Genomic DNA, 121,896 nt, shown 5'->3' on the forward strand with positions numbered 1-121,896 from the left:
GGCCGGTCTTCAATCATCCCCGCCCCTCCCTCCCGCTACAAAATGGCCGCCGGGCGGGGCCTGCAACCCGGCAGCCCTCGCTTCCCTTCCCGACGGAGCTCGCGATTGGTTGAGTCCGAGCGTTCTATCCGAACAGCCAATCACATCCACGCGCCGACCTCCCCGTGCTGGAGCACAGGGAAAACATCCTCTGCGGGGAGGGGAGGGGGAAAGAAATGAATGACGCGCTATAGTGCGCCTGCGCAGCATGTTGTGACGTCCCGCTCCTGCTTTTCCGACGCTGAGATGCCGAACTGTGGGGGCTGCCTCTGTGCGCATGCGCGTTGGGTGTTCTTATGACGACAATGTCATAACCGAGTGCTGCCTTGCTGGCATTGATCCGCCCTTCTTTCCTATCGTAATACTGTAATACAATAACAACCTTGCTCCTCCTTTCCCTAGGTGCATCTACACTGCTGAATTTGTGCGTTTTGACCGCACTTAAACTGCCATGGCTCAATGCTATGGAATCGCGGAAGTTGTAGTTTTACAAGGCCTTTAGCCTTCTCTGCCAGAGGGCTGGTGCTTCCCCGAACTATAGCTCCCAGGATTCCCTAACATTGAGCCATCGTAGTTAAACTGCTGTCAAACTGAGCTAATTCTACAGTGTGATGTGCCCACACTACACTGCTGTGGTGCTATGATTCCATTTTAATCGCCATGGCAACATCCTAGCCTAAATTTGCACTTTTAGGGAAGGACATTTAAAACTCCAACCTCATTAATTACCAGCAAGGAAAGGCTGGTAATAAATATATTACTACAGACTTGGAGACCCAGCGTTGCGCGGGTTATGTGAAAAAGTCAGTTTTTAATTATACAAAATGCATGAGGTTGTGGGTGAACTACAACTGACATCATGCCAGGTTAACTCCAAGAAACTCCATCAGTACTTAAAGTTGGGCAAGTTTGGTCTAGATGCATAATTGGTGGGGTTCAATGTGCTCTCTGGCTGTAGGGTAAACTACAACTCCCACTATAGTGAGTCAGTCCCCTCAAGCCCCTCCAGTAGGTTGAGTTAGTCATGGGGGTTCTGTGTGTCAGGTTTGAACCAGGTCCATCATTGGTGGAGGTCACAGTTTCCTTGGTTGTGAGTGAACTACAAATCCCAGAAAGGAAGTTCAGTCCCCCCCCCCCCCCACACACACACACCCCAAGTCCCTCCAGTAATCAAATTTCGGCATATTGGTTATGTGTGCCAAGTTTGGTCCAGTTCCATCGGTGTTTGTGTTCACAGTGCTCTCTAAATGTAGGTGAACTACAACTCCCCCAAATCAAGGTGAATTTCCCTCAAAGACCTCCAGTATGTTTTGTTGGTCACGGGGGCTCTGTGTGCCAAGTTTGGTCCAATTCCATCTTTGATGGCGGTCAGAGTATTCATTGCAGGTGAACTATAAATCCCAGCACCTACAACTCCAAAATGTCCAGGCCAATTCCCCATGAAACCCACTAGCATTCAAATGAGGGCGTATTGGGTATGTATTCCAAGTTTGGTCCAGATCCATCATTGTTTGGGTTCATAGTGAGCTCTGGATGTAGGTGAACTATAACTCCTATAAATCCCTCCAAAGTCCTCCAGTATTTTTTGTTGGTCATGTGGGTTCTGTGTGCCAAGTTAGTTCCAGGTCCATTGTTGGTGGAATTCAGAGTGCTCTTAGATTGCAGGTGAACTATACATCCCAGTACCTACAACTCCTATAAATCATGATGAATTCTCCCCAAACCTCTCTAGTATATTCAGCTGTTAATCAATTCCTCTGTTTGCTGTGTGTCATAGAAAAGAATAGGAAAGAGTTACGGGAGAGGCAGTGGTCATGCAAATTCCACACCAATCGAGAGAGTCAGATACACTGGTGGAGGAAGAACAGAAAATCTAGGATGAAATTGTCCCCGTGTGAAAGCCTTCGCTTGAGGGGTGGGCAGTATGGTGTTTGCGGAGGACATAGGCAGGGCTCTTGGACATGTTGACGGCACTCTCTATAACCTGCAATGTCATTGGAGGGAGGGCCATTGGTGTCTCCTCGGTAGTGGGAGCTATAGCTATCTGTGGAAGTGGGAGCTTCTCTGTGTAAGTGGGCATCCAAGCCACACATATACATTTATTTATTTATTTATTTATTTACAGTATTTATATTCCGCCCTTCTCACCCCGAAGGGGACTCAGGGCGGATCACATTGTACATATATAAGGCAAACATTCAATGCCATATGACATAGAACAGAGACAGACACAGAGGCAATTTAAACCTTCTCCAGCTTCCAGTTTCCTGAGGGTATGCTTGATTCCGGCCACAGGGGGAGCAGCTGTTTCATCATCCACTGCAACGGCAACTTTCTCATTGCAACGGCTGCTGGATGATTTTTATGGTGTCGTAAATTAGCCTCCCCACATATAAGTGGTACCTAAATTTCCTACTTGATAGATGCAACTATCTTTCGGGTTGCTTAGGTCAGCAACGAGCAGGGGCTATATTTTATTTTTGATTGTTGGGTGCTCACCCCGACATGGGCTGGCCTCAGACTCATGACCTCTTGGTGAGAGTGATTTATTGCAGCTGGCTGCTAACCAGCCTGCGCCACAGCCCGGCCCATACATATTATCACTTTTATTATGTGTATAAATTATTATTATTACACTATATAACACAATTTCTGTTCCTGAGTTATAAATATCATTTTCTTTTAAATGGTTTTAATTAGAATTTTGACATAATAAAAAAAGAAAAATATGTATGATTGGGGGGGGGGGTGATAAGAGGGCATTTATGTAATAGGTGTGGGCATATACCCAGGGGAAGGGAAGGAAGGGGGAAGAATGAAAGAAAATTAGAAAAAGAAAAGAAAAAGAAAAACAACAAGCAAAAGCCCACACAACAAATTAAAATGACTTCCTTTCTTGTCCTTTGCGGTTCCATCTTTGTTTTCCTTACAAGTTCTTCCCAGGTACATATTTGCTCTCCTATTCCCTTTTTTTTCCTGATGCCCGTATTGATATAGTTACAGTTTCCTTTCCCCTATGCTCTTCGAAGATATCCCAATTTGTTTGTTTCACAAAATTTGCTGAATTCTTCTTTAATAAGAAAGTTAGTTTGTCCATGTCTTTGATCTCCATCATTTTATATCTCCATTGGTCTATCTCTGGTATTGCCTCTAGTTTCCAGTATTTCACATAGCAGATCCATGCAGCAGTAGTCAAGTACATAAATAATCTGTCTTTATTCAAATCTAAAGGCAGCTCAGGGTCAATTATTCCTAAGAGATAATATTCCGGCTTTCTGGGGAAGTTCATCTTAAAAATGTTTTGACATTCCTCATGTATAGTTTTCCAGTAGTTAGTTGGTTTTTTATACGTCCACCACATATGAAAAAAACTCCCATTGTGGTTGTGGCGTTTCCAACAATTCTTTCCTACATTTTTATATATCAAGCCTAGTTTCCTTGGCGTTCTGTACCATAAATATCATTTCCTAATTGGTTCTATCATAACAAACACGGAAAAGGTTGATTAAACTGCAAAAACTTTTGTTTTTGTGGGATAGCCTGCAGCACATTTTGCTGTAGTTTTTCAATAAATATCAATAGAATCTCAACCAATTCAACCTAGTTTGTGGCAGTCACAAAAACAACGTTTCTGGAGTACTAGCTGTGCCCGGCCATGCGTTGCTGTGGCGTATGGGAATTCTTTGTTAGGTAGGTGGAATAACAGTGAATAGCTTTGTAGCCTGAAAGCCTGGCCATTTTCTTATGTGAATCCTTGTTTGGTGAGGTGGAATAGAAAGGAATAGGCTTGCTGCTTGGAAGGTTAAGTAGTTGCCTTTTAGGGGAATGTTTTTTTGGGGTGGTAGAATTGTAATGAATAGCCTTGGTGGTTCAAAGCCTGGGTGCTTGCTACCTAGGGGAAATCTTTGGTTGATCAGCTTCAGAGTAGTATCACTGTTTCAAAGCCTGGTAGCTTTTTACAAAGGTTAATCTTTTATTGGTCTTGTTGAATTGCACTGAATATCCTTGCAGCTCCAATGTCTGGCTGTATTTATTATTTTGTGTGTGTGTGTGTGTGTGTGTGTGTGTGTGTGTGTGTGTGTATATATATATATATATATATATATATATATATATATATATATTACAAAATATAGAAAGCATGGCAATAAGAATAAGAATAGTAGAAGTTCCCTCCCATGGTAGCCCCCTCCTGAAGAAAGCCCCTCCTGTAATTCCTCGTCCTGTTTTTCATTGTTTCCCAACCTTGTGTTCTACTGTTGGGTCTTTCCTTGCCTTTGTTTATATTTTGTTTGGAGGGGAGGGAGGGGGAAGGGAGTGTGACCCCCCCTTCCCTTCCCTCCCCTCCTCCTCCCCTTCGTCCTCCTTTTCCTCTTCTTCCTTTGCCCCTATGGGGCGGCCGAAGGGGGAGCAGTAATTCTTCCTTTGGAAGAGAGCGAGCAGGAGGAGGAGGGAGACCCTTGCTTACCTTTTTCTTTTCCTTTTCTGGCCCTAGAAGGGAAGGCCGGAAAGCCCACGGTATGGCCCTGGGAGTTGGAAAGCCATGGAGGGGGCGGGGCCAGGAGGTCCAGCGGTGGAGGGACAATAGGGATCCTGGGTGGCCATGCTGTCCCGAAAAATACTTTGAGTTCCACGAGCATGCGTACATTGCCTGTTGTGGGTTTTGGCCTTTTTTGGTGTTGCGATTGTGTTTTTTGTGTGATTGTGTTGTATCTTACTGGAGGCAGGGATGATGGATTGTGTTGCCAATTTTAGAGTTTGGGGGGTGTTGGGTTTTGTTGTTTTGTGAGTCACCGTGATGCCAAAAGCCTTTTATATATAGAGATAACAACTACTTTCAAAGTAAGAACCGCACAATGAAACAGCAAATAACACTTTCAAACCAAGGACAGCTCCCTCCCCCAAAATTTATTATATATAGTGTTTGTTGTTGTTTAGTCAGTCGCTTGGACTCTTTGTGACCTCATGGACCAGCCCATGCCAGAGCTCTCTGTTGGCTGTCGCCACCCCCAGCTCCTTCAAGGTCAAGCAAGCCACTTCAAGGATACAAACCTCAGCATTCCACAGAATGCTTCCATGGCAGTTAAAGAGGAATGGGAGCGCTATAAGAGTGTAGTAGCCTAACAGAGTCCTGAGAGAATGAGTTTGGTGGCTTACTTTTGTAGAGTGGACACTAGAATTAACACAGTTTGACGTCACTTTAAATGCCATGGAATCCTGGGAGTTGTGGTTTTCCAAGGTCATTAGCCTTCTCTGCCAAAGAGGGCTGATGCCTCATAAGAAATACAGCTTCCATGACTACATATTTATTTATTTATTTATTTATTTATTTACTATATTTATATACCGTCTTTCTCACCCCTGGGGGCGACTCAAGGCGGTTTACAACATATTAATGGCACAAATTCAGTGCCAAGCATACATATAATAGGAAAAAAATCATAATAACTAAACACTAACATTTAATAGTAATAACTAACATTTAATAATAATAACTAACATGAGGGGGGAAAGGAAGAGCCCTGAGGCTGTTAGGAATTGTGGGAGTTGAAGTCCAAAACACCTGGAGGGCCAAAGTTTGCCCATGCCTGCTCTATAATATTGTGCCATGGCCTTAAGAGTCTGGAGGAGCAGGGTTCGAATCCGTGGGTGACCTTGGGCGAGTCACACTCTCTCAGCCCCAGAAGAAGAAAAGCTCTCTCAGAACAAACCATGCCATTGATGAATCAGAAGCGACTTCGAGGGACACAGCAGCAAACGAAGGACTCATTGGTATGGAACCCAGAGAGCTGTAGTTTGGCAGAAGCTCTTGCAAAACTGCAACTCCCAGGATTCCCACGGCAGGCAAAGCGGTATCAAACGGCGTTCCTTCCGCAGTGTGGATACACGCAGAGTCGAGGAATGCTTAGAGGTGACTTTGAAATACTGTACAACCTTTGCAATACCTGGAGCAAAGATCCCTTGGGTGGGAAAGGAGAGCCCTTCCTTTCGGCTTCCTTTGGGAGGGAGGGAGGGAGGCATCCATACCCCGCGTTTCCCTTTCGCCTTGACCTTGATTCCCCCCGTGGCTTCCGCATCCCTTCCTCCTTGGCGGCCGCCCACCCGAGACTCAGTCGTCAGTGGAAGCGCGTCAGAGGCAGGAGGCGGCTGCGCTGCATGTGCTTTCTTCTCTGCCTTCTTGCTGGGAAGGAAGCGGAGTCTTTCGTAACGCTGCGTTTTTCCGAGGAGGAGCCCTGCCTGCTGCCCCACCGCCAGCGACCCTCTTTGCAGCCATGTCCGGGGAGGCGACCCCAATGACCCAGGAGCTCAATGGCAATAGTTGGAGCCAGGGAGGCAAGCCTTCCCACCTACGGGGCTCCGAGAAGAAATGCTGTGAGTCTTTTTTTTTTATATCCATTTTTTATATTATTATTATTATTATCCCTCTTCACAGTGCTAAAGGCAGGGATGGTTTCCTCCCTGGGGCCAAGCCATTGAGGCTATGAGACAATATGCTGCATCCATCCCATGCCTTAAAGTCTTTGGGCAATGAGCCAGTTGGAAATGGCATTATAAAAGCCTCATGCGCTTTAACTTATAAAAGTCTCATGCAAAATCAAATTGGCTGGAGTAGAATACAGAAACCCAAAGTTCAGATAGCTTCTCAGCTGGGAATCTTTCCGGGTGACTTTCAGCCAGCTGCTCATTTCTAGCTTCTCTATGTCACAGAGCAGTTCTAAGTACAGAACTGGAAATAGATGGCAGGAGTGGGAGACAAATTGTATATACTGTAGAGTCTCACTTATCCAACATAAACGGGCCGGCAGAACATTGGATAAGTGAAAATGTTGGATAATAAGGAGGGATTAAGGAAAAGCCTATTAAACATCAAATTACATCATGATTTTACAAATTAAACACCAAAACATCATGTTTTACAACAAATTGACAGAAAAAGCAGTTCAGTACACAGTAACGTTATGTAGTAATTACTGTATTTACAAGCTTAGCACCAAAACTTTGCAATGGATTGAAAAATGGACTACAAAAACATTGATTACTAAAAGGCAAACTGCGTTGGATAATACAGAACGTTGGATAAGCGAGACTCCACTGTATATGGTGTTGAGAGCTTTTTGGAAGAAGGAAAGGATTGTTGTCAGAGGCTTTCATGGCTGGAATCACTGGGTTGCTGTGAGTTTTCCAGACTGTATGCCCATGTTCCAGAAATAATCTGTTCTGACGTTTTACCTGCATCTCTGGCAGGTATCCTCAGAGGTTGTGAGGTCTGCTGGAAACCAAGCAATTGGGGTTTATATATATGTGGAATATTCAAGGTAGGAGAAAAAACTCTTGTTTGGGTTGTTGTGTATTTTCCAGGCTGTATGGCTATGTTCCAGAACCCACTGATTCAACAACCAAGTGATTCCGGCCATGAAAGTCTTCAACAACTCTTGTCTGTTTCAGGCAGGTGTGAATATTACAATTGGCCACCTTGATTAGCATTGAATAGACTTTCAGTTTCAAGGTCTGGCTGCTTACTGCCTGGGGGGACTCCTTTGTTGGGAGGACAAAAAAGAACTAAATTCAGGACAGTAAATAAAGAACACCGCTCAGAAAACAAAGGAATTCCAGACATGAATCAATCAGAGCCAGCTAACACCTCCCAAAAAAGGATTCTCTCAGGCAGTAAGCAGACAGGCTTTGAAACAGCTAATCAAGTTGACCAATTGCAACATTCACACCTGCTTCAAACAGACAAGAGTTCTTTCTCCCACTCTTTAACATCCCACAGATATATAAACCCCACTTGCCTAGTTTCCAGGAAACCTCACAGCCTCTGAGGATGCCTGCCATAGATGCAGGGGAAACGCCAGGAAAGAATGCTTCTGGAACATGGCCATTCAGCCTGGAAAACTCACAGCAACCCAGAAAGGATTGTTGTTTTTATGTGCCTTCAAGTCAGTTCTGACATATGGCAACCCTTCGAGTTGATGGGATTTTCAGAGACTGAGAGTGTGTGGCTTATTCATGATCCATTATGTTTTGATTGTCACGACCCAGGTTGCAAAGGCACCAATAACCAAACACAGAGGCCAGAATCTAACTAATATCTTTATTGAAGGAATATATAAAGTTAATAAAACAAGTGTAGAAAATAGTCCAGAATTAGACCTTTCAGGAAAGGTCAGAATTAGTCCAAAAAAGCAATGTCAAATAAGAAATATTAAGGTCCAAAGTTGTAATCCAATAACCGAAACACTCACTTTGCCAAGCAAAGTGAGGGGAGATGACAAGGTCCTTTAGTCCATGAAACTTGAGCGAGGCTAGGAAATAACTTGATACTTGAAACAAGGCTTGAACGTGGAACAAGGTAACTAAGAACAAGAACAAGGTCCGTGGAATAACTTGGTAAAATCCGTGGAACAAGGCAAGGATTGATCCTGGGAAACAAGGCAAGGTCCGTAGATAAACAAAGGCTGGGAAGCAAGGCGAAGGCTGGATAGCAAGGCAAGGCTTGAGCAGGAGCGAGGCTTGAATCGGAGCGCGCTGTCCAGACACAACTCGCTCCGTAGGCTGACGAATTGACTCCGCGAAGTTACTACGCGGGCAAAACACCTAAATAGAGTCTAACTTTCCCGCCGAAGCAGTTCTCTGGGAAACAGAACCGAAAGCTAAACTCTGAGACCAGATGTGAGACTCCCCAAAGATTCTCACGAGAAGCAGTCTTAATTGGCCACATTCTTAGCTGCAATCCTCGCACTCCTGCGCGAAGCTGATTCCAAACTTCTCTGTTGTTTACAAAACTCCCGGCGCAAGAACACGGGAGAAGTAGACTCTGGGCTTGTTTGACATACTTCTGGGAGACAACTTTCCTGCAGGTGCAAGGTTCCCAGATCTGCCTGGGAAAGATCTGGCTGAGAGAAATCCAGTTCAGACTGGGAAGGTAAAAAACCCAAGTTTTCATCTTCATCAGGAATTACAATGTCCTGAGCAGGACTACAAGGCCCATGGGTCATCACACTATCCCCCTCCTCAAGGCCCCTCCCAAACTGGGGCCCTCTCCCCGAGGCGCGAGGTCGCGGTTTGGTGGGATAGGTCTGATGAAAGCGACGGGTTAGATCAGGAGCATGGACTGTGGAGGCGTCTTCCCAAGAGCGTTCCTCAGGGCCAAAACCCACCCAGTCAATGAGATATTGTAGGCGGCGGCGGTGAAAGCGAGAATCCAAAATGTCCTCAACCTCGAACTCCTCCTCCCCATCCATCAAAACAGGAGGGGGGGCCGGTTGGTCTGTATCAGGGCGCACACCATCCGCCGGAAGGAGCAGGGAACGGTGAAACACTGGGTGAATGCGCATTGAACGCGGAAGTTGGAGTTTGAAAGTCACGGGGTTTAATTGCGCCACCACTGGATAGGGGCCAATGAAACGGGCATCTAACTTCCGGCAAGGGCGGTGGGAGGGCAAAAAGCGAGTGGACAGGAAAACCCGATCTCCTACCTTGATTTCGGGGCCCGGCTGGCGATGTTTGTCAGCGTGGCGTTTATAGTCCTCCTTGGCTTGGTCCAGTTGCTGGAGCAAAAGTTGTTGCACCGCTGTGAGTTCCTGCAGCCAATCCTCTGCAGCGGGAACTTCTGAAGTTTCAATGACAGGGGGGAAGAAACGTGGATGGAAGCCGTAGTTTGCAAAGAACGGCGTTTCTTTTGTAGAAGCTTGAACTCCATTGTTGTAGGCAAACTCAGACAGTGGTAACAGAGAAGCCCAATTGTCCTGTTGATAGTTTACATAACAGCGAAGATACTGCTCCAAAGTGGCATTGGTGCGCTCCGTTTGCCCATCTGTTTGGGGATGATGAGCTGAAGATAAGCGAGAGTCTATGCCCAATAGTTTTTGTAGTGCCTTCCAAAAACGAGAGGTGAATTGAGATCCACGGTCTGTGACTAAACTCTTGGGCAATCCATGTAGTCTGAAAATATGTTGAAGAAATAGATCCGCAGTTTCTTTGGCCGTGGGGAGGCCTTCGCAGGGAATGAAATGGGCTAACTTGGTGAAAAGGTCCACCACCACTAGGATCGTGGTGAATCCACAGGAAGGTGGTAGGTCAGTGATGAAATCCGCGGAAATTATTTCCCATGGGCGAGATGGGGTAGGAAGGGGGTGTAAAAGCCCTGAGGGCTTCTCCCTTCGTATCTTGGAGCGCTGGCATACAGGGCAGGTGTTGACATATTTTTCCACATCCTTGCGGATCTTGGGCCACCAAAAATCCCTTAGGATCAAATGCATAGTTTTAAATAGTCCGAAGTGTCCTGCTGGTTTGCAGTCATGACACAGGCGAAGCGCTTTTTCCCTGCCCGGTCCGGGTGGGATATAAACATGATTTCTATAGCAGAGCAGCCCATCTTTAAGCGAAAAGGGAAAATGCAGACCTTGGCGAAGTTGGTCCTGCGCCCAGGCATCTGCTTGCTGACTAGCCCTGATTTCTTGAGCACAGATGGGTCCTGGAGTAGGGGAAGTTGAACCAATGGGAATGGATTTGGTGTTCCCCACCGTGAGCGTGGCAAAGTTCTCGGGTTGTAGCAGTTGGGATTCAAAGGTCTCCTTGCGTCCTGCAGCGTATTCCGGTTTACGTGACAGGGCGTCTGCTTGCTTGGTTTGGGCTGGGGTCACATAATGGATCTGGAAGTTGAAACGTTCGAAGAATAAAGCCCAACGTTGCTGCCTCTGATTCAGTTTGCGGGCAGTTCTTAGATGTTCTAGATTACGATGATCAGTATGGACTTCAATGGGAAATTTGGCCCCTTCTAGCCAATGTCTCCAAGTTTCAAAGGCTGCCTTTATGGCCAGTAGTTCTTTTTCCCAAATGGTGTAATTCCTCTCTGGTGTGGTTAGTTGACGAGAGTAAAAGGCACAGGGATGGAGGTGATCTCCCACCGGTTGTAAGAGTACCGCCCCAATTGCCACATCAGAGGCGTCCGCTTGCACAACAAAAGGGGTTCCAGGATTTGGGTGCTGTAGAATTGGCTGGGACGTGAATAGTTTCTTTAGTTGCTGGAACCCTTTCTCTGCTTGATCAGTCCAGCGGAAAGGCTGTTTTCCACGGATGCAGCTAGTGATGGGGTCAGACCAGCGGGCAAAATCTGGAATGAACTTGCGGTAATAGTTCGCGAACCCCAAGAAACGCTGCACTTCTTTCTTGTTAGTTGGCGCCCGCCATTCCAATACTGCTGAAACCTTGGCTGGATCCATGGAAAGCCCTAGAGGCGAGATGCGGTAACCAAGGAAATCTACCTCTTGTAGATCAAAGGCGCATTTTTCCAGCTTGGCATAAAGTCCGTGATCCCGCAATCGTTGTAACACCATTTTGACGTGGTTCTCATGTTCTGATTGTGATCTAGAAAACACCAAAAAATCGTCCAGGTAGATTATCAAGAACCTGTCTAGATAGTCCTGGAAAATGTCATTGACAAAATGCTGGAACGTTGCGGGAGCTCCGCATAAACCGAAATTCATAACTCGGGACTCGAATAATCCGAATTTGGTCTGGAAGGCGGTCTTCCACTCGTCCCCTTCCCTGATGCGAACTAAGTTGTAAGCCCCCCGAAGATCCAGCTTGGTGTAAACCTTGGCTCCTCGAAGCCGATCCAGTAGATCCGAGATTAGGGGCAGGGGATAGCTGTTCCGCTTGGTGATATTGTTCAATGCTCTGTAGTCCACCACCAAGCGTAGTTCCCCTGACTTCTTCTTCACAAACATCACTGGGGAGGCGGCTGGGGATTGAGAGGGTCTGATGAATCCCTTGCGAAGGTTTGTCTCTATGAATTCCCTGAGAGCTTCTTGCTCTGGTTCAGTCAGGGAGTAGAGATGCCCTCGCGGGATCGGGGCCCCCTCCACCAAGTCAATGGCACAGTCATAAGGTCTATGTGGGGGTAATTTTTCGGCTTCTTTCTCGTTGAATACATCCCAATACTCGGAGTACTTCTTTGGCAAGGTGATGATGGGCTCGGTGTCTGTGGCATGGCAGACCTTGGCTACGAGGCAATGGTTTTGGCAGTACGGCGAAGCAAACTGCAGTTCTCTGTTGGACCAGGAGATGTTAGGGTCGTGGAGAGTCAGCCATGGAATTCCCAAAATCACAGGGAAATGGGGAACCTCGGTAACAAAGAAGGAAATCTCTTCCATATGTTCCCTTATCCACATCCTGGTGGGTTCCGACCACTGACTTACGGGGCCCGTCTTGAGGGGGCGGCCGTCTATGGCTTGCACCACACGGGCATTCTTGAAATCATGATATTGTAATCCCAGAGAGTCGGCATACTCTCTATCAATGAAATTGTTGGTAGCTCCAGAGTCTATCATGGCGTGGATCATGACGGGTCCCCTTTTTGCTGACCATAATGTGACCACGAGAAGGAACAGGACCCCGGTTGGCGGCTCTTGAATGGATTTTTTGACCGGGTTGGCGAGCCTCTCTACACCCGGTCGTTGGCTTCCCCCGCCGGCTGTGTGCCAGTCGGCTCAGACGCCTTCGTCTCCGTGGAGGACGCCGCCGCAAGACGGGCGGCAGGCTTCCCTTTGGCTGGGCACTCTCTGGCGAAATGGCCCCCATTCCCGCAGTACCAACAGAGGTTTAAGCGTTGACGACGGGCCTTCTCGGCGGCATCCAGTCTGGGACGCACATTGCCCAACTGCATCGGCACCTCCTCGCCTCCTCTGGGGTATGGGGTTGGCGGTGGGGGTCTCCACACTGGACGTGGCTGAACGCTGATGGGAGCGGGGGGTTTTGCCCCGGCTCTACTGCCCTGGCCTCGAACCCACTGTTTCCTGTTGGCAATCATGACTTCAGCCCGTAAACATTGATCAATGAGTGCCTCGAGGGTCTGGGGAGGATCCACCTTGGAGATTTCTTCCAGCATTTCAATGTTGAGACCCTCCCGGAATTGTCCTCTGAGGGCTACATCGTTCCAGCCGGTGTTGTGGGCCAGCACTCGGAACTCGGCTATATACTGAGACATAGGTCTGTCTCCTTGGAAAAGGCGACGGAGTTTGTGACCGGCTGCCTCCAAATTGTCCTCGATTCCCCAAGTCTCCTTGAGGTGGTCCAAGAAGTGTTGCGCTGATCTTAGGTGTGGAGAGGCTTGGTCGTACAGTGCCGTCGCCCAATTGGCCGCTGGCCCGTCTAGAAGACTGTAAACCCACGCCACTTTGATGTCTTGGGGAAACTCGGCATCTCGGGCCTCTAGATAAGCTTGACATTGGCGACGGAAAACATGAACCTTAGAAGCTTCTCCAGTAAACTTGGTAGGCAACGCCATGGCCGGGAGGCGGACTCCGCGCTCCCGCAAGCCCTTTATTTCTCCATCCTGGGCGTTGAGTCTGTCGCGGATGCGATCCACCTCATCCTTGTCGATGGTGTAGGTAAGCGGCTGCCCACCCGGCACGGTTCCGGTAGACATTCTGGCCTTGGTTAATTGGTGCTTATGGGTGGCGGAGTCAAACTGTCACGACCCAGGTTGCAAAGGCACCAATAACCAAACACAGAGGCCAGAATCTAACTAATATCTTTATTGAAGGAATATATAAAGTTAATAAAACAAGTGTAGAAAATAGTCCAGAATTAGACCTTTCAGGAAAGGTCAGAATTAGTCCAAAAAAGCAATGTCAAATAAGAAATATTAAGGTCCAAAGTTGTAATCCAATAACCGAAACACTCACTTTGCCAAGCAAAGTGAGGGGAGATGACAAGGTCCTTTAGTCCATGAAACTTGAGCGAGGCTAGGAAATAACTTGATACTTGAAACAAGGCTTGAACGTGGAACAAGGTAACTAAGAACAAGAACAAGGTCCGTGGAATAACTTGGTAAAATCCGTGGAACAAGGCAAGGATTGATCCTGGGAAACAAGGCAAGGTCCGTAGATAAACAAAGGCTGGGAAGCAAGGCGAAGGCTGGATAGCAAGGCAAGGCTTGAGCAGGAGCGAGGCTTGAATCGGAGCGCGCTGTCCAGACACAACTCGCTCCGTAGGCTGACGAATTGACTCCGCGAAGTTACTACGCGGGCAAAACACCTAAATAGAGTCTAACTTTCCCGCCGAAGCAGTTCTCTGGGAAACAGAACCGAAAGCTAAACTCTGAGACCAGATGTGAGACTCCCCAAAGATTCTCACGAGAAGCAGTCTTAATTGGCCACATTCTTAGCTGCAATCCTCGCACTCCTGCGCGAAGCTGATTCCAAACTTCTCTGTTGTTTACAAAACTCCCGGCGCAAGAACACGGGAGAAGTAGACTCTGGGCTTGTTTGACATACTTCTGGGAGACAACTTTCCTGCAGGTGCAAGGTTCCCAGATCTGCCTGGGAAAGATCTGGCTGAGAGAAATCCAGTTCAGACTGGGAAGGTAAAAAACCCAAGTTTTCATCTTCATCAGGAATTACAATGTCCTGAGCAGGACTACAAGGCCCATGGGTCATCACATTGATGAACATGTAAGGAGCAATTGAACCCCAGTTTCCAGAAACTGAGGCTGGACCCACACTGCCTTATAAAGCAGTTTGAATCTGCTTCATATGGTCAGGGTGGGCCCATATAATGCAGTTCAACAGTATTATATGGGTCTACACCAGGCATGGGAAAGCTTTGGCCTTCCACCGGCTGTTAGAAATTGTGGGAGTTGAAGTCCAAAACACCTGAAGGGCCAAAGTTTGTCCAGGCCTGGTCTACGCTGACCATATAATGCAGATTCAAACTGCATTATATGTTACTGTATATCCAGCCATAGTTCAAAGCTCAAATTACTACACCACACTGGAAACGATAAAATGTACTACATAAACTTTGACAAGAAGTACTTTAAAGCAATGGTACCCAAAGTGATGGTCTCTGGATCAGTGGTGGTCCCCAAGCCACCAACATCTTTCTTGGAGTGTCCCAGAAAGAAAGAAAGAAAGAAAGAAAGAAAGAAAGAAAGAAAGAAAGAAAGAAAGAAAGAAAGAAAGAAAGAAAGAAAGAAAGAAAGAAAGAAAGAAATGCACATAAATATATTGCTTGTTCCTGAAACACTGGGGAAGGGGGGATTGCAAGTTCCTCACATAAGGTAGCTTGAGAAGAATGCTTTCTTCTTATATGCTGTATAAAAATACTACTGACTATTCATATTGTAGAAAACTTCTTTTTCTGTTGACCCTTCCCCACTTTGAAGGACTGTGTACCCTCAGGAGTCCTACCCAAGGCATTGTCGTGTGCTGCAATGCTTTGCTTCTAGTTTTTTTTTTATAATGGGAGACAATGGGTCATACAAGGACTTGCTGATAGAATACAAAACAGTACCAGCGTCCTTTCACCTATATTTCTCAGTACTTGATACTTGTTATTTGTCCTAGATCTTCCAAGAAGGAAAGAATATAAAGTCAAGAAGGGTCAATACAGTGACATCAGTTCAGTATTCTACAAACCATGGGCAAGACAGACTTGCAATGATGCAAGCCTGGTTTATTAGTAGAATTGTAGCCCTTCCCTTGAGAATTAAAGCCACATAGACATGTTTAACAGTTACTAGGAGACTCAGCCAGAGGGGCTTAAAATTTGAGCAGCAAAATAGTAATAGCTTCCTGATCTCTAAATCTGTCTGTAGTTGCTTGGCCCCCACACATCTGTCAGAGAAGTGGAAAGCACAAAGGGATCTAGGTGCAACTCCCAAAGGCAGAAGACAGATTGGAAAACCAGTTTAGCCCATCTCCTTCCTGTCCATCTTGCCCCAAACCTCTGTTTGTAAGGTTATACTACTAGCCTCATAGAATTGCTTCTCACAGATGTAGTTATTTATTAGGCAACTAAGAGATGCTTATGCAGTGCTTAACTTGGGACAATGTTTCAGTGTTGTAATACTCTGAAATGACGACACTTATACAAGTCATTATAGTTCTACACCCAAGAAGAAACCCAAAGTACAAGCAGCTTGTTTGAACAAACCAGATCTAGCCATGCTGAACAAACCGGATTTAGCTGCTGTTATTGTATGTCTTATGGCAAACCTTAGGTTTTTCTTGGCAAGATTTAATCAGAAGGGATTTGCCCTTGCTTTCCTTTGTGGCTGAGACAGTATGACTTTCACAAGACCACCCGATGGTTTCATGACCAAGCAGGGATTCAAACCTTGTTCTCCGGAGTTTTGTGAAGCTGATGGCTTTTATTTCTTCATTCATGAGCAAGTCACATCAAGATATTTGGCATTACAACAAGATTCATTTGCAACAATGCATTTTTGGCAGGAAAATATGTCTTCCCCTATTTACTGTAAAGACTGTAGATAAACATCAAGGCAATGGGGCTTATATATCACATAGTTATCCCTGCTAATAAAAAAGTCCTGACATTTAACCATATGAGTGCTGGTTTCATTAATGATTATTATTCTGTTTTATTTTGCATAGAACTTGGATACTATCAGCCCTCTGGGAAATCCAGAAAGGATATTTTCTCCTCCTTAGTGATGCTCTCCTTTTTTTTGTGAATGTTTTGTTTGTATGCTTGTTATCTTTGCTCAGCATTTTGAAGGCTGAAAGTCAACAAGCTATCCAGTGTCAACAAAGCTGTCTTTCCATTCTCAATTGGTTACTTTTGAAACCAATAGTGTCTATTGTTTTTTGTTTGCAAGGTTGCCACTATGAAGCTAAAATGTTCCCGGGCAACTTATTAAAACAGTTTTGTCTAACAGCTAGGGCAAATTCATCTGCAGATCTGCTTATTTTTGACACTTGCACACCTAAACGCTTTTGCTGAGGCCACACTAACAACATCACAAGATAGACGAATTTCCTCTGTTGCAACTTCCAGTCCAGCTTGCATGAAGGTTCACAATGGATTGTACCAATGTTAAGTTATAGTGTTTCTTTGATCTTGGGAAAAGGTTTCCTCACTGCTGAATGGTATTTGACAGGAACATTTACCTCATTTGTAAAATTAGCAGGATTATTTTTAATTGATCAATATAGAACTTGGAAATGTCACCAGTGAAGGACATTCAAGTTTCTTTCATATGATACCTGGCAGACTTGCAGTGGCCATTGGTAATTCTGTATTAATGAGGCAGTCAAATGATTAAAACTGAAGTTAAAACAATTTGACACTCCTCAACAATGATACTGCATATACATTTTCAGTATAGAAAGGGAGATCTACCTGATTATAAAACAGGCTAATCTGGCCTCCCTTGGAAGTGTGTTCCACAGTGTGGGAGCAGCCAGCACCAAAGCTGTCCCTAGCATTATCGCCAGACATCTCTCTGAAGGTAGTGGGACCACGATCTGTAGATCTCAAAGCCTGGGAAGATACAGTCTTTTAGATAACACCGACCAAGTGATATAGGGCTTTAGAAGTCATGACCAGCAGTTCGAATTGTTCCGAGAAATGGACCAGTGAGAAGATGGTGACACTGCTGTAAATCAAAGGTGTTGGTTCCTTGTATTTAATTGCAGTCAAACTAGTGACAGTATTTTGGATGAAAGACAGCTTCTAAACTCTATTCAACCATCACAACCTATAGAGCATACTTGTGATTGTTGTGTATCCTCTAGTCATTTCCAACATTTGGCAACTCTAAGTGGACCTATTACAGGGTTTACTTGGCAAGGTTTGTTCAGAGCAGGTTTCCCACTGGGTTCCACTGGGATAATTTGTCTTGCCCAAGCTTATCAGTGAGTGGGTTTTTATGACCGAAAGGGGATTCCATTCTTGGTATTCGTCTAACAAAGAAACCACTATACCATGCTCTCATAGAACATGGGTGCAACAATCCAAATATGTTACTAAATTCTCTTTCACACAGCAAAATTATAGCACCCCAATAGCATTTCAACTGTATAGAAGCATCAGATTATAGTGAGGCATTAAAGCTCTCTGGGACAAAATTCTAAATCCTTTTTGAAATTACAAATCTCAGGATTCCATAGGATAGAGCCATGGCAATTGAAGTGGTTTCAGGTTCCTATAAATGTGTAGTGTAAAGGAGACCACAGGCAATATCAAACATTTCAAGGAATAGATCCAATTGTTGTAGTGGTTTTAATTTTGCAAATGGATTTTTGGGCACCATGATCTGGGAAGCCAAGTTCAGGATTTAATCTAGGTGTAATTTTATTCAAGGTTTACAGCAGAGATAGGCTACTGCTATGCAGTTGCTGAAAAATATTTACTCAACCTTGGATGTGGTTATCAGAAGCTTGCTAGAATCAGCTAAAACAGACCTGGGTCTACTTCCCATTTATATTTTTGATTTTTTAAAACAGTTTCCTCTTGGTTGCAGGTGGGAGGGAATATCATTCACTAACCTTCTTCTCCTGGAAGTGCCCAGGAATGACAACTAACTATATGGGGAAAATTTGTAACCCTACAGAAATTAGAAAAAAGAAATAGTGCAAGGCTTTTGAGAAACCTAAGAGTTGATGAAAAGGCATTCCACAGGCTACACTTCCCCTACGGCTAATTTAGGTTTTAAAGAACAGAAATTTGTCCCTTTTCCAACAACCAGTTGGCCATGGAATAAAGGGAGCAATGAGTGAGAAAAGGGACAAGGGAAGAGAAAGGGGCTGGTTTTGAGTCTGGCCAATTTGACTGCCAAGATATAGCTCCCTGACAGGACACCCTTCAAGAGAAGGCTGCTTTTGACAAAGAAAAGGCCCCTGAACTCTGTGTTACACTAATTGAAAATATTTGCATTGACTACAGTGAAGCCAGATTTCTTGGGAAAGTATCTGTAAGATCCACAATATGACTTCAACCTTTGTTACTCAGTCATTGTTGATACACTTGGCATCAGTCAAGATATTTTTCAGCACCCACAAAGTATTGCTTTGTTATGGATAAAATGTCATCTCTGTCAATATTAAACAATATTAAATCTTGGCTTGTATACAGTTTCCTCCAAGGGAGTTCAAGAGTGAATGCTGGAGACTTTTCAGACAAAAATGAAATGAATGGCTAGTTTAAATTTTCAGATCTACATTCAGTATGTTCAGAAAACACACTGGTTCCATCTGTGATATCACGTGGAACTCCTGAGTTGAACATTTTCCTCTTAACCTTGAGAAGCTCCTAACTTAATTGGGAAATATTTTTAGCTAAAAGTGAGATAGACCACTGTAGGCATTTAGTCATTGGCTATATTTGCTTGCCAAGTCTGCCTCATTAATAAATACCTGAGACAGTCATGCTATGGTTCATTGATTGAGTCAAAGAAACAAACGCAGTGTCCTTGTCTACAACAGCAGATCTATGAGTGCAAGGAATACTGGGACGCAAATGCTATTTTGGCTTCCTGCAAGATTTTTCCTTTTCCCAGATAGCAGCGACTGATCTTTTTCTTTCCTTTCTTCACAGCATGGGCCTCTTATATGACCAACTCCCCTACTCTGATTGTAATGATTGGCCTTCCTGCAAGGGGCAAGACCTATGTGTCCAAGAAATTAACTCGCTACCTCAACTGGATTGGAGTGCCTACCAAAGGTTCTTGAGTATTATTGTTATTATTGTTGTCCTCAAAGATATTGTTACACAGTGCATCATAGGAAATACAAATAGATCTAAGTGGCAGAAAAGGTGGCAGTCCGATACTTGTTTATGGTTGAATTGCCTTTTGAGGTTCTCCCAAAGTTTAATTGTTTTCCTAATGATTTTTTCCAGTAAGATACTGTTATTGTACAGTCACCTTGCCTCATTCATATGACAGTGTCCTTCAGTTAGCCCTGCTGTGTTTTCCCACAGCTTCTTCCATTTTTCCCTTTCTTTCTATGTACTCACATACAAATAATAAAGAGTAAAAGATGGATTAGATGCACATTGTCTTTTGATTTACGGTGCTGGGATTATTTTACCAGGAAGCATCTTACGTCAGTGTCAGATTCTGTAACAACAATATCCTATTGCAATATTTTTGTCAGAAAAAAGAATACAGTGCAAAGAAGGATGTATCACTCGTACTTCAGAAAAAGAATTTCACTTCTCTTAAATTTAAACTTTTAGTTAAAGTTAACTGTATTGCTCAAAGTCAGTGCTGAAGTCTTTATGCAGTTTAGAATCCAATGAAGTTAGCAAGCTCTTTCAATATAATGTTCACAGCTCGGTCAATAATTCAGGTTGACTTCATTTCACCATATGGAATTTTACCTACTTCATTCAGAGGATTGCAAGGAACAACATATCAATATTCAGGCATCTATAAGTAATATATAATACAGTATTAGCAATCTTAAGAGTTTTAATCTCCATATTTAAGAATGGCTGTAAGGTTATTCATTATGTGACCTACTAGTTGTTGCTGGACTGCAATTCCCATTACAATAGCCAATAGTGAAGGAATAAGATTTGTAGGCCTTCAGGAGGATTCACAGAAATCAGTTATCCAATTATAAATCCTGTGGGATAGGCATGGACAAACTTCAGTCCTCCAGGTGTTAGGAATTGTGGGAGTTGAAGTCCACAACACCTGAAGGGCTAAAATTTGCTCATGCCTGCTATAGGGGATGGCTGCAAAAATGGCATTGCACCAAATGCTTTACATTGCAACAGTGATGTAAATAATTACAGTGAAAACTTTATTGCATGCAGTTACTAATGGCTAGTAACATTTTTGGCTTTCAAAAACTACGGAGACAGGCATTTGAGTCACTATTTTACCTACTGAGTTGAGAGTTTATTATGGAAAGTTGTCAACTGGTTTTCTTCATTTCCTTTTTAAAGTGTTTAATTTAGGTGTGTACCGCCGTGAAGCTGTAAGATCATATAAATCATATGATTTCTTCAGGCATGATAATGCTGAAGCGATGAAGATTCGAAAGTGAGTGCTAAATATTAATTTCCATTGTGCAATATGTGCTTTTGTTTTTGAATACATTAAAGCAGTACAGTGATTCCTTGGTATCCGCTGGGTTTTGGTTTCAGGACCCCCTGTAGATATCAGAACTTATGGATGCTCAATTCCCATTATATATAATGGTGAAGTAAAATGGTATCCCTCATAGGACTTGGCTTCCAGACCGTTGATCATTTTGGTCACCCTTCTCTGGTATCTCCCAGCTTGTCAATGAACTTTCAGTGTAAAATAAGACTGTATTGATGATTAATGGATGTGGTGGATGATTATAGCAGAGAAAATCCACTTTTCCAGATTATCTTGAAGTTCTCAAGTTATTAATTGTGCCTGAATACTTTTCACCTTGGGGAAAGGTCACATAAGCAGTTGAAATGCAAATAAAAATAGCTAAAAAGTAAGAAAGAGTACAATGGGTAAAGGAAATAAAAAGAGGGATTAACTTCAAATTCATGAAACATGCAACAAAATACCAATACCTTCTTTAAAGGCCGTGTCTCCAAGCTTAATGTTTTAAAAACATTTAAAAACATTTTTCAGAGTTCAAGTCAAGATTCCACACAAGATAAACATTTCTTATACAATGGCCATTGACAGTTATTTATATTTCAACTTCACTTTATCATGACTTTTGGGATTGTTTATTTTGAGTAAAACTCATACAATTATTTTAGAAACAGCTTTAAATGAAATATCTCATATTCATTTTAGGGAAGCACTGCATGAAGCTAGTGAATTGAATTTAAATGCCCATAATTGCAGGTTGATAGATGTGGGACGCGAGGTAATGGAACTGAGGGTCTAGAATACTATACTCTTTAAAAAAAAAAATCAAAAACAGCAAAGCTAAAATTTGGCTCTAAAGTAAAGTTTAGCTTTTGGTTTTTCATTTTACAAATGAGGTGGAGGATTGCAAAATTTAAAAGAAGTTGTTTAAATACTAAATAACTTTTGCAAGAATGTTAAAGAATTGTTTGTTTTGAAATTTGCTTCTTGATAAGCCACTTTGAAGACAACAAGGATTTTCGTAATAGAACACAGCCTTAAGCCTTTTTCACTTGTTTTGAATCCAGAAATTGTGTGCACTAAGCTGCCCTATAATTTACTTAGTGAATTGCCACAAAAACCTTTGAAGTTCTGCCAAATTCACTATCTGTAATTCTGATTTTAAAAACAGAAATGGAGGGATAAAAATCTCAGTGTAAAAGGGATTCACTGAATGACTTCAAAGGCAGTTTGGCCTCTTATAGCTTCAGAATTATTTTCACCCTTCTAATTGTTCATTGTATTTTTTGCAGACAGTGTGCCTTGGTGGCTCTTGAAGATGTGAAAACTTATCTCATGGAAGATTCTGGCCAGATTGCTGTAGGTACACACCTAGGCCCCACAAATAGGTCATGTTTGGATTTAAAGGACACAGGAGGGAGAGTTGCAACAGGAGCACTCCCACCATAAAAATACATGTCAAAAATATTAAGAAAGGGATTTCTCAAATGTGGGTTTGGATTAAAGATGGATCTTAGACCACTCTGTTAGGGAGAAAGTCTTTTCTAGTTCAGTTGAGAGCTGTCTTTTGATGCATCCTTTCTTTCTGACAGCAGTCTTACCATCATTATAATTTCCCATTGAACTGGAGTGTGACAGCAGAAAATTCTATGAGCATTGAGCTAAAGTTATTTTTAAACAAGGCGGGATGGGAAGACAGATGTCAACAGGATTGTTTGCTGGGTTCCTGGTTCCATCACAGCTACCCAAAGTGCCAGATGCAGACATCTTACTTATGTAATTCCTCTCCAGAGAAGTGTGCTTGACATCAAAACTATTTTTGAAGTACCAAACAAAATCCTTTTTACTCTTCTGGGGCTTTAAAATATTATTTTTGAACTTTATCGTTTTTATGTGCGCTTTTATAGTTCGTTACATTTGAAATTGTTTGTGTATATATGGGAGTTTTTGAATCTGAATAAATAAATGTGTGTCCTCATGATAGCATTTTCATACCACTTTAACTGCTGTGGTTCCAATGTATGGAATTCTGGAATTAGTAGCTTCATGACATATTGAAGTTAGGGGAGTACACTAAGGAATTACAGATGCTAGAATCCCATATCATGTAACCATTGTAGTTGAAGCAATAGCAAAGTGCTGTAATTGTGCAGTGTGGATACATCCTAATACTGTTTCCAGTTGTTGGTTCCTTGGGGCATGGGATTGCTGAGCCCTTTGAGAAAATAATGCAAACTCAATCACTTCCAGACTTCTGTTTCAAGCTGAAGCCTCACTGTAGTCAATGTGGCACACCCCTTCCCCCATATTTTAACATGCTAATCTTTTAGAGGCTTTAGAAAGGGTGTGTGTATTTGTTTGTGTGTCCACACCAGGAGTGCAAACCATACAGTCTTACAGAAGAAATTGACTGCAGCTCACATCATTCTTTCACATTGCTAGGCTGTTGGGTATTGCAATTCACCAGCATCAGGAGGGTCACATGAATACTACTATTGGTTTGCACTGATTGTAAGCAATCCTATGCTCTTAGAGACAGAAAAACATGTAATAAATGATTTTAACAGGCAGATAAGCCCTGCTTCACACACAATATTTTTAATTCATATTCAGATCAGTGAAGGACTTATCTCTCTACCTATTCAAAATAGAAGACATGACTCAATTCTATGTGTAGCTAAATTCTTTGGGATTCAGCCTGAAATTATGATCTTAACTAGGTTTTTATGTGGTACAGTTGATGTAATAGCTGAAGTTTAACACTATCTAGATAGTCACTTACAGTGATACTAGTATTATCCAGATTTTTAAATCCCACAGGCAATTCTAGAAACTATAGCTATTGCTACTTAATTAAATTACAAATCTGTCTTTTTATTTAGGTCTTTGATGCAACAAACACAACCCGAGAGAGGCGGGACATGATTTTAAATTTTGCTAAAGAAAATTCTTTTAAGGTAACTCCTTCATTGCAACTTTACCCTGATTTAAAGTCGGAAAGAGCCTTTACATACATTGCGCAGCATCAGGAACTTTGCAGATGAAAAGATGTGATACCCATTGTCAGTTTGGCAAGAAAATGTGGGGATTCCTGTTAACTGAGGAGAGCAGTTGTGTAATTCATTCAATATAGCCCCCAGTCTGCATATAATATGCCTTTCATCCACAAAGCCTCCCTCAGAACCAATGTGCATGCAGCCAGCTCTATAGTGGTAGTAGAGGGCATTCCAGGAGAAGACTGGCCCTGTCTTTTTCTGAAATGCTTCCAGTGCTTACGGATGTTCAATAAAGCACTTCATTATGTGTTGAAGAGCTTTAATAACAAGAGCAAGAGCTTTTATGACAAGAACAAGCCATAGACATGGCCCAGCAGCTGTTTTAAGCTTACAACCCCCATCAGTCCTATAACTGATGGTGGAGATTTATGTGAGATGAAATTGGAAAACAAGTTGGAAGACCACGGTTGCAGACCTCTTTTCTAACAATCTCTTGTCAAAACAGCATTTATTCTCAGGCACATTTTAAAGCGCTGATCTTGACCTGTAAAGCCTTATGACTTGGATCCAGATTATCTGAAAGACTGTATGTCCCCATACAAACTTGCCAGAGTTTTAAGATCCTCAGGGAGAACGGCTTTCTCTTGGTCCTGCCATCATCACAGGCTCAATTGGGTAGGAGGACATGAGAGAGAGCCTTCTCAATAACTGCTCCAGCCTCTGGAACACCCTTCTATAGGAAACTAGGCTGCAACCAAAGAGATTCCTATTCAAGCATGCTTTTTTCATATATGAAGGGGAGCTTTCTATGGGGGCATTTTATTCTTCTTAAACTTCTGTTTGTTTTTATTTTAAAATCCACTTTTTATTACTGTGGATATTTTTAAGTTGTTTTGGATTTCACTCAGGGAGAAATGCAACATAAAATGCAATACATAAATAATGAATGCATATAGGGAAACACCTTGGATCTCTTACACTAGTTTCTAATTAATAAGGATAATTAAGATCTAGTTATTATTAAAGTACAGGCAGTCCCCAATCTACAAACAAGATAGGTTCTGTAATAGTAGTAGTAGTAGTAGTAGTAACTTAATTTTTCTATCCCGCCACCATCTCCCCGAAGGGACTCAAGACGGCTAACACAGGGCAAAGCCCGAGAACAATAGAACAAAATAAGACAGATAAAACAGCATTCAAATAAGTAAAGTACAGTAAAACCAGATATAAATCCATATGCAATACAATAACGATAAAAGCAATTTTAAAACATGAGGTAATAAGATTTTAAAAACCCACCAATTTAGAGAATGGAGTAATATTCTGTAGGTTTGTTTGTAAGTTGAATTTGTATATAGGACTGAACAGGTACATTTTTAAAGTGTAACTCCGGCCAAAACAATATATATTTTCAATTTTGGATAGCATGGGAAAGGGTTAACCCGCCTGTGGTGTTTGTTTTGCTATCCATGCCCCTGTTCAGAAGGTTTTGCTTCACCTTCTGTCTCTGTGATTATTGGATTTTGAAAAAAATGGTTTGTTGTGGAAGTAGGGATTGGTGATAAATCTTCAGTGGAGACACCTTTTCCCCATGATAATTCTTTCAGGAATGAATTTCCCTTCCAACAGCTAGATTTCTTTCACTTCCTATTGTCTCACCCTGTTCTTAACTATGAGCCATTTGTAAGTTGGATGTTTGTAACCCAGGGTTTGCCTGTAGTAACTACTATTATTACTGTAGGAGTTTTAGAGATCCATGGTTGCTATAGGCACACAAGTTGAGTGGGAATATTAAAACAATTAGTGTAAATACAGTTTGTGTTTCTGTAAAAACATGTTTTGCATTTTGGTGCCATCCAGATATTTTGACCATGTTCTCACTAGTATCAGCCAGTGCAACAAGTAGTCAGGAATGCTAATCCAGATGTCTGGAGACCACTGAAGTGAGAAAGGCTGCCATATGGGAATTTCTATTTTATTAAGCATCTCCCATTTCTTTTACAGGTATTTTTTGTGGAGTCTGTCTGTGATGACCCAGAAGTCATTGCTGCTAATATATTGGTTAGTATTTTATATGCTCGGAAGACTGGCCACCTAGTGCTCTAGCATGATAAACTCACAACCATTAAAACGGTTGGCATTATTTCAGTATCACTGGGGATAGATTTAATATTTAATGCATCTCTTAAGTTTGATGCCAAAGCATGAGTATTCCATATGTTAATAAATCTCATCCAAGTGATAAGTTTAAGACAACATGCTCACCCATTGAGCATATATTTTGCATGCAAAAGATCCCACGTTCATGTAGTTTGCATATCATTTCAATGCAAGGCAGGAAAATACTCATGTCCGAAACCCTGCCTTTCTCTCAGACAACACAGAGCACATTTAACCATTTAATAATTTGGCGAGTAGTTGGGTGGAAAAAATTAAAAAGATCTCTGAAAACTAGGTTCAGTTTCAGATATGAGTTTCTCAAAACATGGAATGAGTTTATCATTAATGATTAAATAGTCAAGGATTAAGTGGCTCTTTTCTTTATAGAAAAGCAGAAACCAAGCTGTCCTCAGTAATATTTCCTTTAATATGGGAATATTACATTACGATCTGCCTTCTTTGTTCTGTTGTATCTACACTGTGCATATTTTACATGTTAATTGTGGTGCTGTTACATTTTAAATACCACTGAAACAGCACAATCTCCCAGAAGCACCTTTACACATTTTAAGATCATCTTCCCAGGTGTGACTTGGAGTGCTCCCACTCCATTAAATTAGATGAATAACTACCAATGAAAGGGCCTTTTAAGATGTTGCCAGAAAGATCCATGCGACAAATCCCTGTAGTCTTTTGAGGGTCTGATGAAGATCCGTTTACTGAGGCCTTTTAAATAATTCATGTAACTGAGATAAGCTGTGCTGTTTATTTCTGGATGGCATGATGTGAGTTTTGATTTGTTCAGAAGTTAGAAAATGCTTTAAAAAAGAAATTGGTTGCAATTATAATTCCAAGGCAGACACACCTCATATAAATTAGTTAATTTTTTAAAAAGACAACACATTACTTTTTTTCTCAGATGTAACTAAAATTGCTACTTTTTTGTAGAAATGTCTGAATTTTACAAAATACATTCTCTTTCCACCTGCATTCTCTGCCATCTGTCGATCTTCCTCTGCATTCACAATAGAGTGCAAGGGAGCAGACTGAACCATGATCCTACACACAAATCATATGATATCTACTCCTATTATTTATAAAGGCTATATGGCTACTGAAAGTGTTGCATCTACACAACAAAGCGATGGTGTTATTCCTCGTTAACTTACAATCATAATGGGATATAATCATAATTTTGTTATTGGTGAAGGAAACTAATTTTAAGTAATTAGTCATTTTAGTTGTTATTTCCAAAAAAATTTAGCTATTGTCTTTTAGGCTGCATTAGAGTACGTAGTTTTACGTTCAATTTTGTATAAGAGTTTTCCTATAAGGCAGCTTGCAAATGTCAAAAATAAATAAATTGCATTTAAAGTACACCGTTTTATAAAAACTGGGCCGTGCTGGACAATTATCTATGGAGATTTAGTGCTTGAAGAATGTAGTCACTATTTATTCAGGGATAGGAGCTTAACACAGACAGATGTGTTTAAATAAATTTTGTGTGACTTTGAAAGGTAATTTGAAGCCATTCAGTTGTTGATCTTGGGATATATTTTGTGTGAAGATTGCACTGGAACACTCTTGCATGCAGAGTTGAAAGGAAGAACAATTCATTTTCCCCATAGTAAATGCTAGGGTATTCATTTAAATGCTTCTGTTTCCGTGCCAGAAGCAGACGGACATTTTCATAATGTCTGTTTATTTTCACAAGTGTTTATTTTTGGATATTTATAAAAGTTTTCTTAACTTTTAAAGAATCTCTTTTTATTCCCTCAGGAAGTGAAGGTCTCCAGCCCAGACTACCCAGAGAGAAACCGAGAGAATGTGATGGATGATTTCCTGAAGCGAATAGAGTGCTACAAAGTTACTTACCAACCTCTGGATCCAGTTGATTATGACAAGTAAGATGGACAGGAAAGGAATTGGGGGGATTTTGAGTTATCGGCTTGAATTCAGATATAAGCTGATGGAAGAAGATGATGGAAGGTGAAATTTCAGATCCTTCTGACCACTAGCAGCACTTCCCAGAGTCTCTCAAAAGCATTTGTTGAATTGTGTGGGCTGTAAAATAGTGGTGGTGGTGGTAGTGATGATTTAAATTATGATTGCATCACTAACCAGCTCCCGAGGGCTCCCCAAGTGATGATTAAATAAAAATCAATTAAAACAATACATAAGTAAGTAATTTTTTTAAAAAAAGTTAAAATACACTTTAACAACTCCTAAAAGCAATAAAAAAGAATTTTGGAATCTAGATTTAAAACAGGCATTGAATGCCATGCAGAACATCACTGTTTTGACTGTCCAGCAGAAGTTTAAAAGAAATGTGGCCAACCTAATGTCTTTGGGTAGGGAGTATCACAGTCAAGCCACTGGTAGAGAGAAAGCTCTATTATGTATATCCACCGGTATAAATTCATGAGGTGTTGGGGCATGTAAGAAGGCTTCCTCTGATGATCTCAAGTTTCTGTCAGGCTCATATTGGTGGAGGTGATTTGTCAGATATCTTGGTCTCAATCTTGGTTGTTTGTAGGTCAACACTAAAATCTTGAATTGACCTCTGAAGGAAATTGGGAGCCAGTGCAATTCTTGAAGATGGCAGAAAGAGGGCCATTGCCAAAGACCAGGAAGAGAAACTTATCGTGACAGATATACCAATCAGATACACCAATTGTCTTGCCCAATTTTCAGTGAGCTTTCCTGCCCAAACCAGCTCTCTGTGCCACATTCAGGATGGTTTTCCTAAGGCCTTCCTGATCAGCAGGACTTCCTTGGATGAAATGGGACAGAAACGTTACCACTTTCTTCCACTGGCAGTTAAAAGAATCAAAAAGGACCCAAGAGTAGAAATATAAACAGCAGAGGAGCAGAGTCTATGTGGTGAAACATACTGGTTTGCAGAATGTTATTACATCAGACAGGAAATTCTTATTTCTTCAGATACCATTCATCTTGCAAAGGGAGGGGAAGTTGAATTTAGTTGAACTTCATCTTTGCCCTACTTGTTTAGAACATTCAGAGCCACTCTGATGTACTCAAGAAATGATAGTTCTGTACCACGTTTCTTTCCCCCAACCCAAAATTCCTTTCAACCTTTTACTAGTAGATAAATTTTACTTTCTGTTTAAATTTGCCTACTTTTGATTAGAAAGATTGTCATTGTCCTAACTGTCTACAAATTACTGTATTCCTTAATTTAGTGACTGGTAAATCAAATACAGAATGCTGATGACATGGACAAAGTTAATCATGTATAAATGCTTTAGGACTTTAAAACACATACATGGCAAAAGACATTTACTAATTCAACCCTCTTACATTCTAATGTCATGATGTGATGATACCTAATGTTTCTGTTTTTTTTTTTTTTCTCCAGAGACCGTTCTTTCATTAAGGTGATCAACGTAGGACAGCGCTTTCTTGTCAATCGTGTCCAGGATTACATCCAAAGTAAAATAGTCTATTACCTCATGAATATTCATGTTCAGCCACGCACCATCTATCTTTGTAGACATGGTGAAAGTGAGTGCAACCTTGTCAGCAAGATTGGGGGAGATTCAGGTCTATCAACGCGAGGAAAGCAGGTAAGATTTTTGGCATTTAAGATGCGTCCTGTTTTTGCTTATTAGGAAGGTTGAGGCTTGTAACAGTTTTCTCCCATTCAATTTTGTTCAAGATAAAAAGCAGACGCCACAAGAGTTGGCCTCTGCTTTTTATCTGCTTTATATGGAGGAGTCTCCAAATACTACCAGTCGTTTTATGTGCTGAATTAAACATCCATCAACAACAGGGATACCAGTTGAATATGGCAATACATTTTGTTTTTTGTTCATTGTTTTGGGAAACGTCTTACTCTCGCAGAGATCAGCATCATCTACACTTTTGGTTCATCACTGTAGCTACTTCCACTGACAATTGGAGAAGTTACCAAGTGTTTTCATCTTAAAAGTTGCTCTAACCTATCCGTTGTACTGCATTTCTTCCTAGTTTTCACAAGAACTGAAAAGCTTCCTCAAAGAGCAGGAGATAGTGGATCTGAAGGTTTGGACCAGCCAGCTGAAGCGAACAATCCAGACAGCAGAGGCTTTGGGGGTACCATATGAACAATGGAAGATACTGAACGAGATTGATGCTGTGAGTAAAAGGGAAATCACTGGGCTAGAATGGCTGGGGAAGATGGCTTCACCAAATGCAGATACACCTCACTTAATGAAACAGAATCAGAAATGGTTTGGAAAGGACAGGGATAGCACAATGAGAGCAAATTATTGCATTTCAGTAAATTTGTTATCCAAAATTAAGAGCATGCCCATGTGAAATGAAATGAGATAAATCTTTACTAAGTCAATTGATGTTGATTTATGAAAGATTTGTCTTGTTTCATTGTATGAGGCTTCTAGAGATTACAGTAGAACCCCTAGATCTGAAGGATATATTCCAAGACCCCGTGTAAGTATCTGAATGATGGATAATCAAACCCTATATTTTGATTATACTTCAGCTGGAAGCATACCATAGAATCACACTGAAGGAGAAACCCACAAATACCTCTGAGAGGGATTTTTTATTGGAGTGGGAGTAAGTGAAATTGTAGCTATCGAAAGTTAACAATTCTAGAAACCTTCTTCAAAAAGGCATTCACCGATTCCTTTCATCAGCCTCCACTTTTCCCATGATTTCCATTTTAGGGATCAAAATTTTACACCTGTGCTTTTAATACTAACAGCTGGTAAACTGGCTGGGATTACTGGGAGTTGTAGGCCAAAGTATCTGGGGACCCACAAGTTGAGAACCACTGCACTAAGGGTAGCTGGTGAGGCAAGCTTCTTTGCTTTCCCCTTTTCTATACCCGCACAGGCTCTGTAAAGGATTCTGGAGGCTGGTAGTGTTTAACTTACCTATTGTTTGCAAGCATACATAGGATCTTCTGGACTAAAATCCTGCTCTTGCCCAACTCAAGCTTTATTGCATTATTTATTGCATAGATATAGACACAACTTGCCACCAAAAGTCTGTATTTCTCCAGCCCTCCTTCACTATTATTTAAGGAGTCACAAAAGCCAATCTAATTAGATCAAACTGATATATTCAGTGAAGTCCATCATTGGACTTAATTTCAAAATTGTGTGATAAAATTATTTGCATGTTTATTCAAAGAAGAATCCAAAAAATTGAGCAATGCCTACTCTGAAATTATAACTGCAGTCCTATGTACATTAAGTCATTTTATCAACATTACAGGGGTCTGAAGATCTCATTTTATAATGTAAAGCCACTCCTAAATTTCTGAAATGAGAGTTTTTATAATTTCTGTCAGTTAGTTCCATTCATTTCTGTAGATTGCAGCCAACAAGGTTTGTTAAATGTCACATTCCACCTTCTTCCTTTTTAATCTTTTGGAATTAATTCCCATTTTCTCAGGGAGTATGTGAAGAAATGACCTATGAAGAGATTCAAAGAAAATATCCAGAGGAATTTGCACTTCGGGACCAAGACAAATACCTTTACCGCTATCCTGGAGGAGAAGTGAGGAGATTTTATAATCAGTTAATAACCTGCTGTGTTTTTTATTTGATATGTTTAATGGGATAGGTAGTGTTTCATAGCACAGCTGCTAAATATAGTGAAAACCTTTGGAATATAAGTACACTGACTATAAAAGAGATTTTGAAAGTACAGTATTCATAACGTACTCAAAAGTGTTTTTTAGATTATTACCAAATAGTTTGAATCCTTACCTTTTCAATCTGTGAAATCAGATAAATGCTTTTCTTCCCTTATTAATGTGCTTCTTATTTTCTAGTCTTATCAAGATTTGGTCCAACGCTTGGAACCTGTGATCATGGAGTTGGAACGTCAGGGCAATGTCCTAGTTATCGCTCACCAGGCAGTTCTAAGATGCTTATTGGCATATTTCCTAGATAAAAGTGCAGGTAAGAAGCCAGGTTTTTTTAAATGTCTTTACTGAAACAAGGGAAATTGCTGTCTAGAATAACAATGAACCAAAGTACATATAATGCTAAAGAAGTAACAGTGTCCAGAATGAGGATGACAATCAGGACTGTAGTGTATGGAGTGAACCTTGTGTGTCCTTGCCAGTCATTGTGTTTTAAAAAACAATGACATGTGAATATATATAAAATCTTTTTCACAACCTGAAGTGTGTGATCTCTAGCTAGGAAAGGAATAGATATGCAAGTATACTTTGGTAATATAAGTATTGTAACAGCTAACAACTAAAAGACATACTTGAGGTGCATCTGTACTATAGAATTAATATTGTCCTTCTGATGGATAGCATATACATAAAACCCAAGATAATGATCAGGAATCAAAAACACATATATAACTATAGCAAATAAAGAAATTAACAAAGGTTTTGTAAAAATGTACGTAGGGCTATAATTTAATCCTTGTCTCTATGGGTGCATCTGCACTGTAGAATAAATGCAATTTGATACTGCTTTAATTGCCATGGCTCAGTGCCATGGCATCCTAGGATATGTAGTTTAGTGAGGCACCAGCACTCTTTGAGAGTTAAAGATCTTGTAATACTCCAATTCCCAGGATTACAAAACACTGAGCCATGCAGTTAAATTGGTGTCAAACTGCATCAATTCTACAGTTAGATTCACCCCCAGAGATGTAAGGATTATTAATCTTACTTACATTTGTACAAAACCTTTGTTAATTTTTGCTTTTACTGTGGCTATTTATACTTTTTGAATTCTGCTCAGCATCCTGGATTTTATGTATATGCTATATATACTAGGTAACACCAAACAATCAGTATTTTACAAGGTAATAAGACCATGTTGACTTGTATACATCACATTGATATTTTAATTTATCATCAGTAACTAACAGAAAGCACAAACAATGCAAATGTAATATACTGGATGTAGCTAACTGCCTTCTTCAATTTAGTTAATAATAACATTTTCTGAAGTCTTCTCTCCAAGAGAGAGACTCATTCACAAAAGTTTGTAATTACAATTACTGTTGAATTTATGCGATTGGGAATGCTGGACAAAATAAATACAGTAGAGTCTCACTTATCCAACATAAACGGGCCGGCAGAATGTTGGATAAGCGAATATGTTGGATAATAAGGAGGCATTAAGGAAAAGCCTATTAAACATCAAATTTGGTTATGATTTTACAAATGAAGCACCAAAACATCATGTTAGACAACAAATTTGGCAGAAAAAGTAGTTCAATACGCAGTAATGCTATGTAGTAATTACTGTATTTATGAATTTAGCAGCAAAATATCACAATATATTGAAAACATTGACTACAAAAATGCGTTGGATAATCCAGAACGTTGGATAAGCGAGTGTTGGATAAGTGAGACTCTACTGTAGTATGGTTTGGACTATGCCTGGTATATCTCAATTGTAATTCCTACTTGTTTTCTTCTAGATGAATTACCCTATTTGAGGTGCCCTCTTCATACCATCTTAAAACTCACACCAGTTGCTTATGGTAAATATTTTTTTGTACATATGAGTAGATATTAATTGTTGAAAACAACAGAGAGGAAAGGATGCTACTAATCTAAAGACTTGAGATATGAGTACAGGTAGATTTTATTTTTTCAGATTAAGAAAAAAAATTGCTTAGAGTGCAGTTATGTATTTATAGGACAGTCCTGTGTTAGGAATCAAAAAGTTCAATTCAGTTTAACAAGGTTTAATCAACTGATTGTGTGAAGAATTGACACTTTACCTAAAACTTTTTTTTTATAACTTTGGACGTGTAAACTTTATCTTGTTGAAGCTTTTCTAATGATAAAAAATTGGAGCTGATATTTTGAGGGATGGTTTGGGATTTTTTTTTCTTAGCAGACATTGTTTTTGATTATAGTACTTCTTTTACACCAGTGCATAATTTTAAAGCATATTACATTTTCAAATTTGTGAAGGCTGCAAATTAGAAATGATTTCCCTGAATGTTGAAGCTGTAGATACACACCGAGACAAGCCATCTACAACGGTATGTAATATATATAATTCCTGGCCCATGTCTTCTGTTTTACATGCTGCTAAAACTATAGGGACTATGTTAAACTGAAGTATATGGATTTTTAAGTTCTTAATTCAAGCCCTGTTTGTTTCATTAAATTGTGCCCAAGTGCTTTGACTTCATCATGTCCCACTGTAAAGCAAATGCAGATAATGTACTGCTCTCCAGAGATGTTGCTAAACTGCAACTCCCAGCAGCCCTAGGCAGCAAAACCAATGGTGATGGATAATGGGACTTGTCTGGAAGCCTACACATTAGCATCTCTTCTGAGTTATTTGGTATAAAGCCTTTTGAAATAAATGAAAAGTTAATATATTAATGCAGATAAGATGTACTGTGTATTTACTCAAGAAAGAGGTCAACGTTTATTTTTTGGCACACTCAGCCATCCCCAGAATTGATAAAAACTAGATCTCTTTTGGTAACTTGCTTTTTGAAGAACTCATGGATATATTCTCAGATTGGAATTTTGAAGTAAATTAACAATAAACAAGTTCTTTTTTAATTGAAAAAATAGTTTTCAAAATTATTTGACCATGATAGCAATGAACATGATATTCTTTGATTTTAAGCTTCTATTTGCAGGGCTGGGGGTGAGGTCTTGGAAAATATTAGACTTGAGCTTTCTAATTTTCTGTTGGTAGGCCCTTAAAATGTATTTTCAATGGCATCAGGCAAAAAGAAAAACCTCAACATGTTCTGGATGTGGTCTGTTTGCATGACTTCACCAATGAGGCCTAAAATGGAAGTATCACAGTTATAAACAGTCTCTTTCAAAATCTGGACTTAGTTCTCACTCAGTCACATGTTTTTATTCTTGGGAATTAATTTGATTATCTCTAAGTCTGTGAACCATATAGTGAATGGAGCCAAACATTTACTAATTACTGATATGGTTGCTTTGTGAATAACCTTTGCCTTCTCTGTCTGCACTGTCATAAGGCGAGAAAACATTAATCCAGCCAGCTCAGAGGTCTATGACAGAAAGGGGAGCAGCAAAGCCTCACTTCACCCACAAATACACCACTTTTTATAGGAACAATTGTTAACTCTTCACTGGGAAATTAAAGTACTGGATAAGTACAGTATTTTTGGATACTGTGCTAAGAAACATGAGACACGACCTCTGAATTCAGGTGGCTCACACAAATACTTGTTATGCATATCAGTGTGTCATAAAGGGGGGAGGGTTATACTTCGTTTTCTCAAAGGGTCGAGATGGCAGTCTGTATACAAGATGATTGTGATACAGAGGAGTTATGCTTTTTTTAAAAAAAGTTGTAATATCATGAGTAGGTGCTACTGTTTTGTGTTGCTTGGTTTGCAGGAAAATTCAGATCACTGGGAGCTCAGGGTGTATGTACAAGAGCCATTTCCCCCAGTGGCTGCTCTAGAGGAGTGCACTCCAGATTAGCTGGCAGAGCCCACACAGCCAGCCTCCATGCTGCTGTGGTGTTGGAAAGATGTCTACACTGGTGGCCTTTGTTCTTCTGCAATGGAGAGGAGTCCACACCGTTCAGTCCCACCAACCCCAATTTGGAGCCACTAGATGGCTACCCGTACCATTCCTGTCTTGTTGCTGCCATAGGCATAACCATAGAGTGCAAAAGTGCTCCTGGTCATTGCTGTTGTCTTTGGGAATGCTTGCAAAAGCACCGGGGTGATTCTGAGAGGGGACGGGGGAAGGTGGGATCAGTCCTCTTTCCTCCCTGCCCTCTTTGAGTCATGTGTTCAAGGCCACATACAGAGAAAAATAATTATGCAAATGACAAGATGTTTTGTATAGGTATCAGGTAGCACCATAGGAGAAAGTTAGGGACAGACTATAAGATTTGCTTTTTAGCACTGTAGTCAGTTTTAATTATGAACATGTTTTCTGGTATTAATTTGAGGCCTCCCTAGATTACTGGATTTATCAAAAATGAAAACATTCCTCATGAAAAAATAATGTGTGGGATGAGAAACACAGAACAGTCTGACTCAGGCATGGTATTGACATACCTGCCTCTCTGTAATGTAATTCCCATGAAAGGAAAAGGCAAGGCATTCTTATTTCTTTCTTGACAGCTTTTCCTATTGTAGCACTTTGATTTACATTCAATTCCTATGGAGTCCTAAGATTTGCAGTTTAGGAAAGAGTACTTCTTAAGGCCTTATCATAGGCATTAGCAGTTTAACATAGATCCATAGCAGTTTCAGTATTATAACTTTCAGAAACAATGTACTCTATTCTTTTCTTCCTTGATAAAATATATTTATTACTGGATTTTATTGAGGATGTATAAAGCAAGCAAATACCATCTGTAGGCATGTGGCAGGGTGTTATCAGTATGCTGATAATACCCCAATATATTTCTCCTTGCCTTCAAAAACAGTTTCAGCTGAAAATAGCTTGTCTGAATGATTGTCTAGAGGAGGTAATGGGCTAAATGAAGAAAAACGAACTGAGACTGAATCCAGACAAAATAGAGGTGCTTGCCATCAAGGGTACTAATCTGGGAGAGGAGGTATGTTAGCTAGTTTTGGATGGGGTTACATTCCCCCTGAAAGGCTGTGTTCACTTCTTGATCCGTCTCTCCAAATGTCAGCCCAGGTAGATGTGACCGTCAGGAGTGCTTACTACCAATTTTGGCTGATATGCTAGCTGCGCCCCTTTCTAGATTTGGAGGACTGATAGATGGTAGTGCATGTGCCGGTAACCTCAAGGTTGGACTTCTACAATGCACTTTACATTGGGGCATCTTTGTACCAAGTTTTCAAATATGGCAGCTGGATTGGTTACAGGAACATTCTGAAGTGAGCACATTACACCTATACTAATGCCACTCTGCTGGCTGCTAATTAGTTTCCAAGCAAAGTACAAAGAGTTGGTTTTGACCTTAAAGCCCTACTTGGTTTGGATCCAGGATACCTACAGGATCACCTTCTCCCATACAGTCCTCCCCAAACATTTAGGTCCTCTAGGGAGTGGCTACTCCAACCTACCAGAATCTGACTGGTGACCTTTTCATCAGCCGCCCCAAGACTGTGGAACAACCTGCCGGAAAAGCTCCGGTAGCTAAATGAGCTGCTGGAATTTAAAACACATTTAAACCTATCTCTTCCAGCAGGCCTATCCAGCTAGTTTTAATCACAAATGTTAAACTTGAGTCTTATGTTTAATCTTTGTTCTGTGTATTTTAATGTATGTTATAGAAATATATTTTAATATGTGTATTTTATAAAATGTTTTTAGATTATTATGATTTTAGCAATATTGTAACCCGCCCTGAGCCACAAGGAGAGGCGGGTAAGAAATAAAATGTATTATTATTATTATTATTATTATTATTATTATTATTATTATATACTGTTTATCAACTAGGTTCGCAAATTGTGATTATAGTGAATATGTGGGGGTTGAGGAGTGATGCACACTGATGTTTTCATTATATTTGAGTGTTGGGAAAACTTGTTTCATCGGGAAAAAGAAAGCTTTTGAATTTTTTAAATGGTATTTTTAATATTCAAACTGGCATCTAAGAGATAGACACAAACAATTCACAACCTGGAAGGACAGAGAGATTTTACCTTTCTTATAAAAAAGTATATTTCAAGTGATAATAACAGCTGGGAATTAATTAATTTCACTTATTTTCCTTTGGGAATTAATGGGATTCCATTCTTTCATCTTTCCACTTAGACATGAAAGCTTTCTTCACTGCATGTATTGCCATCTTATAGGAGCCAAGGTGCCCTCTATACTGCGTCTTGTTACATAAAAGTCGGGTTTTCCGCCATCTGCGCTCTAGTGGTCATGCTTCCCAGTCCATTCCCCTGAGGGCTTATACAAGGGAGCCAAATTTGTAATGAGTCGGAGACGATGTTTGGGAGTGATCATGTCAATAGCCCTAGTTAGATTTTGATTCCACTAATTAACCAAGGATTTAACAGGATTGTCGGTGAATCCAGTCATAGAACCCTCTAAGGCCTCCTGGAATCTCGAAGGATCCATTAACCTTTAAGGGCGGACCATTTTAATAGGTCTTCCACCCTTGCAAGGGTAGGTTGTAACTGAGATACTAGCCCTGACCAGGAAATGATCTGGCCATGACAACTCGGAGGTATTGATAACCTCCGCCCAAAGATCTGTATCCAGCTGGGAGGGCTATATAAGGATATAAGGACAAAAAAATTCCTGAAAGATTGCTATCTTAACTCTAATACTTTTAATCCAGTTCTTAATGAAGGATTTAAGGACAAACAATCCCAGAAGGAGCGTTATCCTAACTCTAATGCTTTTAATCCAGTTATTAATGAAGGATATAAGGACACACAATGCCTAAAATGACAGGAAGGGGAGACTATGAAGTCCCCCCGCCCCCGCTCATTGCCGCCAATGGCCGATCGAAAACAGATTTTCAGTAGCCGTAATGACAAAACGGAAACCACCCAGTTGAATTCTGGAGGCCTTCAAAAATGGATCAGGAGATGTTCCTGATTTTGGGACACCAAAAACGGATCGAGGTTTAACCGGATTGCACAAGCCTAATGTCTAGTATCATTTACTTTTGTCTGATCCAGTATGATTCCTATATTCTGTTTGAAAAAGAGGTTACCAAGTAAAAGTATGGATATCATGATGTACTTATATGACAAGCATCAGAAATACTCGATGATACTAATTTTGAGATGAGAGTTGTGTGGCTTGGTTTTTCACTCATTACGATATCCTCCATTTTCAATCAGAACAACCTTCCAAAGAGCCAAAACCCTATAAGGATGAGAAGGAACAGCTTCACACCACTAGCCAGTCCGGATACAGTAAAGCGTCCTCGCAATTACAGTGTTGGGAGCAAGCCTCTCAATCCAGCAGGATCGCTGCTGTTCCTGGAGGCTCGAGATGGGGCTGATCAAGAGAAGCTGCAAGAGAGTGTTCAGGTGGTAAATCATCTATCCTAACATTTTCTCTCCATTCAAAGTAATTCGAAAATGGTTCAGCTTCCTTTGCCAGCTGAATACTTTGGAGCTCCATCAAGTCCTACTCTGGGAGGTCTGGTAGCCTTTAGCTGTAACTTTTCAAGGGGGAAGAAGACTGGAAAACTTAGATGCAAAAAACTCTGTGTGAGGTCCATTAAATCTTTACTGAAAAAATGCACCACATTCCAAATGGCTTTGGGAATCTCAGAATGGCATCCATACTGCAAAATCAATGCAATTTGAGACCATTTTAATTGTCATGGCTCAATCTATGGAATCCTGGGATTTGTAGTTTGGTGAGGCACCAGCACACTTTGGCAGAGAAGGCTAATGAATTTATAAAACTACAATTACCATGATTCCACAGAACTGAGCCATGGCAGTTAAAGTAGAGTCAAACTAAATTCATTCTCCAGTGTAGATGTATCTTAAGTTATTAAAATCACTGTGACATTCAAAAATATTTTTTACAGATCCCATGAAGCATTTCTTTTCTATAAAACAAAGGGCAATTCTCAAAAGGAAATCTCATAGATTAAGGGTGGTACAAAAAGCCTCCCGTGCTGCCGCCGCTGCATCTTGCGACAGCTCTACCTCACTTCAGATATAGAGCCCTGCCGAAAGTAGATTGACATTGTGTGATGGGATCCGTCTGGCTTCATGTCTGAAATGAAGTCGAACTGTCCAAGGACGGGCAATTTTGCCCGTGTAATGAAGTTGTCAGTCTGCTACATTTAACCCTTAAACAGGGAACTCTCACCAAGATCCTATATAATTTTGAGTTTATTGGAAATAAAAACCCCTTTTTGCTAACATTGCTGCTGCTTTGCCTGCTTTTCCCCGCTTGCATCCACTCCAAGATATACTTTCTAAAGCATACTTATCACCTGAATTTCTAATGGTAGTTCAAATAGCGGTCTCTCTTGGAGCAAGGCATTGCTCTGAAACTGCAAAGAAAAGGAGTAGAATCCTAATATCATATTACAATAGGCCAAAATTTCAATCTTCTTCTGACCCAATTTTCCATTGTAATATACCCAATAATTTTCTGACAGCAGCCGATACATAAACCAGTGGGAGAGGCTTTACGAAGTAAAGATGGTGCTGAAATCTTGCTCAATTTGCATAGCTTTTCTAAAGAAGAATAAGATTTATTTAAAAGATGGGCTTGTAAGCAGGGGCTCCATCAAATAGTTCATTTTAAAACCACAGGTCTCTTTGGTGCATTACTGAAGGAATTCAGATGAGAGTTCATTTTGAATAGGCTTTAAAAAGTTTTGTGTATGTAAATATGCTAGGTCAGGTGCTGTTTAACATTTAACATTCTCTGGCTTGCATCTTTGTAGATCCAAGTCAATTAAATCTCCTTGTTTGTAAAGATTGCTTTCATTATTTTTCTACATGCTCTTCTGCTTTTTGCATTGTGCGTCTTCATTGAACTGTAGCTTGAGCTTTCCTGTGCTATTTTTTCCTTTGCAGCTTCAAGTGGGAAGTGCTTGTCTCTGTGAGTATCACTGAAAACAGCTTGCGTGTGTTGTGGTGTTTTTGATGATGATTAGGCAGTCACCAAGGAATTATTGGATGTCTCTTAGGAAGGCTTGTGTACGTGAAAAGAGCGTAGCAATTCATGCTCTTGCAGTTTAAAAGTCAATTTAAGGTTAGGCAAAATATACATACATTATCGTACACAGACAAACAGTGATTTTTGTAAGGCTTTCCAATATCCAAAGCTATTTTTTCCAATGAGCATGACATGCCAATTTAAAAAATAATCAGGTACACATTTAGTTTTTCAGTTCTCTTTCTTAGAGATGCAAAATGTCTGGGGAGTTTGAAATCATGGAAACTTCTTTTTCAGGCTTTTTCAGAAAAAGGAATGTTTTCAGGGAAAAATGATATTGTTATGTTAGCCTCATTGTTACTTTAAGAATATGAAAACATATAAGTCATTTGATATAATTTGTTGGCATAAATGTTTCATGTTTGATATATTAAAAGTAGAGTTCCAATTGAAATTTGATATTAATATAATAATAATCATCATCATCATCACCATCATTACTATTAGTATTACTGTTACTGTCCTGAACACTAATAGACCTCTTGAGCTTTGGCACCTTATTAGGAAAGGCAAAATTCAACAAAACAGAAGAAACTATTAACATAGTTAAATGATTTTGTCTCCTCTACCATAATGCCAACCAGACTTTATGTACTCATTCCCATGAAAAGAACTGAAAAAAGGAAACCAAGATCAGGAATTGCAATAATTTTGGATCCTGTACATTTTATTTCCAAAAAGGCCATTGTATAGTTTCTTAAATAATGTGGGGGGAGTAAATATATGACACCTTGTCACAAGCATTTTAATCATCATTCTGAAAGAACACATTCCAAAATCCCCTTTTAAATTTTATATTCACCTTTCATTCTGCTCGTCCCCATTTTTCTGGTGGAAAAATGAGGAAGGGAGACTTCTGATCCCCTGCCCCCCAGGGCTTCATATCTTTAGCTTTGCTGAAATATCTTGTTAGAACCTCTTTACACATTTTAATATATAGAAATTTAAAGTGTTTTAAAATTTCACCTGAAACATAAACCATAAATATTTCAGAGAAGTGTTTGCAAATGGATGCACGTTCTCCCTTTTTCAACCCAAATTATAAAGGAGTTTATTGGATCTCAATTCCCTGTTTTTGCATTCCTGCACAATGATACTTCAGTATCTCAAAGGAAACTGGTGAATACAGTAAATGAAAGAACAACTATGAAAGCTGCTGATCACCTTCCAAATCTAGGCATGGTGGAAGAAAGTTTGAAATAGAGGAAGGAAGGAAGTTACTCCTTTGTAGGAATTTCCCTTTGTATTTGACTCAGGAAGGAGGGGCAGGTTATGCCTTTACCTTATTTTGAAGAGCGGATGTATTCAGTAATATAATCATATAAAATGTTCAACCCTATGAACTGATCTAATTCCCTGAGAAGTAACTAGATATTTTCAGCAACATCAGCATTGGGATATCACAATTACTTCTACCTCTTTGTGAATTGATCCCTCTTGTTTCTCTATGTTCAGTCCCTGTAATGTGACATGTTTTAAAACAGTGCCAGCTAGATAAGTTACACAGCACAGAGTAGACATTGCTAGTAGAACAGAAAATAGCGAGGAAATTCATTCTGACATTATAATATGAGAAGTACATCACTGGCCGGTTTCCCCCCCTTTGCAAGGATAAATCAAACTCTTCAGTCGTTTGTGAATCTCTCCTATCTGTCTCCACCACCAAGTAAAATTGTACCATAAGAGATAGATTTGTGGCAACCCTATATAGAGTGTGGTCAATCTGTCCCATAGCCTCCTTTTTACACAGTAGTATCTTGCCCTTCCTTCTGCTGCACTGCTGGAGCAAATATGCCTGGCAAATATTTTTTTACAAATCAAACTTTTCCATTTAAAATGTAATAACATATATAAATCTGTTTTTTCAAAAAAAAATATGATAGCTGTTCCTGTCCTGTGAGATATGTTTTGTGTGTGTGGTTTTTGTGTGTTGCATATTAGTGAAGTGACATTTCTGCCTTGCACGTACCCGTGATGTGTGAATCCCTTTGTGAAAGCGAGTTGCTTTTATTTCAACATTAAGAAATGTAGATTTTTTTTTTAAAAGGCGTGGGCACTTTTTATTCATGGGCATGATTTGATAACCTTGAAAGAGAGAAATTTTTTTTTGTTAAATGAATGGAGGGGTATTTCATTCAGTGCCTGGAATGAACTTTAAATATTTGGAATGGTTACTGTTTTTACCCAATGGAAACATTCCCTCAAGCATCTGTAAATGATTTACCTGCACAGTGTGATTTATTACTTCCTTAGAAATGCATCACTTTTGTCTCTGTCCTGAAAAACTTTTCCGTGTTTCTCCAATACTATTCCTTCTAATTTCCAATAATTGTCCTCTTTTTAAGTATTTTGATTACATTACTTAAAATTATACTTGTAAACTTCCACTCCTCCATTCTGATAAGTCTGATCTAGTTGCTGGAGGAAAGAAAAGGAAACAGGATGCTGATTACAAACTTGACATCTAAAATGCCTTTGGAAAGTGCTCAGAAACTCCAATTGTTCCAAAAAGCAGCAGCCAGGCTATTAACTAGTGCTGGTTACAACTAGTGTACCCCCCCCCCCCGCCATTTGCAGCAGCTCCACTGACTGCCAAACCTGTTTTTGGGCACAATTCAAGGTGCTGGTTCTGACCTATAAAGCCCTATGGTTTAGGTCCAAGTTATTTGCAGAACTTAATCACTCTACGAACCTGTTAGAAATAATCTGGGGAGGGGCTTCTCTCTGTTTTACTACCTACTCAAGCCTTTTCTATGGCTGCTCCCAGACCGTGGAACTCCCTCCCAAGAGAGATCAGGATAAGCCCATCCGTGCGGCCTTTTGCAGGCAGGTCAAGACACATCTCTGCTGCCAGACATTTGGAGGATGTTGGGGGCAGGGGGGGGGGGAGATAAATGGACTTGGGGGTATGAGCTTGAAATGTAATTTTTATTGTATTTTAACTGTATTTTATACTTATTTTTTTAAAAAATTATTTGCCTTGTTTTAAATTATTTGGTTATTGTTATTGTTAGCTGCCTTGAGTCCCTATGGGAAAAAAGGCGGGATAAAAATAAAGATAATAACAATTACAACAACAGCAGTAGCGGCAGCATGGATTGCGCAGAGTCCAATTGCCTATGAACAATTAATTTTAGCCTAAACGTACTCTAAAGGACAAACATGGGAGGTACCAGATTTGCATGCATGTACACTATTAACTGTTGGACTATGAAACATTCCATTATTATATGGTAAGCTTGTTGAATTGTTTCCATCATAGGGTATTATTTAGACTAACTCTCAGACTTTATAGCACCTCAGAAGGTGGTAATCTAGATTTGACTAATTTAGGATAGCTGTCTTTATCAAACTTAGATTCAACCTTTAGCAACAACCCACAACACAGATAAGGACATTTTAGTCTTTCTCTTGCTTCCCTCTCATTCTTTCTTGTATCTCCCTCTTTTTTTTGGTCCATCTTTTTCCTTCTCTTGGAAGAAAAGAACCCTAAACAAGAAAATGGTGCATCTAGTAAATACAACACCCAACTTGTTGTTGTGGTCCAAAAAACTGCAAAGGCAGCTTCAATAAACTTAATGTCCCCTCAGTTTATGTACCCAAAACACATTGGTTAGTTCAGTGAACTGTTTTGTAGCATCTTTTGAGGTAGGCCTATCTTCTCTGGATACTTTGCTGTTTCTTCAAGAGATCTGTGATTCTTCTTTGCATACTTATGAAAGAATGAACTTGGGGCCTGTCACATTCACAGAGATTCACTTGAACTTTTGAAATAAATGATTGTAATTTATCAGTTTGTAATAAGGCTTTTCACGACTAAATCTATGTTTTTTAGATGATTGCATTTCAAAGTAGAGGGCAATGTGCCTTTATTGGCCCTTTACTAATAAACCTGAAAGTGTGATTGTAGAAGATGTAATGATGTGTATGTATTTGTACAACTAAAAACAAAATGGTCATTTTTCTGAAACTGCAATTGTAAGACAATTACTTTTAAAGGGTCCTGGCTCAGGAGGGAAATCAGGCAGAAAACCCAGTCTCATGAGAGATGCAAAAAGCAAAGTTTATTATCACAGCTATGATAAGGCAGAACAGCCGTACACACCCACCTCAATGGGTCCGTACCATGCAAATGACCACTGCAACATGTGCGCAGTTAACAAAGAATATATATCTTGGCCTATCTAAACTTGACCAATGGCTTCCACACCTACTTTGGCATAAGTGATACCAATGACCTAACTTGTTTACTCTGAGCTTTCTTCTTTCCTTAGAACTTTCTGGAGAAAGGCACCGGCTCACAGGAAGGGAGGGGCATATGCAGAGGCAAAGCCACACAGGCAAAAGTTTACTATTTTCTGGCTTATGGTCCCTTTACAATCACATGCAAACTTAAGTAGTCATCTCTTGCATTGTAAATGTGAATATAACAGTTTATCTACATATTTATCAATTAATTACAATTATCTGCTGCCTTTCCTCCAGTGAGCTCATATATAGTTTTGGTCCTCTTCAACATTTTCATCACAACCTAGTTGTTCTAAGTCCCAGTCAAACACGCTAACCATCATACCACGTTGTTTTTAATATGTTTTCAATATGATTCAGAATTAACTACATGAAGAGTGCTTGGCAACAGAGCCTCCCCTATCCACTCAATTTGTCCTTATATGTTTTAAAAAATCCACAAACACTTCCTGAGTGCAAGAACAGGAATTATAAAATAGGTGTGCTGTCTTGTGCCTTTTATTAAACCACAATTTAGTTCCAAGCATATGCAGTGCAAGTCATGCTTCATTTCCTGCCCCCTGTCCTTTTTTTGTATGATCCGAAATCTGTTGTAGAGATACCTTTACACTGATGGATGGATACTATCAGATACATCCATCTATTCATTTGAGTTATATTCTTCCTAAAATTAAAAGCATCAACATTAAAATGCAGTTGAATTAAAAGAAAAATATAGCACTTAACCATTAAGAATTTCCCTATTTCACTAGCAGATCTGCTTGACTAAAATGGTGTTTGCGCATGGTAGCTTCCTTAATCCACTTCACAAGGGTTTTCTATTGCTTGTGTTGCCATGGAACTACATAGAATGAATCGTATAGTTCGCCTTCCACGTTTGCTGATTTCAGTAATCACTGAGTTAGGCAAAATGTTCTGCCGAGGTCTTCCAGTGCAACTTTTTGGTCAACTTCTGTTGGAAATTGGTCACAAAATCATGCTGGAGGATCTGAATCTCACTACAATTTTATGGACAATTTCCAGCTATGCTGGAGAACCTAAATATTTCTAGAGAGGTGTTCTCTCAGGTGAAAAAAAGAGCAGTTTTATTAGTTGCAATTTTTTGCTTTTTCAAGAGTCTTGTTTTCTTACCACAGAAAATATGGAAGGCTGATTACCGGTGTATATTTTTGTGTTGTCCAAAGATGGATTTCATGTGAGAAAATGAATAAATCTAGGGCTGTACTGTACTATTTTGGTGATTCATTTGTAAATACAATCATGCCCAGGTGTGAAAGCAGAGTGAATACAAAAAGTTGTTAATACTGCATGTCAAAACACTGTCGTATGTTTTCTTTCTCTGAATAGCTTTCTCAAGCAAAGAAAGCATGCATTGCTCAGTTCTCTGAGTAACATCATTTTGTTCTTACATTTCTGGGAAAAGAAATGCTCACTGATTTATTTGTTTACTAGAAAATGATGTTAATACCAAGAATATGACTTTACTCTCTATTGGAGGGGGAATTTTGAGGAGGTGGAGAATGGATGAAGTTGGAGCTTCTGCTAGTTTTAATTTAGCTATGATGCTAATTTGGCACAAACAAACCCACTCTTTCCTTTGCACTCTGTCAGCATAGCTGTAAGAGACACAAACCAGAAACTATGGATAATTTTAACTACAATTTGTACAAAAAGCCACAATGTTTTGTTCAAGTTTGGCAAACATCATAGTCACAACTGACTAGTTCATTTTAACTTGAGCTTGATACTTCTTTACACTGCATTAGCAATCATTTTGTTGCTGTTGTGTGCCTTAAAGTTGTTTTCAACCTATGGTGAACCTAAGTTAAATTTTTCATACATTTTAATTGAAAATGGTTTGGAAATATATGTTTCAAACTTCTTGCAAAGGTGCACTGGGATCTCAAAGGTTGCTGTCTATACAGTGATGTGAAAAGAAAAGCATGTGGATATCTAGATCATTGAAGTGTCTAGGTAAAAAAATAGTAAATATGGATATGTATAGATAATATACATGGCCTGATTTTAACACATCTTTGTGGCATGTACATAAACCATGTCAGAATCAGATGTTGATTCTAAGGTGCACCCAAACACATTTCTGAAGTAGCTTGTGCTGGGTAAGAAGCTGTTTTTCAGAAGAAGGATATAAAAATTTATATTACATATATTTTTATTTGGGGTTCCTGATAAATTTTACTCCTGAAGATAATAAAAGATGTGCAAGTCAGGGTTCACCATTTTTCATATTAGTATTTTCATGCTGCAAGCCTGAACATCCATCTTGCACTAATGTGTCTTCGATATTTGTATTTCAACTGTGAAATATTTTTTCAGTAACTGTAAGCTACTAAGCCACATTCATTTTCTGTGCTACTTGTTACCACCACCAACTTTTTAGAAATGGAGTAGCAGTGGTAAGCCTGAAAATGAAATGGCACTGTGTAGAAATCATACAAGTGCACTACAATTGTCCCTCCATGACTGCGAGTTTGGCTTTTGCAGATTCAATTATTCAGGGATTTGATTAAATTATCTTTAGGACCATCTAGGTCATTCTGACGGAGGTTGACTTTAGGCTCAAGCTAGAGAACCTAGAAATTCCTTTAGATGGCAAAATTTATATTTATGGTTTTTCATATGGGTCCTGCTTGAACTTAACCTGTATTCTGTAAGTGGCTTATTTAGTAAACATATAAAAATTAATTTGCAAATAAAGATGTACTAAGCAACTCTATAAATGCTGGTTTATAGCATATGGCAACCATTTAACTTCTTTACAGTCCACTCCTAATAATGGTAGAGTTCCGTACATTAATGGGACTCTCCAGCAAATATGTTTAGGATTTTAGGCATACTATTTTGTACACATCTTTCAAGATGCAAAATGTACAAGGAATTTAAAATAGCATTTTGATGATATATAATTTAGTACAACTCCTAGAATTCTTATGTATCCTAAATATTTTTTCAAAGACCAAAGGAGCTTATTAGGAATATTTATATTGTAATACATGCATGAACATAATTTCAGCAAATATCTCCTTCCATCACCAGAATGTGAAGATTTTTTTCTGCCCAGAAAGTATAATTCTCTGTGCCTTGAGAAACATTGTTTCAAATCAAATATCGTAGGTGTGGTCTGTATCATGTATTGCCAATGTGACCGTATAACATGTCAATACTGAAGGAGCAGCATAGTAATGAGATTGCATTAGAATCTGGGATTTCACAATTTTAATATATACATTTGATTTCTTTCTAGAAAACAGCTGGCCTAACGGTATAGATATATGCCATTGCTTCCCGCAAAATCATCACGGAAGCCTCAGAAAATTACCTTGGACTGGAAAATTGCCTTCATTTGATCAAAAGCTTGCTTTTTTAATGAAGTTTCTGCTGCTACGTTCTCAGGAGGGTTTTAAAAATGGTGAACTACCTAATTTATTGGACCAATGTCATGTTTTCCAATAACACTACAAATGGGTATGGTAAAGAATGACATCATGGTAGAGGATATAACTTCAAGAGCTGAAGCTAGAGTAAGCTTGCTTCAAATTCTTAAATTCTAAAAAGTGTGCTTACTTTATCAAAACATAAGGCATGTTTATGTTACAGATTTAATTCTTGTTTCAAGCCCATTTAAATGTCATGGCTCCCAACTTACAAACCCAGCAGGAGGAAATGAGATCTTAATCAGCCCACTATCAACAATCCTACAAAAACCTTTTGAGTAAAGTTTCTTAAATTTATATGTGTATGTGCTTGTGCAAATGTTTGACCAGCCTAGATTGTGCTGATGACCTTCCAAAAGAGTTTCTGAGATTTACATGAATAGAGCCTATTGCTTTTTTTGTGCCATTGTTAAGTCATAGTTAGTTTCCTCTTGCTCCTTCCTTCTTTGCCATTTTTCTCTGTTGCCATGTCAATACCATTCATGCTGGACACCCATGTGCAATGTAGGGGAATGCCCAGAATGTTCATGAAGTGAGTGGTAAACATTCTTGCCAGTCTTACACTTATATTTGTGTTAGGCACTACTTGCAATATTGCACAACACCCTTGTTAAATCTGTTTTCTTTCCTTTGTTTGGTAGGAAATCTGATAATACTTCTGAAGGTTTATTTCAAGAGTATTGATCACGAACTCATTGTCTTCAGTGTTGTTCCTGTGAGCAGTACTATAATCATCTTCACAGTGGAAAATATTTCAGTGCAAATTACAAGGGAGTTCTAGGAACAAAGGCAAAATTGATTTCCCTTTGTCACATTTATCTTCTTGGCCCTAGATTCTTGTGTTTAGGACACAAGGAGTATGATATTGAGCTGGAAATTACTGAGGACATATATCATACCCTCTTAGTTGTATGTTCATCTCTAAAGTTTTCTTGTATTCTGGTATGACATGACCCACTGTATATACAGATGTAATGCAGGTGGTGTCATTGGATGTCTTTTGTTCCTGACTTTTTGTAGGAATATAACATATATTTATATAGAGAGTATTTAAACAGATAGATTATTTGTATTAATTTAATTTTTTAGATTTTTGCTGAACAAGCCCATCAAAATTACTCTATTATATATGAATATATTGTTCATAAATCTATGAAAGTAATTGTACATTGAAAGCAAAAATAATTGAGGCTAAGCCTTAGAGATGGAGGATGGACTCCAAGAGCACATCATAATCACATTCCATTCCAAAGTTACCTAATATATAATTCCTGCATAGAAATTAGGATTTTATGTGTTTCTATGTGATTAGAATAGCACACATCGCATTTACGCACAACATACTGCTCTTACCTTTTGAACAATTTTATGAATTAATGTTTCTCATGATGAGCCCATATTTTATATGTGATGACCTATGAATGTGATTGCTTACTTAAGAGTGGTGCTGTGTTTTTAATTGACAAGAACCACTTCTGTAATGCAAGTATCTTTTAAATGCGGGTGATGTGTTCTGAATTTGATGGGACACTCCAATATGTCGTCAAAAGATGGCTATGCTGCTTTCTGGTCAGGGATCTTTGAATGACTTATTTTGTATAATAAATTCTTGTGCCATTGTGAGTAATGTGTTGTTGCCTTAAACAGAGAATACAATGTATTTTTATATCATTATAATTGTTATGTGTTAAGTTAATACTATGCTTATCATAGTTTTTTGGTCAGTGCCTGAATAGTAAAATATGTGTATAGGTATGTCTTGCTGCGTGTGTCTATCTGTCTATAGAGATAAACTTTTGATATATCTATAGATATATACTATATATCTACAGCTATATCTTCCCTGTCTTTTTCTCCTTAATGAATGTTACATGGTAAGAAAAAGAACAGGAAAAAAATGTGGAAAAAGACGGGTGGGGTACAAGTAAAGGACATCATCAAAAAGCTGCTGTAAAATCCAATGAATTAAAGATAATAGTGGTGTGATAAAAGACATTATAACTGTTCTTTTGGTGTTATTTGTGTCAAAGCCATGAGCCCCAGTGGTCTTCATAATACCTCTGGTGCCCGGTATAATAATATTTCTCACAGTTTGGCTTAAAAATAAAACTTATCGGTAAGATCCCTTAATTCCATTGACAAATCACACAATCCAATTTATACAAATTATTATTGAAATACGACTCCTGTATTTGCTCACAGTTTCATTCATCCATGTCCAATAAAATAGGTCTTCTCTAGGCATTTGCTAGAGAGGACATGTGATACTCTTGGCTGGAAATACAGTACTTCGTTTGGATAAGGTTTACTGTATAGTGTATCCACACAAAGTCCGAGAACATGTCTCCCACGAATATAGGGATTGTACTCTGCTGAATTTCATCTGACAAACCTCCTTCAGCTAAAAAGGGAACAGGAATTAGCCATCAAGTTGAGACATTTCTCCTGAAGCGATCAAATTGTGTGAAAGAGAGATTGGTATTTGATGAAACCAGATTATTTATTTATTTATTGTGCTTTAGCAATGGCTTAATTTTTCTTAGCTATGCCATTTGATGTTTTGCCAAAGTACAAATATAGTAGTTTCTAATAGGGAAATAAGGGTAAATTAGATTAAGACTCTGGGAATGACAGGCTTAGCTGTTAGGGATAACAGGAAAAACAATTAGCAGTTATCTAAGCAAAGTCAGACAGCCATTCAATTATTGCTTTGCTTGTACTAGACTAGCATTTGTATGTGATAGTTTGCTCTGCAGACAGCAATAGATCTATTTTAGATGCAATATTAAAATTGGCTAATACTTAGCACTGAAGTGCAGTTGTTGCACTGTTCCGTACTTTAGTAAGTAAAAGCATGCCTGTTTTGTCCTTGGACATTTTAATGAGTGAAATATTCCAAATATGCCCATATTTTTGTGCATGTGTACAATCTGACGAAATAGTAGCCTCAGGTGAAAAAATTAGAGGCTGCATGTGAGATCTCAAATAATTCTGTCTTTGAAAGAATGGTCAACACAAAGCAGAATTTCTCTTCTGTTGGATTTTCAAGTAGAACAAGTACAATGTGGCTTTGCAATCTCCTCTTCTTAGATATTTGCATAAAAGTTTATGATTATGTGAAAACAATAAAGCTTTTCATTGATGTAATGTTATTGCCCTTTCTTTTCTTTTCTTTCCTTTCCTTTTAATTGTATTGGAAGAGATCTTGTAGTACCTTAGAGACTGAGAGAATAACATTGGTAGCATACGCTTTCAGAGACTCAGGGTGCATCTACACTGTATAATTAATACAGTTTGACATGACTTTAATTGCCATGGCTCAATACTATGGAACCATGGGAGTTGTCGTTTTATGAGATTTGTAGCCTTCTCTGTCTAGAAGTGCTTGTGGCTCACCAAACTACAGCTCTCAAAGAGTCCACAGCATTGAGTCATGGCAGTTTAAATGGTATCAAATGGCATTATATCTACAGTGTAGATCAGAGCTTTTTAAATTGTACATCATGACACATTAGTGTGTCAACTGCAGTGTGAAGGTGTGTCACAGAGATGGAATAATACATGACAAAACTCTTGGAAATGTATGTTACCTTATAAATCATATTTCTAAAAATATATATAATTGAAAGCTTTCATAAGATCTATTATCTTCCCATTTGTTTCATCATTACAATTTATGTATGTGTTCATATCTCTTATAAGGAATTGGTTTAACTTCTGGTTTGCAAGTAAAACTGAATTACTGTGTCACAAAATGATGCATGTCTAAAAAGCATACCCTGTTTCCCCTAAAATAAGACATCCCCAAAAAATAAGACCTAGTAGAGGTTTTGCTGAATTGCTAAATATAAGGCCTCCCCCAAAAGTAAGACCTAGCAAAGTTTTTGTTTGGAAGCATGCACCAAACAAAACACCAAACAAAACACCATAGCATGCAGGATTGGTAAATGTACATACCAGTTGTATATGGAAATAATGGTAGTAACAAGAAATTCTTGACAGAAGTAACAGTTTGTCTGGTTTGGTTACATTGGTTTGTGATGACAACTACTATACAGTATAGAATAAATGTTAATTTTTTTGTTCAACAATAAATGTGAATTCTTCTTCATGGAAAAATAAGACATCCCCTGAAAATAAGACCTAGCGCATCTTTGGGAGTAAAAAATAATATAAGACACTGTCTTATTTTCAGGGAAACACGGTAGCACCAACACAAACTGTTTAGAAAACTCTGGAGTAGATGCACACTTAGTCTATTTTCTCAGATAGACATGAGGATGATACGGTTTTCTTAGGCAAGAAATACTCAGAGATGGTTTTACCAGTTCCTTCCTTTGAAATATAACCTGGTATTTGTTGGCAATTTCTCATCCAGGTATTAACCAGGGCTGATTCTGGTTAGCTTCCAAGATTGGATGGAACATGGTACCTTTAAGGCACTTAGTCCCTGTCAGGCAGTGTTTCTAGGTCTTTGAAAGAGCTACAGAATAAATAGAAATTTAAATGGTTCCACCGATTTCTCCACCAACCCTACCCTTAATCATACAGTGCTATGTGTGTTCTGTTAAAGTTTAAAAATGTTGGCCAGTCAAAAGAAAATTCCAGTGAGATCTGAAATATTTTATCTGCATGTTTGCTTCATTCTAAGAAATATAGCAGCATGGGATAATATTAATTGTAATTTTTCTTTGGGGAGATAAATGTACGATTTCATTTTTAGGGAATAGCAGAACATATCTCTTTTGGTTTTGAGATAAGAGAGATCAGGTAGAATTACATTTAAATTGCAAATGGCAACTCGTAGGCTTGATCTACACTGCCCTTATCCCAGATTATCTGCCAGTGTAGACTCATATAAATCAGTACAAAGCAGATACTCTGGGATCAGATCCTGGGATATAGAGCATTATAGACACAGCCTTAAATGCTTTCCCATTAAGGCTAAACTGAAGAGCTTGAGAAGGTTTTGCGGAATCATTGAAAGCCTCCCATTTCCCCACCCCTGTTCTAACGAATCTCCAGTACAGTAGAGTCTCACTTATCCAACATAAATGGGCCGGCAGAATGTTGGATAAGCGAATATGTTGGATAATAAGGAGGCATTAAGGAAAAGCCTATTAAACATCAAATTAGGTTATGATTTTACAAATGAAGCACCAAAACATCATGTTAGACAACAAATTTGGCAGAAAAAGTAGTTCAATATGCAGTAATGCTATGTAGTAATTACTGTATTTATGAATGTAGCACCAAAATATCACGATATATTGAAAACATTGACTACAAAAATGCGTTGGATAATCCAGAACGTTGGATAAGCGAGTGTTGGATAAGTGAGACTCTACTGTATTTGTCAACTTCGTTCTTATGAAGTTCTGCTTCCTCTTTGGCTCACACTTTTTATTGCAAACATATTATAACAGGGCAAAGGTTGATATAATCCCAGTGTTGTCATGCCAATTCGGGATATCAAATTTTATGACACTGGAGGCAATAGGAAACTTCAAATGACTGTACAACTAATTCTACTTTATGTAGTTTTGAATGACTAGATGATCCAATATAAACTATAATCTTCATTATGTTACGCCTCATTTAAGCATTTGCTTCAATTATTTTAACAGTTTAATTTATAGTTTAATTTTGCAATATACAGTAGAGTCTCACTTATCCATCATAAACGGGCCAGCAGAATGTTGGATAAGTGAATATGTTGGATAATAAGGAGAGATTAAGAAAAAGCCTCTTAAACATCAAAATAGGTTATGATTTTACAAATTAAGCACCAAAACATCATGTTATACAACAAATTTGACAGAAAACGTAGTTCATTACACATTAATGCTATATAGTAATTACTGTATTTACGAATTTAGCACCAAAATATCATGATATATTGAAAACATTGACTACAAAAATGCGTTGGATAATCCAGAACGTTGGATAAGTGAGTGTTGGATAAGTGAGACTCTACTGTAATAATGTATTTTGTTCTAGCAACAATCTACCTCATGTTGAAATTCAGGAAAAAGAAACAAGAAACAACAATGTTAAAACATAATGATAGGCAACACAACACCACAATGCCAATTATGGTCTAGTTTGGGTAATATATATATTCTCTCTCTCTCTCAGTATGTGCCCTTTGAAAAATCTATTATTAGGATCCTCCCGTTTTATTTTATCTTTTGCGCACATAAGTTAATGAACCATTAAAAGTAGAAAATATTTCCTTATTACATTTATATAACATCAAAAAAAACCCCTTCTTACATACCCATTATGTTTCATGTTATTGTGATTATTTCCGGATAGAGAATTAGAAAGCGCCACGTGGCTAGATTTTCTTGGTATAGACTCATATAATACAGTTCAAAGCAGATAATGTGGATTATCTGCTTTGATAATCTGGATTATATGGCCATTTAGAAGGGACCTAAGAAAACCCTTTGAAATTCATGAGGTCACCATAAATTGACAGGCGAGTTGAGGGTACACACAGGCTCATTCTACACTGCCATATAATCCAATTCAAAGTAGATAATCTGGATCTTACATGGCACTGTCCATCCCTGCTGTTGTTTGCTGCCTTCTTTAGTTGCATGGCATCGACAACCAAAATGGAATCGTGATCATAAAGCGACTGCTCAATAGACTGAATTTGATTTCAAGCTTCAGATGAAGTTTTTAGATCTTTTTCCTGTATGGAAAAAGTCCCCAGACTGCATTCCAATAATGTGCTCTTATTTATATTACACTTCTCCTTTTACAGTTTTATTATTGCTGATTTTATTGTGGGAGAGTCTAGCCCACTCAGCTCAGGCTCATATCAATGGGCGGTCCTTGTTATGCACCTGCCAGGAAGTGCTTTAAAGATGGGAAGTGATGGATGAGAAGTGATAGAAACAAGAGGTGAACTCCATTACCTGCGAAAGTGGTGACGCCCCTTTTATGCAAGAGGTGTGTCTCACCCTGTCTTGTTAATCTAGTTTCATCAAGAGCCATCTCTCTGGCTGCCTTTGTGAAACCTCTGGGAGCTTGTCTTTTATCAGAATGGCACTTAAATCTTGTTGCTACTTTCTGCTGCTGTTTTTGTTGTCTGGCGCTCAAGGTGAGTAATAAAAATTCTTGGGAGCTTGTCAGTATTAATTTCTTAAAAGGGGGGGTGCTGGAGTGCTTTTTTATTGCTAGGTGCCTTATCCATACTTTCTCAGTTGGGGCTTAGATTATCTCTGCTCTTTCGCAAAGGGATGATATCAGAAGCTGGTGCTGGGGGATTCCTGTTTGACTCCTTGACTATTGGCCTGTGGAGTCCCTCGGAGACCATTCTTGTCCTTCATGCTATTTAATGTCTACATGAAACCACTGGGAGTTCAGATTTTGGAGTCAGGTGTCACCAGTATGGTGATGACACCCAGATCTATTTCTCCTTTCCAAGCTATTCTTGTGCTAAACAGGTGCCTGGCAACAGGATGAGGTAAAAAAAACTAGTAAAGGTTTTCCCCTGACATTAAGTCCAGTCATGTCTGACTCTGGGGGTTGGTGCTCATCTCCATTTCTAAGCCAAAGAGCCGGCATTGTCCGTAGACACCTCCAAGGTCATGTGGCTAGCATGACTGCGTGGAGCGCCATTACCTTCCTGCTGGAGCGGTACCTATTGATCTACTCACATTTGCATGCTTTCGAACTGCTAGGTTGGCAGAAGCTGGGGTTGACAGCCAGAGCTCACCCAGCTCCCTAGATTCAAACTGCTGACCTTTTGGTCAGCACGTTCAGCAGCTTAGCGGTTTAATCTGCTGCACCAGAGGCCTTTGAGGTCAAACAAATTGAAGCTTAATCTAGACAAGTTAGAGGTGCTCTAGTCAGTTGAAAGACAGATCTGAGGATAGAGATTCAGACTGTGTTAGATGGGTTTACACTCCCTTGAACATGCAGGTTCACAATCCGGGCTCCTGTATTTGGTTTGAGCCTAGAGGCTCAGGTTTCAGTAGTAACCAGGAGTGCTTTTCCACAGTTCCTGGAGATGTCAGCTCTGGCCATATTGGTACATGTCTTCGTGAAATCCCATTTGGATTACTGTAATACACTCTATGTGGGGCTGCCTTAAAAATGCTCAGAAACCTCTGTTGGTCCAAAGAATAGCACCCAAGTTAATACAGGGGCTAGCTATAGGGAACATAGTACTCTATTATTGTAACAGTTGCATTGGCTGCCTATTCATTTCCAGGCTGAATTCAAAGTGCAATGGACTGACATTGTAAAATATATGATAGAAGATGCCCAAGCAATGGTTGCCCTGGGCTAGAAAGAGCAAAGAAAATAGGAAATAAAAAATGGTTCGGATACTTAGCAGATTATATGCTTCAGGACTATATTTCTGAAAAGAGTATCAAATGCAAGATCGGTCATTCTAATGAGAACTGGGATTCAAAATGGAAAAATTTTAATAGCCAGGGTTAAAGAAAAAAGAAGACATAAGGAACTACAACAGACTATCTTCATGATCAATCAATTAAAATAATATTAGAAATCGAGATACAACTGTTCTCAGAGGGTGGAAGTGAGAGGGAAAGGGAGGGGATAAAACTGATTGATGTAAGTAGTAGTTATGTATGGAAATGGAAAAGTAAAGAGAATAGGATACACCAAAATAAATGAGAATGTAATGGAAAATCATCGGTTTATTTCTTCTGACTTTTCAGTGATGTGATTGTGAAATGTGATAGCCTACATACATACTCAATTTTTTTAAAAAAAATAATAATAATCAAAGTGCTGGTTTTAACCTGTAAAGCTCTACACGGCGTGCCCTTTATGAGCCCTTTAAGTTCCATGATCTCCTGGAGAGAGTCTTATCTCTGTTTCACAAGAACAAGAAAGAGGGACTTTTTGGGGCCCTTCCAGCAGGCCCTATATCCCAGGATCTGATCCCAGATTTTCTGTTTATCCCAGATTATCTGGCAGTGTGGACTCATATAATCCAGTTTAAAGCAGAAAACCTGCGATCAGATTCTGGGATATAGGGCCTGTCTTGAAGGGCCCTCAATGGCTACTCTGTGATCAGGGCCGGTTGGACATATGAGGCTGCTGAAGCGGCGGCCTCGGGCGCTGGCCGCTAGGGGCGCTGTCGAGGCATCGACAGCAGCCCATAGCGCCACAGCAGAGATTGCCCAATTCTCCCTTCGTTCCTGGACGCGGCCGCAGCTCGCCCTGGCGACCGGCATCTATCCGGCCCCCACAGCAGTGGCTTCCTCCTCCTTCCTCGAAGAAGGTGCATGCCGCTGCTGTCCTTTCCCTGCACAAGCCTTTGCAGCCCTTTCTGACCTCTCCCGGCAAAAGCATTTGCAGCCATTCCTGGCTCCTCCCTCTCCCTGCACAAGCCTTTCCTGCCTCCTTCCTCGCCCTGTGCCTGCCTGGAGTTGGAGTTTTGCTTGTGTTTACAAAGGTATTATAATTATTATTTAATTTGTGGTGGACAAAGGCAGAAGAGGGCTGGACTAAATGGCCCAAGGGGTCTTTTCCAGCCCTTGATATTATTTTTATTGTTATTATTACTAACATTGAGGCTGGGTGACCATCTGCCAGGGGTGCTTTGCTTGTGGTGGACAAAGGCAGAAGAGGGCTGGACTAAATGGCCCAAGGGGTCTTTTCCAGCCCTTGATATTATTTTTATTGTTATTATTACTAACATTGAGGTTGGGTGGCCATCTGCCAGGGGTGCTTTGCTTGTGGTGGACAAAGGCAGAAGAGGGCTGGACTAAATGGCCCAAGGGGTCTTTTCCAGCCCTTGATATTATTTTTATTGTTATTATTACTAACATTGAGGTTGGGTGGCCATCTGCCAGGGGTGCTTTGCTTGTGGTGGACAAAGGCAGAAGAGGGCTGGACTAAGTAGCCCAAGGGGTCTTTTCCAGCCCTTGATATTAGCAGCAGAGATCGCCCAATCCTCCCTTAGTTCCTGGACGTGGCCGCAGCTCGCCCTGGCGACCTGTGGCCACGTCCAGGAAGGGAGAATTGAGCAAGGAGGAGGCAAGTGGACAATATCAACAGAAAGGAGGAAACCATGAAAATGAACAAAATCTGGCAAATAGCATTTTAAAACTCTAAAATCAGGACAGTAAATAAAGAAACAAACTGTGAAAACGGGAATTCCAGACATGAAACAACCAGGTAACACCTCCCAACAAAGGATTCCCACAGGTAGGAATCAGCCAGACCTTGAAGCTGCAAGGCTTTTCACTGCTAATCAAGGTGATTAATTGCAACATTCACACTAGCCTCCAACAGACAAGAGTTCTTTCGCCCACCCTTGAACATTCCACAGATATGTAAACTCTACATGCCTAGTTTCCAACAGACCTCACAACCTCTGAGGATGCCTGCCATAGATGTAGGTGAAACGTTAGGAGAGCATGCTTCTGGAACATGGCCACGCAGCCCGAAAGACATACAACAACCCTAAAGGGTAAATGTTTTCCTCCTGACATTAAGTCCAGTCATGTCTGATTCTGGGGTTTGGTGCTCATCTCCATTTCTAAGCCAAAGAGCCAGCGTTGTCCGTAGACTCCTCCAAGGTCATGTGGAATGACTGCATGGAGCGGCGTTACCTTTCCGCTGGAGCAGTACCTATTGATGCACTCACATTTGCATGTTTTTGAACTTCTGGGTTGGCAGAAGCTGGGGCTAACAGTGAGGGCTCACTCTGGTCCCCCAATTCAAATCTGCTGCGACCTTTCAGACCAGAATTTCAGCAGCTCAGCGCTTTCACACGCTGTGCCATCAGGGGATATTATTTCCTAAAGGTGAATATACAATATTTCTGATTGTTTTTTTTTTGTCTGTTAGAGGCAAGTATGAATGCTGCAATTAGGAAAAATGATAAGGATGTAAAGGCCTTGCAGCTTTAAACCCTGGCTGTTTCCTCCCTGAGTGAATTTTTTGTTGGGAGGTGTTAGCTGGCCCTGATTGTTTCCTGTATGGAATTCCCCTGATTTCAGAGTGGTGTTCTATGCGATATGTTATGTGCTTCTGCCGTCTGTGGCCGTGAGAAAACAGAGCATTTACCAGACTTTGATGATGGGAATACTTTGTTGGGAGGTGTTAGCTGGCCCTCTCACGATATATTGAAAACATTGACTACAAAAATGCGTTGGATAATCCAGAACATTGGATAAGCGAGTGTTGGATAAGTGAGACTCCACTGTAATTACTACATAGCATTACTATGCATGGAACTACTTTTTCTGTCAAATTTGTTGTCCAACATGATGTTTTAGTGCTTAATTTGTAAAATCATAACCTATTTTGATGTTCAATAGGCTTTTTCTTAATCTCTCCTTATTATCCAACATATTTGCTTATCCAACGTTCTGCCGGCCTACTTATGTTGGATAAGTGAAACTCTACTGTACATGTTTAATGTTTAATCCCTTGTTTTGGGAGTAGTAGTTGGTGACTGAATGTTTTGTTAATTAATTAATTGAGTAGGGAGTTGTAGTTGCTGGGATTTATAGTTTTAATAATTATATATTATATATACTAGTTGTGCCCGACCACGCTTTGTTGTGGCGAAGTATGGTGGTATGGGAAATAAAGTATTGAGGAACTGGTGGTAGTTAAGGTAAAGGGTAAACATGTTGTCGAAGGCTTTCATGGCCGGGATCACAGGGTTGTTGTATGTCTTTCGGGCTGTGTGGCCATGTTCCAGAAGTATTCTCTCCTGACGTTTCGCCCACATCTATGGCAGGCATCCTCAGAGGTTGTGAGGTATGGATACCTCACAACCTCTGAGGATGCCTGCCATAGATGTGGGCGAAACGTCAGGAGAGAATACTTCTGGAACATGGCCACACAGCCTGAAAGACATACAACAACCCTAAAGGGTAAATGTTTTCCCCCTGACATTAAGTCCAGTCATGTCTGATTCTGGGGTTTGGTGCTCATCTCCATTTCTAAGCCAAAGAGCCAGCGTTGTCCGTAGACTCCTCCAAGGTCATATGGGATGACTGCATGGAGCAGCGTTACCTTCCCGCTGGAGCAGTACCTATTGATGCACTCACATTTGCATGTTTTTGAACTTCTGGGTTGGCAGAAGCTGGGGCTAACAGTGAGGGCTCACTCTGGTCCCCCAATTCAAATCTGCTGCGGCCTTTCAGTCCAGAATTTCAGCAGCTCAGCGCTTTCACATGCTGTGCCATCAGGGGATATTATTTCTTAAAGGTTGTGAATATACAATATTTCTGATTGTTTTTTTTTTGTCTGTTAGAGGCAAGTATGAATGCTGCAATTAGGAAAAATGATAAGGATGTAATGGCTTTGCAGATTTACAGCCAGGCTGTTTCCTCTCTGAGTGAATTTTTTGTTGGGAGGTGTTAGCTGGCCCTGATTGTTTCCTGTCTGGAATTCCCGTTTTCAGAGTGGTGTTCTTTGCGATATGGTATGTGCTTCTGCCGTCTGTGGCCGTGAGAAAAAACAGAGGATTTACCAGACTTTGATGATGGGAATACTTTGTTGGGAGGTGTTAGCTGGCCCTGATTGATTCATGACTGGATTTCCCCTGCTTTGCTACACCCATTACAATGGTCCACGCTGGCGTGGCACTTCTGAAGGACAAGAGTTCACTTCCTGAGAAAGGAAGTGTCTATTCTCCTGGGGCTCCGTTCTCCCAAACAAAACTGATCTGAAGCTAGTCCGAAGTCTGAAAAATCTTCTGAAGAGATATCATGACCAGGAAACCTTTGTGTAGTACTTGTAGACTAGAAATAACAAAAAAATTAAAATTGTTGCAAAGTTTATTAAAATATTTATTTATTAAAATGCAAGATTGGTGTTAATTCTATGTAATGTTACTATATGAACATAGTGTTGTTAATAAACTTCTGGTTGTAAGGTAAACTCTTTTATCCATTCTATTCACCTCTACCTTCTACCTTTTATTTCTCGGTGATTGGGTTTTTTTTGAGGGGGGGGGGCTCCAAAATCCTGTTTCGCTTACACTTGAAAATTTCCTTGGGCCGGCCCTGTCTGTGATGTACAGAGGAGCAATACGAACTGATTCTATAATTTATTTTGAATGCATAATTGAACTATTAGTGATAATCAGGATTATTAGGTGAAACAGGGAAAGGGCCTGTACCTTTAATATTTGTCCAGGTGAGTAAATTTAAGCAGCTGTTGGTGTCATACAAGCAACACCTTTTGATATTCCTTCTTTTGTGCAACCATAAAAGGTACCAGAACCCTGTCTGGCAACTGCAGAGTTAGCTCTGAATTCTTCAGATTCTATTTTGTTACTACAACTGCTGCCTTTTCTTTAATAAATACTGGGTTTCTATACTGCAGCCACGGTGGCGAAGTGTGTTAAAGCACTGAGCTGCTGAACTTGCAGACCGAAAAGTGCCAGGTTCAAATCCCTGGAGTGGAGTGAACGCCCACTGTTAGCTCCAGCTTCTGCCAACCTAGCAGTTCGGAAACATGCCAATGTGAGTAGATCAATAGGTACCGTTCCAGCGAGAAGGTAACGGCGCTCCATGCAGTCAAGCTGGCAACATGACCTTGGACGTGTCTACGGACAACGCCGGCTCTTCGGCTTAGAAATGGAGATGAGCCCCAACCCCCAGTCAGACATGACTGGACTTGACATCAGGGGAAACCTTTACCTTTACCTTATACTGAGAGTGGAAACACCACGTGATCATTATGGAAAAAAGTAAATAGTGCCAAAGTCCTCTGACAAAGGCATGGAATCTGGACTATGACTTCAATAGCTTAGGACTGTATGGGAAAGCTGCTATAAAACACCCTCTTATCTCTAATATAGTGTATAATTCCAATGAATTGTACACTGTTTTTGGAGCTAATCTTGCACCCAAAGCAGAGTGTAATTATGCCCAATAAAATGATAGCAAGTCTCCCAGAAAACAGGTTAAATTCAGCCAAGTGTGACTCTGTAATGGACCCTAATAGTTAGCGGGCAAAACATTGGGCAGCAAGGGATTGCTTTACATGACAAAGATTTTCATGTTATGTCTTGGTTTCTGAAGACTTCAACACTTTGGTAAAATCAGGCATGTGCTTAAGTGGGCAGTCTTAGTGTATGTCCACTCTGGAAATGGCTTTCATTTTGGTTACTCCTCTTCCAAATACCATTTTTATTCCAAAGCATAAAGTAGAACTAAGAGAAATACCAAGCACTCCAAGGGGTGTCAACTGCTATTTGGAAATATGTACATTTAATACTTCAGTTATTATCGGACTGAAGGCGAATTGAGAGAGGTGCATCACACAATGTGTACAGTATGTATTGGAGGTGGATGGGAATTCAGTATGCCCCAGTGGATAATATTTTGGCATTCTTCGGTTCTTCAGTATTGACCTAGTACAGTCTACTACATGATTAAAGGATATCTTCCTGCAGTCAATCTGGTTTCTGCTATACTTTGCAAAACAAGGGTCAGTCTTCTAAATGAATACCTTGTTATGGAAAACAGTGTCAAGGCTTTTGAATTTCCTCCTGCTTCAAAACCTCCTTTCTACTTTTACCTCCAGGTGATTGCCCTGCTCCAGACACCCCATCCCATGCTAAGCTGGATGCAGACGTAAAAGACAGCTACCCTGTTGGGACTACTCTGAGATACAGTTGCATGCTAGGTTATCAGTATATATACAAATCAATTCCTACTATTAACTGCCTTGAGAATTCAACATGGTCCCAAACCCCTGTATTTTGTGAACGTATCCTTTCCTATTTTTATTATGTCAACAATTGTTTATCTCAAGAAGTATTGATTAAAATATGGATAATAGTCGGATTCTTTTTACTGATTTGTTTTCAGCTAGTGTCCAGAAAGCTGTAGAAGTGTGGCACAAAATGTGACTATATAAACAATTGAATATGTGAAATGATGGTTTTAGAGTAAATTCTAATTACCTATTGATATGTTTCATGTAGATTGAAGCAGATATAGAGTCTTCAAAAATGAAGAAATCATACAACAAAAATACACACTTTTCTTGTAGAATATTCATAGAATCATAGAGTTGGAAAAGACCTCATGGGCCATCCAGTCAATCCCCTGCCAAGAAGCAGGAAAATCGCATTCAAAGCACTCCCAACAGATGGCCATCCAGCCTCTGCTTAAAAGCCTTCAAAGAAGGAGCCTCCACCACACTCCAGGGCAGAGTTCCACTGCCGAACAGCTCTCACAGTTAGGAAGTTCTTCCTAATGAACAGGTGGAATCTCCTTTCCCTTCGTCTAAGTCAGTGATTCGGCGGCAGCTAAAAAAGCCAACGGGATTCTGGCCTGCATAAATAGGGGTATAGTGTCTAGATCAGGGGTCTCCAAACTTTTTATGCAGAGGGCCAGTCCACAATCCTTCAAACTGTTGAGGGGCCAAATTATCATTTGAAAAAAAAAATACAAACAAATTCCGATGTACACTACACATGTCTTATTTGTAGTGCAAAAACAACGACAAGAACAAGAACAATGAAATAAGAATGAAAAAGCAATACAATATTTAAAAATAAAAACAATTTTAACCAACATACATTTATCAGGATTTCAATGGGAAGTGTGGGCCTGCTTATGGCCAATGAGATAGTCAAGTTAATTGGGATTGTTGTTGTTGTTGTTGTTGTTGTTGTGTGCCTTCAAGTCATTTCAGACTTTGCATCTACCAAGTTTGTAACTATTGAAAAGAGATATAAGATTAGTCTGCCATGACTTGTTTTTGAAAAATCCATGTTGACTTTTAGTGATCACCGCATTCTTTTCTAAGGTCGACATCCCACTAAAGCTTAAAGCAGGGGTCCCCAAACTTTTTAAACAGGGGGCCAGTTCACGATCCTTCGGACCATTGGAGGGCCAGACTATAGTTGGCCACCGAGCAATAAATAATAATAATAACAACAACAACAACAATAAATAAGAGGATTGGAAGAGACCCTTTGGGCCATTGAGTCCAACCCCCTTCTGCCTCTGTGCACCATAAGCACAAGCAAAGCCACCCAGCCTCAATGTTAATAATAATAATAGTAATAATAATAATAATAATAATAATAATAATAATAATAATAATAATGGTTGTAAGAGAAGAAGAGACCCCTTGGGTCATTTAGCCCAACCCCCTTCTGCCCTTGTGCCGTGGGGGCCGGATAAATGGCTTCGATGGGCTGCATCCGGGCCCTGGGCCTTAGTTTGGGGACCCCTGGCTTAAAGAGTAGGCAAAAGTAGGCTTCTGAAATCATGTGGCTGACTCCTGCAGAATTCTGGGGCTTGTAGTTTAGGGGATTTAAAAACTCAGCCAGAGACGTCCTAGGTCTCACTAAAACTGCAGGAGGCAAGCACAGGATTTCAGGTGGTAGGCATACTCTGCCTACTTTTTAAGCTCTAGTGTGATAATGCACTTATCATAGAATCATAGAATAATGAAGTTGGAAGAGACCACATGGGCCATCTAGTCCAACCCCCTGCCACATGAGAAAAGCACAAAGTACCTCTTTGTTCCCCTATGATTACAGGCTGCCTCCATAATTATTTGCTCCAGAATCTTTCCAGGTATTGATGTCAGGCTGACTGGATGGTGATTGCTTGAGTCCCCCCTTTTTCCCTTCTTGAAGATAGGGACAATGTTTGCCCTCCTCCAGTTTGCTCAGACTTCTCCTATTATCCAAGAATTCTCAAAGGTTATTCTCAGTGATTCTGAAATTATTTCTGCTTGTTACTCATGGATGTAGTTCATCTGGCCCTACAAACTTCAATTACTTGACTACTTCTTTACCTATTTTGGGTTGCATTTCCCTTGTCTCATTTTCCAGCCCTCTTTAACAGGATAGTTGGAAGGGAGCAGGTTGAGGAAGACAGTATCCTTTATTATACTCTCTTGTATTCAGCCTCCTTCTGTGATCCTGCCTAATCTTGTATTCCAGGAGATTGAAAACTTCGCAATAGTGGTTTATTAGTGAGAGATCATACCTTGGAAAACATTTTTAATTGCAACTCACAGAATCCTCAAATCAACATTGCAGTGAGGCATTCTGGGAGTAAGTTCCACACAAAAGTAAATTTTTCCAAGCTCTGGTGGGCACACAATACCACTATAAAAGCTTATTCTAACTTATTTCTTGCCCTTTACAGTGGAGGATGATAAAGATGGTAGGGAGCATTCATTGTTTACAAATATCAGGGTATATCTTGACAGTTTTGAACACCACAAAGTTCCACTTGCATAATGAGCTGCTGAACTTGCAGACTGAAAAGTCCCAGGTTTAAACCCCGGGAGTGGCGTGAGCGGCCGCTGTTAGATCCAGCTTCTGCAACCTAGCAGTTTGAAAACATGCCAATGTGAGTAGATCAATAGGTACCCCTCTGGCAGGAAGGTAACAGCGCTCCATGCAGTCATGCCGGTCACATGACCTTGGAGGTGTCTACGAACAACGCCGGCTCTTCGGCTTAGAAATGGAGATGAGCACCAACCCCCAGAGTCACACATAACTGGACTTAACGTCAGGCGGAAACCTTAATCTTTATCTTGGTATCTTGGTATTCAACTGAGAAATGTTGAAGGGAATATTGTTGCTTGGCTGGTTATCAGCTCACAGAATTACTAAATTCAGCCCCCCCCCCCCCCCAATATGTTTCAGTTCTTCCCACTTACCTTGATTAAATCTCACTGAGTGATCAGTATGGAAAAAAACCAATAGTGCCAAAGTCCTCTGACAAAGACCTGGAATCTGAATTATGACTTCAACACCTTAGGACTGTACAGGAAAGCTGCTATAAAACACCCACTTATCTCTAATATAGGGTATAATTTCACTGAATTGTACACTGTTTTTGGAGCTAATCTTGCTCCCAAAGCAGAGTGTAATTATGCCCAATAAAATGATAGCAAGTCTCCCAGAAAACAGGTTAAATTCAGCCAAGTGTGAATCAGTAATGGACCCTAATAGTTAGCAGTCAAAACACTGGGCAGCAAGGGATTGCTTTACGTGGCAAAGAATTTCATGTTGCATCTTGGTTTCTGAAGACTCTGACACTTTGGTAAAAGCAGGCATGTGCTTACGTGGGCAGTCTTGGTGTTTGTCCACTTTGTACATGGCTTTCATTTTGTTTAATCTTCTTCAAATCACTATTTTTATTCCAAAGTATAAAGTAGAACCAGAGAAATACCAAGCACAAGATCAAAAGATACCTCTCTGCAGTCAATCTGATTCCCACTATACTTGGCCAAGCAACTCCAAGGATCAGTCCTCTGAATGAATACCTTGTTAAGGAAAACAGCATCAAGGTCTCTGAATTTCCTCCTGCTTCAAAACCTCCTTTCTACCTTTACCTCCAGGTGATTGCCCTGCTCCAGAGACCCCGCCCCATGCGGTGCTGAATGGAGACTTAAAAGACAGCTACCCTGTTGGGACTACTCTGAGATACAGCTGCATACCAGGTTATCAGTTCATATACGGATCAATTCCTACTATTAAATGCCTTGAGAATTCAACATGGTCCCAAACTCCTGTATTTTGTGAACGTGAGTATCTTTTCCCAGTTTTATTATGTCAACAAATATTGCTCTCAAGAAGTTTTGATTAAAATATGCACAACTATCAGAATCTTTTCACTGATTTGTTTTCAGTCTATGTATCAGTCCAGAAAGCTGTAGAAATTTGGCACAGCATGTGACTTTGTATAAACAACTGAATTTGAACTGATGGTTTTAGTATAGATTCCAATTATCCATAAGTATGTTTAATATCCATAAGTATGTTTAAAGGGAAACCTTTACCTTTTATGTTTAATGTAGACTGAAGCAGATATTGAATATTAAAAAAATCAAGAAATAATACAACAAAATTTACACATTTTTGTTGTAGCATATTGTAGGGAGCTTAAAATGTGAACACCATAGCTCCCAATAGCAAAGTACTATTGATCTTGAAAAAGGTTTTCTAAACATTTTTTAAAACTCTGAGACACACAATTAAATTTCTATATCCATTTTATCAGATAAAAGAATAAGGTTTATCATGAGATTTCAGTTTTGAGTTAAGCTTTACAGACAGCTCATAATGTATTGTCATTGCACAAAGAAAAAATCCCTTATGACTTTTGATGAAACTATATAGTTAAAGCTTATATGACGTCCCTGAAACAAAATAAGCAATAATAATTGAGAATAGGAGGCACTTCAAGCCTTCTGTAATCAGTATTGGTTTGTGAAAGATGAGCAGTTTCAATTTTTGAACTTTAATTTTCATATCGATGTCCTGCAGACACCTGAATATTTCAAATATAATGTATATGAGTCATTTGTAAGTAGATTTTCCAGGATGAACACAGGACAGGGCTCCTGCATTCCAGCAGTTGGAGCTACACAAAATCTCCCTTGCCTCTCCAAATTCACCTTTCTGTTCCTCCATTCCTGCCCCAACACAGCCATTTGCTGGTTGATGGAGATTGCAGGAAACAAATGAAGAAACAACCAGCTACATTCCTATAGCTGGAGACATAGCAGCAGCACTGTCCTCCAGTGGTGTGTGTCAGCTATAGGAACATAGCTATTATAGGAATACATTGTTCTTCATTGTGAAATATTCTACTATTGTTCCCTCCAACTCTAGATCTACCACAGTCTTGTAGGAGTGAAACAAAGATTAGGGATAAAGCTTCAGTGGTGAAATCTTTTTCCCATAAGGTCTCTTACATGAATGAATTGCCCCTCTGAAGGACAGTTTTCTCTCATGTCCTGTTGTCTCGCCCACATTTTTAATTATGAGTCATTTGTTAGTCAGATGGTTGTAACTTGAGGGCATATCCACTATGTTGCAAGAATCATGATACTATTTGGTAATGTTAGTTCTAATTTCACTTTTAGCAAAACGATGTACAGCTCCAGATTTCCCGAATGGCAAAATAGAAGGTTCGGACAAACTCGAACTTGGTGAAGAAATAACCTTTGTTTGTAATTATGGGTAAGATCACTTGCTGAAACAACTTCATTTTGCATAAAATTCCTGAAACGGGGTTGACATTTTTTTAAAAAAAGAAACCGTTAGAGCTTGGTATTTTGTCATAAAGGTTAAAACCCTTTCTAAGGCAACTTGCAAATAAATTTAGAATACAGTAGAGTCTCACTTATCCGACCTCTGTTTAACTGACACTCTGTATTATCTGACGCCATCTTGTGGCGGATTGGAAACATTGCACCCTTTGCCTTCATTCAATGCATGGCAAGAGTCCTGTGCAAAATAAATAAAAAAAACTGGGAGGAGGTGGAAAGCACATCTCCAGAGGGAAGGGAGGTGAATTGCTCCATTGGGGGCCATTTGTATGCAAGGGAGGGAGAAGGAAAAAAAGGAAACGCAATGGGTCTCCTCTCTCTGCTCTTGGTGCATGCAGAGCCTCGGAGATGTCTCTCCAGCTCAGCCTAGTTCCCAAATCAGTGTGAGAAAAGAGCTCATGATTCGAAGGAAGGAATGGAGGGGAGAAAAGCCAAGGCCACGGGCTGGGCTTCCTGCACACACACACACTTTGCTCCAGATCCTCTCTCCCACTCCCTTCTCCCTTCCTTTTTCACCCCCACACACTCCCTCTTCCTCCTCCTCCTCCCGCTTTTACCTCTGACAGCCTTACAGCAACTTGCACTTCTGGCCTTTTTTTCTTAAGAGGCTATCCAGTCCAGCCCCATTTTGCTAGGCTGGAATACACAAGCCAAGCCGTCCCAACACAGACCACCAGCTCCAGGTGAGATTCTGCAGACAGTTGACCAATATCAATGTTTAGCAAACTTTGGTTTTCCAATGTTGCCATTCCTCTATGCTCAATGTGGGATTCTACAGTATATCAGTAGAATCTACAGTATATCAGTGTGTTCCCAACTCTGATCTTCCAGGTGTTTTCAATTTCAAAAATGATGTATTGGTGCTTAATTTGTAAAACCATAATGTAATTTAATGTTCAATAGGTTTTTCCTTAATCCAACATTTTCCTTATTATCCAACATTTTCACTTATCCAACGTTCTGCTGGCCCGTTTATGTTGGATAAGTGAGACTCTACTGTATATTATTACAATTGTGATCAGGGAACATGAAAATATAATTCATCAGAATTCTTTTAAAGGCGTGTGGTTTTAGAGGCATGTAGTCTTTGGGTAAAATGTTCATATTGGGATTTTGAGGACTGTGCTTTCCATAATTGTTGTGTGAGACTGTCTTGAGACAAATACATATGCAGACATATTGAAACTTTGGTCTGCTAATTAAAATTCCCAGGGTTTTAAAATATGTGTGTGTGTGTGTGTGTGTGTGTATTCTCATCTCTTGCAATTTCTATAGGAATAGAGAGTGCAGATCTCTCCCCTCTCTTCTCTTGTGTGACATTGTGGCCATGGCAGTTGGACTACCCTGTTTCCCCGAAAATAAGACAGGGTCTTATATTAATTTTTTCTCCCAAAGATGCACTAGGGCTTATTTTCAGGGGATGTCTTATTTTTCCATGAAGGAGAGCTCACATTTATTGTTGAACAACAAAATGAACATTTATTATATACTGTAAAGTAGTTGTCATCACAAACCAGTATAACCAGACAAACTGTCAATCCTATCAAGAATTTCTTGTTACTACCATTATTTACATGTACAACAATCTATGGTACCTCTTGCAGTTTAGGTTTCACAAGGTTTCCACACTGATTTCTCTCTATTCTAGTTTCAATGTAGTCATGAATAATATAATATACTATAATAATAATAATAATAATATGATAATATAATAGAATAATAATATAATGATATATAATATATTAATGGGATAATATAATAATAGGATATAATAATAACAGAATATGATGATAATAATATGGTATTAATAGGATAATATAATAATGGGATATAATAACAGAATAGCACAATAATATAATAATAATAGGATAATAGAATAGAATAGAATAATAGAATAGAATAGAATTATATAAAATATATTAATAGGATAATATGAAATGGAATATAATAATAATAACAGAATATGCTAATAATATGATAATATGATAATATAATAGAATAATAATAGAATAATAGTATAGAATATAATGATATAAAATATATTAAAAGGATAATATAATAATGAGATATAATAATAATAATAACAGAATATGAGGCTAATAATATGGTAATAATAATAGTATAAAATAATAAGTTTCATGGCATAGGATAGGAATAAGAATGGGAGGAGAATCCCAATGCATCCTGTGCCTTTAAGAAGCAGAAGGAACAAGACCAGTGGAAAGGGTGTTCAAGCCCTCTTCCTTCCCTCCCACCCTGCCATGCCTTGGCACCAGGAGCCAATCAGAAGCCTCTGGGACAAAAGGAGCATGGCCAGGATGGAGCCTTGTCTCCGAAGGAAGAAACGGCAGCGCAGCGGCAGCAACGGAAGGTTCTTTGAGCTGAGGGACAGGTGGGAGGCAAGGCAAGGCCAGCCAGGGAGGGAGGCACAGAAAGCAAGCACTCTCTCTCCCTCCCTCCCTCCCTCCCTCCCTCCAGTGCATATGAATGCAGCTTCTGCCCTGCAGCCATGCTTCCCAATGGAACTCTGCTGCAGCCTGGAAGGTCCCATTTTTAGTTGCTAGGTCTTACTTTCAGGGGAGGCCTTATAATTGGCAATCCCCCCAAACCCCTACTAGGTCTTATTTTTTGGGGAGGTCTTATTTTAGGGGAAACACGGTAGCTGAACAGCCTTAACAGAGGCTGAGATTTCACTGTACTTCTGTCCACTTTTGCCATCCAAAAAGACAAAGGTCTCCCTCCCCTTTTTGCCCATCTAGGCGACAGTCTTGTCCATTGTTACCCACTGAGATGCTGCTGCCTATATATTTTGCCAAAGGAAAAGCCACCTTCAGGATAAAGGCAAAGATTCTCCTGTTCCCTATCCAAACCCCATGGATCCACATAAGAACATGCCTTCACTCTTGCTTTTATTTTGATATTCCTAAAGTTGGTGGAAAATGCACTTTGAAATCCAGCTCTCTGCAATGTGATAGTTTGCAATCTATTTTCCAAATCCATTAATGAGAATTGTGTTGCTGTGGGGGCTTTGTTAGGGTTAGCATGTGCTTTTTTTTTTTTAATTGCCAAGCCAGTAACTAAATTTGAGTTAATGGATAGCTTGTCTGAACCAAGGCTGCCATTCTGTTGCTATGTAGACCGTTTCCTGGGATTCTCTTCTACATCTTTGAGGCACCATGCAAAAAATACTTAAAAATACACCTGTGCTTCTAAGACACGCCCCATTTTTAGATGTTTAGAGGAAAATGAGTCTTAGAATTGAAGCAATACAGTATATCTTTTCCACATATTTTTCATCAGCTTCATATATATTTCATCATGTCAGAAGAGACCACAGTGGGAAGGGATTCCAATATAAGCATTATTGGGAAGTTTCAATACCATCCAATATATGGTAATCTATTCTGCTGTCAAACAGTTGTTACTCTAGGATGTTCTTTTAATGTTTAGCTTGAATCTCCTTGCTCAAAATTCGAGTCTGCTGCTGAAGGGGAAACAGTTTGCTCAACCTGACACAATATGGTCCTCCAAATATTAAAATGTGATACCATATGTTCACCATCTTTTCTATTAGCTAAACATGCCAAGTTCCCTGTGGGTCCTTTTACAGAGGGCTTGCTTTCCAGATCCCTCACCATCTTGCTGAGCCTCACCTGGAAATGTTTTATCTTGTGATATGATGGTCTCCATTTTGTTTAATGTTTTTGAACTATTTTATATGTATGTATGGGAATTATAACACAGTAGTGTGCAATGGATATGATCTCAGTACATGAAATCATGCACTACAAGCTATCTTGTGTTTGCACAATCTTTCTATTCACTAATATCCAGGATTTTTCTTTTCTTAGGTACAAGATATTGGAGTCGTACAACACTTCTCGTTGTGTTTTGGTGCCAGACAACAAGGTTCAATGGGATAAATCCCCTCCATCTTGTGAGAGTAAGATCTGTTCTTTTGAATTTGCTAGCTCCTGTCTTAATATACTTTAGCAAATTTGTACTGCAAATATTTTAATCTGCCCATACTTAGGATAGTTGGAAAAGGACTTCCATATCTTCTTGCATATCTGTCCTTATCTCTTACCATTCACAATGGGCAATGCTTTTGACACGAAATAAATAAACCATTCACAACCATGTACAAAATCCAACATGCCTTCTAGAAATTGTAGTCCAATATATTGGCCATAATTGTTGTGGCCAACACCCTTATTCTCCTTACAATTTTTGCTGGATGAGGGAAATTGATTGCTCAAGTGAGGCCAGCCTTGTTTTCAAAAGGACACATGATGGGAACTAACAGCATAATATGGAATGAGGAGAAATGCATTTTTCTTTGTTCAGTCACCCTACAATTTTCAAAAATAGGGACATTCCTTTAAACATTTTTGGGAGGGGGGAGAGAAGCATGAATTTGTCCTTGAAATCCATCAGCCAAGTTCTGCCTTAAAATTCAATAACAATCTCATATTAAATACAATTTCATGTAAAAGTTGATTTTATTTCATTGCAAACAAAATAAAACACCCATAATGTAATATGGTTATGTTATTTGATGGGGTCATTGTTATGTGCCCTCAAGGTGACTCCTACCTATGGTGACTAGCAGGCCCACATAAATGGCTACCTTGCTCCCATATCACTGTCCATCATATCCCTTCACTTCCTAACTCTGCCACAATTCCTTAATAGCGAGAGCAACACTCCACCCCCATGGATCCAGATGAAACAAAGCCTGAAATTATATAAAGCATCCTAATGTTGAAATGAACATTATGAAATATCACTTTAGATTTCCTTATTGTATGATCATGTACTGAGAGTGTTGGGGAGAAATAGTCAGAATAGTGGACTTGGATCCATTCCTTTACCAGATCAATCAAAGTCCTTACTGATTCAGGAAAACAAGTCTAACAAGTCTATAATGGCCTTGTCCTTCAAGCATCTGAGAAAATAGACAAAGGGAAGCCCATGCACGTCCTTCTTTATTTTAGTCAGTCTCAAAGGTGTTACAAGATCCCTTTGTATACCGTACTGATATTTCAAACTAACACAGATTTGTCTTTGAAGGTTACATTGGGTTACAATTGTGTTCATTTCTTGTAAATTGCCTAGCCATGACACATTTCCTAGCTTTCTCTGGTGATAGGAGCAGCTCTCTTCCTCAGCATGCTGTGGACAACAGTTCAAGCAACTATGATGTCTGTTATAATCTAATAGAAGATATTTAACATTAGATGGCCAGCAAGGGTTTATTCCCCCTACAAACCATGAAGAATCAGAATCTGAAATAGAGCAAGGGTGGGGGGAGAGAAATCTTCAGAAACGCTGCTTACTTACTAAAATGGAATTACCAGTAGAGTTGGAATGCTTTCTGCTGAGTTCCTTTTGCTGTTCATCTCTAGCCTAACGAAATCACTTTCCTTTCCTCTTTGGAGTCCACTCTATCTTTCTCTTTTATTGTCTCCTACCAAAAGTTTGAGAATCTGCAATACCTCTGGATCCAAGACAGTGGAAATAATCTGTTCTGATTGGCAGGGTCTCAAAGAAGTTTCTAGTCACATTGGTTCAATTTCTTTTAGCAACACAATTTAATGACAGAAATCATCCTGCTCAGTACTCAGGGGGAAAAATACTATTTTGGACTACAAATTCTCAATTCAACAAGGGAACACAACTTCAGAGTTTCAATAAAAATGTAATAATTTTTAATGTTCCTACTGGAATTAAATGATTTGACCTTACTGCCATTAGAAAGTATCCATAGTATACATTGCACTTTACACAATGTTTCAGTGACCGTAATTTTAGTCCTAGTGTATTTAACTGTGAATTTTGATTCTCTTCTCCAGTAATCGAGTGTGAGCGTCCTCCCAACATTGCCAATGGAACACATAATGGAGATGAATCCCACGATCGCTATACTGTTAGTACAGTGATAAAATACACTTGTAATAAGGACTTTTCTCTCATTGGAAGTCAAAGCATTACTTGTATAGTGGCAGAAGATGGTGTAAATGGAAAATGGGATACATCTCCACCTGAGTGTAAAGGTAATGGATACTCTTGTTCCATTAAACAAGTATTTTATGTAAACAAATCCTGTCTGAAGAAGTAAACAGTCACCGTCCACATTCACTTTGGTTAGGGGTGCAGGACTCCAATGAAAGTGGGAAAAACTATGAATGAAAAAGCTGCTTTTTTACTGGAAATAACACTACTATAGGAATCTGTTGGTTCTTCTGTGCAACTGTGTGGTCAGTATCCATCATAAAAGTAAAGGTAGGTAAAGGTTTCCCCTGACGTTAAGTCCAGTCATGACTGACTCTGGGGGTTGGTGCTCATCTCCATCCATCATAAGTTGACCATAAAGTTGCACTGGAGGACTGAGAGATTTGTACTGACACCATGCAAATCAAATATGTGAATAATAAAATCCACAAACCTTAAACCCAAAAATGTTGAGGGCTGACTGTATTTATGGATGCCTCCATCTCCAATGTTAGTGACAAAATTCAGATTCAATTGCTTCATTTCTTCCCATTTCCTTTGGACCTGATTCTTGCTCGCCTTAGCAATATTGATGCTTGAAGAGGAGGGGATAATAAATATGATGGAGATGTTTACCTCCCTGAAGTATCAGGATTGCTTTTAGTGGTTCTCACATAATGATGTCTTAGATTCTGATGGGGAAGAAACGCTTTCTCATTCACTGTTGCTCTTCTCTTCCCAGTGGTCCAGTGTAGCAGACCAGAAATTGAAAATGGAAAGCTGACTACTCCATTTCAGCCTTCATATGACTACGAACATACCCTACAGTTCACATGTAACTTTGGATACACTCTGGTGGGAAATGATCTTGTAACATGTGGGGCTGACAGCACATGGAAACCTGAACTTCCCACATGCGTCAAGGGTAGGCGTTTGTTTGTTTTTTATTTTATTTTTTATAAAGAAAACATAATACATCTAAAGTGGTGGAACAATAGAATGATAGGAAAGTGAGTGAGGAGATTGGGGGGTGAAGGAGTTCTGAAGATAGGTGAGGAAAGGAAAAAAAAGAAAAAGTAAAAAAAAATTGGTTGGCTTCCCATCTTGACCTCGGAGTTTTCTCTTTCATTGATTACATATTTGTATTTTTCCTTAGTCTCTTTTCATTTAAACCATTTTATATTATAGATAAGTCTATCGTGAAATCCATTATTCTTTTTATTAAGAACTAGCTGTACCCGGCCACGCGTTGCTGTGGCTTTTTTTTTAGTGGTGTTGGTCAATCTACATTGGGTTTTATTTTTGTTGTGACCGTCAACAAAAATTATACAGTATTATTTATTCATTTATTACATTAAAGACATATGATAGGATATTACGCTATAACATATAATAGTATACGACTATTTCACAATATTAGTAGTAATATATATATATATATATATATATATATATATATATATATATATATATAAAATTATATTGTTCTGTTATTAGTATTATATTGTAGTGTATTATAATATTATTAGCAGTATTATATGTATATACAATGTATTGTATTATTATATATATTAATATATTGCAAATTGGCCCCAGAGTACGGAATGGCCTTGTAGTTTCAAAGCTTGGGTGGTTCCGTGTGTTAGAGGGGGGGAATGCTTTGTTGGGAGGTGCTAGGTGGTCCTGATTGTTTCCTGGATGGAATTCCAGTGTTTTCAGAGTGTTGTTGTTTATTTACTGTGCTGAGATGAGAGAGTGATGAGTACGGAATGGCCTTGTAGGTTCAAAGCGTGGGTGGTTTCCTGTGTGAAGGGGGAAATCCTTTGGTGGGAGGTGCTAGATGGCCCTGATTGTTTCCTGGATGGAATAGCTGTGTTTTTAGAGTGTTGATCTTTATTTACTGTCCTGAGATGATATTGTTGTGTATTATTGTACCACAGTAATTATTTCATATTACAGTAGAATCTCACTTATCCAACATTCATTTATGCAATGTTCTGGATTATGCAATGGAGTCTGCCTTTTAATAGTCAATGTTTTTGGAGTGAGTGTTTTTAATGTATTGTGATATTTTGGTGGTAAATTTGTAAATACAGTAATTACTACATAGCATTACTGCGCATGGAACTACTTTTTGTGTCAAATTTGTTGTATAACATGATGTTTTGGTGTTTAATTTGTATAATGATTACCTAATTCGATGTGTAATTGGTTTTCCTGAATTCCTTCTTATTATCCAACATATTTACTTATGCAACGTTCTGCCGGCTTGTTTATGTTGAATAAGTGAGATTCTAGTGTATATTTATAATGTGATATTATTTGTTTAGAAGTGGATTATATGAGGCGCCTTCTGTTATAACAATAATAATTATTATAGTCTTGAATGATTATCATTGTGATAAAAATAATAACTAACTACTTATTATTAGTTGTTATTATATTGTTGAATGATTCTCAATGTTATAATAATAATTATTAATTTGTGAATGATTATTACTATAATAATAATAATAATAATAATTTTCTATTATTACGATTTGTTAATACATTGTTGAATGATTATCAGTATTATAATAATAATAAATTAGTATTATTATTGGTGATTATTACATTCTTAACTGATGATCAGTTATTATTATATTAATAATTATTACAGGGAAGGGAAAGGTGAGGGCGATAGGGTTTGAGAGGGAAAAAAGGGGGGCTTCTGAGGCATTGGAGGGGTTGTAATTTGTGGGTGAGAACAATAACAACAACAGAAAAGGGGGAAGCTCAGCCTGGGCCAACTTGGGCCTTCCCTTGACTTGTTTTGGGCGCCAACTTCCACCCTTCCTGGCCTGAGGCTCTTTCCTTTTCCCCATCAGCCTTTTAACCGGGTGAGGGGGAAAAGGAAGGGTCCTGAGGCTGGGAAGGGCGGGGGTTGGCGCCCCAAACAACTCGAGGGGAGGTCCAGGCCTGCTCAAGGGCCGTGCCCTCCTCTTCCCCCCTCACCTTGAAGAGCTTGAAGACCTCCGAGAAGAACCGAGAAGGGAGGAGGAGAGAGGGTGAGACGGGGGCTCCGCGGGGCCTTCCTCGCACTGAGGGGAGGGGAGAGGGGCGGGAGGAGGGGGCCTGAACGGCAACCGGGGCCCTCCATGGGCCCTGAGGGGGGAGGAGATTGAGGGGGAGAGGGCAGAGAGCGACGTGAGGCCCGCACCTCCCAGCGCGGCCTCCTGCATCCCGCGCCCAGCAAGGAATTGGCCTTCCTGCCTTCCTTCCTTCAGCTCTGAGGCGAGGTGTGTGTGTGTGCGTGGGAAGGGATGGGGGTGCGCTCAGGCGCACATCGCCTGTTGCGGTTTTTGGCCGTTTGTGGCACTGTGATTGTGTTTGTCATATAAATGTGTTGTATCTTACTGGAGCCGTGGATGATGGGTTATGTTGTCAAATTTGGAGGTTGGGGGGCCTGTAGATTTGTTGTTTTGTGTGTCGCCGTGATGCCATCACTCTTTTATATATATAGATTTTGTCCAGTCTGTTTTATTTTTGCTCTCTCTTATTTTTTGTGTTAGCTTATCCATTTGTATCATGTCCAAAATTCTGATTTACCATTCCTCGGGAGTAGGAAGCTTTTTCCTTTTTCAGAGTTTTGCTATTGTTAGTCTGGCCACTGTGATTATGTAGAAAAATATTATGTCTTCATTTTTTAAAAATTTTGAATTCGTAAAGCTTAGTAAATACATTTCAGGTTCTAATTTAAATTTGATTCCTATAATTTCCTGTGTTATTTGATGTGTTGTCTTCCAAAATTCTTTTAATTTCTCACAGGTCCACCATTGATGAAAGAATGTCCCAATTTTTCCCCACATTTCCAACACATAATAGATTTCTTTTTATTAAATTTTGATTATTTTTCTGGTGTGAAATACCATCTATATTGCATCTTGTACCAGTTTTCTTTAATATCTGTTGCAGCTGTGTATTTTAATTTCTCTTTCCAATTTTTTCCCATTGTTCCAAATTCAAACTATGACCTATGTCTTTTGCCCATTTTATCATACATTCTTTTATGTATTCTTCTTCTGTTGCCCATTTTAGTAGTTGTTGGTACAGTATTTTTATTAACTTTTGATCTTTTTTCATTGTGATTTCCCATGTTCCCTGTTCTTGGTAGAATCCCTTTTTTGCATCTTCTTTAAAACTTATTTGTAATTGGTAATATTGAAACCATGAAATTTGTTTGTTTATTTGTGTGATTTCTGTGTTTTTATTTTATAAACATTATCAGTCTTTTTAAATATGTGTTGGTATGTTAACCAATTCTCTCTACTAAATTCTCTATTGTGCTTGTCTTCTATGGGGGATATCCAAAGGGGGGTTTTACTATAAAATCTATCTTTGTATTTTTCCCATACTTTAATTAGGGAGGCTCTTATAAAGTGATTACCAAAAAAAATTCTGTTTTTCTTTTGTCATACCAGATGTAATTGTGCCATCCAGATCTAAGGTCATGGCCTTCTAAATTTAATAATCTGCTGTTTTTCATAGTTGTCCAATCTATTAACCAAATTAAGCTACATAGTAGCATTTTAAGCCTGGTAGACTCATTCCTCCTCATGTTGTGTCATCTCTTAATAAATTTGAGTTGATTCTGGCTTTTTTATTTTTACATAAAAATTTATTTATATCTTTGGTCTATATTTTGAATACATGGTTAGGTCTAATGATTGGTAGGGCTTGAAATAAGTATAGTAATTTTGGTAATAACATCATTTTTATTATGGTGATTCTACCCATTAAGGAAATGTTTAGGAATTTCCATCTTTCTAAGTCTGTTTGTATTTTTTTCCATGTTGTTTCGTAGTTATTTTTTAATAATTTTGAATTTTTTGCCGTGAATTGTATTCCTAAATATTTGATAATTTTAACTATTGTAAGTCCTGATATCTTTTGTAATTTATCATTTTTCTTTTTGTCCATGGTTTTAGGTATTATCTTAGTTTTTCCTTTATTTAGTTTAAAACCAGCCAAAATTCCAAATTTTTCAATTTTTTCAATCCAGCAATTTAGGTTTTTAAGTGGATTTTCAATTATACAGACCACGTCGTCTGCATACGCTCTAAGTTTATAACAATTGTTTTTTATTTTTAATCTCTCCAAAGTTTTATCCTCTTTTATTTCTTTTATTAGGGTTTCCATTATAATTATAAATAGTAGAGGAGACAGGGGGCAGCCTTGTCTTGTGCCTCTTTTTATATTAATTGTAGATTTGCTTTCTTTACCATTTAATATAATTGTTGCCTCTTGATTGGAATAAATTGCTTTTATTGCATTTTGAAAGTTTTGTCCTATGTCCAATTCTTGAAGTAATATGAATAGATATTCCCAATTTATTTTATCAAACACTTTTTTAGCATTTATAAATAATAGGGCCAGTTCTTTCTCATTATGTGCTTCATAATATTCTATAGTATTTATTAAAATTCTGAAGTTATCTTTGTCTTTTTGGTAAAACACTGGCCTGATCTTCAGAAATCCAATCTTTTTAAAAAAATTAGTCACTTTCCTCTTGATATATATTTCTGTCTTTTTTGATGTTCATAATAAGTTTCTTTGTTTTTTCCTTTATTTTGTTTACTAACCATCTCCCTATCTTATTAGAGTTTTGAAAATGATAATGTTTAATTTTTAATTTTTTAGTCAGTTCCTCCATCTGTAGTAGTTGTAGCTGTTTTCTTAGTATTTCTAAATTTCTATTTATTTATTTTTGTTATAGGGATTCTTTTTAGATTGCTCTTCTTTGTGTGTTATTTTCTCAGTTATTTCTTTTATTTCTTTTTGCTTCCTTTTGTTTTTAATTATGGCTTATTGGATTAGATATTCCCTCATTACGGTTTTGCATGCCTCCCATTGTGTTGTTTTCGAAGTTTCTGCCCCGTTATTAATTTCTAAATATTCTTTTAATAGTTTTTTATTTAACTGTATGTCTTCTTCTTGTGATATTAAATTTTCATTTAGTCTCCATCTATATTGAGGTTTTGTTGTTTTTGTTTTTATCTGTAGGGCAGAGTGGTCCAAAAATAGTCGTGGCATTATTTGTACTGTTTTTAGTTTGGTCATTAATGAATTGGTAGCCCATGCCATGTCTATTCTGGACAACGTTTTATGTCTGCTGGAATAAAAAGTATAGTCCTTTTGTTCTCTGTTTTGTTCTCTCCACGTATCTTTAAGATTTAAGTTTTCCATTAGGGTTATACATTTTTTTTGGTAGTTGGCTGGTTTTGGTTTTGGTTTTCCTCCCTTCCTTATTAGTTTTGTCTTTTGATAAATCAAGTACCTCATTGAAATCCCCTAAAATTATTAAATCATCATAATCATATTTTTCAATTTGTTTCTTTAGTTCTTTTATAAATTTAGTTTTGGCTCTGTTTGGGCTGTAAATTTTGCAGATTAGAATTGTTTGATTGTTTATTGTAATGGTTACCCCCAAAAATCTCCCGTTATTGTCTTTAAAGATAAATTTAGATGGTATCCCTTCTTTAAAATATGTTACTACGACACATTTTTTCTCATCTCCCAAAGCATGATATTATTTCCCTAATTTCTTTTGTATTAAATATTTTGCATGCTTGTTAATTATGTGGGATTCTTGTAGAGCAATTAAATCAAATTTTCTTTGGTTTAGATAGTTGAAAATTCTATTTCTTTTATTTGGGGAGTTGAACCCATTTATATTATGGGAGTATATCTTTAAGTCCATGTCCATGTCTAGTCCGTGTTCTCAGTCATCTCCCATTGGATCACCTCCTGTGGATTTATCAGTTGGTAGTTCTTGGGAGAGAATTTTCTAAATCTCTTTGGGTCCCTTTTATCTTCTTCTTTTTCTTCTAGTTTGCCATCTAGGCTGATGTCCTCTTGTTCTGTATCCTCCTCTTCATCTCGTTCTTCTTTTTTGTGTCTGGATGTTTTAGTTTTTCCTTTGATATGATCAGCATAGAAGAGTTTAGCTTTTTCTTCTGTATTTTACCAGTATCTTGTCTCGTTCCATGTAAGTGTGATACCTTCCACTTTGTCCCACCTAAATCTTATTTTTTTTCTTTTTTAGTTCTTCTGTTAGAAAATAATATTTTCTTCTTTTATCCAAACTTTGTGATATTTCTTTCATTATAATCGTTTATCTTTATATGTCAGAGATTTCTTTGTATTTTCTTTTAGAATATCATCTCTTATCTTCTTCCTGTTAAAATTAATGATAATGTCGTGGGCTGTTTTATTTCTCCTGGAGTATCCTGTTGTTATTCTGTACATCCTGTACAATTCTTGATCAATTATGTCTGTTGTCGTGTCTAGTAGATCTGCCAGTAGGTCTTTCATTATTTCTCTTAGGTTTTAGTTTGCGTTTTCAGCCAGGTTTCTTATTCTGAGTTGATATTCCAGTTCTTTGTTTTCTAACATTTCAGCCTGTAGTTCAGGTTTCTCTACTTTATATTCTAATTTATCATGTAGTTTTATCAATTTTTTATTTTCTTTTTTGACTTTTCCCAGGTCTTCTTTCATCAATTTTATTTCTTCTCTAATCTCCATTCTTAGGCTTTGCATTTCTTCTTGTAATTTTTTATTTTGTGCATCTTGTTTTTCATGTTGTTCATCTTGTTTCTGTGAAATTTTCTGTATTTCCATTAGAATTTCCCTGAATCCTGGTTTTTCTGAGAGGGAATCTCTTTTGGTCTGTAATTTTGGGATGGGTAGTACCTTCCCCTTTGAAAAAGACATATTTGGATATGGACTATGTTGTTTTCTTATTTTAATTATTTTATTTTATTTTATTTATTTTCCCAGTATTGTGCTGACAATACAGCCTGCCCTGGTATTGAGGTAATTTTGTATAATTTTCTTCTTTTCTTATGACTTATGCTATGGTATTTTGAAGAGGTTTGTCTTTATCCTTGAATTCTTTCCTATTTGCTTTCTTGAGTTGGTGCACTCTGTGGTTTCTTATTTAGTCTATCCTCTTTATTAGTTTATGTTAGTTTGTTTGTCCCTGTATTTCCTTTGCTTTTATTTCAAGGGTTTTCTTTGTTTTAGTACCTCTATGGTCTCTTTCTGGTAGTGTCACCACTTCCTGGTTTGGTCTGGTTTAGTTTTCCTTTCTCCCTGTCGTTTTCCGGTGTGGTATTCTTTGCTCTAGCTCTATAGGCTTTCCTACAGTTTGTTTATGAAGACGAGCCAGCTAGACTAAACAAAAGCGATTCAAGGTCAAGGAAATGGCTATCCTTGGGGGTAAGCCTTAGCTGTGTTTACTTCAATAGTTCTTTATTTTGCTTTCTTTTATTATTATAGTAATCTCAAACTGCTTTTTTCTGTTTAGATATATGATTCTCCACGCCGTGGCTTGGCTCGTGGCTTGGGTTTTCCTTTCCCGATCGCCATCTCTTACCTTCTGCCTATCTGCTTTTGCCAGTTTCTCTTCTTCTCGTTCAGGGGTTCTGTGTCTCCGGAGCCCTTTGATGCTCTCTTGATGTCTGTATTTATATTCCAATCTTGTCTTGATTTTTGGGTTTTACTGGCTGGCTTGCCTTGGGGGAATCCTGTTCCCTCTTGCCCAGTCCCGATCTGCTTCCCTGCGCTCCACTGCCAGTTGCCTCTGGGGGAATCTCCTTGAGGGGGACACTCCACTGGGCACCGTCTGCCAGCAGTGCATGGGTTTTTTGCTCCCCTTTAGCCTCAGTCCGCTTGGGGGGAGGGAGGTTAAGAAGCCCTCCTAGATCGGAACTTTCGGGTCGCAGCTCCTGGAGCCCCAGGATGCTGCTGCTCGCCACTTTGCCACCAAAACCGGAAGACCATGGTAGGCGTTTGTTTTCATTTACTCATATGTATTTTTTTCAATATACACATCCAATTATATATTCTCAGTAACATTACACTTGCTAATTGCACCTTTATCTCCCACTTATGTCTACTGGTTTTTCACCCCCCCCCTCCCCCCACCCTCTGGGAACAGTACTTTCTTTCATTCAGATATTATTTTAATTGATCAATCGTAAATAGAAAATGATTCAATTCTTTATATTTTCTTTGTCCTTTAACTTTATCTATCAATCTTCCCCAGTTCTTTTTGATTCAGCCTGATATATATTTAGTACTCCTTTCAAGGATGTAATCCTGAAGCATAAAATCAGCTAGGTATTCATACCATTTTTTAACTTACCACTTTGTTTGCTCTTTCCAACCCAAGGCAACTGTTGCTTGAGCGGCAACTATCATGTATTTTATAATTTCCCCCAGTCCTTAGTAATTTTGTTCTTATCTAATTTCTGGATTAAGAATTCTTTATTTTTCAAAAGCAATTTATGTCCTGTTAAATCTTCGATTTCCTTCTTTACCTTGTTATAAAATTTTTGTACTTTATCACATTCCCACCACATATGAATATATGAACCAGTTTTCTCACATCTGTGCCAACACATTTTTGTGGTTGTTTTAGTTATATAAGCTAATTGGATTGGGGTTCTGTATCATTTGGTCAGTATTTTCTAGGATTGAGCAAATTTTTCGTTAGTCCGTTAAATTCATTTCAAATTCAGTTCGAAAGCACTTTTGAAGTGATTTTTGAAACACCTGCTCACTGCCTTCCTAATATTACGAATTTGAATCAAAAAGCACCTTTTTTTCGTCTGTTTCTGATGTCTTCGGATGTGGCTGTAGCCCCTCTGAGAGGAGAAGCTATGTTGGCATGCCTCTCAACCAATCAGAGCAGAAGGAAGAGGGAGGGAGAAGTGGGACCATAGTTCTGCTAGCGTTTTAAAAAAAATGTTGTTTCAAAATTCCCCAAAAATCAGTGGATGGGTCAAACATTATGAAACTTGATAGGCAAAGAGTAGTTAATTTTTGCTTCCATTCTGGCAAATTTCATCCCTATAGCTTTCAAAAAGCAGGAGAAAGAAGCCTCTGAATTTTCACCATTTATTTAAGTGGAAATGAAGCAAGCCGCCATTGCAAAGAAAAAACTCCGTTTCCTGCAAGTCTTGCGCTAAGCCAATCAGAGCGGGAGAGGGAGGGAGGCAGAGGCATGGCCATCATTCTGTTAGCGTTTTAAAAAAATGTTGTTTCAAAAGAGACCTCATGGGACATCCAGTCCAACCCCATTCTGCCAAGAAGCAGGAAATCTCATTCAAAGCACCCCAACAGATGGCCATCCAGCCTCTGCTTAAAAGCCTCCAAAGAAGGAGCCTCCACCACAGTCTGGGGCAGAGAGTTCTACTGCCTAACAGCTCTCACAGTGAGGAAGTTCTTCCTAATGTTCAGGTGAAATCTCCTTTCCTGTAGTTTGAAACCATTGTTCCATTGCATCCTAATCTGCAGGGCAGCAGAAAACATGCTTGCAGCCTTCTCTTCTGCAGACTAAACATGCCCAGTTCTTTAAGCCGCTCCTCATAGGGCTTGTTCTCCAGATCCTAGATCATTTTAGTTGCCTTCCTCTGACCATCTTGACCAAACTTTCATACGGTATGTGAATTCTTGGAAGGTATGAGAAGTTTAAAGAGAGAGAGGGAGAGGAAGGGAGGGAGAGGTTTGAGTGTTGGACTCTGGTTGATTCCCCACTCAGCCACCTACTTGGGCAAGTCACACACTCTCAGCCCCAGAAAAGCCAATGAAACAGGAAATAGCATTTTCAAACCAGGAACTGATTTCCTTATTCAGAGGCTGATGGCCATCTGTCATGAATGATTTGATGGTGTACTATGATTTCTCTTCCTGAGTGATAAATGTCATTTCCTAATTGGTTCTGTCATAGAAACATGGCAAAATTTATGACACTGTCTGAACTTTGTCTTTGTGCAAGGGACATGGAGCACATTATGGTTTCCTGATATACTGTCCACCAATTTAACAAAGTTTCAGCCACAAAAACAAAGTTTCTGAAGTAGAACAATGATTTTCAAAGTAAAAACAACCCAATGAAACAGGAAATAAGACTTTCAAACCAGGAACAGATTTTTGCAATTATTAAAAAAATGTTTATTATAAAAGCTATGAAAATTCACCAAAAATTAGATGATAAGGGAAACATTCTGAATTTTGGTGAGCTAGCAGTGTTAAATGTGTTCTACCACTGTACCAAGTTTGAAGGAGATAGCTCAAAAAATGAGGGCGGGAGAGTTCTGTAAATTCCCCCCCCCAGTGCTGTTTTTGGCCACTGCGCATGTGCGTCCACCATAACGAATTACTTTTGAAATTAACGAATTTTCGTTAAATTTCAAAATTTTGGAAGACAAAATTCAGAAATGACATCAGAAACAAAACACTAGCGCCCCCTACTTTTGAAGCGAGTTTAGAATCAATTTTTTCATGTATCGCTCAAGCCTAGTATTTTCCTTTGGGTTTCTCTAATCCTTATCCGCTTGATTTTTTTAATTGAATTGATCCAGTATTCTATGTCAGAGTCATTAATGTTCAAGTCCTCTTTCTATATCTCGGCCAATGTTTGTTTCAATTTATATTGTTTTTCAATTAATTTCTTATATATAAAACCCATCAGGCCTTTTTCCCTTTCTAATTTCCATTTTAAAATTTGGTCAAAATCTGTTTCTGGACCTTACTTTTTCTTCCAATTCATAATCCTTTGCTTCATTCCACTCCAAAGATGCCAGTTACTTTGCCCACAAATGTCTTTTATCATTTCCCAATCCTTAATTGTCCCATCTGGGTTTAAAAGGTCTCTTATCAATTTCATTCCATTTTGTTTAAAATTTGTTATCATTTTATCAAATATCTATTCCTTTTTATTGTTTAAAAATTCTATTGGGAGTATATCTACTTTATTTATTGGTAATTTACCTTGCCATTTTTCCAGCACTCCGTGGATGAAATCATTGGTCCTCCTTTAATTTCTTTTAGAATTTTATTGTCTACCCATCATTTTAAACATAGGCAATTGTGTCATCCATTTATTGTTTTTTCCATTCTGACCCATCTTCTTGAGTCATCAAAATCTAATTCTAACAATCTTGTTAATTGACAGGCTTCATAATAGTCTTGTAGATTGGGTGCCCCCATCCTCCGTTCTGTTCTGAGGAGTAGAATACTGAATTGGGAATTCTATTTTTATTTCCACCTGTTATCCAAGTTTTTATTGAATTGTCCCATTTTTTAATTTTCCTGGGAATACTATATGGAAGGACTTGAAATAGGAATAGAAATTTGAGGAGAACCATCATTTTGACTATCTCAATTTTGTTTGACATATCCCAGTTCCGATTATTCCAATTACAAATCTGATTGTTTACTTTTTTCCCATAAATGGTTATAATTTAATTGAATTATATTGTTTAAATTTTGGGGAATATGAACACCCAAATATTTTAACTTCTTTTCTCCTAATTTTATCCGAGATATGGTCTGTATTTCTTTTAACTCTTTCCAAGACAGATTTTATGTAGAATTTCTGATTTTTGAATATTAATTGCCAACCCTGATAGATTCTCAAATTTTTTATTGTTCTATTCTTTAATATTTCATTAAATAAAATTTCTAAATTTGGAATAATTTCTGATTGGAATATATTATAAAAGTTAGAAGTAAAACCATCAGGTCCGGGGGAAGAGTTTGGTTTAAGATTATTAATAACTTCTTCAATTTCCTTACTACCCTGTTTCCCCGAAAATAAGACAGGGTCTTATATTAATTTTTGCTCCCAAAGATGCACTAGGTCTTATTTTCAGGGGATGTCTTATTTTTCCATGAAGAAGAGCTCACATTTATTGTTGAACAACCAAATGAACATTTATTATATACTGTAAAGTAGTTATCACAAACCAACATAACCAGACAAACTGTGAATCCTATCAAGAATTTAATGTTACTACCATTATTTACATGTACAACAATCTATGGTACCTCTTGCAGTTTAGGTTTCACAAGGTTTCCACGCTGATTTCTCTCTAGTCTAGTTTCAATGTAGTCATGAATGATGAATAATATAATATACTATAATAATAATATGATAATATAATATAATAATAATATAATGACATACAATATATTTATTTCCAATATTTCTAACCCAATATTATATTTCTATTAATGAGATAATATAATAATAGGATATAATAATAACAGAATATGATAATATGGTATTAATAGCATAATATAATAATGGGATATAATAACAGAAAAGCATAATAATATAATAATAATAGGATAATAGAATAGAATAATATAATAGAATAGAATGATATAAAATATATTAATAGAATAATATAAAATGGAATATAATAATAACAGAATATGCTAATAATATAATAATAATATGATAACAGAATAGAATAATAGTATAGAATATAATGATATAAAATATATTAATAGGATAATATAAAATGGAATATAATAATAACAGAATAATATAATAATATGAAAATATAATAGAATAATAGAAAAATATAATATAATGATATAAAATATATTAATAGGATAATATAACAATGGGATATAACAGAATATGATGATAATAATGTGGTAATAGAATAATAGTATAAAATAATAAGTTTCATGGCATAGGATAGGAATAAGAATGGGAGGAGAATCCCAATGCGTCCTGTGCCTTTAAGAAGCCGAAGGAGCAGGACGAGTGGAAAGGGTGTTGAAGCCCTCTTCCTTCCCTCCCTCCCTCCCTCCCTCCCTTGCCCTGGCACCAGGAGCCAATCAGAAGCCTTGGGGGCGAAGGGAGCATGGCCAGGACGGAGCCTTGTCTCCGAAGGAAGAAACGCAGCAAGGGAAGGTTCTTCTTCGAGAGCTGCGGCTGGGGGACAGGCGAGAGGCAAGGCAAGGCCAGCCAGGGAGGCCAGCAAGCACTTTCTCTCCCTCCCTCCGGTGTGTATGAGTGCTGCTTTAGCCCTGCAGCCATGCTTCCCAATGGAACTCTGCTGCAGCCTTAGTTGCTAGGTCTTACTTTCAGGGGAGGCCTTATATTTGGCAATCCCCCCAAACCACTACTAGGTCTTATTTTTTGGGGAGGTCTTATTTTAGGGGAAATACGGTAGTAATAGTTTTGTTCAATCCTATTTGATCCTGTGGGTCTAATTTTCTTACAACAATTCCCTCTGACCTTTCTGTTTCTTTGTTTGCATACAACTTTTCATAATAACTTGCCATTATTTCCCTCAAGTCTTCCTCCTTGGTCTTTATTTGTTCATTCTCATCCTTTAATTTTGTTACCATGTTTCTCCCTTTCTTTCTTTTTTAGATAACTTGCTAATCTCTTTGTGTTATTTATAGAGTTAACCTGGAAGTCATTTTTTTACAAATAAGTATTTTTTGTTACTTCAGTTTTTTCCAAATCTTCTAATACCTTCTTATTCTCTTTCCACCTTTCTTTATTTTAAACTGATGGAAATTCTGAAATAATTTGTCTCCTTCTTGTTTTAGTTCCTCCCCTCTCTCTTTTAATCTTTAATACCCCTTTCCATTGTGATACATTTTCCTCTAATCACTGCTTTAAAGGCATCCCAAATTGTGTTTTCCTTTAAGTCAGGTGATCTATTTATTCTAAAATACTGTTTTTATTTCTTCTTTTAACTCTTGTTTGTCTTGTTCCTTGAATGTAACCAATGGGTTAAATCTTCATTTATATTCAATCTTCCTACTGCTGATTCCTAATTTAAGAAAGAGTGGAGCATGATCTCCTGGCCACCTACATCCCACTGATGTCTCAATTATAGGCCATGCATTATTATTACCAAAAAAAAAAATCTAGTGTGGAAAATGAATTGTGCCTGGCTGAATAATATGTGAGGGTGTCAACTCTTTTTCCAATTCTTTCATTGACTTCCTGAATATTCAATGTCTTAAAATTAACTTTATTTTTTCCCCATTTTTTCTTTTCTTATACAGATCTAAATTCAGATCCCCTCCAATAATTATATCCTCCTCTGCCTCTTGGTAAATTTTTAAAAGATTTAATTAATGAATCTTTTTTGCCTCTGGTTGGGACCGTAAACGCTAATAAATGAAACTTTACAATTATTTATTTTCCCACATACCATTATGAACCTCCCTGTTCACTTTCCCTGTTTCAAAATGTAGGTAATTTTTTATGATAATAGCTATTCCTCGAGATCTGCTTGAACTCTTGGATTCAAACTGAGTTTCCCAATTAGTAAAGTTTAACAGCTTTATTCTTGTATCCTGTCTGTGTGATACTTGCAGGAGAGCCACTCTAATTTGATTTTCAGATAAAATTTTGTTTAATCTATGCCGTTTAACTTCTGATTTCAGACCGTTAATATTCACTGACATGTTTAAATCACCCATCAACATTTAAATAACATTAACATTGCTTGACATTCAATTTGTTTTTCATTCCCTTTATTTCACGATTCTGAGTGACTGTTCCCTCCTTTCCCTTCCCTTCACCCTTCCCTTCCCCCCCCCCCCCGCTCCCTGTCTGGATTTTGATTCCTCCCTGCTATATATGGGAGGAATGCCAAGGAAGCTACTTCCTGCCATTTTCCAGACAGCTTGCTCAGGGCCGGGGTCTTGCCTACCCACCCTCTTTGATTATTTTGGTACCATACTGATCCCTTATCCTAGTCCCTTATCTTAGCCTCAAGGGCAATGCCCTCCTAAATTTTTACCTCCCTTAGTCTCGAAAACAGTCCCCTTCCCTTAAACCATTATACAACATACCAAAACCCAGCCTCCCCCTAATTGTGGATTTTCCCTTATTGTTATTGTCACGACCCAGGCTACAGAGCACCAATAACCATACGCAGAGGCCAGATTCTATCTAATATCTTTATTAAGGAAATATATAAAGTTAGTAAAAGCAAATGTAAAAGATAGTCCAGAAGCAGACCTTTCAGGAAAGGTCAAAATTAGTCCAAGGAAATAATGTCCAGTATGAAATATTAAGGTCCAAAGTTGTAATCCAATAACCGAAACACTCACTTTGACAAGCAAAGTGAGGGGAGATGACAAGGTCCTTTAGTCCAGGAAACTTGAGCGAGTCTAGAAAATAACTTGATACTTGGAACAAGGCTTGAACGTGGAACAAAGGTAACTAAGAACAAGAACAAGGTCCGTGGAATAACTTGATAAATCCGTGGAACAAGGCAAGGATTGATCCTGGGAAACTAGGCAAAGTCCGTAGATAAACAAGGCTGGGAACCAAGGCGAAGGCTGGATAGCAAGGCAAGGCTTGAGCAGGAGCGAGGCTTGAACCGGAGCGCGCTGTCCAGACACAACTCGCTCCGTAGGCTGACGAATTGACTCCGCGAAGTTACTTCGCGGGTAAATCACCTATATAGAGTCTAACTTTTCCCGCCGAAGCAGTTCTCTGGGAACCAGAAACGAAAGCTAATCTTTGAGACCAGATGTTTGACTCCTTAAGGATTCTCACGAAAAAGGAGACTTAATTGGCAGAATTCTTGGCTGCTATCCTCGCACTCCTGCGCGAAGCAGCTTCCAAACCTCTCTGTTGTTTACAAAACTCCCGGCGCAAGAATACGGGAGAAGTAGGCTCTGGGCTTGTTTGACATACTTCTGGGAGACAACTTTCTTGCAGGTGCAAGGTTCCCAGATCTGCCTGGGAAAGATCTGGCTGAGAGGAATCCAGTTCAGACTGGGAAGGTAAAAACCCCAAGTTTTCATCTTCATCAGGAATTACCATGTCCTGAGCAGGACTACAAGGCCCATGGGTCATCACACTATCCCCCTCCTCAAGGCCCCTCCCAAACTGGGGCCCTCTCCCCGAGGCGCGAGGTCGCGGTTTGGTGGGATAGGTCTGATGAAAGCGACGGGTTAGCTCAGGAGCATGGACTGCGGAGGCGTCTTCCCAAGAGCGTTCCTCAGGGCCAAAACCCACCCAGTCAATGAGATATTGTAGGCGGCGGCGGTGAAAGCGAGAATCCAAAATGTCCTCAACCTCGAACTCCTCCTCCCCATTCATCAAAACAGGAGGGGGGGCCGGTTGGTCTGTATCAGGACGCACACCATCCGCCGGAAGGAGCAGGGAACGGTGAAACACTGGGTGAATGCGCATTGAACGCGGAAGTTGGAGTTTGAAAGTCACAGGGTTTAATTGCGCCACCACTGGATAGGGGCCAATGAAACGGGCATCTAACTTCCGGCAAGGGCGGTAGGAGGGCAGAAAGCGAGTGGACAGAAAAACCCGATCTCCTACCTTGATTTCGGGGCCCGGCTGGCGATGTTTGTCAGCGTGGCGTTTATAGTCCTCCTTGGCTTGGTCCAGTTGCTGGAGCAAAAGTTGTTGTACCGCTGTGAGTTCCTGCAGCCAATCCTCTGCTGCGGGAACTTCTGAAGTTTCAATGACAGGGGGAAAGAAACGTGGATGGAAGCCGTAGTTTGCAAAGAACGGCGTTTCTTTAGTAGAAGCTTGAACTCCATTGTTGTAGGCAAACTCAGACAGTGATAACAGAGAAGCCCAATTGTCCTGTTGGTAGTTTACATAACAGCGAAGATACTGCTCCAAAGTGGCATTGGTGCGCTCCGTTTGCCCATCTGTTTGGGGATGATGAGCTGAAGACAAGCGAGAGTCTATGCCCAATAGTTTTTGTAGCGCCTTCCAAAAACGAGAGGTGAATTGAGATCCACGGTCTGTGACTAAACTCTTGGGCAATCCATGTAGTCTGAAAACATGTTGAAGGAATAGATCCGCAGTCTCTTTGGCCGTGGGGAGGCCTTCGCAGGGAATGAAATGGGCTAACTTGGTGAAAAGGTCCACCACCACTAAGATCGTGGTGAATCCACAGGAAGGTGGTAGGTCAGTGATGAAATCCGCAGAAATTATTTCCCATGGGCGAGATGGGGTAGGAAGGGGGTGTAAAAGCCCTGAGGGCTTCTCCCTTCGTATCTTGGAGCGCTGGCATACTGGGCAGGTGTTGACATATTTTTCCACATCCTTGCGGATCTTGGGCCACCAAAAATCCCTTAGGATCAGATGCATGGTTTTAAATAGTCCGAAGTGTCCTGCTGGTTTGCAATCATGACACAGACGAAGCGCTTTTTCCCTGCCCGGTCCGGGTGGGATATAAACATGATTTCTATAGCAAAGCAGTCCATCCTTAAGCGAAAAGGGAAAATGCAGACCTTGGCGAAGTTGGTCCTGCGCCCAGGCATCTGCTTGCTGACTAGCCCTGATTTCTTGAGCACAGAGGGGTCCTGGAGTAGGGGAAGTAGAACCAAGGGGAATGGATTTGGTGTTCCCCACTGTGAGCGTGGCAAAGTTCTCGGGTTGTAGTAGTTGGGATTCAAAGGTCTCCTTGCGTCCTGCAGCGTATTCTGGTTTACGTGACAGGGCGTCTGCTTGCTTGGTCTGGGCTGGGGTCACATAATGAATCTGGAAGTCAAAACGTTCGAAGAATAAAGCCCAACGTTGCTGCCTCTGATTTAGTTTGCGGGCAGTTCTTAGATGCTCTAGATTACGATGATCAGTGTGGACTTCAATGGGAAATTTGGCCCCTTCTAGCCAATGTCTCCAAGTTTCAAAGGCTGCCTTTATGGCCAGTAGTTCTTTTTCCCAAATGGTGTAATTCCTTTCTGGTGTGGTTAGTTGACGAGAGTAAAAGGCACAGGGATGGAGGTGATCTCCCACCGGTTGTAAGAGTACAGCCCCAATTGCCACATCTGAGGCGTCCGCTTGCACAACAAAAGGGGTTCCAGGATTTGGGTGCTGTAGAATTGGCTGGGAGGTGAATAGTTTCTTTAGTTGCTGGAACCCTTTCTCTGCTTGATCAGTCCAGCGGAAAGGCTGCTTTCCACGGATGCAGCTAGTGATGGGGTCGGACCAGCGGGCAAAATCTGGAATGAACTTGCGGTAATAGTTCGCGAACCCCAAGAACCGCTGCACCTCTTTCTTGTTAGTTGGCGCCTGCCATTCCAATACTGCTGAAACCTTGGCTGGATCCATGGAAAGCCCTAGAGGCGAGATGCGGTAACCAAGGAAATCTACCTCTTGTAGATCAAAGGCGCATTTTTCCAGCTTGGCATAAAGTCCATGGTCCCGCAATCGTTGTAACACCATTTTGACGTGGTTCTCATGTTCTGATTGTGATCTAGAAAACACCAAAAAATCGTCCAGGTAGATTATCAAGAACCTGTCTAGATAGTCCTGAAAAATGTCATTGACAAAATGCTGGAACGTTGCGGGAGCTCCGCATAAACCGAAATTCATAACTCGGGACTCGAATAATCCGAATTTGGTCTGGAAGGCGGTCTTCCACTCGTCCCCTTCCCTGATGCGAACTAAGTTGTAAGCCCCCCGAAGGTCCAGCTTGGTGTAAACCTTGGCTCCTCGAAGCCGATCCAGTAGATCCGAGATTAAGGGCAGGGGATAGCTGTTCCGCTTGGTGATATTGTTCAATGCTCTGTAGTCCACCACCAAGCGTAGTTCTCCTGACTTCTTCTTCACAAACATCACTGGGGAGGCGGCTGGGGATTGAGAGGGTCTGATGAATCCCTTGCGAAGGTTTGTCTCTATGAATTCCCTGAGAGCTTCTTGCTCTGGTTCAGTCAGGGAGTAGAGATGCCCTCGCGGGATCTGGGCCCCCTCCACCAAGTCAATGGCACAGTCATAAGGTCTATGTGGGGGTAATTTTTCGGCTTCTTTCTCATTGAATACATCCCAATACTCGGAGTACTTCTTTGGCAAGGTGATGATGGGCTCGGTGTCCGTGGCATGGCAGACCTTGGCTACGAGGCAATGGTTTTGGCAGTACGGTGAAGCAAACTGCAGTTCTCTGTTGGACCAGGAGATGTTAGGGTCGTGGAGAGTCAGCCATGGGATTCCCAAAATCACAGGGAAATGGGGAACCTCGGTAACAAAGAAGGAAATCTCTTCCATATGTTCCCTTATCCACATCCTGGTGGGTTCCGACCACTGACTTACGGGGCCCGTCTTGAGGGGGCGGCCGTCTATGGCTTGCACCACACGGGCATTCTTGAAATCATGATATTGTAATCCCAGAGAGTCGGCATACTCTCTATCAATGAAATTGTTGGTAGCTCCAGAGTCTATCATGGCGTGGATCATGACGGGTCCCCTTTTTGCTGACCATAATGTGACCACGAGAAGGAACAGGACCCCGGTTGGCGGCTCTTGAATGGATTTTTTGACCGGGTTGGCGAGCCTCTCTACACCCGGTCGTTGGCTTCCCCCGCCGGCTGTGTGCCAGTCGGCTCAGACGCCTTCGTCTCCGTGGAAGACGCCGCCGCAAGACGGGCGGCAGGCTTCCCTTTGGCTGGGCACTCTCTGGCGAAGTGGCCCCCGTTCCCGCAGTACCAACAGAGGTTTAAGCGTTGACGACGGGCCTTCTCGGCGGCATCTAGTCTGGGACGCACATTGCCCAACTGCATCGGCACTTCCTCGCCTCCTCTGGGGTATGGGGTTGGCGGTGGGGGTCTCCACACTGGACGTGGCTGAACGCTGGCGGGAGCGGGGGGTTTTGCCCCGGCTCTACTGCCCTGGCCTCGAACCCACTGTTTCCTGTTGGCAATCATGACTTCAGCCCGTAAACATTGATCAATGAGTGCCTCGAGGGTCTGGGGAGGATCCACCTTGGAGATTTCTTCCAGCATTTCAATGTTGAGACCCTCCCGGAATTGTCCTCTGAGGGCTACATCGTTCCAGCCGGTGTTGTGGGCCAGCACTCGGAACTCGGCTATATACTGAGACATAGGTCTGTCTCCTTGGAAAAGGCGACGGAGTTTGTGACCGGCTGCCTCCAAATTGTCCTCGATTCCCCAAGTCTCCTTGAGGTGGTCCAAGAAGTGTTGCGCTGATCTTAGGTGTGGAGAGGCTTGGTCGAACAGTGCCGTCGCCCAATTGGCCGCTGGCCCGTCTAGAAGACTGTAAACCCACGCCACTTTGATGTCTTCTTGGGGAAACTCGGCATCACGGGCCTCTAGATATGCTTGACATTGGCGACGGAAAACATGAACCTTAGAAGCTTCTCCAGTAAACTTGGTAGGCAACGCCATGGCCGGGAGGCGGATTCCGCGCTCCCGCAAGCCCTTTATTTCTCCATCCTGGGCGTTGAGTCTGTCGCGGATGCGATCCACTTCGTCCTTGCTGATGGTGTAGCTCAGTGGCTGCCCACCGGGCACGGTTCCGGTAGACATTCTGGCCGAGGTTAATTGGTGCTTAGGGTGGCGGAGTCAAACTGTCACGACCCAGGCTACAGAGCACCAATAACCATACGCAGAGGCCAGATTCTATCTAATATCTTTATTAAGGAAATATATAAAGTTAGTAAAAGCAAATGTAAAAGATAGTCCAGAAGCAGACCTTTCAGGAAAGGTCAAAATTAGTCCAAGGAAATAATGTCCAGTATGAAATATTAAGGTCCAAAGTTGTAATCCAATAACCGAAACACTCACTTTGACAAGCAAAGTGAGGGGAGATGACAAGGTCCTTTAGTCCAGGAAACTTGAGCGAGTCTAGAAAATAACTTGATACTTGGAACAAGGCTTGAACGTGGAACAAAGGTAACTAAGAACAAGAACAAGGTCCGTGGAATAACTTGATAAATCCGTGGAACAAGGCAAGGATTGATCCTGGGAAACTAGGCAAAGTCCGTAGATAAACAAGGCTGGGAACCAAGGCGAAGGCTGGATAGCAAGGCAAGGCTTGAGCAGGAGCGAGGCTTGAACCGGAGCGCGCTGTCCAGACACAACTCGCTCCGTAGGCTGACGAATTGACTCCGCGAAGTTACTTCGCGGGTAAATCACCTATATAGAGTCTAACTTTTCCCGCCGAAGCAGTTCTCTGGGAACCAGAAACGAAAGCTAATCTTTGAGACCAGATGTTTGACTCCTTAAGGATTCTCACGAAAAAGGAGACTTAATTGGCAGAATTCTTGGCTGCTATCCTCGCACTCCTGCGCGAAGCAGCTTCCAAACCTCTCTGTTGTTTACAAAACTCCCGGCGCAAGAATACGGGAGAAGTAGGCTCTGGGCTTGTTTGACATACTTCTGGGAGACAACTTTCTTGCAGGTGCAAGGTTCCCAGATCTGCCTGGGAAAGATCTGGCTGAGAGGAATCCAGTTCAGACTGGGAAGGTAAAAACCCCAAGTTTTCATCTTCATCAGGAATTACCATGTCCTGAGCAGGACTACAAGGCCCATGGGTCATCACAGTTATTCACAATCTTCCCTTTAAACCAAAATTGCTGGGTAGCATAAATCTGCTGTCCCCTTGACTTTAAAGTTAGTTAAACTGTTTGTCTGTGCTTCTGGTTTGCACGCATTGATAATTATCTTTCTTCCCAGTTTTTTGTCTTTTTTTTCTCTCCGCTTCTTCTCCTCCACCTCTCTCCTCTCATGGGGTGTCCTTCGGCTCTTCTCGTCTGTCTTCTGGCCCTCTGCCAAATGTCTTATCTCCGGCCATGTCTTGGTAAATGTTCAACTCTTTGAGCAGTTCAATGCCTTCTCTCAAAGACTTAACTGTGTGTTTTTTTCCATCTCTATGGAACAGTATTGTGGCAGGGAAACTCCACATAAATCTAATTCCAGCCTTGTTTAAGCTTCTAGTTGTCAGTTATTTCCTTTGGACCTGATTCTTGCTAGCCTTAGCAATATTGATGCTTGAAGAGGAGGGGATAATAATGGAGATGTTTACCTCCCTGAAGTATCAGGATTGGTTTTAGTGGCTCTCACATAATGATGCCTTAGATTCTGATGGGGAAGAAACGCTTTCTCATTCACTGTTGCTCTTCTTTTCCCAGTCCGGTGTAACAGACCAGAAATTGAAAATGGAAACCTGACAAGTCCATTTCAGCCTTCATATGACTATGAACATACCCTACAGTTCATATGTAACCCTGGATACACTCTGGTGGGAAAAGATCTTGTAACATGTGGGGCTGACAGCACATGGAAACCTGAACTTCCCACATGCGTCAAGGGTAGGCATTTGTTTTCATTTACACATATGTAGAGCTTGTCTCCAATAGGTACCAAATCCACCTGAACACATTTTACAGGAATCTATAACTCATTTTTACAACTCCTTTTGGATTTGGTGCCTTTTAGAAATAAACTCGATGTATGAATTTCAGAAGTGTAATAATAATAATAATAATAATAATAATAATAATAATAATAATAATAATAATAATAAAACTTTATTTATACCCCGCCACCATCTCCCCAACGGGGACTCGGGGCGGCTAACATGGGGCCATGCCCAGAGCAATACAATATAATAAGATATAAAAACAACATATCATAGCACCATTAAAAAATACAATAAATGATAATAGGCATTACATCAAGAAATCAAAAAACAATAAAACAAGGGCAGGCCGCGTAAACACAAAGATAAAACCTGGAGTGAGAGGGACAGAGGGGTACTCCGCTGCGGGCAGGGACATATGGAAGTGGGGTAATCTAGAGGATAGATGTTCGGGGTGGGAGTAACACAGAAATATATAACAGAAATTACTGTGGTTCTTTGAAGCCCATCTTCTCTTTAGAGCTAAACATTGAAATCACATTCCTTTCCTTTTTTTTGGCCAGATACTGTCACCACCCGGCCCGGCCCTACACTCACCTCTCATACAGACGGAGATAAGAAAAATGTGACTTCAGGTAAATTACAACATGTTGGGACTGCTAATAATGTTGTAGTATCCAATGTGTAAACATAGTGTTCTACAGAACAACCAAATTATTTGTTTCCTGTGGATTCCTTAATTTAGACTCATTATTTTTGAAAACTTCACCTAGTGTACTACCAACAATGGAGTGAAGGGCATGTGTTGTTGCGTGTTTTCAAGGCTGTATGGCCATGTTTCAGAAGTGTTCTCTACTGACGTTTCACCCACATCTATGGCAAGCATTCTCAGAGGTTGTGAGGATTGTACACATGAATGTCAATATCATTACTAATCAGAAGTGGGAGATTATGAAGTACTGTTCCAAAAGGCATTTGTATAATAATAATAATAATAATAATAATAATAATAATAATAATAATAATAATAATAATAATAAATTTATTCTTATATCCCGCCCCATCTCCCCGAAGGGACTCGGGGCGGCTCACAGCAATAATAAAAACAGTGACAAATTACACATTGTAAAATCAACATGAAAAGCAGTCATACAATCAATACATACATCACATGTTAAAAACAAGGAGCTAAACAATTCTAGACCGAAATTGTGTACATGGAAGTCCATAGGTCTACTCCTTGGAAGTGGGGAACTACAAAGCATTCTGCTCACTTCCAAGCAGCAAAGATACTGACTTTCATGTACACAAGGTATTTTTGATAGCCTTTGGCTTCCTCCTCCTTTCTCCCCTGAGTTGGGCAGCTGATTGTAAATGCTATAGCACTATAATGTTATGAGACTATAATAGCCAGACAAAATCAGAAGAAGTGCTGAGGAGTCTAAATATAACAAAAAAAAAAATCTTCCTTGCTAGAGTACTTTTCTTGGGAATCCTTAATGGGGAGATAACCCGACCACATCCCATTCCCACTAACGCAGTGGTTCTCAAACTAGGGTCCCCAGATGTTTTTGGCCTACAACTCCCAGAAATCCCAGCCAGTTTACCAGCTTTTTTTTCCATGTCAGGAGCAACCGGAGTCACTTCTGGAGTGAGAGAAAAATAAGGCTTACAATAAGGCTTAGTCAAAAGCAAGTCTAATGCATCACTATAATGGTAGTGATGATGTGATAATGCTCTAGTTGTTGTTACTGTGAAGACATACTTCTGTGTAGTTTAAAGATGAATAACCAATGACTGTAGCATCATGAAGAGGTCTCAGCCATTGCTTAGTGAACCAATCTTATGGGACAAAAATAAGTAAGATACACTTCTACCTATCTTTCCAGTTACTGGAGTGCAGTCTTAGCTACTGTACCTTTCACTGGTGTGTATGATAACAGGAATTGAATTTACTTGATAGATTTTTAAAACAGATGAAAAAGTTGAATATGGCAAAACTATTTCTACAGATCAACCCAGATTAGTCCCATAAGATTCTAAGGAATTAAAATAATTGCTCAATTTTAATCAATGATTACCAGTCAGTATTTTTTCATGAAATCTGGAGTAAACTTTTCTGTACAAATCAACATGCCAACTAATTTAAAAGCATTTGAACCTCCCCAAAACGGTGTCCTGCAAGAATAAAACTGGTGTGAATCTGCAAAGAGAAACAACCTTCCTGACTCTAAAACATTGAAAGAAGTCATAAATGCATAAATGTCTAAAATCCCATTGGCTTTTTTTAGCTGAGGCATCACATTGTAGGCTCATATTCAACTTGTCCACTAAGACTCCAATATATTTTCTTATGTACCGTTGCTGAGCCAGGTGTCACCTATTCTGTATCTTTGTATTTCACTTTTTCGATCTAAGTTAAGTATCCTAGGTTTCTCCTTTTCGTTTTGGCCCAGCTCTCTAATCGGTTTAGGTCATTCTGAATTCTGATCCTGTCCTTTGAAGCATTAGCTATCCCTCCTAATTTGGTGTCATCTGTAAACTTGATAAGCATGCCCTTTAAAACTTTATCCAGGTCAGTAATAAAAATGTTGAACAGTACTGGGCCCAGGAACGAACCCTGTGGCACTCTACTAGTCACTTCTTTCCAGGATAAAGAGGAGCCATTGATGAACACCCTTTGGGTTCGGTTGCTTGACCAATTACAGATCCACCTAACAGTAGTATTGTCTAGCCCACATTTTACTAGTTTGTTTGCAAGAAGATAATGGGGGACCTTGTCAAAGGCTTTACTGAAATCAAGATATGCAACTTCCCACAGCATTCCCTGCATCTACCAAGCTTGTAACTCTATTGAAAAAAGAGATATGATTAGTCTGCCATGACTTGTTTTTGAAAAATCCATGTTGACTTTTAGTGATCACAGCATTTTTTTCTAAGGTTGACATCCCACTAAAGCTTAAAGAGTAGGCAAAAGTATGCATCTGAAATCCTGTGGCTGACTCCTGCAGAATTCTGGGGCTTGTAGTTTAGGGGAGGGGCATTTAAAAATTGAGCCAGAGGGTCCTGAGTCTCATTAAAACTGCAGAAGGCAAGCACAGGATTTCAGGTGGTATGCATACACCAACCACCTGGTGAGGGAGGCATTTGCCTATGGCGCCAACGTCCCAGGGGTGCAGTCGAGCCCCTGGGAGGATGGCGCCACCCCCGCCGCCTCCTCCTTTGTGGCCCACGTGCCCTGGCCCCGCCTCCCGCACAGCGCAGGAGGCAGGGCCAGGGCGCATGGCGCAGAAGGCGGGGCCAGGGCACGCAGCACAGGAGACGGGGCTAGGGCATGCAAACGAATTTTTTTAACAATCACAATGATCTTCCATAGCCAAACCTAATTTTAGAAGCTGGAATTTTGCCTTACTTTTTTTTTCAATTATCATACAGGCTGGAATGCTGAAAGTACTTAGTGTATTTGAAGAATGTCATTTTCCTTTTGAACAGCAGGTGATGATACTGTATCACAAACTGCATTTGATTCTGCCTTTACTTTGGTAAGAGGTCTGACATGGGAAGCAGTTTGAGAACCGCAAATCCCAAGTCCCCACCAACACATGAAAACAACCTTCTGAAGATTCATCAACATAGGATTTTAATGTTTCTTAACCCAATATGCTCACCATCATTGCATTTAAAATGTTTCTATATTTAAATTCACTTTTATAGGGGATGTGTAAGCTCTGTGGTAAAGAACTATGTTCCGCCTCCTCCTCTTTTTTATACAGTGGATCCTTGAAACCCACTAGATACCAACATTCTGTTGTATACAATGATGCATATATTATATACCTGATGCTGAAGACCCGTTATATACAATAACGTAGTAAAATAGTATTGCTTATAAAAAACACAAAATCAAGGTTTCCTTTGTGGATTTTTAAAAAATTCAAGCTATATATGGTTGAATCCAGGGATGCAGAATATGAATATGGAAAGCCCACTGTATTACGTTGCTATGGTCCTTTGTTGCTGTTTGGGTTTAACATATTGTTTTATTGTCCATGAAGACGTTCCTTTTCTCTTTGATTTTTTAGTGCTGTTTCTGTTTAATTCTCTTTTAGTGTTTCTATAGTTGTATATTTAAATTTTATAATAATGCTTCTGTCAAGCCGCTTTGAGTTCCCTTTGGGGAGATGAAGCTAGGTATAATTATAATTATAATTATTTATCCAACAAATCTTTTCATAAATCTCAAATCAGCTAAAATAAGCTCCCTATTTCATTCAGGACCTACACGGAAACCGAGCACAACAGTTACTAAACCAGACTCAGGTAAGCTAAATAACAATGGCAGCGGGAACAAGCAAATGATATTCTAATAGGCAAGACAGGGCTTTTGAAATGTGGCTGTCTTGGTTAAAAATGGGAACATATCTTCTGTGTCCTTGTAAAGCAAATGAGAGGCAGGGACAACCCTCATGCTTAGTTTTTTTATGACTGATTGAGGCATATTTAATTTTTCCAGCCCTAACAGGATAGTTGGAAGGGAGCATGTTGAGGAAGACAGAATCCTTTATTATACTCTCTTGGCATTCAACCTCCTGTGATCCTGCCTAACCTTCCTTGTATTCCAGGAGATCGAAAACTTCACAATAGTGGTTTATTAGTGAGAGATCATACCTTGGAAATAATTTTAATTGCAACTCACAGAATCCTCAAACCAACATTGCAATGGGGCATTCTGGGAGTAAGTTCCACAAAAGTAATTTTTTCCAAGCTCTGGTGATCACACACCACTATAAACGCTTCTCCAAACTTCTTTCTTGATAAAGTTGGTAGGGGGCATTTATTGTTTACAAATATCAGGATATATCTTGACAGTTTTGTACACCATAAAGTTCAACTTGCATAATGCTCAGTTGGTCACAAATTATCTTGGTGTCTTGGTATTCATCTGAGAAATGTTGGAGGGAATATTGTTGGTTGGTTGGCTATCAGTTTCAGACTGCTGTTCTTCCCACTTACCTTGCTTAAATCTCACTGAATCAGTATGGGGAAAAAACCAATAGTGCCAAAGTCCAATGACAAAGGCCTGGAATCTGAATCATGACTTCAACACCTTAGGACTGTACGGGAAAGTTGCTATAAAACACCCACTTATCTCTAATATAGGGTATAACTCCTCTGAATTGTACACTGTTTTTGGAGCTAATCTTGCTTCCAAAGCAGAGTGTAATTATGCCCAATAAAATGATAGCAAGTCTCCCAGAAAACAGGTTAAATTCAGCCAAGTGTGAATCAGTAACGGACCATAATAGTTAGTGGTCAAAACACAGGGCAGCAAGGGATTGCTTTACGTGGCAAAGAATTTCATGTTGCATCTTGGTTTCTGAAGACTCCAACACTTTGGTAAAAGCAGGCATGTGCTTAAGTGGGCAGTCTAGGTGTTTGGCCACTTTGTACATGGCTTTCATTTTGTTTACTCTTCTTCAAATCACTACTTTTATTCCAAAGCATAAAGTAGAACCAGAGAAATACCAAGCACAAAATCAAAGGATACCTCTCTGCAGTCAATCTGATTCCCACTATACTTGACCAAGCAACTCCAAGGATCAGTCCTCTGAATGAATACCTTGTTAAGGAAAACAGCATCAAGGTCTCTGAATTTCCTCCTGCTTCAAAACCTCCTTTCTACCTTTACCTCCAGGTGATTGCCCTGCTCCAGAGACCCCGCCCCATGCGGTGCTGAATGGAGACTTAAAAGACAGCTACCCTGTTGGGACTACTCTGAGATACAGCTGCATACCAGGTTATCAGTTCATATCCGGATCAATTCCTATTATTAAATGCCTTGAGAATTCAACATGGTCCCAAACTCCTGTATTTTGTGAACGTGAGTATCTTTTCCCAGTTTTATTATGTCAACAAATATTGCTCTCAAGAAATTTTGATTAAATATGCACAACTATCAGAATCTTTTCGCTGATTTGTTTTCAGTCTGTGTATCAGTCCAGAAAGCTGTAGAAATTTGGCACAACATGTGACTTTGTATAAACAACTGAATTTGTAAAATGATGGTTTTAGTGTAGATTCCAATTATCCATAAGTATGTTTAATATCCATAAGTATGTTTAAAGGGAAACCTTTACTTTTACCTTTTATATTTAATGTAGACTCAAGCAGATACTGAATATTAAAAAATCAAGAAATAATACAACAAAATTTACACATTTTTGTTGTAGAATATTGTAGGAAGCTTAAAATATGAACACCATAGTTCCCAATAGCAAAGTACTATTGATCTTGAAAAGGGCTTTCTAAACATTTTTAAAAACTCAGAGACACACAATTAAATTTCTATATCCATCTTAGATAAAAGAATTAAGGTTTATCATGAGATTTCAGTTTTGAGTTAAGCTTTGCAGACAGCTCATCATGTATTGTCATTGCATAAAGAAAAAATCCCTTATTACTTTTGATGAAACTATATACTTAAAGCCTATATGACGTCCCTGAAACAAAATAAGCAATAATAATTGAGAATAGGAGGCACTTCAAGCCTTCTGTAATCAGCATTGGTTTGTGAAAGATGAGCAGTTTCAATTTTTGAACTTTAATTTTCATATCGATGTCCTGCAGACACCTGAATATTTCAAATATAATGTATATGAGTCATTTGTAAGTAGATTTTGCAGGATGAACACAGGACAGGGCTCCTGCATTCCAGCAGTTGGAGCTACACAAAATCTCCCTTGCCTCTCCAAATTCACCTTTCTGTTCCTCCATTCCTGCCCCAACACAGCCATTTGCTGGTTGATGGAGATTGCAGGAAACAAATGAAGAAACAACCAGCTACATTCCTTTAGCTGGAGACATAGCAGCAGCAGCGCTGTCCTCCAGTGGTGTGGGTCAGCTATAGGAACATAGCTATTATAGGAATACATTGTTCTTCATTGTGAAATATTCTACTATTGTTCCCTCCAGCTCTAGATCTACCACAGTCTTGTAGGGGTGAAACAAAGATTAGGGATAAAGCTACAGTGACGACACCTTTTTCCCATAAGGTATCTTACATAAATGAATTGCCCCTCTGAAGGACAGTTTTCTCTCACGTCCTGTTTTCTCGCCCACATTCTTAATTATGAGTCATTTGTAAGTCAGATGGTTGTAACTCGAGGGCTCCCTGGATAAGCATATCCACTATGTTGCAAGAATCATGATATTATTTGGTAATGTTAGTTCAAATTTCACTTTTAGCAAAGCGATGTACGGCTCCAGATTTCCCGAATGGCAAAATAGAAGGTTCAGACAAACTCGAACTTGATGAAGAAATAACCTTTGTTTGTAATTATGGGTAAGATCACTTGCTAAAACAACTTCATTTTGCATAAAATTCCTGGAAAGTGGTTGACACTTTAAAAAAAACCCATTAGAGCTTGGTATTTTGTCATAAAGGTTAAAACAATTTCTAAAGCAACTTGCAAGTAAATTTAGAATATATTATTAAATTGTGATCAGAGAACATGAAAATATAATTCATCAGAATTCTTTTTAAAGGCATGTGGTTTTAGAGGCACATAGTGTTTGGGTGAAAATGGGAAGGTGAGAGGGTTTTGATGTTCAATTTGCTTGCATTTCTTGCTCCCACCAGAAACTGAGACTACATTTTGTTCTTAGTTGATTTCCTTACATGGTTTTGGAGATCCGCGCCTGACATTTCAGACAAGCCAGGTAGATCATTGCTTTGTTTTGTTCATATTGGGATTTTGAGGACATTGTTGTTATGTGAGACTGTCTTGAGACAAATACACATGCAGACATACTGAAACTTTGGTCTGCTAAAGCAATAATTAAAATTTCCAGGGTTTATTTTTATATATATATATATATATATATATATATATATATATATATATATTCTCATCTCTTGCCATTTCTATAGGAATAGAGAGTGCAGATCTGTCCCCTCTCTTCTCTTGTGTGACATTGTGGCCATGGCAGTTGGACTAGCTGAACAGCCTTAACAGAGGCTGAGATTTCACTGTACTTCTGTCCACTTTTGCCATCCAAAAAGACAAAGGTCTCCCTCCCCTTTTTGCCCACCTAGGTGACAGTCTTATCCATTATTACCCACTGAGATGCTGCTGCCTATATATTTTGCCAAAGGAAATGCCACCTTCAGGATGAAGGCAAAGATTCTCCTGTTCCCTATCCAAACCCCATGGATCCACATGCCTTCACTCTTGCTCTTATTTTGATATTCCTAAAGTTGGTGGAAAATGCACTTTGAAATCCAGCTCTCTGCAATGTGATAGTTTGCAATCTATTTTCCAAATCCATTAATGAGAATTGTGTTGCTGTGGGGGCTTTGTTAGGGTTAGCATGTGCTTTTTTAAAAAAATTGACAAGCCAGTAACTAAATTTGAGTTAATGGATATCTTGTCTGAACCAAGGCTGCCATTCTGTTGCTATGTAGACTGTTCCCTGAGATTCTCTTCTACATTTTTGAGGCACCATGCAAAAAATACTTAAGATACACCTGTGATTCTAAGACACGCCCCATTTTTAGATGTTTAGAGGAAAATGAGTCTTAGAATTGAAGCAATACAGTATATCTTTTCCACATATTTTTCATCAACTTCATATATATTTCATCATGTCAGAAGAGACTACAGTGGGAAGGGATTCCAATATAAGCATTATTGGGAAGTTTCAATACCATCCAATATATGGTAATCTATTCTGCTGTCAAACAGTTGTTACTCTAGGATGTTCTTCTAATGTTTAGCTTGAATCTCCTTGCTCAAAATTCGAGTCTGCTGCTGAAGGGGAAACAGTTTGCTCAACCTGCCACAATACGGTCCTCCAGCTATTAAAATGTGATACCATATGTTCACCATCTTTTCTATTAGCTAAACATGCCAAGTTCCCTGTGGGCCCTTTTACAGAGGGCTTGCTTTCCAGATCCCTCACCATCTTGCTGAACCTCACCTGGAAATGTTTTGTCTTGTGATATGATGGTCTCCATTTTGTTTAATGTTTTTGAACTATTTTATATGTATGTATGGGAATTATAACACAGTAGTGTACAATGGATATGATCTCAGTACATGAAATCATGCACTACAAGCTATCTTGTGTTTGCACAATCTTTCTATTCACTAATATCCAGGATTTTTCTTTTCTTAGGTACAAGATATTGGAATCGTACAACACTTCTCGTTGTGTTTTGGTTCCAGACAACAAGGTTCAGTGGGATAAATCCCCTCCATCTTGTGAGAGTAAGATCTGTTCTTTTGAATTTGGTAGCTCCTGTCTTAATATACTTTATCAAATTTGTACTGCAAATATTTTAATCTGCCCATACTTAGGATAGTTGAAAAGGGACTTCCATATCTTCTTGCATATCTGTCCTTATCTCTTACCATTCACAACCATGTACAAAATCCAACATGCCTTCTAGAAATTGTAGTCCAATATATTGGCCATAATTGTTGTGGCCAACACCGTAATTTCAGTCCTAATGTATTTAACTGTGAATTTTGATTCTCTTCCCCAGTAATCGAGTGTGAGCGTCCTCCCAACATTGCCAATGGAACGCATAATGGAGATGAATCCCATGATCGCTATACCGTTAGTACAGTGATAAAATATATTTGTAATAAGGGCTTTTCTCTCATTGGAAGTCAAAGCATTACTTGTATAGTGGCAGAAGATGGTGTAAATGGAAAGTGGGATACATCTCCACCTGAGTGTAAAGGTAATAGATACTCTTGTTCCATTAAATAAGTATTTTATGTAAACAAATCCTGTCTGAAGAAGTAAACAGTCACATTCACTTTGGTTAGGGGTACAGGACTCCTATGAAAGTGGGAAAAACTATGAATGAAAAAGTTGCTTTTTTTTTTACTGGAAATAACACTACTATAGGAATCTGTTGGTTTTTCTGTGCAACTGTGTGGTCAGTATCCATCATAAAAGTAAAGGTAGGTAAAGGTTTCCCCTGACGTTAAGTCCAGTTGTGACTGACTCTGGGGGTTGGTGCTCATCTCTATCCATCATAAGTTGACCATAAAGTTGCACTGGAGGACTGAGAGATTTGTACTGACACCATGCAAATCAAGTATGTGAATAATAAAATCCACAGACCTTAAACCCAAAAATGTTGATGGCTGACTGTATTTATGGATGCCTCCATCTCCAATGTTAGTGACAAAATTCAGATGCAGTTGCTTCATTTCTTCCCATTTCCTTTGGACCTGATTCTTGCTCGCCTTAGCAATATTGATGCTTGAAGAGGAGGGGATAATAATGGAGATGTTTACCTCCCTGAAGTATCAGGATTGCTTTTAGTGGTTCTCACATAATGATGTCTTAGATTCTGATGGGGAAGAAACACTTTCTCATTCACTGTTGCTCTTCTCTTCCCAGTGGTCCAGTGTAGCAGACCAGAAATTGAAAATGGAAAGCTGACTACTCCATTTCAGCCTTCATATGACTACGAACATACCCTACAGTTCACATGTAACTTTGGATACACTCTGGTGGGAAATGATCTTGTAACATGTGGGGCTGACAGCACATGGAAACCTGAACTTCCCACATGCGTCAAGGGTAGGTGTTTGTTTTCATTTACAGCAAACAAGATAGATATGCTGGATTTCATTTTACAAAATCACAAATCGAACACTTCCCAAGTGTCTAGGACTGTGTGATGTACTTTCGGATGATGTGTGCAGATCCCAGTAGGGTGGTCTTTTGCAGCTGACAGATCGTAATTTTGTCAATGTCTATTGTTTCCAAATGCCGGCTGAGATCTTTTGGCACGGCACCCAGTGTGCCCATCACCACTGGGACCACCTGCACTGGTTTCTGCCAGAGTCTTTGAAGTTCAATCTTGAACTTCAAATAATAATAATAATAATAATAATAATAATTATTATTATTATTATTATTATTATTATTATTATTATTATTTTATTATGACATGGCAAACAAGATAGATATGCTGGATTTTGTATCACAAAATCACAAGTCGAACATTTCCCAAGTGTCTAGGACTGTGTGATGTATTTTCGGATGATGCGTGCAGATCCCAGCAGGGTGGCCTTTTGCAGTTGGCAGATCGTGATTTTGTCAATGTCTATTGTTTCCAAATGCTGGCTGAGATCTTTTGGCACGGCACCCAATGTGCCCATCACCACCGGGACCACCTGCACTGGTTTCTGCCAGAGTCTTTGAAGTTCAATCTTGAGGTCCTGATAGCGGCTGAGTTTTTCCTGTTGTTTTTCGTCAATGCGACTGTCACCTGGGATGGCGACATCAATGATCCAAACCTTTTTCTTTTCCACAACTGTGATGTCTGGTGTGTTGTGTTCCAGAACTTTGTCAGTCTGGATTCGGAAGTCCCACAGTATCTTTGCGTGCTCATTTTCCAATACTTTTTCAGGTTTGTGATCCCACCAGTTCTTTGCTGCTGGGAGGTGGTACTTGAGGCATAAGTTCCAATGAATCATTTGGGCCACATAGTTGTGCCTCTGTTTGTAGTCTGTCTGTGCGATTTTCTTACAGCAGCTGAGGATATGATCAATGGTTTCGTCGGTTTCTTTGCACAGTCTGCATTTTGGGTTATTATTATTATTATTATTTATCCAAGAAAATATTTTCATCAATCCCAAATCAGCTAAAATAATCTCCTTATTTTATGAAGGACCTACACGGAAACCGAGCACAACAGTTACTAAACCAGACTCAGGTAAGCTAAATAACAATGACAGCGGGAACAAGCAAATGATATTCTAATAGGAAAGGCAGGGCTTTTTAAACTGTGGCTGTCTATGGTTAAAAATGGGAACATATCTTCTGTGTCCTTGTAAAGCAAATGAGAGGCAGGGACCACCCTCATGCTCAGGGCCGGTTTAAATTATGAGGCCGGTTAAGCCACTGCCTCGGGCGCACGCCGCTGGGGCGCTGTCGACGCCTCGACAGCACCCGGTAGCGCCGCCACTGCCGCCGTGCCACCGCTCCGCGCCAAACTGCATGTCGCCCTAAATGGCTGTGCGCACGCGCGGATCAGCCAGCCAATCCGCACGTGCGCCCAGCCATTTAGGGCGACATGCAGTTTGGCACGGAGCGGCGGTGCGGGATGGAGGAGGGGGGCCTGGGATGGGGAGAGGAGAAGATCGGGGGCGGCAGGAGCTGGGGAGCCTTTGTGGGCGGAAATAAGGGGGATGTGAGGTAGTGGGGCAAAGGCTCAGCTCCCCTCCTCCCCACTCCTAGGCCTGCTTGGGCCTCTCCGTCCTTCCTCCCCATAGATCACCCCTGCTGATGGCAACATTACCTGCAGGATCGCTTGAGGTTGGCCTCGGCTCCTTCCGAGACTGGCTGGGTCGCGTCTTCTTCCTCCTCCTCCTCCTCCTCTTCCTCTTCCTCCTCCATCTTGGCAAGGCGCGCCTCGCTCATGCGCTTCAGAACCGCTCCAGAGCAGCCCCGATCCCAGGTCGTCTTCCTTCCTTCCTTCCTTCCTTCCTTCCTTCCTTCCTTCCTTCCTTCCTTCCTTCTTTTGTTCAGCGCTGGAGGGAAAGACCCTTCTCCGCCCCCAACTGGCCTCGATCCCATCCAGGGTCTTGGGCCAATCGGCTTGTGGGGGAGACCAGGAGCAAACGGATAGGAAGATTTCCTTAGGATGCATCTTAAACTCACATTTTTCTAGCCCTTACTGCAGGCCTGGGCAAACTTCGGCCCTCCCAGGTGTTTTGGACTCCAACTCCCACAATTCCTAACAGCCGGTAGGCTGTTAGGAATTGTGGGAGTTGGAGTCCAAAACACTTGGGAGGGCCGAAGTTTGCCCAGGCCTGCCCTACTTTTAGAGATATTGTTAATTCCCTGTAGAATGAAGGCAGTTTGACACACCACCTGAACGGCCATGGCTCAATAGAATGGAAGCCTAGAATTGTAGTTTTACATGATGCTGATGCCTCACCAAACCACAACTCCCAGGATTCCATAGGACTGAGCCATGGCAGTTCAAGCAGCATCAAAGTGCATTAATTCAACAAGGTAGACACACCCTGAGGTTGCCATCCCAGGCACACTTTCTCCAGAGTAAACCATACTAAAGGATTGACTTGGGGTTGACAGAATCACTGGGTTGCTGTGAGTTTTCCGGGCTGTATGGCCATGTTCCAGAAGCATTCTCTCCTGACGTTTCTCCCACATCTATGGCAGGCATCCTTAGAGGTTGTAAGGTATGTTGAAAACTAGGCAAGTGGGTGTTTTATATCTGTGGAAGGTCCAGGGTGGGAAAAAGAACTCTTGTCTGTTTGAGGCAAGTGTGAATGTTGCAATTGGCCACCTTGATTAGCACTGAATAGCCTTGCAGCTTCAAGACCTGGCTGCTTCCTTCCTGGGGGAATCCTTTCTTAAGAGGTGATTAGCTACCCCTGGTTGTTTCTTGTCTGGAATTCCCCTGTTCTTCAGTGTTGTACTTTATTTACTGTCCTGATTTTAGAGGGTTTTTTAATACTGGTAGCTAGATTTTGTTCATTTTCATTGTTTTCTCCTTTCTGTTGAAATTGTCCACATGCTTGTGGATTTCAGTGACTTCTCTGTCTAGCCTGACATGGTGGTTATCAGAGTGGTCCAGCATTTCTGTGTTCTCAAATAATATGCTGTGTCCAGGTTGGTTCATCAAGTGCTCTGTTATGGCTGACTTGTCTGGTTGAGTTAGTCTGCAGTGCCTTTCCTGTTCCTTGATTGGTGTTCGGGCAATGCTGCTGCGTTTGGTGGTCCCTATGTAGACTTGTCCACAGCGGCATGGTATATGGTAGGCTCCTGCAGAGGTGAAAGGATCCCTCTTGTCCTTCGCTGAACGTAGCATTTGTTGGATTTTCTTAGTGGGACTGTAGATAGTTTATACGTTGTGTTTCTTCATCAGATTCACTATGCAGCCAGTGGTTCCCTTGATGTTCAGTAAGAACACTTTTCCTCTGGGTGGATCTTTGACTTGGCGTTGGTTGCTGTGGGGTTGCTGCATTCATTCTTCAGTGTAGATGAAGCCTTAGGCTCATGAGAGCTGCAACAGAGACAACTGCACAACTATCTTCTATCTACCAACTGTTACAAATGCCTGTTTAAAATAAGAAAACATAAACATATGTAGTTTCCCGACAGATGGCCATCCAGTCTCTGCTTAAAAACCTTCAGAAAATGAGACTCCAAAACACTCCCAGCCTCAGGCAGCACTCAGAAAACAGGGGAATTCCAGGCATGAGACAATCAGGGCCAGCCAACACCTCCATAGAATCATAAAATCATAGAGTTGGAAGAGACCTTGTGGGCCATCCAGTCCAACACCCTGCCAAGAAGCAGGAAAATCGCATTCAAAGCAGCCCCAACAGATGGCCATCCAGCCTCTGCTTCAAAGCCTCCAAAGAAGGAGTCTCCACCACACTTCGGAGCAGAGAGTTCCACTGCCGAACAGCTCTCACAATTAGAAAGTTCTTCCCAATGTTCAGGTGGAATTTCCTTTCTTGTAGTTTGAAGCTATTGTTCTGCATCCTAGTCTCCAGAGCGGCAGAAAACAAGCTTGCTCCCTATGACTTCTCCTCACATATTTATGGATGGACATCATGTCTCCTCTCAACCTTCTCTTCTGCAGGCTAAACATGGCCAGCTCTTTAAGCCACTCCTCATAGGGCTTGTCCTCCAGACTCTTGATCATTTTAGTCACCCTCCTCTGGACACATTTCAGGTTGTCAGCATCTCCCTTAAATCGCAGTGCCCAGAACTGGACTCAGTATTCCAGTTGTGGTCTGACCAAGGTCAGGCTTTCTTGGTCTTGGAAGCATTGGACCATGAGTTAAATTGCCAAGAGGCATCTATGGCTGGTGGATACCATCTCAGCTAACAATTGAATCTGCTCCAGGCTTTAGTATGAAAGCACCCCTGACAGATGGACATCCAGCCTCTGCTTAAAAGCCTCCAAAGAAAGAGCCTCCACCACACTCCGGGGCAGAGAGTTCCACTCCCAACAAAGCATTCCCCCAGGCAGGAAGCAGCCAGGTTTTGAAGCTAAAAAAACCATTCAATGCTAATCAAGTGGTCAGTTGCAACATTCACATTTGCCTCCAACAGACAAGAGTTCTTTCTCCCACCCTGGACATTCCACAGATAGATAAACCCCACTTGCATAGTTTCCAACAGACTTCACAACCTCTGAGGATGCCTGGCATAGATGTGGGTGAAACATCAGGAGAGAATACTTCTGGAACATGGCCACACAGCCCGAAAGACATATAACAACCCTAAAGGGTAAACGTTTCCCCCTGACATTAAGTCCAGTCATGTCTGATTCTGGGGTTTGGTGCTCATCTCCATTTCAAAGCCAAAGAGCCAGCGTTGTCCGTAGACTCCTCCAAGGTCATGTGGGATGACTGCATGGAGCGGCGTTACCTTCCCGCTGGAGCAGTACCTATTGATGCACTCAAATTTGCATGTTTTTGAACTTCTGGGTTGGCAGAAGCTGGGGCTAACAGTGATGGCTCACTCTGGTCCCCCAATTCAAACCTGCTGCGGCCTTTCGGTCCAGAATTTCAGCAGCTCAGCGCTTTCACATGCTGTGCCATCAGGGGATATTATTTCTTAAAGGTTGTGAATATACAATATTTATGATTGGTTTTATTTATCTGTTAGAGGCAAGTATGAATGCTGCAATTAGGAAAAATGATAAGGATGTAATGGCCTTGCAGATTTACAGCCTGGCTGTTTCCTCTCTGAGTGAATTTTTTGTTGGGAGGTGTTAGCTGGCCCTGATTGTTTCCTGTCTGGAATTCCCCTGTTTTCAGAGTGGTGTTCTTTGCGATATGGTATGTGCTTCTACCGTCTGTGGCCATGAGAAAACAGAGGATTTACCAGACTTTGATGATGGGAATACTTTGTTGGGAGGTGTTAGCTGGCCCTGATTGTTTCCTGTCTGGAATTCCCCTGTTTTCAGAGTGGTGCTCTTTGCGATATGGTATGTGCTTCTACCGTCTGTGGCCGTGAGAAAACAGAGGATTTACCAGACTTTGATGATGGGAATACTTTGTTGGGAGGTGTTAGCTGGCCCTGATTGTTTCCTGTCTGGAATTCCCCTGTTTTCAGAGTGGTGTTCTTTGTGATATGGTATGTGCTTCTACCGTCTGTGGCCGTGAGAAAACAGAGGATTTACCAGACTTTGATGATGGAAATACTTTGTTGGGAGGTGTTAGCTGGCCCTGATTGATTCATGACTGGATTTCCCCTGCTTTGCTACACCCATTACAATGGTCCACGCTGGCGTGGCACTTCTGAAGGACAAGAGTTCACTTCCTGAGAAAGGAAGTGTCTATTCTCCTGGGGCTGCGTTCTCCCAAACAAAACGATTTCCCAATGCGATTTCCTGCTTCTTGGCAGGGGGTTGGACTGGATGGCCCATGTGGTCTCTTCCAACTCTACTATTCTATGATTCTATGATTCTATGAAAACTGATCTGAAGCTAGTCCGAAGTCTGAAAAATCTTCTGAAGAGATATCATGACCAGGAAACCTTTGTGTAGTACTTGTAGACTAGAAATAACAAAAAAATTAAAATTGTTGCAAAGTTTATTAAAATATTTATTTATTAAAATGCAAAATTGGTGTTAATTCTATGTAATGTTACTATATGAACATAATGTTGTTAATAAACTTCTGGTTGTAAGGTAAACTCTTTTATCCATTCTATTCACCTCTACCTTCTACCTTTTATTTCTCGGTGATTGGGGGTTTTTTTGTGGGGGGGGGGGCACCAAAATCCTGTTTCGCTTACACTTGAAAATTTCCTTGGGCCGGCCCTGATCATGCTTAGTTTTTTTTATGAATGATTGAGGCATATTTCATTTTTCCAGCCCTCTCTAACAGGATAGTTGGAAGGGAGCAGGTTGAGGAAGGCAGTATCTTTTATTATACTCGCCTTGTATTCAACCTCCTCCTGTGATCTTGCCTACCCTTCCTTGTATTCCAGGAGAGGGAAAACTTCACAGTAGTGGTTTATTTCTAAGAAATTATGCCTTTGAAATATTTTAACTGTAATCCTCAGAATCCTCAAACCAGAATCCTCAACTTGAATTTGATCTTCTCATTTCTCTCTTTAGGAAATAACAGCGTGGCAATTGTTGCAGGTAAGTGCAATGTTTTGACATAGAACTTTTGTTCTTGTTCTTCAATTCTTGACAAAAATAGAATTAGAAAACTTTATGCAGAAGTTGTGGGGGGAAAACAGTGCATACTGGATTACTTTCTTATTTTTTTTCTACATTCACATTTCATTAACAAAATTTCTGGTCATTCTTACTTGATTGATTAGCATTTGGAAATATTAAATTCTGTTACCTTCCCATAACAGAAAAACAAAGGCATTACACCTCATTCATGTAAATGTTAAGAACATATTATGGAATGGGATATATGTGTGCTATTTTCTTTTTCTCAAAAGGAAATAAAATAAAGTTATCCCTGAAATTCTTTAACATTAAAAATTAATGTTATTAATGCGGGTGAATTAAAATATCTGTCTTTCCTTTCACAGGAAAACTGACAATTATTCTGGTCCTCCTGGTTCTTATGGTCTAGTGTTGTACAAAGAAAATAATGGAAGAAAAATGAACCAATATCAGATTTCTGCAGTAAAGCATTCTAACTTCTTCCTCCAATAGTAAAACACAAAACTACAAAAGTAACAAATCAATGTTAAAATAAAGACATTTATTTTGAAGGAGAAAACAATATATGTTGCTTTGACTCGGGCCATCTATAGCATGGCTTGACAACAGGGCCTTAACTATTCCAAATTTATATCCTGACCATTTCAAGTCAGAGGGGTCAAAAGGAAGACCTCCATGTTGTTGGACTGCAGCTCATGTCAGTACTAGTGAAGAATGCTGGAAGATACAGTCCTTCAACATTAAGATAACTGAATTACAGATATATCCTTTAGCCATGTGTAAGAATTTTGTTTACATCTTGTTAATGTATTATACTTGTTTTCTTATGTATTTAAATAACTTATTTTGATTTACATAATTGTTCAAAAAGCAGAATATAAATAAAATTAACTATTACTATGCAAATCAGAATGATCCCTAATATTTTATTCCGCAATTTTTAGCACTGTTCAACAAATATACTGAATTGCTTCAAACATTGATAAGAGTTCATTTATGTTACCTAGCCATTTGGCAAATCCATGGCTTCCCATTTACAAAGAAGAATTCAGCTGAAAGATGCAAACAATGTTAGAAATTACTTGAAACATAGTTGAACAATGTTTCTCGAGTGCAGGAAAACCCAGATGAAAAGAATCCTGCATTGAAAAGAATCTTTGAAGTTTAGAGCTCATTCTGTGCAAAATTCACATTCACTTTCTGTGCAGAAATGTTGTTGTAAGACCTCTCTGCAAACAATTTTTTGAAACTCACCAAGAGAAGAAAATTGCGGCAAATAATTTTTGCTTCTTTAGGGACCAAAATTCACAAAGTCTATCCCTTGTCCAGCTACCACGCTCCCTCTAGGTAGAGGTATCTGACCATTTGATTATCAGTGTATACGAGTTTTAGACAGACAGGCTATGATTCGTCCCAGTCTATAATCTAGCTAGCAGCTGGTAGGCACTTTGGGTCTATTTATTTTATATCCATTCATAAAAACATTTTATACACACGTATGACATAAAAGGATTCCAAAATTGCTTTACAATGCCAAATCAAAAATCATCATACCACAAAAAGTAAAATGAAGGCCTCAAGACTAAAAGAATATTCAAAATCATGAAGACCGAATGATCTAACTATCTGCCTAACTCCCATCAGGAATAGGCCAAATCTTGCTTCTTTGGGGAAGAAATTCCATAATAGATGTTATTTAAAAAAATGGAACAGTCCTCATCCCTCCCAGCCCCTCCCTCCAATGTATATTTTAAGCTTGGCTCCTGACAGAGGGAGATGTTTGCCCTTTGATCAAGCCTGATATGAGCTTAATCAATGGTTGAAGGTGCTGGTAAATGCCTCCTTGGCACAAGACTCAATATCAATTAGCCTAAAGAATGCTGTAGTAAAACCTTTCTTAAAGAAACTGGCACTGGATCCCACTCATTTAAACAACTATCGGCCAGTTTCAAATCTCCCCATTTTGGGCAATGTTCTAGAGAGGGTGGTGGCCTCTCAACTCCAAAGATTCTTGGAAGAAACCCATTATCTGGATCTGTTTCAATCCGTTTTCAAACCTGGTTATGAAAATGAAACGGCATTGGTTGCCTTGGTAGATAATCTACGAAGAGAGCTAGAAGAGGGAGTGTGTCCTTGTTGATTCTCCTGGACCTCTCAGCAGCGTTCAACAGCATCAACCATGGTATTCTTCTGAGTTGGATTGCTAGGATGGGATTAGGAAGCACTGTTTTGCAGTGGTTTTGTTCCTTCCTGGAAGACCGAACCCAGAAAGTGGTGCCAGGTGACTCCTGTTCAATCCCCTGGCCAGTGGCATATGGGGTCCATCAGGGCTCCATTCTGTCACCCATGCTATTTAACGTCTACATGAAACCACTGGGAGAGATCATCCAGAGTTTTGGAGTTCAATGTCATATTTATGCAGACAAAATTTAGCTCTATTACTCCTTTCCACCAAACACCAAGGATGCCATTCTGATCCTGAACTGGTGTCTGTCAGCAGTAATGGACTGGATGAGGGCGAACAGATTGAAATTAAATCCTGACAAGACAGAGATGCTTCTGGTAAGGCAGACGATGGCCAGAAGTGCCTTTGCACAGTTAAAACTTGTGTGCCAGTGGTGACCGTACCTTGAGATGCCAGATCTAACCACAGTAAGTACTTGCCCTACTTATCTCTCAATTGGATTCCTACAATGTGCTCTACATGAGGCTGCCTTTAAAGAGCACTTGGAAGCTTCAACTGGTCCAGAGATCTGCAGCCAGGTTACTAACTGGAGCACCATATAAGGAGTGAACAACTTCCATATTACAGAACTTCCACTGGTTACTAGTTTGCAAAATTTAAAGTGCTGGTCATTACTTCTGAAGCCCTAAACAGTTTGGGTCCAGACTACCTGACTACCAGGGCCGGCCCAACGCGGAGGCCACTGAAACGCCTGCTTTGGGCGCACGGTCCCGGGGGTGCCGTGGAGGCCAGCCGGGCAAGGGCGCGCGGGGCGGCAGGCGGGGCCCTGTCTAGGTGGAGCCCCGCCTCCCGCCCTGTGCGCCCTGGCCCCGCCTCTCACGCTGTGCGAGAGGCGGGGTCAGGGTGAGCAGCACGGGAGGCAGGGCCAGGGTTGGCCCCGCCTCCCGCGCAGCTCACCTTCGCCCATCTGGCCTTTTCCAGGTGGCCAGACTGCAGCGGAGGTTCCTCCATGTGATGACTCATGGGCCTTGTAGTCCCGCTCCTAGTGTCCCTGTGGCAGATGAGGATGAAAACATGGGGTTTTCTCCGGATCAACAACAGCCGGAATCTTTCCAGATGCCTGATGTTGATGTTCTAGCCCCAGAACCAATTAAGACAGACCTTGAACAGCTCTCACCTCCCTTCACTAGGAGACAGTCCTTTGCTGCAGACAGGGGAGTGAAAGAGCGGGTTCGCAGGAGCTTGAGAATTGCAGCCAAACAAGACACTGATTAGCCATGTTTCCCCTGGGAAAATCCAGGGAGTCTCACATCTGGAGAAAGCTGGGTTTCATTTCCCGTTCTCTAGGGAAAGAGAATGCTGGACACCTGCTTGGCGGGAAAACGAGACCCAGATATAGGTGCCTGGCACGGTTGGTCCGGTGCGGAGTCAACAGAGCAACTTCAGGAGTGAATTGGTGCTTCCAGCCTAGTGTGGATTTTGCAAGTCCGCAACCCCAGCTTCCTTGCCTTGCCAATCCAAGTATTCAAGAACTGCCTTGTCTTTCCAAGTATTCAAGAATTGCCTCGCTTTGCTCCAGCCACGGACCTTGTACCAAGAATCAAGTCTTGCCCTTGTACCTTGTTGTGGATTGTTACCTTGGACCCTGAAAGACCCTGGACGTTTCCCCACACTATTGCTTGGCAATAGTGTGTGTTTCGGTTTGGGATTTAACTTTGAACTTTAATATCATTTATTGGACAAAACATTTCTGGACTATATTTGACCTCATTTGAAAGGTCTGCCTCTGGACTATATTTTCTACTTGCTTTTATTATTCTTATATATTTCCTTAATAAAGATATTAGATAGTTTATTGGCCTCCGTGTATGGTTCTTGGTGCTCCGCTGCCTTGAGGGTGACACTCCAGGCCGCAATCGCGGCCTGAAGGGACATCCGCTGCAGTCTGGCCACCTGGAAAAGGCAAGGGCGTGTGGGGCAGGAGGCAAGGCCCCATCTGGGTGGAGCCCCGCTTCCCGGCCTGCGCGCCCTGGCCCCGCCTCCCACGCTGCACGAGAGGCGGGGTCAGGGCGAGCAGCGCGGGAGGCGGGGCCAGGCCCCGGGAGGCGGGGCCTCCTGCGGTGCATGGCCACACCTCCCGCAGCGCGGGGGGCGCAATTTTCGCCCCCCGCTTAATGTTTAAAATTTTCTCGGGCCAGCCCTGCTGACTATCCACCTCTCCTCATATGAACCTGCCCAGTCACTGCATTCATCAAGCAAGGCTCTCCTCTCGATCCCACTCCTGTCCCAAACTCGGCTAGAGAGGGGGCCTTTTCTGTAGTTGCCCCCCCCCGGTCTCTGGAACTCTCTCTCGAAGGAGATTAAAATGGCCCCCACAATCTCCTCTTTCATGAAATAATGTAAACTTACCTAATGCTCCCAGGCTTATGGAGAATCAAATGTTTGAATATCTGGGTCTCACACAAGGAATGATTTATCGACAGTGCTTTGAACACGGATATGGCTTTTAATTTACTGATCTGGGCTTTTGATTCTGTTTTTAAATGTTGTTGTAAATTGTGTTTTGTTGATTGCTATTATGTCTTATGATAAATTGTTGTATTATTAATTTGCTTATAATTTATTATGTATTTGTATTTTTGTGTATTTGTGTGGCATCGAATGGCTGCCATCCATGTTGTTAGCGACCCTGAGTCCCCAAGGGGAGATGGGGTGAGATACAAATAAAGTTGATTAGACTTGACTTACTAAGATCTCTACTAGCATTTTCAGGTCTCTCTCCCACCTTTGCCAATCAGTGGGTTTGCAATCTGGGCTGCCTCCATTCCAGAAAGATGTATGTTCAGCCAAGGAGTATTGATCTAAGATAAGCAGGCTCTTTCCCAATACTTGGAACAAGTATTCTGCAGCTATCACAAAATTCAAAGTACAGTATGTTTGAAATTAGGGTGGGGCTTGAATTTCACAGCTTGGAAGCTATTTTTGAAAAATGCTCAGAGGTGTAGTTCTAAATCCCCAAAAGGAAATTACATTTTAAAAATTAGAAATATTGTACATTACTTTCCCAATGAGTGCACTGAAGAACAGGGGCAAAGCAATGTAGTGATTTAAGTGTTGGGCAGGAACTCCAGGATAACAGGGTTCAGATCATCATCTGACCATGGAAACCCACTGGATGGCCCTGAGCAAATCACACACTCTCAGCTTCAGAGGAAGGTAATGGCAAACCTCCTCAGATGATATCTTGCTAAGAAAAACCCATTATAAAGAGACGAACGAAAGAATACTAGCTTCGTGGTTTTTATTTATCATGTCAGAAGTGAACCAAGGGCACAAGTTGCAATGTATTTAAAAACACAAAGTTAAAAAAAACAACTTGGCATGATACTAAATGTCCTTTGTAAAGTAGCTGGCCACTTGGAGTGCCTCTGGTGTTGCTGTAAGAAGGTCCTGTGGCAGGGCTCAGACTGCATTGTAATAGGTGGTCTATGGTTTGCTCTTCTCCACACTCGCATGCCGTGGACTCCACTTTGTAGCCCCATTTCTTAAGGTTGGTTCTGCATCTCGTGATGCCAGAGCACAGACTTTTCAGCACCTTCTAAGTCGCCCAGTCTTCTGTGTGCCCAGGAGAGAGTCTCTAATCTGGTGTCAGCCACTGATTGAGGTTTCAGGTTTTAGCCTGCCACTTTTGGACTCTCGCTTGCTGAGGTGTTCTTGAGAGTATTCTGTAGATCTTAGAAAACTATTTCTTGTATTAAGGCATTGGCATGCTGACTGATACCCAAACGGGATGGGCCAGAGATGTCAATGTCTTGGTCCTTTCATTGCTGGCTGCTACTTCCCAGCTGATGTCAAGATGGTACAATGTCAGCTAAAAAGCATAATTTCTCCAGTGGTGTGGAGTGTAGACATCCTGTGATAATGCAGTCAGTCTCATTAAGAGCCACATCCACTGTTTAACGTGATGAGATGTATTCCACACTGGGCATTCATATTCAACAGCAGAGCAGCAAAGCCAAGGGCAGATGTCTTCACTGTGTCTGGTTGTGATATCCAGGTTGTGCCAGTCAGCTTTTGTACAATGTTATTTCTAGCATCCACTTTTGCTTGATAGTCAAGCAGTACTTTTTGTAAGTCAGGGCACGGTCCAGGGTAACTCCCAAGTATTTTGGTGTGCTGCAATGCTCCAGTGGGATTCCTTCTCAGATAATCCTCAGAACTCGAGATGCTTGTCTGTTCTTAAGGTGAAAAGTGCATGTTTGCATTTTAGATGGATTAGGGATCAGCTTGTTTTTCCTGTAATAGGCAGTAAGAGAACCTAAAGCTACAGAGAGCTTCTGTTCAACCATTTCAAAGCTCCCTGCTTGGGCAGTGATGACACGATTGTCAGCATAGATGAAACTCTCTGTGCCTTCTGGCAATGGGTGGTCATTTGTGTAGATGTTAAACATTGATGGAGCAAGCACACTCCCCTGAGGAAGGCCGTTCTTCTGTTTTCGCCATCTGTTTCTCTAGCTTCCTGGTGAGGTGCAGGAAAAGGTCCTTATACCTGGATCTCAGCATACCAAAAGCTCCACTACAGCAGGCCCTCAACAAAGTATTCAGTCGGACAAAGTTTCTCAAACTTTGGTCCTTTGACTGGTTTTGGACTTCATCTCCCAGAATCCCTGACCACTGGGCCAAGCAGACCGAGGCTTCTGGGAGCTGAAGTTCAAAAAATCCAGACCACCAGAGTTGGAGAACTACTACTCTAGAAATTATAAAACTAAGAGACAAAAATTATTTGTGCTGCTGCCTTGGTCTAAAAGGAATAAAAGCACAGGTCTTTAAAGCAAGGTTCCTCATGCTCTGTTTTGGGAGCAAGGTGTGTTTCCAAATCATCTACAGGCCTGTGAAACCCAGTTAAGTTACAAGTTCTGTTTGTAAACAAACCAGGGGAACCAGAAATGAGATGAAGCTATGCCAAAACTCCAGGACCAGGAACACATTCAGGATACTAGAAGAAATCTGATCTTAAAGGAAGCAGTGAAATCAGAAATGGGAGAGATAAGACTATTTCTTAATTCCTTATCAGTTACCTATAGCTTAACCAAGAAAACATTTCTAACATATACACCTTGGCATACATGACATGCAAATCACTGATTA

The 121,896-nt window shown here is 40.1% G+C and overlaps 3 protein-coding genes across 15 annotated transcripts in view; 2 read left to right on the forward strand and 1 right to left on the reverse strand.

The window, feature by feature from the left end:
* yod1 (YOD1 deubiquitinase) overlaps positions 1-190 on the reverse strand; it is a 10,592-nt gene extending 10,402 nt beyond the window's left edge. Inside the window, exon 1 of the mRNA XM_003224026.4 lies at positions 1-190. This exon is cut by the window's left edge and continues 246 nt beyond it. The gene's annotated coding sequence lies outside the window, so the exon portion shown is untranslated.
* A 5,523-nt stretch (positions 191-5,713) lies between these two features.
* pfkfb2 (6-phosphofructo-2-kinase/fructose-2,6-biphosphatase 2) lies at positions 5,714-51,498 on the forward strand. 6 transcript variants are annotated; one of them, XR_506894.3, is made up of 17 exons: positions 5,735-6,411; positions 19,387-19,512; positions 20,746-20,842; positions 22,174-22,240; positions 23,764-23,838; positions 25,882-25,938; positions 27,817-27,941; positions 29,417-29,624; positions 30,028-30,174; positions 31,462-31,566; positions 31,844-31,973; positions 33,466-33,528; positions 33,968-34,038; positions 38,797-38,988; positions 40,507-40,531; positions 48,162-48,438; positions 48,993-51,498. XR_506894.3 is itself a non-coding variant. In XM_062978605.1 (16 exons), the coding sequence occupies exons 1-16, from the start codon at positions 6,312-6,314 to the stop codon at positions 42,316-42,318; spliced, it is 1,644 nt and encodes a 547-aa protein (XP_062834675.1). In that variant the 5' UTR covers positions 5,714-6,311; the 3' UTR covers positions 42,319-48,155. The 6 variants fall into 6 exon arrangements, 5 of the variants coding, with proteins under 5 accessions (XP_062834675.1, XP_062834673.1, XP_008113882.1 ...); XM_062978605.1 differs by lacking the exons at positions 40,507-40,531; positions 48,162-48,438; positions 48,993-51,498 and adding exons at positions 39,961-39,989; positions 42,259-48,155 and having other exon boundaries at positions 5,714-6,411; positions 38,797-38,980; XM_062978603.1 differs by lacking the exon at positions 48,162-48,438 and having other exon boundaries at positions 5,729-6,411.
* A 3,861-nt stretch (positions 51,499-55,359) lies between these two features.
* Positions 55,360-115,469, forward strand: LOC103279618 (complement receptor type 2). Of its 8 annotated transcripts, XM_062978612.1 has the most exons (17): positions 55,360-55,465; positions 66,697-66,882; positions 68,227-68,323; positions 72,264-72,355; positions 74,268-74,468; positions 75,149-75,331; positions 97,125-97,304; positions 97,918-97,989; positions 101,630-101,674; positions 103,050-103,235; positions 104,600-104,696; positions 106,532-106,623; positions 106,902-107,102; positions 107,774-107,956; positions 109,053-109,097; positions 114,495-114,521; positions 114,929-115,469. In XM_062978612.1, exons 1-17 carry the CDS (start codon positions 55,408-55,410, stop codon positions 114,970-114,972), a joined length of 1,989 nt encoding a protein of 662 aa, XP_062834682.1. In that variant the 5' UTR covers positions 55,360-55,407; the 3' UTR covers positions 114,973-115,469. The 8 variants fall into 8 exon arrangements, with proteins under 8 accessions (XP_062834682.1, XP_062834684.1, XP_062834683.1 ...); XM_062978614.1 differs by lacking the exon at positions 109,053-109,097; XM_062978613.1 differs by lacking the exon at positions 101,630-101,674.
* The last annotated feature ends 6,427 nt before the right edge of the window (positions 115,470-121,896 follow it).

The sequence above is a fragment of the Anolis carolinensis genome, chromosome 4 (assembly GCF_035594765.1).
Source record: "Anolis carolinensis isolate JA03-04 chromosome 4, rAnoCar3.1.pri, whole genome shotgun sequence".
NCBI classification, from domain to species: Eukaryota; Metazoa; Chordata; class Lepidosauria; order Squamata; family Dactyloidae; genus Anolis; species Anolis carolinensis.

Bases quoted from the DNA above. Each gene is read 5' to 3' on its own strand.
- LOC103279618 (XM_062978612.1), top strand. From the start codon at position 55,408: ATGGCACTTAAATCTTGTTGCTACTTTCTGCTGCTGTTTTTGTTGTCT. The intron at 103,236-104,599 runs GTGAGTATCTTT...TTTCACTTTTAG, and splicing joins AACTCCTGTATTTTGTGAAC to CAAAGCGATGTACGGCTCCA. The intron at 107,957-109,052 runs GTAGGTGTTTGT...TATTTTATGAAG, and splicing joins ACTTCCCACATGCGTCAAGG to GACCTACACGGAAACCGAGC.
- pfkfb2 (XM_062978605.1), top strand. From the start codon at position 6,312: ATGTCCGGGGAGGCGACCCCAATGACCCAGGAGCTCAATGGCAATAGT. The intron at 31,567-31,843 runs GTGAGGAGATTT...CTTATTTTCTAG, and splicing joins ACCGCTATCCTGGAGGAGAA to TCTTATCAAGATTTGGTCCA. The intron at 34,039-38,796 runs GTATGTAATATA...ATTTTCAATCAG, and splicing joins GAGACAAGCCATCTACAACG to AACAACCTTCCAAAGAGCCA.